The following is a 104,216-nucleotide window of genomic DNA, read 5'->3' as shown; positions in this document are numbered from 1 at the left end:
GTGCTTGTTCCGTTCTTTAAGTGTTTAATATAAAACTCCTTTGTCTCCACACTTTGCGCTGAACAATACTGTTCACGCAAGTGATGAGTCACGGTAACCCCTGTCCTCAGCCTGTAACTCATCCAACAGTTACAACCCGTCACGGACTTTGGGGGTACCCAAAGCACAGCCTGGCTGCGTTTACGACCGTGCAATTCGGATTCAATCCCAGAATTGCATCCCGGACACCTCAACTATATAAACCACCTAAGGCGACTCGAAAAGAGAGAGAAGGAGGCAGATGCTGGACATCGGTCATCGACGTCAGCCGAAGATCTCTTTGTGTTACCATAGAGTTTCGTAGTGATTGTTCTTGACTTAGAAAATACAAAACTGTTGCAGCAGAATTCGACTCTCTCTTAGTTTCCATCATTACATCTGGCGCCCAACGCACCGAATTCCCCCTGTTAAGTGCTTCATTACATTCTTTCAAGTTCAACAACCGTATCGACTGAAGCTACCCCAAATCGTCTTGAACATTATTCATCAGTCTACATACAACCACTAATTCAAGGTGTGTTAATTTTAAGGTATGCTAAGCCCTTCGTCTATGGAAATAGATCCCCTATTAGTTTAACCCCTGACAGTGGAGCATTAGCTATAGTTGAGAAAGGCGTTCAACTTCGTGACAATTACCCAGAGGGTGGGTCTGACAACGATCTCTCAACTAGTAGTACTGCTAGAAGTGTTCCCTATACCAGGAAATCTCACCCTAAACAGATCACTGCCCGCCAAATAACTGACTCCAACCCCGATACGTATATCCTTATACGATCTAAGTCGGAATCTGTTATCAAAGATTTACAGTCCCAACTCAAACAGCTGACAGAAAACCAACCGTCAGGTAGACCCACCAATGAGAAACGTGAGAAAATAGCTAACTTAAAACAGCAAATTCTAAATCACCAAACAGAAATCCAAAAATGCGACTTCAGCCCTTGCTTTAGTCCAAACTCAACATTTACAACTACAACAAGCACATTTTGATGCTGCTCTTTCTTCCATTTCCCAACAAGCAACAAATGAGCGTATTATCGGGGAAGCACAATCGCACATTGCTTCAATACAGACTGACAAACATTTTCTCGAATCACAAGCTCACCAACTTCTGCAGGCAAATTCTCAGCTTGAACATTTACTTTCAGAAAAAATTTTAGAGCTTGAGACTAGTAAACTAGAAATTTTAGCCCTTAAGTCAGACTTTAATAATCAAATTGATAATGCCAACAAAACCCTAGTTTCTCTACAAGAACAAGCTTTGAAAGATAACGCAGACATTTCAGATCTCAAAACTCATCTACGAAACCGCACAGACACTCAAACCGTACTTGAAGCAAAAGTAAAATCTCTTGCAGAAGATCTCTCTCAGCACGCTACACAATATTCTAAGCAAACGATAGACGTTAATACACAACTAAAAGCCCTCCAAACACAACTCTCGGAGACTAGCAAAGAAAAAACTGATATTCAACAGACATTATCCAATAAAATAGCTTTATTAGAACAAGAAAATACTTCCCTCCAAACAACCCTTAACTGCCTAAAAGATCTTCCTCACGATACAGTATCAGACGAAACTCCTTCACTACGGCAAATAGCTGTCGATCTCCAAACCTCAAACAACCATTTAATTGGAGAACAGAAAGCCCTGCAGGAAACAATCTCCCAACTTAACGGAAAAATCGACCACCTTGAACTCCTTCTTAACAACGCAACATCCAGTAATTCTAGTAAAGAAATCGAGATAAATTCCTTGAAGCAGTCACTATCTTTTGCGGTGTCCAAATTCAGCAACCAATCCTTAGAGCTTAACCAAATAAAAGAAACATCCGAGCGCCAACGTTCCATTATCGAAACTCTAAAAACTTCACCAGCTAGCAACATCATATCCAACGTTATCGATCGTTGCAACGCGGAACATCTTGCACGTGTGACGCGCATGCTCTCTCAAGACCAGCCAACACCCATCATGGCATCAGCCTCAGACCTGGGAGAACTGGTATCCATCCCACTTCGCGAGAAAATACCTCGTTTCAGTGGATACCTAGGCGACATTAGTGTCCAAGATTGGTTCCAAGAAGCCGAAAGAATAGCAAAAGGCGCTAATTGGTCCAAAGAACAAATGAAACGATACTTCTCAGAAAGATTTACAAAGTTGGCCCTTTCTTTCCAAGAAGAAATTGATGATCCGAACTATCCTGATCCAGTAGTATCATACCACGATTGGAAGGAACTTATAATCCAGGAATTTAAAGATCCAACGGAAAATCAATACTTTAAAAATGAACTCAACGAAATAAAACAAAAACCCAATGAACGAGTACGCGATTTCCGTGCACGAATCGAAAAAATTTTTATAAAAGGATACGGTGAAAACATGTTTCGCAGCAAAAACGAAACACTTGCTTCAGTTAGGGATGACATATTAAAGGCAGCTTTCGAAAATGGACTTAAAAGTGATTTGCACGCCGGTTATGAAAACAGAATAACTGCTACAGCAACTTACGATGTCGCCATAGCAACTGCAACAGAAGTTGAAAGCATCCAAACCAGAAAACACTCTTCGGCCAGAGCACGGCAACCCGATCTTAGTGCTATAAATCTCAGTCACGAGCTTTTATCATCCGACATTGAGGACCTTAAACGAAAATTCGAGGGACTCACCTGTTCTTCCGTGGAAACTTTACAGGATAAAAGGAGCAAATCGAAAGATAAGCCGATAGCATCTACGCTTTCTTCATCCGCATCCATTCCTTCTGGACTATCTCTCAACGCAAAGGCTGTTCGCTTCTCACCCAATGTAGGCGGCGAGGGAATCCTTGGACGACGATCACCTTCCGACACAGATTTTTCGACTAGCCCATCAAGATCAACAGGTCGACCAACAAGTCCTTACAACCGTCACGGATCACGCAGCCCTTACGATAGGAGCCACTCTCCGAGCCCGCACACAAATCGACATTCTCCTATCCCTTACAAACGCCCACGATCTCGGAGCCCTTTTCCAAACACGCGCTCCTCTACTCCTTATCCCGAAGCCCGTTCTCCAAGTCCATTCAACAGGAACCGTTCTCCTAATCCGTTTGCTAATCAAACCTATGTAAACCAACCAACCAACTTAGCAAAGCCGCCATACCGCAACCATCCCTACACTAAGGAACTACCTCCATTCAAAGATGCACAACAACATAACACTTATCAACCTCCTTATTACAGACAATTTAATAACTCGTACCAAAACGTTTACCCTGGAGCACCACGAGTAAACAACCCACGAACTCCGAAGAATAGCCAATTAAGGTGTTTTAAGTGCGGCAAATCCGGTCACTTTAAAGCAGAATGTCTTCAATCATCCTTCCGAGGAAGGTACCCTCCACATTAGAGCAACCCACAATTTTTCTAGATAGTAGTCATAATTTTAACGCTATTAAGTTACATGTAACAATCGGTAATGTTAGTACACCAGCACTAGTAGATACCGGCGCAGAAGTTAGTGTTTTATCTCATATTATTTTTGCTTCGCTAAATCCCCTTTACGTTCAACAAATACCAAATGACATGGACAACCTAAAAGCCGAATCTAATTCTAGTTTAAAAATTGTTGGATACTTCAGAATTTTGATTACCTTACCTGATATTAAGTCCCGGGTCGAACACAATTTTTATGTAGTTTCAAATTTACGATCTAATTGTATCCTTGGTTTAGATTTTATCCGCGATAATGGTATCATTATCGATGGTAATATCCTGCACATACTTTCACGCAAACCAAAAGCCGTGCTGGCAAAAACAACATTCGCAGATGCCACAGTTTCAGTATTTAATAAAGGTCCAGTAATCGACAAAACCTATCCTTTCACATTCAACTTATCTCATCTCACCGATCACCACAAAGCCTCTTTTATGGCCCTCTTTAGAAACCACCATCACCATTTTGCCGAATCTATGTTACAATTGGGAAAAACTTCCTTAGCCATTCACCAAATATACCTGACTGACCCAAAACCAGTCTGGACCCACCATTACCCAATTCCTATTACCCAAAGACCTTTGCTTAAAACCTACATCAATGATATGTTAGCCCATGACGTTATTCGTAAAAGTACTAGCCCCTACAGTTCATCAATCGTCCTTGTTAAAAAGAAAACTGGTGAATTGCGCCTCTGCATTGATTATAGGAAATTAAATAACGTAACTGTAAAAGATAGATACCCACTTCCCCGCATTGATGACGTAACAAGCTACTTCAAAGGAGCCAAATACTTTTCCACACTAGATCTTTTTAGTGGTTTTTGGCAAATTGAAGTTTCAGAAGAAGACAAACGAAAGACAGCCTTCACTTGCGAAATAGGACACTTTGAATTCAACAGACTCCCATTCGGATTATGCAATGCACCAGCTACTTTCCAGCGATTAATGAACCTCGTTCTAGACGAAGTGCTTCACAAATACGCTTTAGTATACCTGGATGACGTCATCGTATTCTCAAATTCCTTAGAAAATCACCTTACCCAACTCAATCATGTGATCCAACTGCTTGGACAAGCAGGTTTAAAAATAAAACCCGAAAAATGTGAATTCGTACAAAAGGAGATAATATACCTTGGACACATTATCTCAGCTGTTGGTATTAAACCAAACCCTAAGAAAGTGGAATCCGTTGCGAAATATCCGGAACCGATAAATGTTGACCAACTGAGGACGTTCTTAGGCCTAGCAAATTATTATCGTCGTTATGTCAACAACTTCGCAACAATTGCCCATCCGTTAACTGAATTAACAAAGAAGAATATAACATGGTGCTGGAAGCACGAGCAAAAGGAAGCTTTTAACGCGTTAAAACAAAGATTGACATCTTCGCCAATTTTGAGGCATCCCGATTTAACTTCTGCGCAGTATTCAATCGACACAGACGCATCACAATACGGCATAGGAGCAATCTTAAGACAGAATCAACAAGGAGAAGAAGTGGTAATCGCTTACACTTCGAAGCATCTATTAGACAGAGAAGCAAACTGGTCAACCATCGAAAAGGAATTATACGCAATTATACACGCAATCAAGACTTTTCACGTTTACGTACATGGCACACAGATAACTGTGTACTCCGACCACAAACCTCTGGAGTACATTATGAAGAAACAAAGCCAAAGTGGACGACTGGGACGCTGGTCTCTATTTTTGCAGTCATTCAACATAAAAATCACCTATCGACCCGGTAAAACTAATCAGAACGCTGACACGTTGAGCCGAATCCCGATACATCACAACAGTTATACCCCAGCTATAAGCGTTATCTCTAAAGTAGGATTGCCATCAGCAGACGAAATCAAACAAGCACAGGAAAATGAAACATTGTGCATGGAGCAGACAAAACAATTCCAGCGCAAATTAAACAAAAATGGACTTCTTACGCATAAAGGAAAAATATTAATTCCTGGCAGTTTGAAACATCGCGTAATGGAACGTTTTCACGATCACCTACTTGGCGGACATTTAGGCATCGCGAAAACGGTGAAACGTATTTCACAACGGTTTTTCTGGCCTAACATGGTCAACGACATTACTATGTACATTAATAGCTGCATCGTTTGTGCTAAACGTAAAGCCTACGGGAAAAAGACTGCACCTTTAAGCCCCCTCGAACCGACTACATTTTTCTGGCAAAGAGTGGCACTAGACATAGTGGGACCACTCCCAGAAACATATAAAGGGAACCGTTATATTTTGGTGATGTCAGAATATACTTCTCGTTATATGTTAGCAGTTGCGATGAAGAACCAGTCAGCTAGGACGGTCGCTCGGAAATTCATTCGACATGTAATACTCCGTTATGGAAGTCCACTAGAAATCCTAACCGATCAAGGGAAAAATTTTCTGTCCAACTTGATAAAAGATATTTGTTCTCTGCTTAACATTAAACAAACGCGTACTACCGCGTATCATCCTGCTACAGACGGCATGGTAGAACGATTTAATCGTACAATGGGCGATATGTTAGCATCCCCTCTAGCAAATGACAAACATATTTGGGACGAATATTTACCATACATAATGTATATCTACAATTCTTCAGTCCATGCTAGCACGAACGAAACCCCTCATTATCTCCTATTCGGACAGGATCCTATTGAACCAGACGACATTTCCTCATCAACTGCAAGGAAACGGTACATTGATTCCGAAGCAGATGAATTCTTCAGCATTTGGCGCAAAGCTATTATAATCGCTCAAGAACATTTCCGTAAAGCACAGAAAACACAGAAGGAATTTTACGACAGAGGTACCAACCAAAAAACTTTCAACATTGGGGACAAAGTATTACTTCTGGACATGAGACTAAAATCTAAACTTACTCCACGGTGGGACGGACCATACATTGTCAACAGAAAAATGGGTCCCCTAAATTATGCCGTTCAACGCGAAACAGAAAAAACTACGACCACTTCCGTTTGTGAAATCGTAGTACACGTCAATAGAATGAAACTTCTCCCACCAAGAACAGATGTGCCAGACATCCCATCCCCCACGAAAGACAATCATTCTCCCCACTCCTTCCCAATCGATTGGAACATCGATACCATTCCTGACATAACACTAGACCTTTTTCCCAACCAACCGGACAACTTCACAATCGATGATCTATTTCCTGAACAAACACCCACTATCGAAGAAGAAACTCATAAGAACTTTCACACTAACGATCAAGATGTATCACTAAATTTTAGCCACAATAATGAGAGAGCATTCGTAACTGCCAATTCAGACTCTGATAAGGAAAATAAAGATCCATCTAACAGATCCAAACGAACTTACTACAACCTAAGACCACACATAAAAAGACCATCCTTTTATGGTAACCCATCAGACAGCGAATAAACAAATATCCATTTGTTATTTCGGTTATAGGATGAATTTATTCAACCTCCTTCTTCTTTCTTCATTTTTGTTCCTGGAACCAAAACCATCCCACGGCAAAGAAATCTCCACTTGCGACTGCAACAAACCTATTTTCGTTGGACTCCTCGACACCAGTGAGCCTCATTTTTGCAATAAACCATCTTACAACGACATAAAAGAAGTATTATACGAAGTCATCAGCAAAAATGAGCCACCTCTGAGAAACGCAGGTTACCTTTGTAGACAATGGTTAAGACAGAAAACCATTACTGGATATTTTTTCGGAGCCTACGATACCACATACCAAGAAACACCACTATTGGTCACAGTTCAAGAATGTGCCAAAATGGCAGTCTACGAAACCTGCAGCGGCAATAAATTACAGTTCATCGGCAATTCAGCATCTTTCAACAATCCTCCTAAAGGAGACGGATCTTGGATGACTACACAAGTCCATACCATCATGAATTGCGAGCTTGAACGTTTTAATGTTACACAGGATTGTACAACTTGCCCCATCAAATCGCCATTCGGTATTCTAAACTCAAACTCAAACTCCAATATTACCCACTACCACAAAGGTCACCTAACTTTCATTTGGAACAAGCCAGTAGCCAAACCAGCACATTGTGTTTATACAGTAATACGACAAGGTAGAGGACTTCTCTACGATTCTTCTAATTCCACCATACAACATTTAAGAGACGCAAAAAACCAATTAGAATTCATCATAAATGGAAAACCTGAAACCATTTGCAAATTCGATCACTCTTTCAAAGTCAAGGGAATAGCTGAAACATACATTCGCTATTCTCGTGCACCAACCACTGTTATTAACAAAACATCTACCACTAGTATCCCTTCCGAGTTCGGATATAATCTTTCCAGTTCATTTCTCGTTAACGATCGAACAGGTCTTTGCGTAGGCAAACCTAACAATAACACAAAAGAACTACGAGGTGTAAATTGTGCCTCTATAGACGCGGATAACTACATGTTTATACAAAATAGAATAATCCCTAAGCATGATCAACACTTATGTGTCACCGCTAGCCCCTCCTTTAACAACATTATATATTCCAATTGCCAAACCTCCCTTTCCAGTAGACAACTATGGAAATATAATAGTACGTCTGGCACCCTATCCGTACACGACAACACAACCCAAAACAACAACGCCAATCAATACTGCCTCGCACTAGATATATTCTCTTACCAAAACCAACAATTCAATAATGTCACGCCCACTTTAATCGATTGTACAGAAAAAGACGAAACCGATTACTTGGAATGGAAATTCATGGAAAAGGAAATTTTTCTTTCTGATGAACCAGCATTCATAGACGAAGCTAGCCATCATCAATATACCTCAGGTTCATTGATTGATATTTCTAACCAATTGAACGACGAAATTAGAAATGTCTACTGTGAATCCTTAAAAACCAAACAATTTTTAGCGATGAGCATGGCTCAATCTAGCCCTATGTTAGCAGGAATAATTTTAGGCCTCCCCACTTGTCAACGTGTGCAAGCTGACGGACAAACAATGCTCCTTCAGCAATGTAAGAAACTTACTGTAAACGTAAAAGCCCAAAAAACTAAATGTGGATGGGAACCCAAATTCCACCATTATACAATTGGAAAAGACGGATTTACCCGAACAAAATTCAGACCTTGCACATGGAGTAATGGTCTCGCCAACCTAAATGGACAACCTCACGAATACTTCAATGGCACCTGGAAACCAATTAGACCAAATGTTAAAATCTCTTCGATCGGCCTCAAAAATCATTTCGACGAAGAAGTAGACATTGAAGCTAAATATTTACACAATCTTGAAACTTCATTTCATTCCAAAGAAATTGAACAAATGAATATGATAGGAGAATTAATGGCAGTCATGAGACATGATGAAATTAATCCAATTTCTCCCATTCTTTCCCAATCACAAGAAAAAAGTAGATTTAACTTTTCTTTCAACTGGCTTACAAACTTCTTTTCAGCTACAAGCTTTATTTTTCTTATTACTGCTTTCGCCCTCATTTACTTTTGTCTAAAACGTCGACAAAATTCCTCCCCGATTGAACAGATCAATGTGATGTTAAATCCCAACGACTCTAATGTCGCCATCCCTATTCGACGAGCTACCTGGTCTATACCCACCAACGAACACCCTACATCCACTACCCCACCCCCTACCCCAATATCACTCCACAGTCATCCTCTTGCAACCACCACTCTCTTAAGTCATGCCAGCGATCTTCTAGCCCACTCGCAACTACCAACAAATTCAAATGAAACTACAATTGACGAAACCACTTTAAATTGTTCAAATTCACCACCTCCAATAACACCTCAACCTTTACATCTGTCACCAATTTGTCTTGCAATCCCATCTCCATCTGTCTCTGATATATCCTCTTTAACTATTCCAGCACTCGCACCTATTACTCCAGATATCGACATTGCTATCTCTCACAATCATACAACCCCAAAGTATGTAATTCAAAAAGGCTACTGTTGGGAAGACGGCTGTCAAGTGTTTACCTCCCTCGACCCAGAATTACTCCGTACACCACCAATCCCAAATACTCGAACATCATGGAAACCAGAAGCCGTTTAAACAAAACAACTATCATTCAACTGCAAGACCCAAAACTGAAAATGAAATGTATCGTTTCACTGGTAAGATTACCATTGGAACAATGCCTTTCACTACCGACAATGCCAGACGCCCCGATCATGCTCTACATCAACAACGAGGACCAAAAGAAATTATTCCTTTGGCAACTCGACCTTCACGAAAGGATACACAAACCACTCCCTTCCAATGCATAGCACTCTCCATTCAAACATAACAAACGACGAATTTTTTTTTTTCGTCAAGTGCTACCCTTCAAAGGCATGGGTCAATTTTCCTTCACAATATGATTCATTTTTTTATGTATTTAATGTCTCTCAATTTCCAAGTAGTTCTTTTCCTGTTTAGCAACTCGTTTTTCTTCACTCAAGTAGGGGATACCCTTATATAAAAAAAAAAAAAAAAAAAACCGCGACAAAGTCACATAGTCATCTGTAGTACTTTTGTTGTAACTTTCCCTCCAATCTTTGAGAAGCCTCGAGGGCGAGTCTTTTTAAAGGGGGAGGTGTGTAATGATTATTTCAATAATCGATATTGGATGCCAATATCGATAGGAACAGCCGCATGCAAATGCAATCACTTACTTGCCGCATGCAAATACAATTACTCATATGCATGCTTGCTAATATACCCTTTTGTGCTTGTTCCGTTCTTTAAGTGTTTAATATAAAACTCCTTTGTCTCCACACTTTGCGCTGAACAATACTGTTCACGCAAGTGATGAGTCACGGTAACCCCTGTCCTCAGCCTGTAACTCATCCAACAGTTACAACCCGTCACGGACTTTGGGGGTACCCAAAGCACAGCCTGGCTGCGTTTACGACCGTGCAATTCGGATTCAATCCCAGAATTGCATCCCGGACACCTCAACTATATAAACCACCTAAGGCGACTCGAAAAGAGAGAGAAGGAGGCAGATGCTGGACATCGGTCATCGACGTCAGCCGAAGATCTCTTTGTGTTACCATAGAGTTTCGTAGTGATTGTTCTTGACTTAGAAAATACAAAACTGTTGCAGCAGAATTCGACTCTCTCTTAGTTTCCATCATTACATTGATCATTTATTTCTATAAGAAGGAGATTCAAACGTACACAAAGAGTATTAATAAACCTGGAGAGACCCTATTAGTGTTGTTTTAAGTGATTGACAGAGTCGTTGAAAGAATGAGCCTCTGATGACTTTTCTATCTGTTTTTCTTCTGTGAATGCTTGGATAAAAATGTTACAATAAATAAATTAATATATCTGATGTAACATGAAAACATCTCTTGTTGTCTTTGCCTGTTTCTTTTGAAGGTAAGCATTCCTGTAGTATTGGCCAAACAGGAAGAGAAAAGAAGACATGTAGACCACTCGTGCATACTGCATCCAAAGGGGAAAGTCACAGCCATAGACCAAGGCTCTTAAACCAAGAACCACAGCTGAGACAAACTGTGCCTATAAAGTGTAAAGAAATCTTGAAATTCTTTTGCTCAATGTTCAATAATAAAAATTGAGTATGACAAACCATCTGAAGAATAGTGAGGTACTTTTTCCAACAGAGATACTTTTGGACTTTTGGATCGCAAGCAGCCAGAGCATAGTACAGGTACATGGCAACATGTATGAAGCTGTTGACCATTGCAGCAAAAAAAGCTGCAGTCATTTGGTTGCAATAAAAGGATAATATAACTTAGCAATCAAGTTGTGTATCTATAAGAAGCTAGTTATTACCTGAGCCACCGGGAACCCATTTCACTCCTATCCGCCAGAGCATGAACATAGTCGAGTGATGATAAACGTGGAGAAAAGTCAATTGCTGCCATTTTTTCGCATCACTAAATAGATGGTGTCCACCATCTCAACCAAACGAGAAAAATAGTACCACCACAAGGCTGATGCGATCTATGCCGAGTAATTTGAACATTTTAAAAAACCAAATTAAATATTGAAACATTGCTCGCATATAAATTTCATCGCCCAACATTTCGATTCAAAATTCAAAATATTTTATCAAATTATTTCGTCTGCTAGATTGATGTATGGGCTTCTATGCGCTGCTGGTAGATTGCACAAACTTCGAATCTGTTGGCTTTTTTTTTTCTTAAATGTCGGCTGACCAATCGAATGCATTACTTTGTTCTATCGAATGCGATATTCTTTGCGGTTGGTAGTAATGGCAACAATCAATTCTCGTTGAAGCACATGCTACTGAAGTTTCCATCGTCCGATTAGGTGAGAATAATTTCCCCCTCAGTGTTCCTATGCAAATAATAGGAAATTTTAAACATTATGTTCACTGAAACAAACATGGGAAACCATGTTTGTTTTAGTTCACAAGTGAATAAGGGAAACAAATCTGACTGAAACAAACATGGTTACCCATGTTCGTTTCATTTCAGAAGGGAATATGTCACATAAAACTGACTGAAACAAACATGGTTACAAACGGTGTTACTCAGCCAAAGCTTGAAATTTGCATTCAGTGTGTTGGCTGCGTTTTCCATCCACGTTGGGAAGTACACTTTTTGATTAAGAAGGTAATCTATTGTGGCATTGTAAAAAAATTAACACACTTATCAAACAGGTAACTTATTTCACAAAATTTTAATGTTATAGACCTGACATCACTCTTTTATTTTCCCTTTTCCAGGTATCGGAATCACACTAGCTTGACCGGGGCAACAACCAACAATTGAATAGTCAATTAGAAAGCAACCTTCTTAGCCTACCATCAATAACTAAGACTATACCATTAAAGCTAATTATGTATTTTTCAATTTACAAATGTAATTAAATAATGAAACAATCAAAACAATTTGTTCATGTCACTCTTCACTCATTGTATTTGCTTTATGTTGTTTATGAATAAAACACTTACTGCTTACTCTTTAAAATACATTGAGTTTTTTTTATGTACTTGGGTTCACATACATTCTTGGTAATTTAAAACGTTGGAACAATAATAAGTAAAAGTTAGAATTCAAATTTGAATTACGCGCGTTATCAAAATGGCCGCCGCAATGGATGCCGGGAAGGGGCCAAGGGGGGTACATTTTATTGTAATTTGCGGTTCTTAAACTATAAAAATCGAAGTAAAATATCATATCAAAACGTGCTAGGGATAATAAAGAATATCAAAAATAAATTTTATGTTTATTTTGGTGTATATTAGTAACCAAACAACGTACCCAAAAAATTCTGTTTTTGGCCATTCCCCCCGCTAAAATGTCATAAAATAAAATAATTAATTACGTTCTAAGTTTTCAGCGGATTTACATAAATTTTACGTCAATCGATAGGTATTTAAAAGGGCTATCTATTTGGTGAATTTCATGAAAAAATATTGAAATGGAAAAAAATTCCATTTGAAAGAAATTTTTTGCGTTTTGTCGCTTAGGTCCAATATTGCGCTTGATCGATTAAACGCAAAAATTTCTTTCATTTGGAATTTTCTTCCATTTCAATTTTTTTCATGAAATTCACCAAATAGATACCTTTTAATACCTATCGATTGACGTAAAATTTATGTAAATCCGCTGAAAACTTAGAACGTAATTAATTATTTTATTTTATGACATTTTAGCGGGGGGAAGGGCAAAAACAGAATTTTTGGGTACGTTGTTTGGTTACTAATATACACCAAAATAAACATAAAACTTATTTTTGATATTCTTTATTATCTCTAGCACGTTTTGATATGATATTTTACTTCGATTTTTATAGTTTAAGAACCGCAAATTACAATAAAATGTACCCCCCTTCCCGGCATCCATTACGGCGGCCATTTTGATAACGCGCGTAATTCAAATTTAATCTAACTTTTACTTATTATTATTCCAACGTTTTAAATTACCAAGAATGTATGTGAACCCAAGTACATAAAAAAACTCAATGTATTTTAAAGAGTAAGCAGTAAGTGTTTTATTCATAAACAACATAAAGCAAATACAATGAGTGAAGAGTGACATGAACAAATTGTTTTGATTGTTTCATTATTTAATTACATTTGTAAATTGAAAAATACATAATTAGCTTTAATGGTATAGTCTTAGTTATTGATGGTAGGCTAAGAAGGTTGCTTTCTAATTGACTATTCAATTGTTGGTTGTTGCCCCGGTCAAGCTAGTGGGATTCCGATACCTGGAAAAGGGAAAATAAAAGAGTGATGTCAGGTCTATAACATTAAAATTTTGTGAAATAAGTTACCTGTTTGATAAGTGTGTTAATTTTTTTACAATGCCACAATAGATTACCTTCTTAATCAAAAAGTGTACTTCCCAACGTGGATGGAAAACGCAGCCAACACACTGAATGCAAATTTCAAGCTTTGGCTGAGTAACACTGTGAAAATTTTATACATTTCACTAATCCTAAATAAAATTCGTTAATTGGTAAAAAATTCATTAATATTACCTATCAAATAATCAACACATGCTCACAAAGTTAAGACACAGGTTTGTCTTGGTTTTTCTTAAAGTAACAGAAGAAGGGTTGTCTTAAGAAAACATTATTTTATTTTTTAAATGATTATACCGTTTATGACCTTAAACGGTTGCTTCATTGAACAGGAGATTTCATCACACTTACATTTTAACTAACATTTTAAATTTTAACTGTAAATAATTGTATCGATTTACGCCCTAAGTGATGCTTTCATAGGCTATGTATTTTCTTAAAACATAGCTATTTCTTGTGTTTCAAAATTGTTGATTTCATTAATAATCGTTCAAGTAAAGTTAATTAAAAAAAACTGGTTCCATTTTACTTTATATTTGGGTGGGTTTTTGATAAGGGTATTCGGGGCGTGTTGAGGATCAAGTTTTGGCCAACCCGATCCGACCCGGGTTTCCCTGCATTTTACAAAAATTTTAACCAGATGAAAAAATTGCGCGGGAAATTTAATAAGCCAATCAAATTCATTCATACCTGCGAATGGTCGATTTTACATCATATATATTTTCTTTAACAAAATATTCTTTACCCATTCGTCATCTAGCGGTTCAATATGAAGTATTTAAAAACGAATTGAAATAAAAATGTTCCAGTATTAATGACTTTGAAGGACTTACTAACTCATGCTGACAATGTTGTGAAATTTGTGGTTCTTAGAATATAAAAAAATTTACAAATACATTTTCTTTCAAAGATAAACGAACCTTTTTCAAAAATGACGTGATTCTAACTTAAAACAAAGATGTCTCTTAAGAATAAATATATTTGTCGATAAGTCCAGAATTAAAAATAATTCGTCCGTCGGTCAGCCCAGAATACTGCCGAAGAAGACGTATTATTTTATTTTTTAAAATCAAAAGTTTAAAAAATCTTCTGCTTCTGAATTCGTTGGATTCCTTTTGCCTGGCCGGATTAATATCAAAATAAGGACTAGGTTAATGCCAGTTATTGTTTAAACACACACAAAGAGTACGCGCAATGTTAATTTTACTGCTTTAACAAACGTTTTTCTTCTTTTCATGGTTTTCCTACTTGTCCCGTTCCCGTTTCCTTTTTTTTTCCTGTTCCTCTTCCTGTACGTGTTCCTGTTCCTGAACCTATTCCTGAACCTGTTCCAGATCCTCTTCCTGTTCCTCTTCTTGTTCCTCTTCCTGCTCCTCTTCCTGTTTCTGTTCTTTTTTCCTGGTGAGCGATAGATGACGGCAGACGGTTTATTTTTACATGAGGCAATTGTGCCAATTTAGGATCTACAAAAAAGTTTATCGTTAGTTCCATTCTGTGTAGTTGATGTGAATAATAGTACCTCTATTTTCAATTGCCACTTTTGAACGCGTAACCTCCCCGTTTCTGTTCGCGAATGATCGATTGGCTTTGACCGTGATTTGATACGATTCAGCCTCAGCAGCAGCCATCTTGCTGGCCTCGGCAGCCTCAATCAACGGATGCCTTCTTTCCTTTTTCTATTATAAAAAAGAATGTTTAAAACTAGTATGTTTATTCTTGTATATATTTGTTACCCGTTTTTTCATTTCTTTGTCCCATCCTTCCTCGTCTTCTTCTTCGTCTTCTTTTGTACTGTTTCATTATCTGAAAACCCTTCCTTCTTTTTTCTGTTGGAAATAACAATGCTTATAACTTGTATGTTTATTTTGTATATATTTGTTACCTGTTTTCCCATGCCTTTGCTCCTTCCATCCTTGTCGTAAACTTCGTTTTGTGCTGTTTCATTATATAATTTCCTTCCCTTCCCTTTCCTGTTATAAATAACAATGTTAAAAATTGAATGTTTATTTTTATATATTTGTTACCTGTTTTCCCATTTCTTTTCTCCTTCCTTCCTCGTCTTCTTCTTCGTTTTGTAAAGTCACCTTATCTGCGTAGCTTTGTACCCTTGTTGTGTTGTAACAAACAAGATTTGAAATTTGAATTCTATTTTGTATATATTTGTTACCTGTTCCACCATTTCCACCCCCCCATATTTCAAAGTTTTCTTCTTCGCTTTGTACGCTCTCGTTATCTGATTGTCTTATTTTCTGTTTTATTGAAAATAAAATTTTTTAAAACTTGTTTGTATATTTTGTATATATTTTTTACCTGAATCCCTATTCCTCTGTCCCATCTTCTATCGTATTCTTCTTCGCTTTCTACATTACCTGTTTTTCCTATTTTCTTTTTTTGTAAAAAAAATTATTTTAAACTTTTTTTTTGTTTTGTATATAAATCTTATTATGATTCCATATTCCCCTGTCCAATCTTTCATCGTTTTCTTCGTCGCTCTCTACGCTCTCATTACGTGTTTGTCCTATTGTCATTTTTGTTTTAAAAATCTTTTTAAACTTGTATTTTCAGTTTGTATATACTTCCTACCTGATTCTCTATTCCGCTGTCCAATCGTTCATTGTTTTCTTCTTCACTTTCTACGCTCTCGTTATCGGATTGTCTTTTTTCTTTCTCTTATGTAAAAAAAAAATCTTTAAAACTTGTGTTTATATTTTGTAGATATTTGTTACCTGTTTCCCCATTCGATTGCCCCATACTTCCTTGTCTTCTTTTTCTCTAGTCTCTCTAAATCTGATTGCATACTTTTCTCTTTCTCTGTCCTTTCCTAGGTTCTCTCTTTTCTTTTTCTTTTACTGGCTCTCCAAAGCCACAGACCATTCTCCTCACATAACTGTTGTCGTTTCTCTGAAAAACATAACTTAAAATTGTAAATAATAGATATTTTTAATACTAACTGCTAAGTTATATAACTAACTACTAACTTTGTTTTTTGTTCCAATATCGATGCCAGAGTTGTTCACTTAGAAGACCATCTCTTTATTTGGAATATTTAATTCCACCTCCGCTTACTAACACATACTTGGTGTGTTGAGTTCCATTGGGGTAACGGATTAAGCAAATTACTGAGGCATTGTAATTCTCTGCCATCTTATTAATCTTAGAACCAATACTTATATGGCAGTGAGACTTCCTGCGATCTAGATTGTCCTGTGGTCTTTGGTCGAAGGAGTTCCAATGGTTTTACCACTCAAGAACCGACCATGGATTGTTTCTTTGAGGTACCTCTTTTTTCCCTTTGTAAGACTCCTATACGACGTATAAATATAGTTCGTTAGTATACAAATAAGAAAAATGTATTAAAACACTTGAAAACCTACCTTGAACGCAGTAAGTCTCTGTTGTTGATCCGTATCTCGGCGTTTTACTGTTCTTCCTTTAATGTTCCTTAAATTCTGGAACTGTTTTTCTCTTTTGTATCAAAGCTTCATCCAGCCTCCTCCTTGCTACGTCTTGTTCTTCCTCACAACTTTTGCCACTCTCCGATTCTGAAATCATTTTCTTATGGTGATAATGTAAATAAACAGTTTTCGATTTCGATCGATAATCGTATATTCTTATACATGGAACGCGTAACTTGGAACGGTACTGTGCGAAAGTCAACGTGGAAATGGGAGGAGTCAGAAGTGTTGGAATTTGACGCGGTAAATGATAAAAGGGTTTTGAATGAATTGCGGTTCAGTAAAATCCCATTCGCCCTCCAGTCTGTCATATACTGTTGAATACATATATAGATGATGACAAATGGTTTACAACACGATAAAGAAGAAAACGTCAAACGATGTTACAAACATATTAAATACATAATTTCGACAGTTTCGTATGACGATAAATATCATGTTGTTGATTGTTGGATGCTTTTGCAAAGAGTAAGGGAGGAAGTTGAACTAACTAAGATCGAAATGAAAAACTACATTCGATTCTTGACTGAAAAGCGATCATCGTTAAAACAATTAACACATTCTGAGGAAGCGGACGAAACATTTTGTAAAGGAAAAGCAGTCATGGCACATTCCTAAATTGAGGGTCTTAATTTACAAATTCAACTCTCTCTAAAAATATTTAATTTGAATTGTAACAACGATTTTTCGAATTTCGTACGTGAAACTTATTCAAATTCTGGCACAGAATTTGAATTTTAAGTTCTGATGAGAAAACTGACAATTCTTAGACAAAATTATAAATCTATGAAAATAAAATAAATAAATAAAACGAAAATTTTATATTAACTTAACTTGAAAAAAATTATAGTTAATTAACTTAAATTTTTCAATAAACATAAGAAAAAGCTATGTCTTAAGAAAATGTAGCTGCAATAGCCTCGCTTCGCTCTTTTTCGCAAACTAAGTTATAAAGCATGATTTTAAATCGATAAAAATAAAAAAAAGTAATAAAAACAACAATTCATAATTACTTTTCCTTGAATAAAAAGAAAATAAATGAAATTACTAAGTTTTTAACATAAGACAAAGCTATGTTTTAAGACATACGATTTATGATATATATATGATACCGTCCTGCAACTGAAAACACCTCGAACCAAGCGTGATGATATCAATTGTTCAATGCAGCAACCATTAGTTGCCACCATTAGTTAGGTCTATAATCATTAAAAAATCAAAAAACTTTTTTTTTTCTTGAGACCACCCTTCTTCTGTTACTTTGGGAAAAACCAAGACAAACCTGTGTCTTAAGTTTGTGAGCATACGTTGCAAATAATAATATATTCTTACTTCTGTTCTAATGTCAAATTTGTTTCGTAGGTCTAAAAGAAATAAAATACAGCAAATTGTTTTTTCACTAAAAAGATTTATTATTTTAAAACATATATATAGATTTTAAAAATACAAACACAAATACAACTCACTTTAAAACCAAATAAAAAAAAACAAAAACAATAAACATAAATTTTTGACAGCTGTAAGCGTCCATTCTGTCAGCTGACGATAGGCGTCGTCTGGACGATAAGTGTCTCTCCCTATTGCCCAAAAGTGACGGCGCAGCTTTGCCATAGGCTTCGTCTCGGCGTGCGCGACCAACCTGCTCGCGAGCATACGTCAATGGCTTAACCGGACTTCATAGAATGCTAATAAAACAAATGACTAACGACAGCCGCCCTAGCCCTTTCTAAATAAACACAAGTTACAAATTAACTAAACCAATCTTTCAGCACAAAAAATACCTCAAACAATACACTTTTGCATGGAGAATCCCACTGTAACAAAATGTCACCCAAAATAAGAAAATTCGCGACATAGGAGGGTCCCTAAGTTCACCAACCAATCACAGGCCGACTTTTGTGACCGAAATTTGAATTTTGATGAAACAAATACATATATAAAATTAACAAAGAAACCAACAGTTTTGCAAACAAACCTGGGACACGTAGTTTTAGACGGCGAATGACATGAAAAAAAAATAAAAAATAAAAACGAAAAAGTTTCCGTTTCAGCACGAAAAAATTCCCCCCAATTCGCAGCCAATCACCACCCGGCTGGAAACCCTGGAAAAACAATTAACAGTTTGGAGTTCATAATGAGATAACTACGGCATAACCTTCTAGTTTTACTAAAATATTCACACTCTAACATCACAAAATTACATCTTCACAATAATGTATTACAAGTACATCCCTTTGTCCATAACAAAACAGGAAAACTTAGTGTCGCAGGTCAAATGATAGCTTGCATCACTAGAATGTTTCCAACAACAAACAATATCGAAATAATTGTAAGATGACAAACAGAGAACCCCCCCCCCCCACCCAAAAAACCCCAAAAAACCACAGATAAATACAAAGAAACACAAAACAACTTGTTCAAATTGCAGATTGTATTCAAAATACGAAAAAAAGATGACAGAAAATCTAAATGAAACAGCTTGGAATAACCAAAGATCAGACACCATTTTTAGTTACACTCGAATCCGAAACACATTTCTTCTTATGCCACTTGCAAACGGTTTCATAATCTGCGGAATTCTTCGACACAGGAGTTAACTATGAAAACAAACAAATAATCACATTCACAAAATCAACCCAAAATTTAATCACCAATCAAGAAACTTACTAGAATTTTCCCGCTAAAAGACAAGCCCAAATACATCTGCTCTCGGAAGATCGTCACCTTTGCATCCCTTACCTGAAGACGGTAAATGTAATTACCATTCAGATTTTCAAACTGCGAAACATCACCATTCCAGACATCGAAGACAAACTATACAAAAAAAGCCAAAGAGATAAAAAACAAATCACATGAAAAGAAAAGGACAAACTCACTGTTTCACCAGGCAAACAGGAACTATCGTACACTAAAACTTCTTTCTTGGATTTCTCAGAATGCGAAAAAATAATGACTTCATTGCTGGAATCTTTAACGATGCAATCAAGATCTGAAACACAGCATTTCAATAAAACAAATAAACCGAAATAGATTAAAAAAAAACCTGACCTATAACGGTGTTATGCTTCAAATCCTTAGCATCCCTCAAACTAGTGATAGGAATAGGATAATGACGAGTCACCACTGGATCACTATCCATTAGATAAATCTAGAGCGTACCAAACAAGAGTTAATCAAAGAAAAAAAAAAGAAATTCAAAACTCACCTCTGTAAAAACAGAAAATTCCACCTGCAAAGCCAACATAGGTAGATTGTGTACGGGTCCTTTGTATTCTTTCAGTCGGCATTTGCTCAACGTGTAAGTTTTACCTTCTTCAAGAAGATTCTCAAACTTACTACAAAGATTACGATAAATAACCCCCTTGACGCATTTGACCCCATCGGAAAAAATCACGTCCATATGATTATTATTGGAAACAAACGTCTTTCTAATAAGCTGCGCCGTGGTCGTCCAACTGATACAAAAAAAAATCAGCCATCAATCACTAACACCCAGTGCACTACAATTTAACACCTACTTTGACAAATCAATAACCAAATCCCTAATCAAATGCGTTTGGGAAGGAGCCACTTTTCGTTTTTTTGACATGGATCCAACGCTCACTCCATTACCATCCTCTACCAAATCTCCATCGCGGTCAAACTCATCTTTTCGCACCAAAGCGGTTTCTTCTACAACGTCTTCCAAGGAAGACAAGTCACTTACAGACAACATCACAGTCGGAGATATGCGAACTATACTGACACCAACACTTACGGAACTCCCATTTATACTCCAACCATAACTCAACGCATTGAATACGTTCTACAAATTCCCTTATTTAATGATCTCATTTACAAAGAATATGACGCACAAGTAGTCGTTTTCCTTGCGAAATCAACGCTCCAATAATGACAAGGACATTTAACATGAAACACCAAATCACCCCCAGGGATTCTGTCTTCATCCCGTAGCTATTGAGGAAAACAGAAATTGGTTTAATATGGAATTTTGGTAACAGGCAAATGATACCAAAAGCTGAAGCGAACAAGACGTCACCATTGCATCGCCGTCGTCACCATATCAGGTTCGCCATCAAAACGGTCAGTACTCAACAATCAAAAGTGTTTTCACAACGTAAGTAATACTTTTTTAACGCAATTTTGTTACAGTAGTCATTGGCTTTGCTTCTCTTTGACTCAAATTTCCCATTGAGCAACATAACTGGATGACAAACACATGCCGGTTATAGTATGTTAATTCATTTCACTTTCAAACCACTCATTCGTCTATTCAAGGCAGTAGGGTTTTATTTTCTCTCTCCCTCTTTTTTTTTAATTCAAGACTATTTTGAAACTGACATGGATAGCCATGTTTGTTTCACTAAGTTTAATGTTCCGAAATCTCTTTCGGAATGAAACGAACATGGAAAACCATGTTTGTTTCAGTCAGTTTTATTTTCCACAAAAGAATCTGTGACTGAAACAAACATGGTTTTTGCAAGGTGGAAAAGGCGTTTTCGGTTTTTAAAAATGCGTTTCTGGTCCTAACCGAAGAACCGTTCCATGAAGCCATGTAAACAAATGGTTGAGCGACATTAGCTTGGGTTCCGTTGAGTTCTGTTTGGTTTGGTTAGTTCTCGGGTTCCCTGGACGTTCTGCTGCCCTTAAACGTTCTTGCTCCTACCATTCTGGCTCTCGCCAAATACGCAAAAAAAACAGTAGCTTACTTATTATTTGCCTTTCTGGCCCGTTTTCCCCACCGTTCCGGCCCTTATTTTCGGTTCCCTTATGGCCCAATTATTTCCCTTTCTGCCCTTAACGAACAAAACGAGAAAACCAATGAATGTAGGGGTTATTACCAGCAAACTAATGAAACAGTTTCAATTTTCCAACATAGCATTGCATAATTTAGGTCCATATAGCATTACCTTGTGTTTAGTTAAAAGCGTTCGTCCATATTACGTTAGTTTGTGTTAAGTTAATAACGTAGAAGAATACCGTTCGTCCACATTGCGTTAGTTTGTGCTGAGTTGATATAACGTAGAATAATCTAATTAAGTAAAAGTTCAACTATTCAACGCTATTTACTTAACACAAACTACCGCAATATTGACTTAAATTATGTAATGCTATGATAGAATAGTCCAATAATGTCTCTTATTTCCTATACCACCTCTTTTCCAATTGTTTTCCCTATTTTTCCCCGTTCCGTTCTCCGTTCCGGCCAGAAAGGGAAACAATGGGGCCAGAAGAGTACAAAAAATAAGGGCCGGAACGGTGGGGAAAAAAGGGCCAGAAAGGCAAATAATAAGTAAGTTACTTCTTTTTTTACGTATACGGCGAAGGGCAGAATGATAGGGGCCATAACGTTTAGCGGCAGAACGAGAATGGTATGGGCCATAACGTTCAGGAGCTACGACTGTTCGATACAGCTTGCCACCGTTTACATCTTATTTATTCGACAAAAATTGGCAGGTCAACATTGAGTTCTGGTTCAGAAGTAAAAAGGTTACACAGAAAAGGCCAAAATAGTTACAAGGAAATCGGCAAGTGAAAACGGTTCTGGGCTTACTGGGCAAAAGCGTAGGGCCATACCCAACATGGGCAAGAACAACCGATATATATCCAATTGACTGACAATGAGTGAAACCTATCTGCTTTCTTACATGGTACGTGCAGGGCAGGACTTGGCTATCCCCCAGTTCACAAGAATGTCACATAGACGCAATTGTTCTGCTACAAATCAAAGAAAAAGCGATCTCAGGTGGCGTTCGCGGAACCAATCTGTCAGCAATATAGCAATTGCAACGCTCGTCCCTGCTGCGCGTGACATTGCTGGGCAACAAACGCCTTCACGTCTATTGAACTTGCCGCCGTCTTCTATTGAGACTCCTCCCGCACAATCGCATCAAGGTAAATAATCCTGCAGGAAAACTACAACCGTGTATCACATAACGGGTATCAAAGACGCCGGTTTGAGGCATTCATTATTTCGTATCTCTCATATCCTTTTCATAGAGGAAGCATTGCCTGGACCTTCTTCTGAATTGCCAAACCAGATTATCTCACGTGGCTCTCTGCAATCTACAACATGGCGAGAAGGACAAGAAGACGACCTGTTTCAACCAGGTATTCTGCCCATATATGATCACGATGTTCCTTTCTTCAAATTATAGACTTCATCATTCTACAGGCCGTTCCCAATTGCTGCATACTGTACACACTGATTTTCTAGTCCCTATGAGCCACGAAGCATCGTCCAACACGTCTCTCGGATATATCCTTCACCACCAACAGGAAATCAGTAGCAATCCTACATTTCCTCGACTACCAGAACCAATTGGTACACCTGCACACAATTCTCCTTTTTTTATAATACCAAAATACATATAGTATTTGACTTATTTATCAAGACTAATTTCCATTCACGGTAACAGGATATTCAGACGTACAACCGCTTCCTATGTCTCTGTCGTCTATGGGGAATCCGTCGCTTACACGAAACCATCCATCACCATCTGGCTGGGACGTCCAAAACCCGCTTTTCTCCACAGATGGAAATACCCAAGCGACTGCATGGTTCAATTCCCCCATGCATCGATTACAGACAACCCATAGCAGCGTTGCGCACGTTGAGTCAACACTTCCTCCGTCATTCAATGCCGCGGCTGCATTTCAAGGTAACACAGACAGTTTCCATCTGCGTTCCCCGCGTTATTCTTCTACTGTTACGATGTTATACTTACTCATCACGGTCACACCTCTATTAGAACGGTCACATTCACAACAGCTTGCTACGCCACGACTGAGTACCGACCAACCGCTTCCTTTGAGCAATCAACCATTCTTATTAAACCTGCCCGTTCAAAGCCCGTTTAACTCCGCGCACGTCAATGCCCGGCATGGTTCTTCCATGCTTCAACTGCAAACGAATCAAGATACTATTGCGCACATTAGGCCAACAAAGTTTACACCATCCAATACCGCACGGGCATTGCAAGGTAACATTGTTCGTTCAATAAGAATGCTTTGCAATGTTTCTCCAATGTCACTATTCTTATCTCAAACTCTTTATCTACCTAGCAGAACGTTCAGAAATGCAAAGGTATCCTAAACAACAGCTGCCGAATCTGAGAGAACGTTCAGCAGGACCATTGCACGGTATCCCGCTCTTGAGTTCGGAACAACCCTGTTTCCGGCCAAACCAGCCACCCGCATCCAACGAACCTGCCCGACATCCGTCTATCCCCATAGATACCAATGCTCAGGCGGAAGCATGGGTACATTCTCCGATGTTCCAACCGCAAATACTTCACCGCACTGATGCTGTTCACGTTAGACCACCACCGCCTGCGTCATCCAGTACCACAGAGGCATTGAAAGGTAACATACTTAATTTCCATAAAAATATTCGTCTGCAATGTACTTTCATGCTATTTCTTCAATGCCACTATGCTTATCCCAAACTCGCTTCTACGTACCAGGACTTTTACAACCGCAAACGCATCCTACACGACAGCCGTCGAACTTGAGAACACGCTCATCCGCACTACCGCATGGTATACCACTGCCTCATTCAGGACGGTCCTGTTCCCGGCCAAACCAACCATCTGCATCCTGCGAATCTGGCGGACTTCCTCTTAACCTAAAGGATGCCAATGCCCAAGCGGAGGCATGGCTACGTTCTTCAATGTTCCAACCGCAAACTACCCAGCGTCCAGATGCTTGCCATGTTAGGCCAGCTCCGCCTGTGACATCCAGCACCGCACCTTCATTCCAAAGTAACACGATCGACTTCCGTGAATGTCCCCTTCAAATTCCTTTACTGGCAATGACTCCATCTTTATCGAAAACTGTGTCAATGTGACAGGACAACCGACCAGACCATCACATGGTATGTCCATGCCGTCTTCAGGCCGGCCCTATTCCCGGCTAACCCAACTACCTGCATCGAAAGACCCCGCCCGACATCGGCTTACCCCCGAGGATGCCAATGCCCAGGCGAATACATGGCTACGTTCCCCTGTATTCCAAACTCAAACAGCCCAGCGCCCTACTGCCCACGTTGGACCAACACTAACTGCGCTATCCAAAACGGAGCTTGTATCGCAAGGTAACGCAATCAGTTTCCAAATGACATTTTTACATTCCAAATGTCTTATATTCCGGTTTGCAGGAGGCGAGGCACAGCCTTATCCGTTCGTTGCTGTACAGGACGCTGTGCCTTCAGATATCGCTGAAACATCTACATCCTATGGTACTTCTATTTCTTTTCATAACTTACCATTCCCGTCAATAAACTTTCACATCAACAGTGCATTCTGCATCGGCCCACACTGCCGGAGGAAAACGCGCCAGTCCTCAGGGGCCCTGCAGCATTTTTTCAGGTATCTTATATTACAGCCTCTCTGACGCTCATTCACTCATGTTTCCACGTCGCACCTCACATACACAAATTTGTATTTTTATGTAAATCTATGCATACATATTTGAAAACGACACGTTAATCAAGAAATCCAACTCGTTTTCAAATTTACAGTATGTACATCTGAACCACCGACCCGACGACAGCCAGCTCAATCTTCTGGTGAATCAATTACCTCACCTGCACAAGGTAATGCTTACAAAATAGCCTTGTATTTCACTTTATTTAGTATTATTACACGTGTTTGACTCCCTCGAATGCTTCCACATTTACAGATGGCATGTTTGGACCACCGAAGCGCCCACAGCCGGCTCACACGTCCGGGGGATCACTAACCTCATCTAACTCGGGTAAGGGTTCCAAAATAACTTTGTGTTTAACTGTATTAATATCTAACCGACTTCATTCGTAAATACAAATCATGGGATTCGATATAATAATAAAATTTATTCTTCCTGATTTGCAGACGGATGCGTGCAGCCATTAACACCGAGAGGCCCGTCACTTGCCGATATTCACGAGCCCACCATCCAGCAGCTTAAGCAGTTCGAACGCGATCCTGTCACCGCCCTCATCTCCTTGGCAATCAACTCTGGTCACAACCGCTTCCGGGCTGCTTCTCGCCTCTACAGCAATAGCAACACACTGGACTTAGAGGAAACCGACACCCTACAGATCCTCCAAACGATTGCAGAAGAGATGGAAGCTGGATTTACAGATGACGGCCAAAATCCGCGCGCTCGGATCGTGAAAACATTTCAACACGCCGTCGATCTCAAAGCTCAACTATTCGGCTGCGCCAGTTGCGGTATCCGAACCTTCCAGATGGGTACGGAGGAGTCGGCCCTCTACCACAACGTCGACCTCCTGCAACTCCCCAAACTCCAGCTTAGCCCTGACGAGGTCGGACGACTCACTTCCGTCCCTGTCGACTTCCGGCCCGCCATCAGCCACTTCCGCTCTACGACCGGTGCGTATTTCCATCTACACCCTGAATTCGTGACCGCTGCTAGGGATGAGACGGGCAGCGTAACGTGCGAGACGGCCAAGCTCTGCGCCGGCTGCTGGTACCACTTGGGCAAACGACAGCCAACCATCCCGCCGCTCTCCATCGCAGCCGGCATCGACTTCGGGGTGCCCAGCCGCATCGGACTGCCTCCACTTCGCCTGGCCGAGCAGTACGTCATCGCTCGGGCTCGGCTTTATGCTTCAATCATCAAGCTGACCGGGGCCACCAGCGCACAAAGGCATTCCGCCAGGCAAGGCCACGTCATTGCCTTCCCACAGCCAGAATCCGCGGAACTCGTCGCGGAAGAGGCTCGAGCTACAGATGATACAGGGGAAGGGACCTACCCCCGTGCCGATGGCTTGCCCGCTTTCATTAGCATCGCCTTCATCGGTGCCAAGGCGCAGTGGGATGCTCTGGTGCCCGACAGGTTCCGGCACATCCACGAGATGCACGTACGCACGGACGTCGTCTTCTCATGGCTCCGGGCGCTGAAACACTTGAACCACTTCTACACCAACATCACCATTGACGACACGCCCGAGATGGAAGTGATCCTGGAACACATAGTGGACGACCTGATCCAGCACGCCCGGATCGTTTCTGATGACGTCGGAATTGCCGTAGAACGGTTGGCCACCGCCGAACGAGAACAGCCAATCGCTCCCATGCACGGACAAGAGCCAGAAGAGGACATAGAGCTACCACAGAGCGCTCAGCTGCCGGCCGTCTTCCTCGGCAAATCGGCCCACCCCACGAGCGACCGAGGTGGTCCCGCCGTGCAGGTGCTCCAGAGCCTCCGCGACACCCTTTCCAGCGGTCCGGCAACAGACGAAAGGAGCGACAGCAACGGTGGTGGCTATGGAGGTAACCTAATTATCTGCTTATTGTTTTCCATACTGCACTTCTTTTCCGCTTTCCTTTCAGCACAATCTAATTTTTGCTTGACTTTTCAAATCGAAATCGGATCAGTTGCTGACCCAGAAACGCAACCCGACGTAGCAGAAGAAGAGGCGAGTGCAGAGAGACACGAGCACGCTCGAATAGACATTCCAGATGTCCGACGTCACCGGCCCATGTCTGAGTTCGAAGGCAACGACCGGCTCCTATACTCCGCCTTCCCCTTTTTGTTCCTCCTGGGTTCCGGACTACGGAAGCCTGGTTCCGTACCACACCGCGACTGCCGCCACATGCTCTTGCAGTTTACCTGCAACTTCGCGACCTGCCACCGGTTCCTTTTCTGCCTCTTCGACCAGCTGCAGCGGCACGCTGCAACACGAGCGGTAACCACCCGATTCAAGAACAACCCGGAATCGCTGGAGAAGCTCCAAGCTTGGGTGGCCGACCCCGCTTTCCTGAAAGACCTAGCCAGGGCGGCCCGAAACCCACAATCAAAGTCGGCCAGAACCCTGGTAGCCCGGGTAACGCCACACATCAAGACCACCAGCAGCAACGTCCCGTACAGCACGGCCCAGAGAAAAGCTTCCATGCAGCATCTCTACGCCCTGGCTCAGCATTTCGGGATGCCAAGCATATTTTTAACGTACGCTCCCGACTTTGCCAGCGGTGTCCTCAACCTCCGCCTGTCTCTTCCTTCAATCAACAACGTCGAGCTACCGGCTTCGGACGACGGCATCCTGGAGGCCCTCCGGCAGCAGCTGGACATCCATCAGAACATCCGTCTCTCCCAGGGTAAGTTCCAACGCTCTCGCTTTCTATCCTATCTTAAATATAAATTACTTTACATATCAATTCTTCCCCTTTGCCTCCCCTCATTATACAGCCTGCCTCAATGAGAGGCTCGCCTCCAACCCCGTGGCCATGGGCGAGTTCTTCCGCCTTCTTACCAACAGCATCTTCACCATCTTGGTTGGGCTGAAGCCGGAGGGGCTAGCCAGGTACACTCCAGAACTGCCATCCAGGAAGCCGGGCCTTTTTGGAGTGCCTCTTGCCTCGTTCGGCGTCGTGGAGGAGCAGGCAAGAGGTACGCCTCACTGCCATGCCATCGTATGGGGTGGTTTACCGCCCAGCCTCTTGCAGTCCGTAGCAGGCGCACCACGACTCCTAAACATCATAGCCGGTCTCCTGGACAGGATGGTGACGGCCGAGCTGGAACCAGAGACGATCGCCCAGCACCTGCTCAGCCAGTTCAACGGGAACCGACTCGGACGCGTCGCGACATTCATCGCCCATTGCCCCATCAACGAGCCCCGGGAGTTCACCGAAGACGTTCAACGCGCGGCATCCTTCGCCAACCTCCACTCACACACCACAACTTGCCATAAAGGAACCCAAGGGAAGATCTCCTGCCGACTCAGACGGCCCGGCCCGGACGCGGAGAAAACCCACGTCGTCCAGCTGCTCCCATACAGGGATCCTCAGACCACCAAGGTCCTCTACGAAATCTTGTTCGAACCGAAGCCTCCGTGCATCGACTCCCTGCCCTGCCGGAACTTTTCGCGCACACCCGTAGCCCAGAGAGATACCAACCTCCACTTCTGGGAACTGCAGCGGCGCATCCGGCCCGTGGACGACGAGAGTCTCAAACAGGTAAGCCGGCGTCTCCCATTTCTCAGCTCTTTATCGTTTTCCATGTCTATTAAATAAGAATTAACACTTCCCACACATGACACTTAATCATGCTGCTCTCCTCTACCTTGCTCGCCTTCCTACCCCCAGATGCTGAACCCTGACCTGCTGGAGCAGGTGAGCTTGCTCACGGACGAGCAGCAAGACAGATTCCTGAAGGCTTTTGCAACACGCAACGGCATGGTTGTCGAGTTCAACCCCGTCATGACGGCGCTGCTGGGCTGCAATTCCAACGTGAGTATCTTGGGGAGCGACGCACAGGCGAAAGCCATCATGTGCTACCTCCTCAAATACATTACCAAGCCGCCCTGCGAACTCAGCCACACCCTTGCCCTCATCCACAACGCCCGGAGGACCGTCGAGAACTTCCCATCAACGGCCGAGGATACAGGGACGGAGCGCAGGACGGCAATGCACTTCTTGACCCGCGTCGTCAACCAGCTAACCAGCGCAGTGGAGGTTTCTGCCCCGGTCGCCTCCCTCGCACTTCTCGGCATGCCCTCAGAAATCTGCAATCACGGGTTCCACCTGCTCTTTGTCCACGCCGCCCTCGCCTACGTCCTAAAGAAGGGCCGCCACCAGGAGACAATAGACGCCTTCGATGACCTCCAAGGGTAAGTGAAGTTTTATTTAACCCCCCTCTCACTTGCAGCTCTGTCTTGCCGGTAAAAAAAAGGCCGTAGTAGCTAGTGCCCGCGTTTACATTTAAATAACATGCCTCCACCCTATCTCTCTCTCTCTCTAACCTTCTTTTAGTGGCGGACTCTCTTCTGACGACGAGCCCCTCACACCACCGACTACGAGCTGCTTGGAACAGGACGAAGATCCGGAGGAGCTCCTCGAGGACGACCAAGGATCGGAGCCACCGTATGTCGTGGAAACCAGCCGGAATGCCGAGCCGGCGGAGGACGACGACGCCCACGTTACGGCAACCGTATACTCCAGTGGCAAGGAGAAGAAAGCCGTCACGCAGGCGGAGCATTACGCTTACCGCGGGGAAACGCTCCTACACTACTCACCTTACGAGTACGCCGCCACGATACTCATCGTGCAAAAACCCCTCGGAAAAAGCAAGCAACGTCCCCCGCCAGGTAGCGGCGGCCACGGCTTGGCCTCCTCTGCGGATCATAACGGCAGTGACCTGGACGAAGAGAACGCACCCGCTGCCACCGGACTCGGATCAATGCAAGGGAGGACGCCCAACGCCACCTTCCCTTTCCATCCCGCGCACCCACTCTACGACAGCCACCACCAGCAGATCCGGTCCAAGTTCAGAGTACCGGTTCTCATCCACGGCCCGCCCAAACCGCCTCCACCCAAACCGACCCACGCAACCGACGAATGGAGGACAGCCGCTCGCGCCTTCGCCCAGTACATGCTGCTGGTCTACCGGCCATGGCTGGATGAGGGCGGAACGCTGCCGGGGCCGCTGACATGGACGGCGCTTTGCGACTTCATGCGCGATCTCCAGTTCGGCCGAATCCAGGAAAACGGCAGCCGGTCGGGCCCTACTCCGCTGGACAATGCGCGCAGACGCTGGATCGAAAATTCGGCCCAAGGTGAGCCCAATTTTGACAATCCTTTCCCTTCCTTCTTCTTTTCAAAAAAGCCCTCCCTGATGCGACCGTCTTGCTCTATCAACACACCCCCGCGCCCGGCTTTAGCGACACCATCCAATTACTTACCATCATCTTCCTCTCCATACTATTCTTCTCAGGTTTGCGCATCTCCGCGGAGCAAAGGATCGCCAACCAGCTCCACCGGAATAGGAAGGCCACCAAGTGGGCTAATCCGGACGACCACTCCGGGAACATAATGCTACCCGGAACCCCACTGACCAGCCTGAAGAGGGCAACAGGATCGAAGACGAGGCCCAACACCTCATCGACATGGCGCGAGTGGAAGCCGCCCTAGACGACCCGGAAAACCTGGCCAACTTCAAGCAGCGTCAATACAACGAGGATACGGAAAATTCGCTGCGCCAGGTTTTGGCGGGTCTGGCTCGTCGCCAGGGGCCCCAACGAACAAGTCCTCTACAGGCTGCATCCATGATCAACGCGGGACGACCGGAGACCGCTCCGACCACCAGGAGCGTTCTCAAGGCACTTCAGGCCGACGTGACGGACTCCGGCTCATCCAGAGAAGACGACGACATCGTCCTCCTCGGACCGGAGCGGCAACAGCAGCCAGCAGGCGACCCTATCCAACAGAACGCACCACTCAACAACCAACAGGCGGCTGTCATGAGTCTGTGCACCCTCTTCTTCCAGGAGAAAGTGCAGCACGGCCGCGGAGCCGGTTCACGATTGCAGCCTCTCCGCCTCCTCGTCCACGGCGGCCCTGGAACAGGTAAGTCCTTCCTCACGAAGCGGATCCAAGAGCGCGCCGAAGAGATGGGGCTGCAAATCGCCTGCATGGCGCTCACCGGCATCGCGGCCGGCATCATGCCTCAAGGTACCACTTGCCACCACCGGTTAGCCATCCGGTGCGGCACCACCCACCGCCGGCCACCTCCCCTCCCACGAGAGAAGCTACTTCAGCTCCAGTGCAAGATTCAGCAGGAGTCCCTCGCCATGGTCATCATCGATGAGGTCTCCTTCGTCACCCCGGAGATGCTGGACATCATCGCTGGGAGGCTCGCCGAAATCACGGGCGTAGAATCCATCGACCAAGCGCCTGCCGACGCTTCAGCTCCTACTGCTGAACCGCTGGCTATTGTCCTGATGGGAGACTTCTTCCAACTACCACCCGTGCCCCCCGACACCCTCTTCACGGCCATCATCAACCAGTTCGTTCGGGAGACGGACATCAACAAGGCCACCTCCCATTTTAGAGGTGACTCCCAGACGAGACAGCGTGGAGCCCACTTCTTCAGCACCTTCCGGAAAATCGAGCTCACTCAGGTAAGCAAAGCCACTCTTCTCTTTTTTGCTTCCGTACAATTTTACGAACTTAAGCAACAAATAAAACCACTTCACCAATGCAGCAAATGAGAGCAGCGGAGGACACCCGGCATATCGCCATGCTAGAACAGATGAGGACACCCGCTCTAGGGATCCCACGCATCCAGCTAAGCGACATCGCCCACCTGAAAACCCTTTCCCGCGCGGATGTCCTCGCAGATCCGGAATGGACCGCCGCACCCATCGTCGTCACCAGCAACAGCGAGCGGCAGCACATCAACCGGCTCCAATCCGCAAAATGGGCGGCATGGAAAGGGGTGCCACGCATCATTTGGCGTCTCGAGATCGGCGGAGAGCTCGCCGCTCACCTACCTCCACGAGTCAGGGAACGCATCTACGTCGAGTACCCTCAATTCACCGGCAGCTTCGTTCACGGCGCTCCAGGGTATCTGACAAGCAACATCAATCCAGGTAAAACACTCCAAACGATTTATTTTCTTATTTTCGTACGCTTTTAGCTGCATGCTGAATGATCTCCTTCCGTTCCTTGCTGCCATATCAACGCACCCGTTACCAAATGAAATGAAATCAGGCTAATATTCCCTAAACACTATTTTTGTCCCGCGCAGCGAGGGGGCTTTCCAACGGGACTGCCGTACTCTTCGAAAGCATCGAGCTGGATCCTCGCGAAGACGCCGACCGTGTCTGCAACGATATTGCTACGGTACCAGAGAACACCAACGTCGTCCTAACCTACCCGCCGCTCCACATCAACGTCGCCGTGCCCGGTGCGAACCCCGCCGACTTCGTCGAGAAAACCCTGGAGCCCGGACGCGTCGTCATCCCCGTACCTAGAGTCAGCAAGTGGGAGCCAGTGAATATCAAGCTGCCGGGCCGCCGTCAAGCTGACACCTTCCACTACCGGCCGCACGGCGTGGAGCAGCGCTTCGCCGTCACGGTGCACAAGATCCAAGGACAGACCTGCAACAAGGTCATCCTACAGCTCAACAAGCGCTCCTTCATGCCGCACCTGACGTTCAGCATGCTCTACGTCGCGCTGTCCAGAGTGAGGACAAGCGAAAGCATCCGCCTCATGCCATCCCACCCGACTGGACCCGGCCTAGGCTACCTCCAGACCCTTAAACCCACCGAGGACTTGCTCACCTGGCTCGAAGGATTCGACCCTGACGACGGCACCGACAGTGCGTGGAACATCGCTCGTGCAAAAGAAGCACACGCCCGGAAACAGCTCTCTCCAGCAACCAGAGACCCCAAATGTAAGTGCATCTTTTTACTTCATGTTATTATCTTAATCTACGATGCATTCTTCCAACATTACGGCAGCTAAAATCGCAAATACAACCACCACCGAGTCGGCTACCGCGAATCCGGATTCCACACCCCGAAGAACGCCAAACAAGCGAAAACGAACGTCAGGTAACGTACTCAAATGCAGCCCGTAGAGTACCGCATGAATCCCGCTACAAAGCTGTTCCTTTGTCTGCTCAACGTATGTTTATTTAAAAGACCGCCATTTTTTGTCCAATAGATGAAGCCACTGCTAGACCTCCCAGCACTCCTTAGTGCGCCATCACCGATTGCAAACGATCCTCGGATAAATAGAAACTGCGCTAATCAACCAGCATACTGCAAAAGATAAGTTCACCCTTCATCCTGTCGCTTTACATCTATCATAATCCATACCTTCACATTCAAAATTTTAACATACAATCTCCATTTCCCATATACTTGGCATAACTATTCATTTTCTATCTTCGTATTTGTACCTCTCGCCCCTTGATTTACCCCCTAGCGAATAACAAAGTTTAACACTAACTTACTACTTCCCAGACAACTTGCCTATTTTCTCAGTTTCTCCAACTTTCCTACCTAAATACGCATACATTTCTTCTTCCCTCATTTCTATACTGTCTTCCGTTTTTAATACACCATCTTTCATATACCCCATTAGTCTTTCCTTCACCGTTTGTACCACCTTCTTCTGATATCTCGAAGCGCACTTAATACACACATTTCCCCCTGCAAATTATACGCCTGGCCTTTATGTACCACCGTCCATTACAAGTGGTACTAACTCTCGCCTCAGCCTACGAACCAAGAAAGGTGTCTAGGCAAGGGCACGGTGGCAGTTCCCAGTGGCGCTCAACTATGAACAAAAGCAATTATGTCCACTAGATACACTGCCAATGGGGAAAACCATAAACGCGCAGACTACACACCAAAAAATCGAAACGATTGAAAAGGTGAATGACGGGCTAGTGTACAAGCCAGAATACAAAACACTACAATGACGGATGCAAAACAGATTATACTGTCATGTACTTCGCTCCTCAAATACCGCAAGGTATAAAACTTCAACGCAATCAACAGGAAAAACTTACCAATACATTGCACTCTCCAAACAACTTGACCAACACGAATTTTCCCATATTTACACGAAGGTATTGTGCTATGCACGTCTTGTCCCTGAGTGTAAATATTAAAATACTTTAGTATTTTAATATTACCGAAGGTATTACAGGATTTATGCCGAAAAATTAGCAATACATGAGGAAAAAAAGAGGAGAAAAGATAAGGGGGAGGAAAGGGGGAGGGACAAGGGGGAGGGACGAGGAGGGAAAGGAGCTGCAGCCAGACCAAAACCGGGTTCCGGAGAAATTCGGCGGAAAAAAGGCGGCAAAATTCATAAGAACCGTTTATAAAATTCCGGGAAACGGGCCTTTTTCCGCTGAAATTTTAGCGCACTGTCGCCATGTTTGACCGTGAATAATTTTTGTACGTGAAATCGGATCGCCCTACGAATGGGAAAATGACATATTAAGCCGGGCAGGAGCAGTTAGACCGTGAAATCCGCGTGAAAATCGGACATGCCGAAACCGGCCGAGTCAGCTACCGGAAGGAGCGGTCGCACGGCTCCTCATCGGGTAACGCTGGATAGAGCGCAATCACGCGATGGCAGCTGTCGAAAAATTTTCGCGATCCGACGCACCGTTCAGCCGCTATGAATTTTTGAAAATTAATTCCGAACGCGGCTGTGCTTTTGACGTCGAATTCCTAGAATTGGCAGGTAGGGGCCCATCATCATTTTTCGAGCTTAAAAAATCGTTTGCGGCCGAACGGTGTATCCGATCACGGCGGGACCTTCACCATCGGAACGAGCTCGACGAGCCGCATCCAATGATACCGGTTTCGTGATCATTCGTGACCGAAAAAATATTTGGATAGAAAAAATCCCATGGGGGTTGGACGCAATGGGATAGACGAGCCAGGCACTTGTGGGAGTCGGGGAATTGGTGTGAACGGGCAAAATAAATCATAACTCCAGAACGGTACCGTTGCTAGCGCTGACATTCATACTGCCGGAATCAGCGTGAGCCAACGCATCGAATGGTGCCGAACCCGTCATGATAAAAAACATATAAAAATACGAGAAGGAAAGAAGGTCAGCTGGGGGTCAAGTAATTAACCAGCGCCTCACTGCTCCATTTTCCAAAAAAACGAAAGAAAAGTTTACAAACATACACGCCAATCTCAGCAGCGGATCGTCGCACGCACCTGCAATAGCCACCGATGAACGCGGCTCGTTTTCACCATCATTTTGTTTCACAATTCTAGATTTAATTTACACGAAGGTATAGTGCTATGCACGTCTTGTCCCATAAATAAATCTTTAGTATTTTAAATTACCGAAGGTATTACCGGATTTATGCCGAAAAATAAGCATACATGAGGAAAAAAAAGAGGAGGAAATATAAGGGGGAGGCAAGGGGGAGGGACAAGGGGGAGGGACGAGGAGGGAAAGGAGCTGCAGCCAGACCAAAACCGGGTTCCGGAGAAATTCGGCGGAAAAAAGGCGGCAAAATTCCTAAGAACCGTTTACAAAATTCCGGGAAACGGGCCTTTTTCCGCTGAAATTTTAGCGCACTGTCGCCATGTTTGACCGTGAATAACTTTTGTACGTGAACTCGGATCGCCCTACGAATGGGAAAATGACAAATTAAGCCGGGCAGGAGCAGCTGGACCGTGAAATCCGCGTGAAAATCGGACATGCCGAAACCGGCCGAGTCAGCTACCGGAAGGAGCGGTCGCACGGCTCCTCATTGGGTACCGCTGGATAGAGCGCAATCACGCGATCGCAGCTGTCGAAAAATTTTTGCTATCCGACGCACCGTTCAGCTGCTATGAATTTTTGAAAATTAATTACGAACGCGGCTGCGCTTTTGACGTCGAATTCCTAGAATTGGCAGGTAGAGGCCCATCATCATTTTTCGAGCTTTAAAAATCGTTTGCGGCCGAACGGTGTATCCGATCACGGCGGGACCTTCACCATCGGAATGAGCTCGACGAGCCGCATGCAATGATATCATTTTCGTGATCATTCGTGACCGAAAAAATATTTGAATACAAAAAATCCCATGGGGGTTGGACGCAAGGGGATAGACGAGCCAGGCACTTGTGGGAGTCGGGGAATTGGTCTGAACGGGCAAAAAAAAATCATAACTCCCGAACGGTACCGTTGCTATCGCTGACATTCATACTACCGGAATCAGCGTGAGCCAACGCATCGAACGGTGCCGAACCCGTCATGATTAAAAAATATAAAAAATACAAGAAGGAAAGAAGGTCAGCTGGGGGTCAAGTAATTAACCAACGCCTCACTGCTCCATTTTCCAAGAAAACGAAAGAAAAATTTACAAACATACACGCCAATCTCGGCAGCGGATCGTCGCACGCACCTGCAATAGCCACCGATGAACGCGGCTCGTTTTCACCATCATTTATTTTCACAATTCTAGATTTAATTTACACGAAGGTATAGTGCTATGCACTTCTTGTCCCTGAGTGTAAATATTGAAATACTTTAGTATTTTAATATTACCGAAGGTATTACCGGATTTATGCCCGATTAATTTACAAAATACGCATACAAAAAAAAAGAGGAGGAAATATAAGGGGGAGGAAAGGGGGAGGGACAAGGGGGAGGGAGGAGGAGGGAAAGGAGCTGCAGCCAGACCAAAACCGGGTTCCGGAGAAATTCGGCGGAAAAAAGGCGGCAAAATTCATAAGAACCGTTTATAAAATTCCAGGAAACGGGCCTTTTTCCGCTGAAAATTCAGTGGCTCGTCGGCATGTTTGACCGTGAAAAACTTTTGTACGTGAACTCGGATCGCCCTACAAATGGGAAAATGACATATGAAGCCGGGCAGGAGCAGCTGGACCGTGAAATCCGCGTGAAAATCGGACATGCCAAAACCGGCCGAGTCAGCTACCGGAAGGAGCGGTCGCACGGCTGCTCATCGGGTACCGCTGGATAGAGCGCAATCACGCGATCGCAGCTGTCGAAAAATTTTTGCTATCCGACGCACCGTTCAGTTGCTATGAATTTTTGAAAATTAATTCCGAACGCGGCTGCGCTTTTGACGTCGAATTCCTAGAATTGGCAGGTAGAGGCCCATTATCATTTTTCGAGCTTTAAAAATCGTTTGCGGCCGAACGGTGTATCCGATCACGGCGGGACCTTCATCATCGGAACGAGCTCGACTAGCCGCATGCAATGATACCAGTTTCGTGATCATTCGTGACCGAAAAAATATTTGGATAGAAAAAATCCCATGGGGGTTGGACGCAAGGGGATAGACGAGCCAGGCACTTGTGGGAGTCGGGGAATTGGTGTGAACGGGCAAAAAAAATCATAACTCCCGAACGGTACCGTTGCTAGCGCTGATATTCATACTGCCGGAATCAGCGTGAGCCAACGCATCCAACGGTGCCCAACCCGTCATGATTAAAAAATAGAAAAAATACAAGAAGGAAAGAAGGTCAGCTGGGGGTCAAGTAATTAACCAGCGCCTCACTGCTCCATTTTCCAAGAAAACGAAAGAAAAATTTACAAACATACACGCCAATCTCGGCAGCGGATCGTCGCACGCACCTGCAATAGCCACCGATGAACGCGGCTGGTTTTCACCATCATTTTTTTCACAATTCTAGATTTAATTTACACGAAGGTATAGTGCTATGCACTTCTTGTCCCTGAGTGTAAATATTAAAATACTTTAGTATTTTAATATTACCGAAAGGTATTACCGGATTTATTCCGAAAAAAAAAAGCATACATGAGGAAAAAAAGAGGAGGAAAGATAAGGGGGAGGCAAGGGGGAGGGACAAGGGGGAGGGACGAGGAGGAAAAGGAGCTGCAGCCAGACTAAAACCGGGTTCCGGAGAAATTCGGCGGAAAAAAGGCGGCAAAATTCATAAGAACCGTTTAAAAAATTCCGGGAAACGGGCCATTTTCCGCTGAAATTTTAGCGCACTGTCGCCATGTTTGATCGTGAATAACTTTTGTACGTGAACTCGGATCGCCCTACGAATGGGAAAATGACATATTAAGCCGGGCAGGAGCAGCTGGACCGTGAAATCCGCGTGAAAATCGGACATGCCGAAACCGGCCAAGTCAGCTACCGGAAGGAGCCGTCGCACGGCTCCTCATCGGGTACCGCTGGATAAAGCGCAATCACGCGATCGCAGCTGTCGAAAAATTTTCGCAATCCGACGCACCGTTTAGCCGCTATGAATTTTTGAAAATAAATCCCGAACGCGGCTGCGCTTTTGACGTCGAATTCCTAGAATTGGCAGGTAGAGGCCCATCATCATTTTTCGAGCTTTAAAAATCGTTTGCTGCCGAACGGTGTATCCGATCACGGCGGGACCTTTACCATCGGAACGAGCTCAACGAGCCGCATCCAATGATACCGGTTTCGTGATCATTCGTGACCGAAAAAATATTTTGCTAGAAAAAATCCCATGGGGGTTGGACGCAATGGGATAGACGAGCCAGGCACTTTTGGGAGTCGGGGAATTGGTCTGAACGGACAAAAAAAATCATAACTCCCGAACGGTACCGTTGGTAGCGCTGAAATTAATACTGCCGGAATCAGCGTGAGCCAACGCATAGATCGGTGCCCAACCCGTCATGATTAAAAAACATAAAAAAATTCAAGAAGGAAAGAAGGTCAGGTAATTAACCAGCGCCTCACTGCTCAATTTTCCAAGAAAACGAGAGAAAAATTTACAAATATACACGCCAATCTCGGCAGCAGATCATCGCACGCACCTGCAATAGCCACCGATGAACGCGGCACGTTTTCACCATCATTTTTTTTCACAATTATAGATTTAATTTACACGGAGGTAATAGTGCTATGCACTTCTTGTCCCTAAGTGTAAATATTAAAATACTTTAGTATTTTAATATTACCGAAGGTATTACCGGATTTATGCCCGATTAATTTACAATACGCTACAAAAAAAAAGCATACATGAGGAAAAAAAAAAGAGGAGGAAATATAAGGGGGAGGCAAGGGGGAGGGACAAGGGGGAGGAACGAGGAGGGAAAGGAGCTGCAGCCAGACCAAAACCGGGTTCCGGAGAAATTCGGCGGAAAAAGGGCGGCAAAATTCCTAAGAACCGTTTACAAAATTCCGGGAAACGGGCCTTTTTCCGCTGAAATTTTAGCGCACTGTCGCCATGTTTGATCGTGAATAACTTTTGTACGTGAACTCGGATCGCCCTACGAATGGGAAAATGACAAATTAAGCTGGGCAGGAGCAGCTGGACCGTGAAATCCGCGTGAAAATCAGACATGCCGAAACCGGCCGAGTCAGCTACCGGAAGGAGCGGTCGCACGGCTTCTCATCGGGTACCGCTGGATAGAGCGCAATCACGCGATCTCAGCTGTCGAAAAGTTTTTGCGATCCGACGCACCGTTCAGCCGCTATGAATTTTTGAAAATTAATTCCGAACGCGGCTGCGCTTTTGACATCGAATTCCTAGAATTGGCAGGTAGAGGCCCATCATCATTTTTCGAGCTTTAAAAATCATTTGCGGCTGAACGGTGTATCTGATCACGGCAGGACCTGCACCATCGGATCGAGCTCGACGAGACGCATCCAATGATACTGGTTTCGTGATCATTCGTGACCGAAAAAATATATTTGGATAGAAAAAATCCCATGGGGGTTGGACGCAATGGGATAGACGAGCCAGGCACTTGTGGGAGTCGGGGAATTGGTGTTAACGGACAAAAAAAAATCATAACTCCCGAACGGTACCGTTGCTAGCGCTGAAATTCATACTGCTGGAATCAGTGTGAGCCAACGCATCGATCGATGCCCAACCCGTCATGATTAAAAAACATAAAAAAATACAAGAAGGAAAGAAGGTCAGCTGGGGGTCAAGTAATTAACCAGCGCCTCACTGCTCCATTTTCCAAGAAAACGAAAGAAAAGTTTACAAACATACACGCCAATCTCGGCAGCGGATCGTCGCACGCACCTGCAATAGCCACCGATGAACGCGGCTCGTTTTCACCATCATTTTGTTTCACAATTCTAGATTTAATTTACATGAAGGTATAGTGCTATGCACTTCTTGTAGGAGAATTTCCGAGAAAAAAGTATAACATATAATTATAATACTATATAGAATTACTATATATAAGTACTATATGGAACTACTACATAGAACTACTATATAGAACTACTATATAGACTTAATATATAGAACTACTATATAGAACTACTATATAGAACTAAAATAATACATATCAATATTTATTTATATAGATATAAAATATCAACATGGTCGCGCACATCTAGATGCTACTTATAGTAAAGCTGCACCTGTACTTTTACTTATTGCTTTCCAACTAGATGATGCTTATTGACTATGCCTCTTGATCAAGTAGCCGACGGCAACTACAAGAAAACTGAATAATGGCCGAAATGATGGGTGCCGGCACGCTATGGCAATTTTTGTTTTTCGAAGGTTTTAGATGTAATTGTTCCAAATAAATTACGACCTATATTCCAAAACCTAGCTCCATGGTTCAGCATAAACGTACCATAAAATTTATGATTTCTTTCAAACCCAAGTAGCCGAACATAAGGCCTAAAATGTATTTATTAAATTTAATAAATTTTCCATAACACCAAAAATACCTAAAAAATTTTTTTAAACATCTAAAATCTTAACAAAAACTAATGAGTTTTTGTGCTAAAGACTCACGTGGACTAGAACTTTGGAAATATATATAAATTAATGTGTAATGTGTACACAAAAATTTCTTTTTGACCGAATTTGTTTTTCAAAGAAAGTCGCTTATGCCCGGTACAGACTTAGCGGACAATTTCTTTCTAGAAAAGCCAGTATAAAATTTTTTTATTTTTCTGAATATTACTTTTTTGTATAAATTTATATATATTTAGAAAGCTCTAGTCAACGCGATGTTTTGCACTAAAATTTATTTGTTTTTGTTAAGTTTTTGTGTGTAAAAATTAATTTTCAAAAAAGTTTTTTAAAAAGTTTGTAGGTGTCCCTCTATTGGCAAAATTTAGAATTTTTGAAATATTTTTGTCGAAGATCAACATAAATGATGCTCGTTTGCTAGCATTTCATAGAAAATTTTATCCCTGAGAGATTTTCCTTGGGAAAGATTGAAGGCTATCCCGTGGTTATGGGCCCCAAAATGTTTATTGTTTCCCCAGGGGTTCCAGCCGGGTTTTGATTGGTTGTCAATTGGAGGGAATTATCGCGTGTAAACTGGGGAATTTTTCGTTTTTATTTATTTTTTATTCGATTCGCCGTATTAAACTACGTGTCTGGGCAAATTTTCAAGTCTGTTGGTGTTTTTCTTCATTTTATATATTTATTTATTTGGTCGTAATTCAAATTTTTTTGGTTCCCGCCGGTTTGTGATTGGCTGCAAAATTGGGGGGAATTATCGCGTGTAAACTGGGGAACTTTTCGTTTTCATTTATTTCTTAGTCGATTCGCCGTATTAAACTACGTGTCTGAGCAGACTTTCAAATCTGTTGGTGTTTGTGTTCATTTTATATATTTATTTATTTGGTCGAAATTCAAATTTTTGAGGTTCCAGCCGGTTTGTGATTGGCTGCAAAATTGAGGGAAATTATCGCGTGTAAACTGGGGAATTTTTCGTTTTCATTTATTTCTTATTCGATTCGCCGTATTAAACTACGTGTCTGAGCAGAATTTTAAATCTGTTGGTGTTTGTGTTCATTTTATAACTTTTATTTTGTGTTTGACTGTTTGTTTACAAATATCGTACGCGGCTGTCGTTTGTCATTTTTTTAATTAGCATTTTAAGAACAATGAAGTCAGCCGTGAAAACTGCTTGTACAATCAGTCATTCGTGTGGTGCCATCTAGTGGCAAAGGCAATGACGAAATGTGCGATCCTAACCTAACCTAACCCACCGTAGCGTTTTGGCACTACAACTATTTCACTTATTTTAGCCATCGCGGGCCTTTTTTTATGTTTATATTATTATTTTATTATTGATCAACCTAACCGGTACTTGGTTTCAAACTAGGCTATCCCGTTGCTGTTTTTTTAATTGAATAATTGCGCAATAGCGCGCCACTTCACCATTCAGCCCGGTTCAGCCATTGACGTATGCCCAACTAAATCTCGAAGGCGGACACCCAGTGGCCTTTTAGCTATATATTTTTAATAAGTGGATTATTTTTGTGTATCTTAGAAGTTAGAACCCGTATATTTACTTAATTGCTGGCATAATGGTGGGAAAATAAATGTACATGCATTAAGCCTTCCATATGGTCCATAAATATCATCTAGTTGAAAAGTATATACAATACTATGTATTACTATATATACGCACTGTATATAGTGTAGTACTATATAAAACTTAAATTTAAAAAAAGACAATAGCAAATGCATTAGGCGGATAATTTGTCAGTAAGGGATAAACGTGGCATGTATTAATCAGCAATAAATCAAAACAAATTCACTTCCATAATGTTAATGTATTAACAATTACACATTGTACAATAAAAGCATATTAAATTATTACTATATACAAATACTGTATATAAGTACACGCTGCCAGTACACGATTTACCAGAGCAAGGAAACCTTCCCACGCCCGGTGGTCCCTTGGGACCACTTGCTGTACTCCAATATGCCTCTGGATAATTCACTTGTTGTCTAGGGATAAACGTGGCATGTATTAATCAGCAATAAAGAAGCCCGTTGATTTTTATTATACATTTTCCATGATTAAAAAACAAATTCATTTCAATAAGGTTTATGTATTAACAATAACACTTTGTACAATAAAAGCATATTAACGTTGTATTAACGTTGTGTTTTGTATATGTAGTACTATATACAAATACTATATATAAGTACACGCTGCCAGTACACGATACACCATCCAACGACAGTCGTCTGCCAGGCGTACTTCGTGGAAAACGTTGGTTAGGCCCCTCCCCTTTCAGGGCGGAGCAAGCCATTCCACGATGGTTTTCCACGATATACCAGTACACGGTACACGGTACGCGTACACGATATACCGCGGCCCTATTATAGTTTATCCCGCCAAAATGTCGTCGTTTTCAGCAAGGCCTACTTAATGCTTAAGGCCTGTAAACTCAAATACCTCCTATGGCGGGTAGGCGTTCCCTAGTAAGTAGTAATAGCCGATCAGACAAAAAAACAAGGGTTACGACGACACCATCTGGCGCTCGCAATTATAGCCTCGTTGAAAAATACCCCCAAAAAATTTTAACACTTGTTATGGTTACATAAACACATGAATAAAGATAAAACAAAAGGAAATCAAATTTTTGAAATGAAAAGTGTGCTAGTTTGACAGCAATATGGCAATTGAGTTGTTAAAAAGAAAAAAGTAGTATGTTAGAAATATATAAGTTTTATAATTGTGTTAATGAAAAATTTTCTTCTTGTTCTTGTAGTTAATTGAATTAATCACTTAGGAAAAAAATCTATGAACGGATTAAACATTTTCATTTAGAGATAAAATTATAAATTTTCAAAATTTTACTTACATTGATAACATGACATAGTATAGACTTGATCCGACATACTCATATCCATAAATCTTTAGACGGAGTCCTTAACAACCATCCCAATACCGATACAAATTAGATTGAAATGGTGAAATGTAATGATGAAAATACTACTTAGTGGACACAAATCTTTTTCAAAGAGGTGATTTTCTACACTTAATGGAATTCTTTAACTAAAAGTTAAGGATTCTAAGATACTCTTAATTAAAAAATTCAAGGAAACCCTGTTTTTGTTTAATCTTGTATTTAGGTTTTCGAAGCAGTAGCAGTAGCGAGCGCTAGATGGTGTCGTCGTAACCCTTGTTTTTCCTCTAATTAGTTGTTGCCAGGTAACGCGTCACCGTCATAGGAGGTATACGAGTTTACAGGCCTTAAGCATTAAGTAGGCCTTGTTTTCAGGAACGTAGACGGCAGCACCTCGTATAGCTCATTTTTCAGAAATATCTTAATCCTAAAGGGAAATGTTCTAGAATTTTTTGAAAATGCTGAAATTTTCTCATAGCCGTATCCGTATAGAAAATTTCAGGAAATATGGGCTGTATATAAAATCTAATAACTTTAAAACTAATCCACCCTCCCAAAAATCTTTTACTGGGTTTGTAGAAGAGAATTGGTTCTTTAATATAAGACAAAAACGGAAGAGGAGGGGATTATAGATAACTAACAACAAATAGAAAACAAAACTTTGCAATTTGTTTTAGGTTAAAATGCTATTCCGACCAGACTAGTACGCATATTCAATCTCGGGAATTGAACCCCAAAATCAATATCTACACTATTGAGGCCACTTGGCTACCATTGTCCCCTAGACAATGTAAACAAACTGCCAAAAGGGGGGGGGGAACCCACACACGTAAACAAACACACAAATAAAACAATTTGGGGCAAAACACAACAAAAACGGCTAAACTATACAAAAAAAACTCAAGAACACGAATATAACAACAGAAAGTAATGAAAAATAACTAAAAACTCACAAAATGATGGAAAACGGGGATAACACAAAAACACGTCTGCATCCGGGAGCTGACGAGTATTATCGTATGACCTGTATAATCATGTATGTTGGGACGAAATCCATCTTACCTGTATTTGGCTGTTTTTTTATGCTAAGTAGGAATATCTCATAAAATGCTTTTCTATTTTATCAGCTATGTTCACACGAAGCTTTTTGTAAAGCCTTTCGCCCTCTTGCTTACCGATTACGCCTTAAGGAACTGCATCCGGATGGCATTTGGTTACGTCTAAAACTTAGAGGTAAAACAGTGAGGCCGTGAGCGTGGGTTGGAGTTAAAAACTGTTAGTCCTGGTAGCTGATTATTCTTGGATTTTATTATTGAAGCAAACCAGAATTAACATTAAAAACAACTGTTTTAACAATTCATGGAAAACTAAATTCTTTTCGGGCTCCATTGAAGAAATGAAAATCAATGTGCCAGTATGCATTACTGTTTGTATTCAAAATTTGATGATTCAAATCAACAACTTTCAAGCAGTTGCTACTAACTAGCTATTTATCGCATTGTGTCCGCCCATGTTTACTGGTTGGCTCATCCGACGCCATCCACTGTCGTTAAGGCGTAAAAACCGAAGCAGTTTGATATACACGCCTTACACCTTACTTTCTTAATGACTAATTTTCGCCTATTGGATGGATCAGAGCTTACGCCTTACACCTTAAGCACCTTCCGTAAGGTCGTAAGGCGTAAGAAGAGTCCCCTTGCGGATATGTGTGCAACAGCGGTTCCATGGTGTAATGGTTATCACATCAGACTTTGACTCTGATAATCTGAGTTCGATTCTCAGTGGAACCTTAACTTTTGACCTTATTGCCCTTAAAAGACTATTCATAGTTGGCAATAAGTAACGACTAAGATTTTTAAAGCCTTTGATGTTTTATATGAAACGTAATTGGCTCATTGGTCTAGTAGTATGATACTTGCTTCGGGTGTGAGTGATCCCGGGTTCAATTCCCGGATGGGCCCACAATCATTTCTTTAAACTGGTGGATTTACAAGTGATATTTTGGCTGTTTCTCTAAAGTTACTATAGCCAACCGAGATCACAGAAAATACTTAAGACCTACCTGTTCTTGTTTCAGCAGGATTAGGATGTGCTTAGTCGTTGCGTTTAGAAATCATCGTCGTGAGGTGCAAAGTTTACATGGAATGGTAAAGTATGCGTAATTCTCGCTCTCCGATGTACTTCTTTACCCCATACCTTGGTACGTCCTTGAGGCATCGCACACAACTAGGAGTAAAGGCAGGGAATGGGTCGGAAATAGTTCGTTGCTGTGAAATGTATTTCTGTTTTGCCATTAGAGCTGTATCTTCGGTGTGGTAAAATAGACTTTGAAACACAACTGATCGTAGCAGGACTCGAACCTGCAATCTTCGGATCCGAAGTCCGACGTTTTATCCATTAGGCCACACGACCATGTTAAACTCGAGACATTGAATGTTGATATAAAAATGATCATCTCTGTGTTGGGTAAAAGATAATCTTTCAAGAAAAATTTAAAATCAAAATTTAAGGAATGGCAGCGATGGGATTCGAACCCATGCCTCCGAAGAGACTGGTGCCTTAAACCAGCGCCTTAGACCGCTCGGCCACGCTACCCTATATGTTATGGGGAGCAGATGTTTCCTCAGGCGGAAATAGCCAGTTTACCATTAGAAAATGAGAATCGATGTCGTAGATTGCTTAGCAACTTTGTTTGGTATTATCGTATGACCTGAAATTCTTCGTCTTATCTAATGTCAGAAGGATTATCTAAATTTGAAATGTATTGATTTTCATGTTATGACGAACACAGACACTCGAAAGTTAATTAAGAATAAGTTGAGAAGAATTCAACTCGTGCGATAAGAGAGTTCACGAGCTGTAATCGATATTGTAATACGACAAATTTCCGAAAGCAAGCTCATTTAAGAACCAATTCTTTAAACATTTAGGGCTCATCCGGGATTTGAACCCGGGGCCTCCTACACCCAAAGCAGGAATCATACCACTAGACCAATGAGCCATATATAATAACACGCATATTTTTTAGATTATTTTCTATTGTAGATTTTGACGTAATATTGGCTATGTTTAAGTGAAAGTAATCATTCCTTACATTCAATTTCACTTATTGTTAATAACATCTATTTTCAATCTATTTCCTTCGAGCCGGAGTTGAACCAGCGACCTATGGATAACTAACAATTTATTTCTAATATATTTTTATCTCTACAGTCCACCGCTCTACCAACTGAGCTATCGAAGGATGGCATACTAACACGAGCAACGTAAACTTAATATTACTACACATAAACTCCGTTCAGCATTGCGTAGTATGGTAATGAACTTGATATGTTGGGTCGCAATCCATCTGACCCGTATTTGGCTGTTTATTTTATGCTAAGTATGAATATCTCATAAAATGCTTTTCTATGTTATCAGCTATGTTCACAAGAACCTTTTTGTAAAGCCTTACGCCCTCTTGCTTACCGCTTACGCCTTGAGGAACTGCATCTGGATGGCATTTGGTTACGTCTAAAACTTAGAGGTAAAACAGCGAGGCCGTGAGTGTGGGTTGGAGTTAAAAACTGTTATTCCTGGTAGTTGATTATTCTTGGATTTTATTATTGAAGCAAACCAGAATTAACTTGAAAAAAAACTGTTTTAACAATTCACGGAAAACTAAATTCTTTTCGGGCTCCATTGAAGAAATGAAAATCAATGTGCCAGTATGCATTACTGTTTGTATTCAAAATTTGATGATTCAAATCAACAACTTTCAAGCAGTTGCTACTAACTAACTATTTATCGCATTGTGTCCGCCCATGTTTACTGGTTGGCTCATCCGACGCCATCCACTGTCGTTAAGGCGTAAAAACCGAAGCAGTTTGATATACACGCCTTACACCTTACTTTCTTAATGACTAATTTTCGCCTATTGGATGGATCAGAGCTTACGCCTTACACCTTAAGCACCTTCCGTAAGGTCGTGAGGCGTAAGAAGAGTCCCCTTGCGGATATGTGTGCAACAGCGGTTCCATGGTGTAATGGTTATCACATCAGACTTTGACTCTGATAATCTGAGTTCGATTCTCAGTGGAACCTTAACTTTTGACCTTATTGCCCTTAAAAGACTATTCATAGTTGGCAATAAGTAACGACTAAGATTTTTAAAGCCTTTGATGTTTTATAAGAAACGTAATTGGCTCATTGGTCTAGTAGTATGATACTTGCTTCGGGTGTGAGTGATCCCGGGTTCAATTCCCGGATGGGCCCACAATCATTTCTTTAAACTGGTGGATTTACAAGTGATATTTTGGCTGTTTCTCTAAAGTTACTATAGCCAACCGAGATCACAGAAAATACTTAAGACCTACCTGTTCTTGTTTCAGCAGGATTAGGATGTGCTTAGTCGTTGCGTTTAGAAATCATCGTCGTGAGGTGCAAAGTTTACATGGAATGGTAAAGTATGCGTAATTCTCGCTCTCCGATGTACTTCTTTACCCCATACCTTGGTACGTCCTTGAGGCATCGCACACAACTAGGAGTAAAGGCAGGGAATGGGTCGGAAATAGTTCGTTGCTGTGAAATGTATTTCTGTTTTGCCATTAGAGCTGTATCTTCGGTGTGGTAAAATAGACTTTGAAACACAACTGATCGTAGCAGGACTCGAACCTGCAATCTTCGGATCCGAAGTCCGACGCCTTATCCATTAGGCCACACGACCATGTTAAACTCGAGACATTGAATGTTGATATAAAAATGATCATCCCTGTGTTGGGTAAAAGATAATCTTTCAAGAAAAATGTAAAATCAAAATTTAAGGAATGGCAGCGATGGGATTCGAACCCATGCCTCCGAAGAGACTGGTGCCTTAAACCAGCGCCTTAGAACGCTCGGCCACGCTACCCTATATGTTATGGGGAGCAGATGTTTCCTCAGGCGGAAATAGCCAGTTTACCATTAGAAAATGAGAATCGATGTCGTAGATTGCTTAGCAACTTTGTTTGGTATTATCGTATGACCTGAAATTCTTCGTCTTATCTAATGTCAGAAGGATTATCTAAATTTGAAATGTATTGATTTTCATATTATGACGAACACAGACACTCGAAAGTTAATTAAGAATAAGTTGAGAAGAATTCAACTCGTGCGATAAGAGAGTTCACGAGCTGTAATCGATATTGTAATACGACAAATTTCCGAAAGCAAGCTCATTTAAGAACCAATTCTTTAAACATTTATGGCTCATACGGGATTTGAACCCGGGGCCTCCTACACCCAAAGCAGGAATCATACCACTAGACCAATGAGCCATATGTAATGACACGCATATTTTTTAGATTATTTTCTATTGTAGATTTTGACGTAATATTGGCTATGTTTAAGTGAAAGTAATCATTCCTTACATTCAATTTCACTTATTGTTAATAACATCTATTTTCAATCTATTTCCTTCGAGCCGGAGTTGAACCAGCGACCTATGGATAACTAACAATTTATTTCTAATATATTTTTATCTCTACAGTCCACCGCTCTACCAACTGAGCTATCGAAGGATGGCATACTAACACGAGCAACGTAAACTTGATATTACTACACATAAACTCCGTTCAGCATTGCGTAGTATGGTAATGAACTTGATATGTTGGGTCGCAATCCATCTTACCCGTATTTGGCTGTTTATTTTATGCTAAGTATGAATATCTCATAAAATGCTTTTCTATGTTATCAGCTATGTTCACAAGAACCTTTTTGTAAAGCCTTACGCCCTCTTGCTTACCGATTACGCCTTGAGGAACTGCATCTGGATGGCATTTGGTTACGTCTAAAACTTAGAGGTAAAACAGCGAGGCCGTGAGTGTGGGTTGGAGTTAAAAACTGTTATTCCTGGTAGTTGATTATTCTTGGATTTTATTATTGAAGCAAACCAGAATTAACTTGAAAAAAAAACTGTTTTAACAATTCACGGAAAACTAAATTCTTTTCGGGCTCCATTGAAGAAATGAAAATCAATGTGCCAGTATGCATTACTGTTTGTATTCAAAATTTGATGATTCAAATCAACAACTTTCAAGCAGTTGCTACTAACTAACTATTTATCGCATTGTGTCCGCCCATGTTTACTGGTTGGTTCATCCGACGCCATCCACTGTCGTTAAGGCGTAAAAACCGAAGCAGTTTGATATACACGCCTTACACCTTACTTTCTTAATGACTAATTTTCGCCTATTGGATGGATCAGAGCTTACGCCTTACACCTTAAGCACCTTCCGTAAGGTCGTAAGGCGTAAGAAGAGTCCCCTTGCGGATATGTGTGCAACAGCGGTTCCATGGTGTAATGGTTATCACATCAGACTTTGACTCTGATAATCTGAGTTCGATTCTCAGTGGAACCTTAACTTTTGACCTTATTGCCCTTAAAAGACTATTCATAGTTGGCAATAAGTAACGACTAAGATTTTTTAAAGCCTTTGATGTTTTATATGAAATGTAATTGGCTCATTGGTCTAGTAGTATGATACTTGCTTCGGGTGTGAGTGATCCCGGGTTCAATTCCCGGATGGGCCCACAATCATTTCTTTAAACTGGTGGATTTACAAGTGATATTTTGGCTGTTTCTCTAAAGTTACTATAGCCAACCGAGATCACAGAAAATACTTAAGACCTACCTGTTCTTGTTTCAGCAGGATTAGGATGTGCTTAGTCGTTGCGTTTAGAAATCATCGTCGTGAGGTGCAAAGTTTACATGGAATGGTAAAGTATGCGTAATTCTCGCTCTCCGATGTACTTCTTTACCCCATACCTTGGTACGTCCTTGAGGCATCGCACACAACTAGGAGTAAAGGCAGGGAATGGGTCGGAAATAGTTCGTTGCTGTGAAATGTATTTCTGTTTTGCCATTAGAGCTGTATCTTCGGTGTGGTAAAATAGACTTTGAAACACAACTGATCGTAGCAGGACTCGAACCTGCAATCTTCGGATCCGAAGTCCGACGCCTTATCCATTAGGCCACACGACCATGTTAAACTCGAGACATTGAATGTTGATATAAAAATGATCATCCCTGTGTTGGGTAAAAGATAATCTTTCAAGAAAAATGTAAAATCAAAATTTAAGGAATGGCAGCGATGGGATTCGAACCCATGCCTCCGAAGAGACTGGTGCCTTAAACCAGCGCCTTAGACCGCTCGGCCACGCTACCCTATATGTTATGGGGAGCAGATGTTTCCTCAGGCGGAAATAGCCAGTTTACCATTAGAAAATGAGAATCGATGTCGTAGATTGCTTAGCAACTTTGTTTGGTATTATCGTATGACCTGAAATTCTTCGTCTTATCTAATGTCAGAAGGATTATCTAAATTTGAAATGTATTGATTTTCATATTATGACGAACACAGACACTCGAAAGTTAATTAAGAATAAGTTGAGAAGAATTCAACTCGTGCGATAAGAGAGTTCACGAGCTGTAATCGATATTGTAATACGACAAATTTCCGAAAGCAAGCTCATTTAAGAACCAATTCTTTAAACATTTAGGGATCATCCGGGATTTGAACCCGGGGCCTCCTACACCCAAAGCAGGAATCATACCACTAGACCAATGAGCCATATGTAATGACACGCATATTTTTTAGATTATTTTCTATTGTAGATTTTGACGTAATATTGGCTATGTTTAAGTGAAAGTAATCATTCTTTACATTCAATTTCACTTATTGTTAATAACATCTATTTTCAATCTATTTCCTTCGAGCCGGAGTTGAACCAGCGACCTATGGATAACTAACAATTTATTTCTAATATATTTTTATCTCTACAGTCCACCGCTCTACCAACTGAGCTATCGAAGGATGGCATACTAACACGAGCAACGTAAACTTGATATTACTACACATAAACTCCGTTCAGCATTGCGTAGTATGGTAATGAACTTGATATGTTGGGTCGCAATCCATCTGACCCGTATTTGGCTGTTTATTTTATGCTAAGTATGAATATCTCATAAAATGCTTTTCTATGTTATCAGCTATGTTCACAAGAACCTTTTTGTAAAGCCTTACGCCCTCTTGCTTACCGCTTACGCCTTGAGGAACTGCATCTGGATGGCATTTGGTTACGTCTAAAACTTAGAGGTAAAACAGCGAGGCCGTGAGTGTGGGTTGGAGTTAAAAACTGTTATTCCTGGTAGTTGATTATTCTTGGATTTTATTATTGAAGCAAACCAGAATTAACTTGAAAAATAAAACTGTTTTAACAATTCACGGAAAACTAAATTCTTTTCGGGCTCCATTGAAGAAATGAAAATCAATGTGCCAGTATGCATTACTGTTTGTATTCAAAATTTGATGATTCAAATCAACAACTTTCAAGCAGTTGCTACTAACTAACTATTTATCGCATTGTGTCCGCCCATGTTTACTGGTTGGTTCATCCGACGCCATCCACTGTCGTTAAGGCGTAAAAACCGAAGCAGTTTGATATACACGCCTTACACCTTACTTTCTTAATGACTAATTTTCGCCTATTGGATGGATCAGAGCTTACGCCTTACACCTTAAGCACCTTCCGTAAGGTCGTAAGGCGTAAGAAGAGTCCCCCTTGCGGATATGTGTGCAACAGCGGTTCCATGGTGTAATGGTTATCACATCAGACTTTGACTCTGATAATCTGAGTTCGATTCTCAGTGGAACCTTAACTTTTGACCTTATTGCCCTTAAAAGACTATTCATAATTGGCAATAAGTAACGACTAAGATTTTTTAAAACCTTTGATGTTTTATATGAAACGTAATTGGCTCATTGGTCTAGTAGTATGATACTTGCTTCGGGTGTGAGTGATCCCGGGTTCAATTCCCGGATGGGCCCACAATCATTTCTTTAAACTGGTGGATTTACAAGTGATATTTTGGCTGTTTCTCTAAAGTTACTATAGCCAACCGAGATCACAGAAAATACTTAAGACCTACCTGTTCTTGTTTCAGCAGGATTAGGATGTGCTTAGTCGTTGCGTTTAGAAATCATCGTCGTGAGGTGCAAAGTTTACATGGAATGGTAAAGTATGCGTAATTCTCGCTCTCCGATGTACTTCTTTACTCCATACCTTGGTACGTCCTTGAGGCATCGCACACAACTAGGAGTAAAGGCAGGGAATGGGTCGGAAATAGTTCGTTGCTGTGAAATGTATTTCTGTTTTGCCATTAGAGCTGTATCTTCGGTGTGGTGAAATAGACTTTGAAACACAACTGATCGTAGCAGGACTCGAACCTGCAATCTTCGGATCCGAAGTCCGACGCCTTATCCATTAGGCCACACGACCATGTTAAACTCGAGACATTGAATGTTGATATAAAAATGATCATCCCTGTGTTGGGTAAAAGATAATCTTTCAAGAAAAATGTAAAATCAAAATTTAAGGAATGGCAGCGATGGGATTCGAACCCATGCCTCCGAAGAGACTGGTGCCTTAAACCAGCGCCTTAGACCGCTCGGCCACGCTACCCTATATGTTATGGGGAGCAGATGTTTCCTCAGGCGGAAATAGCCAGTTTACCATTAGAAAATGAGAATCGATGTCGTAGATTGCTTAGCAACTTTGTTTGGTATTATCGTATGACCTGAAATTCTTCGTCTTATCTAATGTCAGAAGGATTATCTAAATTTGAAATGTATTGATTTTCATATTATGACGAACACAGACACTCGAAAGTTAATTAAGAATAAGTTGAGAAGAATTCAACTCGTGCGATAAGAGAGTTCACGAGCTGTAATCGATATTGTAATACGACAAATTTCCGAAAGCAAGCTCATTTAAGAACCAATTCTTTAAACATTTAGGGCTCATCCGGGATTTGAACCCGGGGCCTCCTACACCCAAAGAAGGAATCATACCACTAGACCAATGAGCCATATGTAATGACACGCATATTTTTTAGATTATTTTCTATTGTAGATTTTGACGTAATATTGGCTATGTTTAAGTGAAAGTAATCATTCCTTACATTCAATTTCACTTATTGTTAATAACATCTATTTTCAACCTATTTCCTTCGAGCCGGAGTTGAACCAGCGACCTATGGATAACTAACAATTTATTTCTAATATATTTTTATCTCTACAGTCCACCGCTCTACCAACTGAGCTATCGAAGGATGGCATACTAACACGAGCAACGTAAACTTGATATTACTACACATAAACTCCGTTCAGCATTGCGTAGTATGGTAATGAACTTGATATGTTGGGTCGCAATCCATCTTACCCGTATTTGGCTGTTTATTTTATGCTAAGTATGAATATCTCATAAAATGCTTTTCTATGTTATCAGCTATGTTCACAAGAACCTTTTTGTAAAGCCTTACGCCCTCTTGCCTACCGATTACGCCTTGAGGAACTGCATCTGGATGGCATTTGGTTACGTCTAAAACTTAGAGGTAAAACAGCGAGGCCGTGAGTGTGGGTTGGAGTTAAAAACTGTTATTCCTGGTAGTTGATTATTCTTGGATTTTATTATTGAAGCAAACCAGAATTAACTTGAAAAAAAACTGTTTTAACAATTCACGGAAAACTAAATTCTTTTCGGGCTCCATTGAAGAAATGAAAATCAATGTGCCAGTATGCATTACTGTTTGTATTCAAAATTTGATGATTCAAATCAACAACTTTCAAGCAGTTGCTACTAACTAACTATTTATCGCATTGTGTCCGCCCATGTTTACTGGTTGGTTCATCCGACGCTATCCACTGTCGTTAAGGCGTAAAAACCGAAGCAGTTTGATATACACGCCTTACACCTTACTTTCTTAATGACTAATTTTCGCCTATTGGATGGATCAGAGCTTACGCCTTACACCTTAAGCACCTTCCGTAAGGTCGTAAGGCGTAAGAAGAGTCCCCCTTGCGGATATGTGTGCAACAGCGGTTCCATGGTGTAATGGTTATCACATCAGACTTTGACTCTGATAATCTGAGTTCGATTCTCAGTGGAACCTTAACTTTTGACCTTATTGCCCTTAAAAGACTATTCATAGTTGGCAATAAGTAACGACTAAGATTTTTAAAGCCTTTGATGTTTTATATGAAACGTAATTGGCTCATTGGTCTAGTAGTATGATACTTGCTTCGGGTGTGAGTGATCCCGGGTTCAATTCCCGGATGGGCCCACAATCATTTCTTTAAACTGGTGGATTTACAAGTGATATTTTGGCTGTTTCTCTAAAGTTACTATAGCCAACCGAGATCACAGAAAATACTTAAGACCTACCTGTTCTTGTTTCAGCAGGATTAGGATGTGCTTAGTCGTTGCGTTTAGAAATCATCGTCGTGAGGTGCAAAGTTTACATGGAATGGTAAAGTATGCGTAATTCTCGCTCTCCGATGTACTTCTTTACCCCATACCTTGGTACGTCCTTGAGGCATCGCACACAACTAGGAGTAAAGGCAGGGAATGGGTCGGAAATAGTTCGTTGCTGTGAAATGTATTTCTGTTTTGCCATTAGAGCTGTATCTTCGGTGTGGTAAAATAGACTTTGAAACACAACTGATCGTAGCAGGACTCGAACCTGCAATCTTCGGATCCGAAGTCCGACGCCTTATCCATTAGGCCACACGACCATGTTAAACTCGAGACATTGAATGTTGATATAAAAATGATCATCCCTGTGTTGGGTAAAAGATAATCTTTCAAGAAAAATGTAAAATCAAAATTTAAGGAATGGCAGCGATGGGATTCGAACCCATGCCTCCGAAGAGACTGGTGCCTTAAACCAGCGCCTTAGACCGCTCGGCCACGCTACCCTATATGTTATGGGGAGCAGATGTTTCCTCAGGCGGAAATAGCCAGTTTACCATTAGAAAATGAGAATCGATGTCGTAGATTGCTTAGCAACTTTGTTTGGTATTATCGTATGACCTGAAATTCTTCGTCTTATCTAATGTCAGAAGGATTATCTAAATTTGAAATGTATTGATTTTCATATTATGACGAACACAGACACTCGAAAGTTAATTAAGAATAAGTTGAGAAGAATTCAACTCGTGCGATAAGAGAGTTCACGAGCTGTAATCGATATTGTAATACGACAAATTTCCGAAAGCAAGCTCATTTAAGAACCAATTCTTTAAACATTTAGGGCTCATCCGGGATTTGAACCCGGGGCCTCCTACACCCAAAGCAGGAATCATACCACTAGACCAATGAGCCTTATGTAATGACACGCATATTTTTTAGATTATTTTCTATTGTAGATTTTGACGTAATATTGGCTATGTTTAAGTGAAAGTAATCATTCCTTACATTCAATTTCACTTATTGTTATTAACATCTATTTTCAATCTATTTCCTTCGAGCCGGAGTTGAGCCAGCGACCTATGGATAACTAACAATTTATTTCTAATATATTTTTATCTCTACAGTCCACCGCTCTACCAACTGAGCTATCGAAGGATGGCATACTAACACGAGCAACGTAAACTTGATATTACTACACATAAACTCCGTTCAGCATTGCGTAGTATGGTAATGAACTTGATATGTTGGGTCGCAATCCATCTTACCCGTATTTGGCTGTTTATTTTATGCTAAGTATGAATATCTCATAAAATGCTTTTCTATGTTATCAGCTATGTTCACAAGAACCTTTTTGTAAAGCCTTACGCCCTCTTGCTTACCGATTACGCCTTGAGGAACTGCATCTGGATGGCATTTGGTTACGTCTAAAACTTAGAGGTAAAACAGCGAGGCCGTGAGTGTGGGTTGGAGTTAAAAACTGTTATTCCTGGTAGTTGATTATTCTTGGATTTTATTATTGAAGCAAACCAGAATTAACTTGAAAAAAAAACTGTTTTAACAATTCACGGAAAACTAAATTCTTTTCGGGCTCCATTGAAGAAATGAAAATCAATGTGCCAGTATGCATTACTGTTTGTATTCAAAATTTGATGATTCAAATCAACAACTTTCAAGCAGTTGCTACTAACTAACTATTTATCGCATTGTGTCCGCCCATGTTTACTGGTTGGTTCATCCGACGCCATCCACTGTCGTTAAGGCGTAAAAACCGAAGCAGTTTGATATACACGCCTTACACCTTACTTTCTTAATGACTAATTTTCGCCTATTGGATGGATCAGAGCTTACGCCTTACACCTTAAGCACCTTCCGTAAGGTCGTAAGGCGTAAGAAGAGTCCCCTTGCGGATATGTGTGCAACAGCGGTTCCATGGTGTAATGGTTATCACATCAGACTTTGACTCTGATAATCTGAGTGCGATTCTCAGTGGAACCTTAACTTTTGACCTTATTGCCCTTAAAAGACTATTCATAGTTGGCAATAAGTAACGACTAAGATTTTTTAAAGCCTTTGATGTTTTATATGAAACGTAATTGGCTCATTGGTCTAGTAGTATGATACTTGCTTCGGGTGTGAGTGATCCCGGGTTCAATTCCCGGATGGGCCCACAATCATTTCTTTAAACTGGTGGATTTACAAGTGATATTTTGGCTGTTTCTCTAAAGTTACTATAGCCAACCGAGATCACAGAAAATACTTAAGACCTACCTGTTCTTTTTTCAGCAAGATTAGGATGTGCTTAGTCGTTGCGTTTAGAAATCATCGTCGTGAGGTGCAAAGTTTACATGGAATGGTAAAGTATGCGTAATTCTCGCTCTCCGATGTCCTTCTTTACCCCATACCTTGGTACGTCCTTGAGGCATCGCACACAACTAGGAGTAAAGGCAGGGAATGGGTCGGAAATAGTTCGTTGCTGTGAAATGTATTTCTGTTTTGCCATTAGAGCTGTATCTTCGGTGTGGTAAAATAGACTTTGAAACACAACTGATCGTAGCAGGACTCGAACCTGCAATCTTCGGATCCGAAGTCCGACGCCTTATCCATTAGGCCACACGACCATGTTAAACTCGAGACATTGAATGTAGATATAAAAATGATCATCCCTGTGTTGGGTAAAAGATAATCTTTCAAGAAAAATGTAAAATCAAAATTTAAGGAATGGCAGCGATGGGATTCGAACCCATGCCTCCGAAGAGACTGGTGCCTTAAACCAGCGCCTTAGAACGCTCGGCCACGCTACCCTATATGTTATGGGGAGCAGATGTTTCCTCAGGCGGAAATAGCCAGTTTACCATTAGAAAATGAGAATCGATGTCGTAGATTGCTTAGCAACTTTGTTTGGTATTATCGTATGACCTGAAATTCTTCGTCTTATCTAATGTCAGAAGGATTATCTAAATTTGAAATGTATTGATTTTCATATTATGACGAACACAGACACTCGAAAGTTAATTAAGAATAAGTTGAGAAGAATTCAACTCGTGCGATAAGAGAGTTCACGAGCTGTAATCGATATTGTAATACGACAAATTTCCGAAAGCAAGCTCATTTAAGAACCAATTCTTTAAACATTTAGGGCTCATCCGGGATTTGAACCCGGGGCCTCCTACACCCAAAGCAGGAATCATACCACTAGACCAATGAGCCATATGTAATGACACGCATATTTTTTAGATTATTTTCTATTGTAGATTTTGACGTAATATTGGCTATGTTTAAGTGAAAGTAATCATTCCTTACATTCAATTTCACTTATTGTTAATAACATCTATTTTCAATCTATTTCCTTCGAGCCGGAGTTGAACCAGCGACCTATGGATAACTAACAATTTATTTCTAATATATTTTTATCTCTACAGTCCACCGCTCTACCAACTGAGCTATCGAAGGATGGCATACTAACACGAGCAACGTAAACTTGATATTACTACACATAAACTCCGTTCAGCATTGCGTAGTATGGTAATGAACTTGATATGTTGGGTCGCAATCCATCTTACCCGTATTTGGCTGTTTATTTTATGCTAAGTATGAATATCTCATAAAATGCTTTTCTATGTTATCAGCTATGTTCACAAGAACCTTTTTGTAAAGCCTTACGCCCTCTTGCTTACCGATTACGCCTTGAGGAACTGCATCTGGATGGCATTTGGTTACGTCTAAAACTTAGAGGTAAAACAGCGAGGCCGTGAGTGTGGGTTGGAGTTAAAAACTGTTATTCCTGGTAGTTGATTATTCTTGGATTTTATTATTGAAGCAAACCAGAATTAACTTGAAAAAAAAACTGTTTTAACAATTCACGGAAAACTAAATTCTTTTCGGGCTCCATTGAAGAAATGAAAATCAATGTGCCAGTATGCATTACTGTTTGTATTCAAAATTTGATGATTCAAATCAACAACTTTCAAGCAGTTGCTACTAACTAACTATTTATCGCATTGTGTCCACCCATGTTTACTGGTTGGTTCATCCGACGCCATCCACTGTCGTTAAGGCGTAAAAACCGAAGCAGTTTGATATACACGCCTTACACCTTACTTTCTTAATGACTAATTTTCGCCTATTGGATGGATCAGAGCTTACGCCTTACACCTTAAGCACCTTCCGTAAGGTCGTAAGGCGTAAGAAGAGTCCCCCTTGCGGATATGTGTGCAAAAGCGATTCCATGGTGTAATGGTTATCACATCAGACTTTGACTCTGATAATCTGAGTTCGATTCTCAGTGGAACCTTAACTTTTGACCTTATTGCCCTTAAAAGACTATTCATAGTTGGCAATAAGTAACGACTAAGATTTTTTAAAGCCTTTGATGTTTTATATGAAACGTAATTGGCTCATTGGTCTAGTAGTATGATACTTGCTTCGGGTGTGAGTGATCCCGGGTTCAATTCCCGGATGGGCCCACAATCATTTCTTTAAACTGGTGGATTTACAAGTGATATTTTGGCTGTTTCTCTAAAGTTACTATAGCCAACCGAGATCACAGAAAATACTTAAGACCTACCTGTTCTTGTTTCAGCAGGATTAGGATGTGCTTAGTCGTTGCGTTTAGAAATCATCGTCGTGAGGTGCAAAGTTTACATGGAATGGTAAAGTATGCGTAATTCTCGCTCTCCGATGTACTTCTTTACCCCATACCTTGGTACGTCCTTGAGGCATCGCACACAACTAGGAGTAAAGGCAGGGAATGGGTCGGAAATAGTTCGTTGCTGTGAAATGTATTTCTGTTTTGCCATTAGAGCTGTATCTTCGGTGTGGTAAAATAGACTTTGAAACACAACTGATCGTAGCAGGACTCGAACCTGCAATCTTCGGATCCGAAGTCTGACGCCTTATCCATTAGGCCACACGACCATGTTAAACTCGAGACATTGAATGTTGATATAAAAATGATCATCCCTGTGTTGGGTAAAAGATAATCTTTCAAGAAAAATGTAAAATCAAAATTTAAGGAATGGCAGCGATGGGATTCGAACCCATGCCTCCGAAGAGACTGGTGCCTTAAACCAGCGCCTTAGACCGCTCGGCCACGCTACCCTATATGTTATGGGGAGCAGATGTTTCCTCAGGCGGAAATAGCCAGTTTACCATTAGAAAATGAGAATCGATGTCGTAGATTGCTTAGCAACTTTGTTTGGTATTATCGTATGACCTGAAATTCTTCGTCTTATCTAATGTCAGAAGGATTATCTAAATTTGAAATGTATTGATTTTCATATTATGACGAACACAGACACTCGAAAGTTAATTAAGAATAAGTTGAGAAGAATTCAACTCGTGCGATAAGAGAGTTCACGAGCTGTAATCGATATTGTAATACGACAAATTTCCGAAAGCAAGCTCATTTAAGAACCAATTCTTTAAACATTTAGGGCTCATCCGGGATTTGAACCCGGGGCCTCCTACACCCAAAGCAGGAATCATACCACTAGACCAATGAGCCATATGTAATGACACGCATATTTTTTAGATTATTTTCTATTGTAGATTTTGACGTAATATTGGCTATGTTTAAGTGAAAGTAATCATTCCTTACATTCAATTTCACTTATTGTTAATAACATCTATTTTCAATCTATTTCCTTCGAGCCGGAGTTGAACCAGCGACCTATGGATAACTAACAATTTATTTCTAATATATTTTTATCTCTACAGTCCACCGCTCTACCAACTGAGCTATCGAAGGATGGCATACTAACACGAGCAACGTAAACTTGATATTACTACACATAAACTCCGTTCAGCATTGCGTAGTATGGTAATGAACTTGATATGTTGGGTCGCAATCCATCTTACCCGTATTTGGCTGTTTATTTTATGCTAAGTATGAATATCTCATAAAATGCTTTTCTATGTTATCAGCTATGTTCACAAGAACCTTTTTGTAAAGCCTTACGCCCTCTTGCTTACCGATTACGCCTTGAGGAACTGCATCTGGATGGCATTTGGTTACGTCTAAAACTTAGAGGTAAAACAGCGAGGCCGTGAGTGTGGGTTGGAGTTAAAAACTGTTATTCCTGGTAGTTGATTATTCTTGGATTTTATTATTGAAGCAAACCAGAATTAACTTGAAAAAAAAAACTGTTTTAACAATTCACGGAAAACTAAATTCTTTTCGGGCTCCATTGAAGAAATGAAAATCAATGTGCCAGTATGCATTACTGTTTGTATTCAAAATTTGATGATTCAAATCAACAACTTTCAAGCAGTTGCTACTAACTAACTATTTATCGCATTGTGTCCGCCCATGTTTACTGGTTGGTTCATCCGACGCCATCCACTGTCGTTAAGGCGTAAAAACCGAAGCAGTTTGATATACACGCCTTACACCTTACTTTCTTAATGACTAATTTTCGCCTATTGGATGGATCAGAGCTTACGCCTTACACCTTAAGCACCTTCCGTAAGGTCGTAAGGCGTAAGAAGAGTCCCCTTGCGGATATGTGTGCAACAGCGGTTCCATGGTGTAATGGTTATCACATCAGACTTTGACTCTGATAATCTGAGTTCGATTCTCAGTGGAACCTTAACTTTTGACCTTATTGCCCTTAAAAGACTATTCATAGTTGGCAATAAGTAACGACTAAGATTTTTAAAGCCTTTGATGTTTTATATGAAACGTAATTGGCTCATTGGTCTAGTAGTATGATACTTGCTTCGGGTGTGAGTGATCCCGGGTTCAATTCCCGGATGGGCCCACAATCATTTCTTTAAACTGGTGGATTTACAAGTGATATTTTGGCTGTTTCTCTAAAGTTACTATAGCCAACCGAGATCACAGAAAATACTTAAGACCTACCTGTTCTTGTTTCAGCAGGATTAGGATGTGCTTAGTCGTTGCGTTTAGAAATCATCGTCGTGAGGTGCAAAGTTTACATGGAATGGTAAAGTATGCGTAATTCTCGCTCTCCGATGTACTTCTTTACCCCATACCTTGGTACGTCCTTGAGGCATCGCACACAACTAGGAGTAAAGGCAGGGAATGGGTCGGAAATAGTTTGTTGCTGTGAAATGTATTTCTGTTTTGCCATTAGAGCTGTATCTTCGGTGTGGTAAAATAGACTTTGAAACACAACTGATCGTAGCAGGACTCGAACCTGCAATCTTCGGATCCGAAGTCCGACGCCTTATCCATTAGGCCACACGACCATGTTAAACTCGAGACATTGAATGTTGATATAAAAATGATCATCCCTGTGTTGGGTAAAAGATAATCTTTCAAGAAAAATGTAAAATCAAAATTTAAGGAATGGCAGCGATGGGATTCGAACCCATGCCTCCGAAGAGACTGGTGCCTTAAACCAGCGCCTTAGACCGCTCGGCCACGCTACCCTATATGTTATGGAGAGCAGATGTTTCCTCAGGCGGAAATAGCCAGTTTACCATTAGAAAATGAGAATCGATGTCGTAGATTGCTTAGCAACTTTGTTTGGTATTATCGTATGACCTGAAATTCTTCGTCTTATCTAATGTCAGAAGGATTATCTAAATTTGAAATGTATTGATTTTCATATTATGACGAACACAGACACTCGAAAGTTAATTAAGAATAAGTTGAGAAGAATTCAACTCGTGCGATAAGAGAGTTCACGAGCTGTAATCGATATTGTAATACGACAAATTTCCGAAAGCAAGCTCATTTAAGAACCAATTCTTTAAACATTTAGGGCTCATCCGGGATTTGAACCCGGGGCCTCCTACACCCAAAGCAGGAATCATACCACTAGACCAATGAGCCATATGTAATGACACGCATATTTTTTAGATTATTTTCTATTGTAGATTTTGACGTAATATTGGCTATGTTTAAGTGAAAGTAATCATTCCTTACATTCAATTTCACTTATTGTTAATAACATCTATTTTCAATCTATTTCCTTCGAGCCGGAGTTGAACCAGCGACCTATGGATAACTAACAATTTATTTCTAATATATTTTTATCTCTACAGTCCACCGCTCTACCAACTGAGCTATCGAAGGATGGCATACTAACACGAGCAACGTAAACTTGATATTACTACACATAAACTCCGTTCAGCATTGCGTAGTATGGTAATGAACTTGATATGTTGGGTCGCAATCCATCTTACCCGTATTTGGCTGTTTATTTTATGCTAAGTATGAATATCTCATAAAATGCTTTTCTATGTTATCAGCTATGTTCACAAGAACCTTTTTGTAAAGCCTTACGCCCTCTTGCTTACCGATTACGCCTTGAGGAACTGCATCTGGATGGCATTTGGTTACGTCTAAAACTTAGAGGTAAAACAGCGAGGCCGTGAGTGTGGGTTGGAGTTAAAAACTGTTATTCCTGGTAGTTGATTATTCTTGGATTTTATTATTGAAGCAAACCAGAATTAACTTGAAAAAAAAACTGTTTTAACAATTCACGGAAAACTAAATTCTTTTCGGGCTCCATTGAAGAAATGAAAATCAATGTGCCAGTATGCATTACTGTTTGTATTCAAAATTTGATGATTCAAATCAACAACTTTCAAGCAGTTGCTACTAACTAACTATTTATCGCATTGTGTCCGCCCATGTTTACTGGTTGGTTCATCCGACGCCATCCACTGTCGTTAAGGCGTAAAAACCGAAGCAGTTTGATATACACGCCTTACACCTTACTTTCTTAATGACTAATTTTCGCCTATTGGATGGATCAGAGCTTACGCCTTACACCTTAAGCACCTTCCGTAAGGTCGTAAGGCGTAAGAAGAGTCCCCTTGCGGATATGTGTGCAACAGCGGTTCCATGGTGTAATGGTTATCACATCAGACTTTGACTCTGATATTCTGAGTTCGATTCTCAGTGGAACCTTAACTTTTGACCTTATTGCCCTTAAAAGACTATTCATAGTTGGCAATAAGTAACGACTAAGATTTTTTAAAGCCTTTGATGTTTTATATGAAACGTAATTGGCTCATTGGTCTAGTAGTATGATACTTGCTTCGGGTGTGAGTGATCCCGGGTTCAATTCCCGGATGGGCCCACAATCATTTCTTTAAACTGGTGGATTTACAAGTGATATTTTGGCTGTTTCTCTAAAGTTACTATAGCCAACCGAGATCACAGAAAATACTTAAGACCTACCTGTTCTTGTTTCAGCAGGATTAGGATGTGCTTAGTCGTTGCGTTTAGAAATCATCGTCGTGAGGTGCAAAGTTTACATGGAATGGTAAAGTATGCGTAATTCTCGCTCTCCGATGTACTTCTTTACCCCATACCTTGGTACGTCCTTGAGGCATCGCACACAACTAGGAGTAAAGGCAGGGAATGGGTCGGAAATAGTTCGTTGCTGTGAAATGTATTTCTGTTTTGCCATTAGAGCTGTATCTTCGGTGTGGTAAAATAGACTTTGAAACACAACTGATCGTAGCAGGACTCGAACCTACAATCTTCGGATCCGAAGTCCGACGCCTTATCCATTAGGCCACACGACCATGTTAAACTCGAGACATTGAATGTTGATATAAAAATGATCATCCCTGTGTTGGGTAAAAGATAATCTTTCAAGAAAAATGTAAAATCAAAATTTAAGGAATGGCAGCGATGGGATTCGAACCCATGCCTCCGAAGAGACTGGTGCCTTAAACCAGCGCCTTAGACCGCTCGGCCACGCTACCCTATATGTTATGGGGAGCAGATGTTTCCTCAGGCGGAAATAGCCAGTTTACCATTAGAAAATGAGAATCGATGTCGTAGATTGCTTAGCAACTTTGTTTGGTATTATCGTATGACCTGAAATTCTTCGTCTTATCTAATGTCAGAAGGATTATCTAAATTTGAAATGTATTGATTTTCATATTATGACGAACACAGACACTCGAAAGTTAATTAAGAATAAGTTGAGAAGAATTCAACTCGTGCGATAAGAGAGTTCACGAGCTGTAATCGATATTGTAATACGACAAATTTCCGAAAGCAAGCTCATTTAAGAACCAATTCTTTAAATATTTAGGGCTCATCCGGGATTTGAACCCGGGACCTCCTACACCCAAAGCAGGAATCATACCACTAGACCAATGAGCCATATGTAATGACACGCATATTTTTTAGATTATTTTCTATTGTAGATTTTGACGTAATATTGGCTATGTTTAAGTGAAAGTAATCATTCCTTACATTCAATTTCACTTATTGTTAATAACATCTATTTTCAATCTATTTCCTTCGAGCCGGAGTTGAACCAGCGACCTATGGATAACTAACAATTTATTTCTAATATATTTTTATCCCTACAGTCCACCGCTCTACCAACTGAGCTATCGAAGGATGGCATACTAACACGAGCAACGTAAACTTGATATTACTACACATAAACTCCGTTCAGCATTGCGTAGTATGGTAATGAACTTGATATGTTGGGTCGCAATCCATCTTACCCGTATTTGGCTGTTTATTTTATGCTAAGTATGAATATCTCATAAAATGCTTTTCTATGTTATCAGCTATGTTCACAAGAACCTTTTTGTAAAGCCTTACGCCCTCTTGCTTACCGATTACGCCTTGAGGAACTGCATCTGGATGGCATTTGGTTACGTCTAAAACTTAGAGGTAAAACAGCGAGGCCGTGAGTGTGGGTTGGAGTTAAAAACTGTTATTCCTGGTAGTTGATTATTCTTGGATTTTATTATTGAAGCAAACCAGAATTAACTTGAAAAAAAAAACTGTTTTAACAATTCACGGAAAACTAAATTCTTTTCGGGCTCCATTGAAGAAATGAAAATCAATGTGCCAGTATGCATTACTGTTTGTATTCAAAATTTGATGATTCAAATCAACAACTTTCAAGCAGTTGCTGTTAGAGTGTCTAGTGCTGACCGCTAGATGCCACTCCACTCAGAGTGGTGTATATCCCCGCTATGCAGAGCTTCCAATACACAGTCTTACACACACACGAGACGTTACAACATGGTGTCAGAAGTGTGCTCTCACAGCTCGACGGTATTGAATCACAACCGCGTGGCCTGTGAGTATTGAACTGCATCCTTCTTTATCGACGGCATCCTAAGTGTTTTGGAACTGCATCCGTCTCTATCTCGTGCATCCTTTTGTCTTGCACTATTTTGTTAAAATGTCGTCTTCATTGAGAGCTCCGGAACCCTTTTCTTTTGGGGCCAGTGATTTGGCTGCCCAGTGGGGAATTTGGCGTAAACAGTTTTCATGGTACTTGGTGGCCACGAATAGCGGCCTTAACGTGGATGAAGAGCAAATGGTGGGTGTGCTAATCACTCTTCTTGGCAGTGAGGGCCTCAAAATTTATGATACTTTTGTATTCACCGATGCTGCCGATGCCAGAAAAATTGAACCAGTTTTAGACAAGTTTACAGCACATTTTGAGCCCCGGCGTAGTGAAGTGTTCGAACGTTTCAAATTCTTGCGCCGTCATCAACTTCCTGGGGAAACTTTAGACGCGTGGCTAATTGATCTCCGCGGTCTGGTAAAAACATGTGGCTATGGAACTGGTGTTGATTCGGTCTTACGAGACCAAATAGTGCTAGGTGTTGCTGATCCTTTGGTCCGTGAGAAGCTACTGTTTGAAAAAGATTTGTTACTGAACACGGCGTGTGAAATTGTGCGTGCATGTGAGTCATCTAAAGCCCAGCTCAGCCAAATCAACACAGCTTCGACGACAGAAACTGCTCACGCCATGCAGAGTCGATATGGTAGCCGAAAGTTCGACAAAAAGCCGGAGTCGTCAAATTCATCATTCAGAGCACCTGTCGGTAAGCAGCCAACAACAAGTCAACGCGCAGCCCAGGTGAACAATCCGATAGACGGCCATCAATACATCAGGTGCAACAGTTGTGGTCGCTCTCATAAGAAAAATCAGTGTCGTGTCACCCATGTCACGTGTCATACGTGCGGGGTAGTTGGCCACGTTTCTAGTTGCTGCGGTAATTTTTCAAACCCCCGCCAGATGCCACCACGTCAAGCGACTAATCCCGCGGCTTCAGTTCATACAGTAGAAGAAGTAGAAGATGGATCGCAGTGGATTGGCAATATTCAAAATGGCGGTACAGCGATGACTCTCCCACGTTCAGTTGGTGAAGATTATTATGTCTCACATGAGATAACGTCGTCTAGCGGTGGATCCGAGTGGTATCAGCAGTTGTCGGTAGATGGCGTTCTAGTAAAGTTCAAACTGGATTCTGGTGCAACTTGTAACATTCTTCCGTACGAGTCATTCGAGCGTCTACCTACCAACCGCCGACATCTCCGGCCTGGACCTGTAGTGCGCAGCTATCGCTCAAAGGATGGCCTACTAAATGTGCTAGGAGTGCACACTGCAAAAGTCGTCCACAAAGGCGCTGTCTTCGTTGTGGATTTTGTCGTCGTTGATGAGCCAGGCCAGCCGCCCCTTTTTGGTCTCCCGTCTTGTCAAACGCTCAACCTGATTGGTCGGATTGACTCTCTACAGTCGACAGCCGACACTACGCTTCCCCCGGTGGTGGTGGAATTCATGGACGTCTTCAGGGGTTTAGGTAAACTGCCTGTTGAACATGACATTCGGTTACAGTCAGGTGCTAATTATGTTGATCCAGTTGTCTGTGCTGCCAGCCGTCTTCCGTTTCGGCTAGAGGACAAAGTTTTCAAGAAACTGGAAGAAATGGTTGGTGACGGAATCATCGTACCAGTGCACGAGCCAACCGACTGGGTCAGTCGGATGATGGTGGTGGGAAAGCCAAATGGAGATGTCCGAATCTGTCTTGACCCATCCGAGCTCAACAAGGCCATACAACGTCAGCACTTTGCTGTGCCCACAGTCGAGCAACTCTTCAGCAAGTTGAGTAAGGCTCGTTATTTTTGTAGCCTTGATGCTGCTTCCGGTTTTTACCAAATTCCGTTGTCTGACGCAGCATCCTACCTGTGTACTATGGCGACACCAAAAGGACGATATCGTTTCCTTCGACTGCCATTCGGATTGAAGTCAGCTCCCGAGATTTATCTGCAAACGATGAACGACCTCTTCGGTGATCTGCCTGGCGTGCTTATCTACTTTGACGACTTTCTCGTGACGGGTGAAACAAAGGAAGAGCTTCTCACCAACCTCCGTCAAGTGTTTGTACGTTGCAGGCGGCACAATTTAAAACTTCAGTTGAAAAAGTGTCGATTCTTTCTCCAGGAGCTTCCGTGGCTAGGTCACGTCATCGGCCAAGGAACCCTAAAGCCGGATCCCAACAAGATCACTGCCATAGTTGATATGCCTGATCCTACCTGTCCAGCAGATCTAATCCGCCTCCTGGGCATGGTGACGTACCTGGACAAGTTTTGCCAAAACCTTGCTGGTCTGACAAGGCCACTACGAGACCTGCTTAAAGCGGATGCTGCATGGGTTTGGGAGGAGCCTCAACGGTTGATCCTTGCCCAGCTTAAGACGGCCTTGACATCGCTTCCTGTACTGCGCCTGTTTGACCACTCACTTCCGCTGGTCGTGTCGGTCGATGCCTCTCCTGTCGGCATTGGTGCGGTACTGCTTCAAGGTGGCCAGCCGATCGCATACTCGTCAACATCCCTCACTGTGACGCAAAAGCGGTATTTCCAGATTGAAAAAGAGCTGTTGGCGGTCCAGTTCGGGCTCCTACGCTTCCGGCAATACATTTATGGGCAAATGGTTGTGGTGGAGTCTGACCACAAGCCACTGGTGGGTCTTCTGGACAAGCCAATCGCGTCTTGCTCTCCTCGGATCCAGCGGATGCGTCTCCAACTCCAGCGGTTCGACTTCCAGCTTGTCTACAAGCCAGGCAAGGAGCTGTTCATCGCTGACACACTCAGCCGAGCCCCGTCGCCCCTCCTTTTTTGTGATGATGTCACTCAAGACTGCGAGGAACAAGTACATGCTGTTCTTAATCTGGTCATACCTGAAGATTCCACTCGTGTTAAGTTCGCGGCGGCAACAGCGGCGGACCCGACTCTTCTCCTCATCAAGGAAATCCTCATTCGTGGATGGCCAGAACACAAAGCCCAGTGTCCAGTGGCCGCGAAGCCATTCTGGTCAGTTCGTCATCACCTAGCTGAGGTGGATGGTCTTTTGCTCAACGGCAGTCGTCTGGTGGTTCCGGCTTCTCTTCGCCAAGAGGTCTTGGCCGGAATTCATGACGGCCATTTTGGTGAGGTTAAGTGCGTCCTCCGCGCCAGGTCGGCAGTATATTGGCCTGGGTGCGAGGACCAAATTCGGAATGTGGTGGCCAGCTGCCCCACCTGCCAGGCTCATCGTCACCGCAATCCAGCTACACCTGTTCGTCCGGTGCCGTTGCCAGTTCATCCCTTTCAGTGGGTGTCGGCGGACATTTTTCTTCACGATGGAGTAAACTATCTTCTCGTCGTCGACGCTTACAGCAAGTGGCCAACATGTGTGCCGTTGCGCACCTTATCGTCCTCGTCGGTCATCGCGGAAGTAGAGCGCATTTTTAGCGACTTTGGGACTCCTGAAATCATCAAATCGGATAATGGTTCGCAATTCGACTGTGCTGAGTTTAGGGCATTCTGTGACAGCCGCAACGTTCGCTCCGTCACGTCCAGCCCAACCTATGCTCAATCGAATGGCCTGGTGGAGCGCCATATTCAAACGGTGAAAATGACTCTCGTTAAAATGTTTGAAGGCGGGCGTTCCCTTTGGGAGTCTTTGGCGGCCATTCGGTCGACGCCTATTTCATCTGATCTTCCGTCTCCGTCGGTGCTGCTACAGGGTCGTCATCTCCGCGGAAAGCTGCCGTATCTCCACAACCGTCTAGTGCCTCAGTTTGTGCCAGCCCCCTTTGTTCGTGAACAGCTTCAGCGCCGTCAGGCGTCCGCTTGTTTCTATGGCGGAGGACGTCCTGATGTTCGTGGGTCGGCGCTGATCGTCGGCCAACATGTTCGCGTTTTCATCTCGGGCTTATGGCTGCCAGGCTGGATTGAGACTGTTTGCCCCGAACCTGACTCTTATGTTGTCCGCTTGAGAGATGGCAGGGTTTTTCGTCGCACGCGTCGTGACATTAATATTGACAACGCGCAGTCGGCCGGATTTGGTGGAGTGGCTACTAACCCCAACTCTGTGGCACGTGGAACTCGACAGGCAGTGCCCATCCATCGCCCCGCTTTTGCTGGCGGTCTGCTTCCGGTTTTGTCGTTGCCACTGCCTATTCCTCCAGCGCCAGCGGTGCGCAATCGGTTGGGTCCAGTCACTGCACGTCCGTCCGTTCATCAGCCTTCGCTTCCTCCTGCCGGGGTGGCTCCACCCTCTAGTGTGCCTACTACACCAGGGTCCCGCTTGTCTCTGGATCCACCCCGTCGAGCGATGCCGGCCCCGCTGCCTTCATCTGGCGTCGCGCTGCCAGCCGGCGTAATTCATAGCCCTAGTGCTACTCGTTCTGGCCGCCCTTATTTGCGCCGTTTCTGATAGGGTTCTGATCTGTGTATTGTCTGTTGCTGTCAGTCTCTTATGTTAACTGTTCGTTTCTGTCCTGTCCCTGTCATTAATCAATTGTCCTGTCTATGGGTGAATGTTGTTTTAATGATGTGATCTGTTTGTAGTCATTATGCGAGGGGGGAGATGTTAGAGTGTCTAGTGCTGACCGCTAGATGCCACTCCACTCAGAGTGGTGTATATCCCCGCTATGCAGAGCTTCCAATACACAGTCTTACACACACACGAGACGTTACAACAGTTGCTACTAACTAACTATTTATCGCATTGTGTCCGCCCATGTTTACTGGTTGGTTCATCCGACGCCATCCACTGTCGTTAAGGCGTAAAAACCGAAGCAGTTTGATATACACGCCTTACACCTTACTTTCTTAATGACTAATTTTCGCCTATTGGATGGATCAGAGCTTACGCCTTACACCTTAAGCACCTTCCGTAAGGTCGTAAGGCGTAAGAAGAGTCCCCTTGCGGATATGTGTGCAACAGCGGTTCCATGGTGTAATGGTTATCACATCAGACTTTGACTCTGATAATCTGAGTTCGATTCTCAGTGGAACCTTAACTTTTGACCTTATTGCCCTTAAAAGACTATTCATAGTTGGCAATAAGTAACGACTAAGATTTTTAAAGCCTTTGATGTTTTATATGAAACGTAATTGGCTCATTGGTCTAGTAGTATGATACTTGCTTCGGGTGTGAGTGATCCCGGGTTCAATTCCCGGATGGGCCCACAATCATTTCTTTAAACTGGTGGATTTACAAGTGATATTTTGGCTGTTTCTCTAAAGTTACTATAGCCAACCGAGATCACAGAAAATACTTAAGACCTACCTGTTCTTGTTTCAGCAGGATTAGGATGTGCTTAGTCGTTGCGTTTAGAAATCATCGTCGTGAGGTGCAAAGTTTACATGGAATGGTAAAGTATGCGTAATTCTCGCTCTCCGATGTACTTCTTTACCCCATACCTTGGTACGTCCTTGAGGCATCGCACACAACTAGGAGTAAAGGCAGGGAATGGGTCGGAAATAGTTCGTTGCTGTGAAATGTATTTCTGTTTTGCCATTAGAGCTGTATCTTCGGTGTGGTAAAATAGACTTTGAAACACAACTGATCGTAGCAGGACTCGAACCTGCAATCTTCGGATCCGAAGTCCGACGCCTTATCCATTAGGCCACACGACCATGTTAAACTCGAGACATTGAATGTTGATATAAAAATGATCATCCCTGTGTTGGGTAAAAGATAATCTTTCAAGAAAAATGTAAAATCAAAATTTAAGGAATGGCAGCGATGGGATTCGAACCCATGCCTCCGAAGAGACTGGTGCCTTAAACCAGCGCCTTAGACCGCTCGGCCACGCTACCCTATATGTTATGGGGAGCAGATGTTTCCTCAGGCGGAAATAGCCAGTTTACCATTAGAAAATGAGAATCGATGTCGTAGATTGCTTAGCAACTTTGTTTGGTATTATCGTATGACCTGAAATTCTTCGTCTTATCTAATGTCAGAAGGATTATCTAAATTTGAAATGTATTGATTTTCATATTATGACGAACACAGACACTCGAAAGTTAATTAAGAATAAGTTGAGAAGAATTCAACTCGTGCGATAAGAGAGTTCACGAGCTGTAATCGATATTGTAATACGACAAATTTCCGAAAGCAAGCTCATTTAAGAACCAATTCTTTAAACATTTAGGGCTCATCCGGGATTTGAACCCGGGGCCTCCTACACCCAAAGCAGGAATCATACCACTAGACCAATGAGCCATATGTAATGACACGCATATTTTTTAGATTATTTTCTATTGTAGATTTTGACGTAATATTGGCTATGTTTAAGTGAAAGTAATCATTCCTTACATTCAATTTCACTTATTGTTAATAACATCTATTTTCAATCTATTTCCTTCGAGCCGGAGTTGAACCAGCGACCTATGGATAACTAACAATTTATTTCTAATATATTTTTATCTCTACAGTCCACCGCTCTACCAACTGAGCTATCGAAGGATGGCATACTAACACGAGCAACGTAAACTTGATATTACTACACATAAACTCCGTTCAGCATTGCGTAGTATGGTAATGAACTTGATATGTTGGGTCGCAATCCATCTTACCCGTATTTGGCTGTTTATTTTATGCTAAGTATGAATATCTCATAAAATGCTTTTCTATGTTATCAGCTATGTTCACAAGAACCTTTTTGTAAAGCCTTACGCCCTCTTGCTTACCGATTACGCCTTGAGGAACTGCATCTGGATGGCATTTGGTTACGTCTAAAACTTAGAGGTAAAACAGCGAGGCCGTGAGTGTGGGTTGGAGTTAAAAACTGTTATTCCTGGTAGTTGATTATTCTTGGATTTTATTATTGAAGCAAACCAGAATTAACTTGAAAAAAAAACTGTTTTAACAATTCACGGAAAACTAAATTCTTTTCGGGCTCCATTGAAGAAATGAAAATCAATGTGCCAGTATGCATTACTGTTTGTATTCAAAATTTGATGATTCAAATCAACAACTTTCAAGCAGTTGCTACTAACTAACTATTTATCGCATTGTGTCCGCCCATGTTTACTGGTTGGTTCATCCGACGCCATCCACTGTCGTTAAGGCGTAAAAACCGAAGCAGTTTGATATACACGCCTTACACCTTACTTTCTTAATGACTAATTTTCGCCTATTGGATGGATCAGAGCTTACGCCTTACACCTTAAGCACCTTCCGTAAGGTCGTAAGGCGTAAGAAGAGTCCCCCTTGCGGATATGTGTGCAACAGCGGTTCCATGGTGTAATGGTTATCACATCAGACTTTGACTCTGATAATCTGAGTTCGATTCTCAGTGGAACCTTAACTTTCGACCTTATTGCCCTTAAAAGACTATTCATAGTTGGCAATAAGTAACGACTAAGATTTTTAAAGCCTTTGATGTTTTATATGAAACGTAATTGGCTCATTGGTCTAGTAGTATGATACTTGCTTCGGGTGTGAGTGATCCCGGGTTCAATTCCCGGATGGGCCCACAATCATTTCTTTAAACTGGTGGATTTACAAGTGATATTTTGGCTGTTTCTCTAAAGTTACTATAGCCAACCGAGATCACAGAAAATACTTAAGACCTACCTGTTCTTGTTTCAGCAGGATTAGGATGTTCTTAGTCGTTGCGTTTAGAAATCATCGTCGTGAGGTGCAAAGTTTACATGGAATGGTAAAGTATGCGTAATTCTCGCTCTCCGATGTACTTCTTTACCCCATACCTTGGTACGTCCTTGAGGCATCGCACACAACTAGGAGTAAAGGCAGGGAATGGGTCGGAAATAGTTCGTTGCTGTGAAATGTATTTCTGTTTTGCCATTAGAGCTGTATCTTCGGTGTGGTAAAATAGACTTTGAAACACAACTGATCGTAGCAGGACTCGAACCTGCAATCTTCGGATCCGAAGTCTGACGCCTTATCCATTAGGCCACACGACCATGTTAAACTCGAGACATTGAATGTTGATATAAAAATGATCATCCCTGTGTTGGGTAAAAGATAATCTTTTAAGAAAAATGTAAAATCAAAATTTAAGGAATGGCAGCGATGGGATTCGAACCCATGCCTCCGAAGAGACTGGTGCCTTAAACCAGCGCCTTAGACCGCTCGGCCACGCTACCCTATATGTTATGGGGAGCAGATGTTTCCTCAGGCGGAAATAGCCAGTTTACCATTAGAAAATGAGAATCGATGTCGTAGATTGCTTAGCAACTTTGTTTGGTATTATCGTATGACCTGAAATTCTTCGTCTTATCTAATGTCAGAAGGATTATCTAAATTTGAAATGTATTGATTTTCATATTATGACGAACACAGACACTCGAAAGTTAATTAAGAATAAGTTGAGAAGAATTCAACTCGTGCGATAAGAGAGTTCACGAGCTGTAATCGATATTGTAATACGACAAATTTCCGAAAGCAAGCTCATTTAAGAACCAATTCTTTAAACATTTAGGGCTCATCCGGGATTTGAACCCGGGGTCTCCTACACCCAAAGCAGGAATCATACCACTAGACCAATGAGCCATATGTATGTAATGACACGCATATTTTTTAGATTATTTTCTATTGTAGATTTTGACGTAATATTGGCTATGTTTAAGTGAAAGTAATCATTCCTTACATTCAATTTCACTTATTGTTAATAACATCTATTTTCAATCTATTTCCTTCGAGCCGGAGTTGAACCAGCGACCTATGGATAACTAACAATTTATTTCTAATATATTTTTATCTCTACAGTCCACCGCTCTACCAACTGAGCTATCGAAGGATGGCATACTAACACGAGCAACGTAAACTTGATATTACTACACATAAACTCCGTTCAGCATTGCGTAGTATGGTAATGAACTTGATATGTTGGGTCGCAATCCATCTTACCCGTATTTGGCTGTTTATTTTATGCTAAGTATGAATATCTCATAAAATGCTTTTCTATGTTATCAGCTATGTTCACAAGAACCTTTTTGTAAAGCCTTACGCCCTCTTGCTTACCGATTACGCCTTGAGGAACTGCATCTGGATGGCATTTGGTTACGTCTAAAACTTAGAGGTAAAACAGCGAGGCCGTGAGTGTGGGTTGGAGTTAAAAACTGTTATTCCTGGTAGTTGATTATTCTTGGATTTTATTATTGAAGCAAACCAGAATTAACTTGAAAAAAAAAACTGTTTTAACAATTCACGGAAAACTAAATTCTTTTCGGGCTTGTTGTAAGGTCAGGTGCGAGTATAAGACTAGTGTATTGGGGCTCTGCATAGCGGGGATATGCTCGCTCTAGGTGGGACGACATCTAGCGGTCAGCACTAGATTCTACAATATCTCCCCCTCGCACACTGATTACACACAAATGAACGACAAGAACTAACATGCCGAACAAGAGAATAAACACAATGAAATGAACAATGAGGAAAACACGATATGATATGAACAATGGGTCGAAGACCAGAGAACAAACACAATGAAATGAATAATGAGATAAGACACGACATGACATGAACTATGGGACGAGACGCAGGAAGAAACAAAAATTGAGAATTAGATGACGACTTCCATGAGGGTAAGTATAGCAAAACTGCCAAAAGTGTCACTAGCAAAGCAGCCAGGACAACAAACACGGAATCGTACACAGACAATTAAGACGGCTTGAGATAAGGGCGACCAGAGCGAGTCGATCCCGGACGATGAGGCGCGACGGCCAGCGGACTTGATGCTGTCAGGGGTGACTGGGCAGCGGGCAGCTGGACGGTGGCACGCTGGTCGGTTGAGACGGGTGCCGCACGTGGCCTTGCAGGGGTTGCCGGGCCGGGCGCCGGGTTGACAAAGACCGGCGGAGGCTGTGGCATCATTGACGGTTGACCCAGGGCTACCGGAAGCGGCTGGGCGTTTGTATATCGGGATTCTGCCGTAAATCTCTAAAACTCGAACCTGAATGGCCGACCGAAGCTTTATGAATTTGGCGAACAAGAATTTGTCCTATACTCTAGACCCCTCTGATACGTTGCAATGATACTTTACAAAAATACGTTACAATGCTACGACCAATCACGCCGAATCAATTTCATAAAAATAGATGTCCGGACTGTTTTCCTCCAGAGCAACCCATTAATTTGATATCTCCTGCCTCAAACAACCACCGCCTGAAGAGAACTCTCGCCATCCGTTATAGCTGTAACGGATAGACAAACGACCGACGGAAGTACCATTCGAGCGTCATCTGATTTCTGATACATCGGATTTGCCGACTGACTCTTTCCCACGTTTGGAAGACTATAAATGGGACTGTAGTGTAGACCTTCGTGGCCAGTAGCTTAATTGAACAGTTGTGTTTATTTTGTGTAGTGCTTGAGTGTTGTAGAGATTCAGAAATACACAGAGCCCATCGGCGATAACTCGTTACAATATTTTAGCAAAATTAGGAGTACTTTGTTACCAACTTTTTGCTACCTTTTGAAAAATTACACAGCAAAAGAAGATCTGGTAGCAAGATCCAATTCAGGGAAATTGCTTTCATTTACGACGAAATCACCAAACGATTGATGTGAACGGTGGAGAGAAGTGAAGGAATGGATTAATAGTAGAGATATGTTAGTCCTGGCTGCAACTGTTAAAATACCAAACGGCCAATTGATCAACCGTACCATCCAATCTTTCATTCGAAGAGGTATTGGAGGATAAACCGGTTAATGTCAAATTGCCGATGACTACTGCAGAACTTGGAGCCTGAAGAATAAGATGAAGCTCCAGTCTTACCTGCCAAAAATCCAGTAAAGTAGGTTGAGGCGTGTAGTATGGGTGGAAAGTCGCTGTCGGCTCTAGTAGGAGATGTGTTGGGAATATATTACGTAGCCAAACGCCTACGACGTCAACCAGACAAAGGGAAAATATTACAAATCATTTCGATCTGTATGATTTAGGGAAGGAAAAGACGTCGATAGAGGACATTAAAATGTAATATAAAAATAGCCCCAACCCTAGGGCTAACGGTCGCTCATTCTGTAAAGGCATGAAACAATTATTCTTGCAATATACACAGAGGAGTCCACTGCACTACAACAAACCAGCACTACAACGGACGCAAAATTTATAAATCTGTGAAATCCTTTCCGAACGTTGGAAGCCATATTTTAGAAACACTATTTCACAGTTTGGTTTATTAGTTCAAAATATGTACTGAAAGTAAAAATTGACTAAATGGAAGACTAGTCGACTATGATGCGGGAAACTCGTGTTTCAATCCAAACACAGCAGATTTTTTTTTCAGTGGTTGCTTACTTGGAGCCAAAAGTCCTCTTATAAAACCTCAAAATGAGTGCATTAGTGACCATAAAATCCGTGTTTAAGATCAGTTATAGCCCGTCACCAACGCATGCGAAAGTCATCTTAATGTTGCCATTTTAGGATTTCAGGACAAATTAATGCATCCTAGTAGTTCCGTAAGGACGAATAAAAATCTTTCTACCTCTTTTTATTAACAAAAACCGTATATTTCCATATAGATACAGTGATATTAATAATCGTGAATACCTGAATAAAATCATAAAATCCAGGATGGATTATTGAGTTAAGATAGTGCTTTATTCATACAACATGCACATAGCACAATGATGTTTTTAAAACGATTTTTTTTTCAAAATTGTTTTGTAAAAAATAACTATTTAACTACAGAATTGGGTAAAAGTATCTTTCGCAGTAGATTTTTTTACCGTTATTTTGCCGGCACTCGTCTACTATTGTAGGGTTTCTCCTCAACTTACCATACGTCTTTTGCGCATTTGTGCTTTAAAAACCTCTCCCTTCCTTGCACGAGATAGTGAAGGTTTTTGTATCATGCTTTTCCCCTTATTTGCCATTGAACATTAAAATAAACGTAAGTATCATAACGAAATCCGTTTTTATTAAATTAAAAACACATTTCAATATTTTGTCATATCCCCTTTAAGTGTGATGACTCGACTGCAACCTATCCTCCACATCTTGAGACAAACCTTTGTCTTAGTTTGGGGTCACTCATTCAGACAAAGGGTTTTCTCAAGATTATTGTATTATTTTTTTTATTCTAATTTTTATTTTTTTAGCTGATATTTTTCTACCAAAATATATTTTTCTATTATACCTTTCGTTATGGCTTTTGGGTCCACTCCCGCTATTTTCTTCTTGAGACAACGCTTTGTCTTAATTTTATTAGAGTGCTTTTTTAGACCCATAAAATGTTGTCAGATAAATTGATGTAAAGCTATAGTTTTAAATAATTCAGATAAGACAGATGTTTTAAAATGAAACCAATTCCTACTATTCTTTTAGATTTCTAAAATATTGCTTTTTATATCTTGACAATATCCTTTGTCTCTCATGTTAACATTAGTCTTGAGAAACTGGTTTGTCTTCAAAATTTAATTGTTGTAATTCAGTAACATTTTGATTTGGATCGATTAAATATTTGAAGTGTTTTATTATTTGTATTATTCATTGAAATTTTCACTTTTTTCCTTAAAACCTCATTGATTCTTGTTGTTAATAAGAAGAAGGGAGATAAGTGGTTATAGTAAGCCAAATAAGAACCAAGAAATAAATTTTTTCAATTGAAATTTTGGTTGTAAAAAAGATCGCAAATAGAATTACAGACTTTTAAAATTACATTACAAACTTTCACCCTATCCATCACCCTATCCATAGCCTACTTATCTAAGTAGGCTATGACCCTATTCTATTCGTTTAAGAGGAACTACGCCATCTTATGGGATGTTAGGAAGTGAGTTTAAAACTTTTGAATCTTTTATAAAATGAAACGAGTTAGAACCCCTACCGAGAAACGTAATGGATGCAGGTATTTATTTTTTAAATATCTAAATACTATTAAAAAGTAAAAAAAAAAATCATTTTAGAAATACTAGATCCATTGTTTTTCCTATCTCGTCTATTTACATTGTTACTGTATGGTGCCACCTAACGGTCATATTCAAAGTGGAATATTCCTTTGAATATCCCTTAATTTGATCAATATCATTTTGAAACACGTTTGCTTGAGTTTTTTATCTAAAAATTATGGATAACAAATCTGAAACTTCATTTGATGAACAATGCGAGGAAAGAGATAGTGATCTTCCCAGGGCCAAATGAAAACGTAAATATACAAGAGAATCTTTAGCTGACAGACAAGGTGTTGAAAAACAAAAAAACCAATCGAAAAAATAAATAAAAAGGAATACTATTTTCAAGGTCGGTGGAAAAACGTTTAACTATACTGGTAGGAAACGTGAAAAAAAGAAAAATGTTCAAATAATAAAATTGGTAACGTTAATTGTCATGAAATGGTTTCTGCCACAACCTCTCAAATTCTTTAACAACTCACAGATACTAATCCTCTATTTGGTATGTAATTCTAATTAATTTGTCTCCTCCAAACATAGTGGTCTCTTCATATATACATTATAAATTTCTTTTTTATTTCAGAAGAGTTAGATGAAGTTGAACGAAAACTGATTGAAAACTTAAAGGAAGACTTTAGAGCTGCTTCAACAAATCAGTTCGTAAGGAAAACTTGCCAAGAAATGCAATGTGATTAGAGAAAAGAATGGGAAAAAGTTCGAACTGACATTTTTGAAATTTATGTGTCAAAGCAACCTTTAAGAAATAGTTGTTGTAATGTATGTCAAAAAGTTTTAGAGTCAGCTGCCGTTAGATGCATGACCTGCAAAAATCACCTGTGCTGGGATTGTGATGATGTTTTGCATTGTCGACAACCATTTCACCATAGATATCTTGTCAATAAGGAAATTTTGCAGCCATTGAAACCTTATGTGATTTGGGACAAAGATTGGAAATCTGTATTGAAAGGTGAAGCATTTTTAAACCAAATGTATTTCATATTTTTCAACTTCATTCTTTTCAAATATTTGTGTTCCTTGTTTTGTTCCAACTCAGTGTGATAAATGTAGCGGCAAAGGAAATATGAAACTCATACCTAACCCTGACCCAAATCTTCAAATAGCAGTTGTTATGCATCAAGGTATTTGATGTTTTATTTTCTATATCTATATCTGGTCTAATGAGATCTTTTACTTTCTTATTTGGAAAAGGCCGTTTTGATTTAAGAGCTGCAAGCTTCTTTGCATGGAATGCAGAGAGATTACAGACGCCGACAAAAACGACTATATTTACTCTGGATTTTGGCCTGCACGTGCCACAGCTTCTATCAGTTATCTGTTTTGCGAAGAATTATTTGCTATGTGGTATCATCTGAGGCATAAATCCCCTTTGAATTCTGAAAAGATGTTTATCAGTACTATAGCAGAAATTTCAAAGGAATCTGGGAGAGTTAATTGTTTAGAATTTAAGTAAGATATATGATTCATGAGAAAGTACATCATATATTTTTTTTATTTAGAGCCCAATTGTGAACGAACCTTTGTTCTCAAGGGCCTTTAAGGAATTGGAGCTTTGTCGCTTAAACATCAAGGTAAAAATAAAGAATATGAGCACAGTGTCTTGTCCCCCTTGTGGGAAATCTCCCGTAATGGGCTCTTCAGATGGGAATGTCAAGTTGAAACGCCATGCCTCTGCTGGAAAGGTTCGAAATCCACAAAACGAAAGAGAAAGGTTTATTTTTAGTTAATAAAAGAATCCATTTACGAAATTGATAACTTCAATTTGATAACTAGCATCAAAGAAGAAGCACCGAGGTTTGGTGACTTGGTCAATAAATCGGACAAGGATGTAGCAAATTTTCGTATCAGAATTTACACCAAAATAAAAAAAGATATAGTTTTTAATTTAAATAATTAAATAATACAGCTGATTAAAGGCATTTTTTTCCTTCAGACACAAAAAAAGGAGATGTGTGGAGGCTCAGCTTTTAAAGCTGCGAAGGTAGATTCTTGTAAAAGATCAAAATCCGATGAGACCGGTCTTCTTCTCAGTGTCTGCCGTCATGGGTTAAGGCTGGGTGCAATCAACATGCACGAAGGGGAATCTATGACATACACTTTATTTCTCCAAAAACTTGTATTTGGATTGAACTGCAAATTTTTCTGCAATGATGTCATTTGCAGATACCAAAAATTTGTAAGAAAAGTGGTTATAGCTTTTCCGGAGTATTAGCAGAAGACAAGTAAAATGAAAGGCATTTTACCCAGAATGCACGCCAAAGCTCATCATTGGCCGTGTCAGGTGAAACCGTAATGTGCCAGTTACAGTTCAGTTACAGATTAATTCAATTTTTCAAGTTCTAGATTCTCTATAATCCCCACTGGCAGAAAGGAGCTGGTCTCACTGTTGGTGAGGAGCACGAGCAAGTCTTTTCTAAACTGTCTCTCTATGGTTATGTAACGAAGCATATGAGCAAAGCAAGTAAGTCATTCCCATTTATTATTATTCTTCGTTGATTTACGATTGTATGTTCTTAGACCGGACGGATTTACTTTCTGCTGCAATTCTGTACTGGAACTGGGGTAAAATTGAAAGAATGCCTTCGATTCTCAGTAAACGTTTAAAAAGGGTATAAATTAAAAAAAATGGTGTATAACGTTTGGGGCCGTTCACATACTACGTAGTGGGATTTTGGCGGATTTTTACCCCCCTCCCTCCCCCTTGTAGTAGATTGAAGTGTTCGGGCTGACTCCCCCCTTTGAAACTACGTAGTAGTTCGCTCGACCCCCCCTAAAAAATATAGGCCTATATATATTTCGAACCTCAATTATTTCTGTATTAAAAAAGTAAGCATTCTTTGTATCATTTTTGGTACAGTGACATATTGAAAATTAACGATGCAAAGTATTTTTCTGGTTGCCAGATTCTACTTTTTAACGGATTTATAATAATACAATTATTAAACAGAAACATTTTCCCATGGACTAGCATAATGATCATCAATAGAGAAAATGGGCATTAAGGGAACTGAAGTATTGTTTGCTTTCACTGGATATCCAGGAATTTGGCCTGACAAGTCTAGTTCATCTTCCTCAATCCATTCGGCGTCTTCCGGACCATTTTCACTGTTAGCAATTATTACCATCATTTCTCTTTGACGCCTAGCTGCAACACGAATAGGTCTTATCCGTGTTTGAATTTCAACTTGCGCAGGGGCGTTTTTTTCATTTTTATGAATGCGCATATGGGTATTAAGCATAACTTTTGATGCGAAATATAACGAACAATGTTTACAAATGCGCTCCGTCAACTGAGATTGAACAGAAGGGTTGTAGAGATCATAAGGAAGAGATTTGAAACTTCGAGTAGATCGTGGCAACAACTCTCGGCTAAGGTTCAATAATAAAAAAAGAGAAGGAAAAGAATGTTTTTCAAAATGAGATCTCTCCGTGGCCCTTAAACCACTTTCTAAAATTTGAAACAACGGAACTGGGCCAGGCAAGAATCGAGAAGGAACAATAGAAAAGTAAGAACTTCTTGGGGCTGTACAACAGATTCAATTATTGCACTTCACAATTTGGAGAAAATACTGACTAGTCCTGACATGCTCAGAAAACCAAGTCTGATCTGCAACGTTCAAGTGCAACTCATCATTGAGTTCGGAGCTAAGAGGGTCAATATACTCAGCTACAATTGGATGATCGTCGACAATTACAGAATTCCAGACCTCGGCGAGGGTGCTTCCAGCATGTTCAAAGTTCTTTTTCTCAAGCTCAGCATCAGTTGTTTTACCAGAATTATCTAAATGACTGCCGTAGTGGTCGTGCTGCAAAATCAATCCGGCCAACTCGCGACTCAAAGGCGCCATTCTTCTTTCAACGCGATTGAATGAACTCCGACCTGGCGCATTAGTAGCCACGAATACAGCGTCGAAATTCTGCTTCTTGAAGTGATGAATAGCAGTCTCAATTACCTTTTGGTAGCGCGGATTCTCATCTGGCCCTCCATCCACTGAATAAAGTATAAATATTGATTTGATGAAATTAAAAAGAAACAAATAAGTATTTTAACTATTCATACCAGTTAAAATCAAGATGGGTTTCACTGATTTATCCGTACCACATTTGGTTAGCGCCTCAAATTCCGGAATACAAAGCAACTTTTCAAAATCTTTTCCGTGGGCCGACGCTGTAGAAGAGCAATGTTTCCCAGAGCGAATTGCTATATATGTCGGACCGGAATAGCCTACAACTTCCGGCTTTCCTAGACCGTTGGCACCAATAACTATTCCGGCGTATACCGAAGGAATTAACTTGTGACCCGACGCCACTACCCAGTCATGATCTGGAAGTTGAACTTGATATTCTAGATGCATTAAAATCGGGGCTTGTTTATTTGCTGCAACAATTCCAATTGCAACTCTATAAAATCGTGTGGAATGAAAAAAAGCTTAGACGTACCGAAGAATACGTATTATTAGCTCATATAAATCAATCATTACCTGGCTTTATCATCTTGAGAAAGAAAGATGACTTCAGATGGCCCAAGAAGAGAAGCGAGCTGCTCCAAATTGTTGATTGTAGCTTTGCAAAAACCTTGATCGGGATGACTTTTGTGCAGATCATTTTGGGCGCGTATAAGTTGTACTGGCACCGTTTTAACATGGCGCTTTCCTTCCGTACTATTGCTTCGTTTAGGTTTTAATCGAAGGTAAACTGAGCTTCGAGTTACATCAAAGCCATCTCTAATTAATTGAGCAGTCAAATCGTCAAGCGTCAAGATGCTACGATATATCTCGTTTCTTCTCTTTTCTTGGGCAGCAGATCCGTGCATCGCAATGTTTACGATGGCCTCCAAAAAATACGGCTGTACAGTCTCAACTCTAGGTTTTCCAAATTGATTTCGAAGTTTGAGTTTATCCTTGAATTCAGAACTGGCAGATTTAAGAACAACAGCACGGTTGTCGCGAAGCTTTTTTTGATTCTTTTGGCGATTTTGCAAGTCTCTTAACTTGTTTTGAAGCTCAGTCCTTTGTTCTTTTTTCTTTTGGAAAACAATTTCTTCGTCGTGAGTCAACATGTCAGCATCGCGACGCTTATACAATGCAACCAAATCGCTGTGTATCACTTCAAGTTTGGCCTTGATCGCATCTTGTGCAGGAGTCTTTGAACTAGTACTACTGGCCGATAAGTTACTGCTATTGATTGATGAATTATGAATAGCTTCCCCTTCTGAATCACTCGATGATCTTGGTTCTATAAATTGAGAAGAGTCCGGAAGGAACTCAATGTTTACATGTTCGAAACCATTTTTCTTTACGTTTTCGGACTCTTCACTACTTGCAGCATCAGCAGACTGAGCTGTTGAAGCTTTTGCTGCGACTTTGGCAAACAAATTAACAAGACTACCTGGTGAATGACGTTTCAAAGTGATGGCACCTTTTAACACCTTCAGATATTTTTCAGCTTCCTCTGAACGATTTTTACATTCTTTAATTGTTTTCCACTTTTTGTTAAACTCTATTTGACATTGTTGTCTGGTCAAATCACTATGAACTTCAGAGTAAGCTTGATATAACTGTTGATATAGGTCCGGTTTTCCCGTAGGATTTTGTTTAGACGTTCTTAAGTTTCAATCCACTCACAAACGAATTTCAAAATACCATAACAGTCGACTGCTCATGAGGAGCTTTCGCCAAAAATAAACAACGACAGTGTTGCCAGCTTAGGAAAAACAAATTTTTTTTTTAAATTGGAAAATTTTTGAAAATTTGTTTCTACTACGTATCAAATCCCCGGTCTCCCCCCTCCCCCGTAGTATTTTGAAGTAATTTGTCTGACCCCTTCCCCCCCCTAAGCCCACTACGTAGTATGTGAACGGCCCCTTTTACATGTTATTCTTATTTTTCGGAAAGGCTTCGAAGTGTGTAGCGGTATATAATGATAAGTTGACCTCTCTATTTAACTCCAATCAGTGTAACATTGAAGATCTTCCAGAAATCTTAAAAGAATTGAAAGCAAAAGCTCTGGCTAATCTGGGATCACGACAAAACAGAAATACTCCTATTGATAAGCTGAAACGAAACCTTGAGGGGCTTTTCATTCAAATGAAGAATGTCTCTATTTTTATCTCCACTCAAGCCGATGACTTAAAAAAAAAATCTTACTTATTATTTTCCACAGTTAATTGTAAAATTACAATTAGATTCCTGCAAGACTCGTACAAAGTTCCGGGGAGTGTTAACTAAAATTAAAGGAAAAGCTGTGAAATTACTTTCAGTAATTAATTCAAAATACAGAGCTATACATGGAATAATTTCGATGGAGGATTTTGAGAAGGGTATTTTCCCGTGGGATCTCAACTCTGAAGATGATTCAGAAAATGAATCTTCAATTTGTAATTTCTGTAGTTTTTTCTGCACTAGTGGTACGCAATGTTATCTAATCGTTCTTGTCAAACAATGTCACTTAGTCAGAAGTATGAACTCGTTGATACTTGGATGCTACTGCAAAGAGCCGAAGAAGAGATCAAGCTCTGCAAAATGGAGATGAAAGAGTATATCTTGTACCTTGACTCAGCTCGCTCCTCTTTGAATAGAAATCTCATTGACCAGAACATTTCATGCGAGGAAACTAATCAGTTTATAGCTGGTAAAGCAATCTTGATGCGATGTGAAATCGCCAGATTAGATGTTAAGATTCAAGAGTCTCTGGAAAAATTTCAGCTGTATTCAGAAGATGATTTTATTCGGCTCACCCAATGTTAAGCAATTGAAGTTAATCCTGCAGGAGATGTTGAAAGTGACATCGAGTCTTACACTTCTGAGGAACCACATGACTTTGAAAGCACGCTGACCGAAGATTCCGATGAATTGGGCGAAGACACTGAAGAAGAAAGCGAGGAATCGTTCGAGTTTACTGATAGCGACCAAAATTAGGTCATTTTCTTTAATAAATGTTTTATCAAATTGTAAAACACTGTTCCGAATAAAAAAAATGTATCACGTTAATAAGATGAATTCTATCGTTGGTGCGTTTTCTACTGAAAAAGTGTGTCTATAGAGCAAGGGCAAAGCGCGTACCCCCTACTGTTTTACGAACGCACCTTACTATTTTATGAGAGAAATTGCGGCTTGCGGCCATGTTTGTATCTCGATACAAACATGGCTTCTAGCCGCAAAAGCTATCTTAAAACCATATGGTGCGTTCGTAAAACAAGGGGGGTACGCGCTTCGCCCTTGCTCTATTATGCGTTAATTGTTCGATTAAAATGATTTAATAGTACATGGCGCCTAGAACAAAGATTGTTTTTTATTACATCCACGTCATTAAAAAATCCGTGGAATAATTTATGTAATAAAGTGGAATCAACAATATCCGAATTAAATCCTTAGCTAAAAAATGTTTAAATAAAAAGAATATCCACGATAGCTAATCAGTACACTTGTATAGTATAGGCTCTAGAATCAGAATTTGTTTAAATTGAATTACAACATCAAATAATGTTGAAGTATGAATCGGGTTCAGCAACTACTTCTGCTAGTTGGGAAAACCCACTTACGCCAAAGAGGAGTGGAGACCCTACTGTCAAAGTACTGGGTGTAATCGGGCTCGCCTGCTCTCTGTGTTCTGATATCTTTTCATGTAACATTGTAATTTTCCCTGCTCTCTTAAATATAACTACTGGAAACCTATTGCAATACTTGTCAATGCCTGTATATATATATATATAGATATAGTGTCATACTTCATCAGGTTATGGGCCCAGTATGCTTATATAAGTTTAAGATTGACAGAACAACAATGCCCGAGATGAAGTATTTGATTTCTTAATGGAAAATGCAATTGAGCAAGAGGCCCAGGCTATTATTCCCCAGGTAGTTTTGCTTATATTCCTCATATTCTACACCTACTTACTAGGTTATTTCCTCTAAAAACCTTTCTCTTAACACTATATACACTTAACTGGATATATGTGTACCTAATATTAGAATGGAAATACAAAGAATAATTGAAAAAAACAACATAAAAAATTGAATCCACTTCATTTAATCAGAATAGATGGGCGGACATCGATAACCGAGAAGGAGAAGTGATTAGGGCAGTCAATTGGGAGCCAAATGCGGAACAACATATCAATGCTGAGATTGATATGTAACAGGCACTAGTAATTAATGACATGTCAATCATACCTCAACCTTTAGAAGAACAGCCCACAAGAAGATCAAAACGTCAACTACCCTACGTAAACTACAAGGAAGACACATCAGATGGATCCGAAATAGAAGAAGGTACGAGGGCAGTCCTTGAGACAATGGTGTTAGAACATGATCCATCAACACCGTATAACCCAGCTAGTGCTCTTCTCCTGGAACTATACATCCCAATCAGCATTAATGACGCAATGTCCTGCCCAGAATGTAAACTTTGGAAAGAGGCCATTCAAGAGGAGTATAAATCACTCATGGAAAACAAAACCTGGGATGTTGTTCCATTACCACAATGCTCTAGCGATAGAATGAAATAGTCGAGGCGGGAGGGAGTAGGCCGATCGATTGCTTCTAATCAACCCACGGATTTATTTGTCAATTTTGCAATCACATGCAAGCAATGGAACCGAATACAGCAAAAGCACAAATTGCCTAAGTTAAGACAAAATTAACATACACAGACTTCAATTGAAATAAAAAACTAGCTCTCACCTAGCATCCACAATTTGGAGCCGGTCAATAAGGCAATCATAGACACAAATCAATTCTAGGGCCTAATCTATGTACACGAGAATAATGTTAGCCCATCACGCACATAAAATATATATACAAAATTACCTCAATGGCTCAAATGAGGAACAGGAAATCACAAGGTGAGAATTCGCACCAATACAGAGTAAAACGAGTCGTCAATGGCTATACAAGCCCTAAAATGAATAATGACTACTTTCTGTGTCTGACAAGATACTTCATTGCAACATCAGCTGTTCTCTACTGCACCGACAAAAGGCCCACCTGGCGGCCTATGAAATTAATCGATACTTCAGACTTAAACTAACATGGGAAAACATGAATTAAATATACATTTCAAATTAAACATTCCTTTTCTCTGGAACAACAAGGTAGAAAAGCAATTAAAAGCAAATGGATACTGGATTATAAACCTGGGACAAAACAAACTCTTGTTTTTAAATCCATTATGAAACAAAGAATTCTCTCAACAAATGAATACAAGATACCACAAATAAAATTATTGTCGGAATTTTTTTTACATGTAAAAATACCTGTTTTTCCAAGGTATTAATTAACACTAGAACCTTACATAAATTGGTTCGGTAAAATATTACATAGAAAATCTTGAGACAAAGCTTTGTCTCAAGAAGCATTGCGCGGGAGTAGACACAGAAGCCGTAAAATAGGTATAAAAAACCTATAATGCCGTAAAAAAATATCAGTTCAAAGGAAAAAAAAAAAAAAAATAATGAAAACAAATTAAAATAATCTTTAGAAAACCTTTTGTCTGAATGAGTGACCCCTAACTAAGATAAAGGTTTGTCTCAAGATGTGGAGGATAGGTTGCCATAACCTCCATTCTTAGATGTTCCGAGCTGACCTCAATTCAGACGCAGTCTTTATCATTCTCAGCCTCCAACCCATCTAACAACAACCTTTTAATATCCATTTCTTTCTTCTTTTAAGACGCTGTTCCAGAAACGCAAGACAATCGTGAGGTATCGATTGAAGACCTTGGCAAAAAAACAAACATCTGAGTATGTAGAGGGGCGTATTGACCATGTAGCTGCATGCCCGCCCTCTACTGGAAATTGATTGCTTTAGGTCAGCTGAATACACGTGTCAACAAACAACAAAATAGGGCTGCAAAATTACATCCACGCATGAAGAAATAACAGGTGAGCAAAAAAGTGGTTTAAGGCTTTACATTATGTAACGGTCCAGCAACATGGATGGGGTTCTGGAACATGGTCATAATAATATTTGAACAATATTAAGAGTTTTTTTTGTACACCTTGTCGTACGATGCAAATCGTAGTCGGCATTGGGTAAGCGCCTAACGTATTGAGCTGTGTCACTATCGGATTAAAAGTTTTTTTCATCACTCCAGATAATTTTTCTCCTGAAATCAACGTTGTAATGAACATCTTCCTTGGCGAATTGAAGTATTTGTTGTCGATGGTGATCGGTAAGACATTTTTTTGGTAAAGTATCATTCCCCGTAGCCCAGCGTCACGAATTTTTTCCCAACCGTGTCAACGGAACATGTAGCTTTGGAGGTTTCTTTAAAACCTTTCAAAGAATGAAAAAGGATTTAAAACGGGTAAAAACAAAAGCAAATCAAACACAATTTTAAAAAGTAGCAAGCCTTTTAAACAGGTATCAGCGAATATTATTGTAGGGTTAGTTTTTTTGACAATTTCGTATGGACGGCAAGAACGGGGCTTCGTTTTTTATCCTAAACGTCCATATTCTTGAAATCTTGCAGCCCACTTCCACAAGAATTTCATTGTTCAAGCCAGAGTTGCAAGAAGGAACTACAACAATGGGTTAACTAAGACTGTTTAACTTTTGATGTAAATATTCTAGTATGGATTAGATGGTGATCCTTTGGGTGAGAATGGAGTGTTGAGAACTCATAGAAGTATTACCCAGAAGTTTTGGAATTTGACAATCCTACAGTATTTGCAACAGCAATCCCGGTAATTAATAGTTCTTGTTTTTACCATCTTATTACTTCTTTTCACTGTGTATTGTAATATTAAAATCCAAATTTGAGGGTGGTGAGGGTGGTGACAACGACAACGTATCGAATCTGGTAGGGAACGTCGCTGCCCGACAACAAATACAGCAGAGAATAGCAAGAAGGTGTATCAACCATGATGAAAAATGTGTTTTGAATGACAACTTTGATTTTTATACCGATTAAATGCAAAGTGTAGTTGCTGTTGTAACAGAAAATTGCCATGAAAATTTGTGAAGGTAATAAAGACATAGAAGCAGTTGGCTTTTGTTAAATAGTAAACGATAAAAAAAATTTTTTTTTGAGAAACTGCAGAAAAGGATTTATATTTCACTTTTAATCTAGGAGTTCTCCAGGAAATTCTTCAAGAAATCCCGGAAGAGTTATCTTGGAACTCCTCTTCGAAGTTAAATACCATTTGAAGGTCAAGCGTCAAAATCATTTAGGCGATGAGCACGCAAGGGTCGCATTGCTGGCCGTATTAGTAGTGTACCACTATAGAGATGCCCTTCTTTAAGTATTCGAATTCTTAAACGTTCGCATGGGGTCCAATCCTACCCCGATCGTAAGAAAGCGGGAGCTATTTCCCCTCGACTATCGACGCCCCTACCCCATCACTTAGAGCAACCTCGTATGAGAATATCAAAGAACAATTGGTCGACGTCCAAAAACATGATTTTGTTAAACTGGCACCCCACAGTTCCGAACAACTCGAGCTAAGCACCGGGAAGTCTATAGATTTCACCCAAAGAGAAGATCTGTCAGATAAATCCATCTCATCGTGCTGTAGATAACACCACGCTCCCCACTTTAACCCGCTCACCACTTCTCTTGCCAACCATGTTTCACAACCACGCTCTACATCCAACACCGATAGCGACACCGATACTCTCCATCAATGGGATGGCGACAAGCAAAAAGCTTTCAGAGTAGTCTGGCACTTTCGTCCAGGCTTACAAAATTGAGTTGCTTTCTCTTGGAGGCAGGCATAGAGATGAAGATGGCGACTAACACCGCCCGGACCCTCTACCGTACTCCCTATCTCAGCGCTGCAAGAGTTCACCCTTTTATCAGACCCGCAGTTGGGCTATAACTCATCCTCCTCTCAACCCACTTCCACAACCCCGTTCACTACATCAGGACAACCTTCCCGAATCAATGCCCGTCTAGGTTTCGTAGCCTCTACTCCAGTAAACCTTAACAATTTGTCCAATCCGTATCCAAAAGCCCCACCATTCAAAAAATAAGAATGTTAGTAGAGAATTACACATTCAAAGCATTAGTAGACAGTGGAGAAGGGAAAAGCCTCATCAACAGTACGCTTTTTGACAGGCTTCTACTGCAGGAAGAAGACTTGCAATATTCAAAGGAAGTAGCCGTAGACATCTTTGAAATCAGCAACAGGCCCCTGATCTGACAGCGAACCGTAGTAGTAAATGTTATTGCTGAGAATGAAAGGCCCCGTGAACCCTTCCAGCAACAGTTAATCGTCTTTCAGGGAATTATGGAAGAATGCGTACTAGGTTAGACGCCCTTTATAAAAATAAGTTTATGATCGGCGGTCGTTAGCAGACTGTCTATCGAGTGAGGGAGTCTGATCAACTCCAAAACGTGAACTAACGAATCATGATGGCTGCCAATGGAATAAAAATACCTTTATCATCTGCACGCTTGATGAAGAAAGCGAATTGTCCCGTAAAGCTCTCGAAACAGCATGTTTTCTTTTCAAAGACTCCCAACTACCCCCCGGGCTTCTTTTGACCCTTTCGTCTCAACGAAGTCAGATAAAGAAATATTTCAGATCGTTTTGGTCAACGGGACCAACCGTACCATCGACCTTCGTCGCTACACTATTCTGGGACACGTGTTCTTTAAGACGCATACTCACGTTGCGTCCTGCTCCAACCAGCCTAAAACTCTCCACAACGAATGTCTTAAGGTTTCACTTCCAGACGTCGCAGAGGACGTCACGAGGAGTTTGCGCAAACTTCTAGCGAATCATCATGTTCGCATTCAAAACCAGTGACCTGGACAACACAAGGTTAATTAAATACGTTAGTGATACACAAGAAAAGGGCCCTTCCAGAGACCCTTTAGGGCATTCCTTCCTCAAAAGGAAGTCTCGAAGAAGAACAAGACAACAACATCCGTCCATCGATTCTCTTTGGACTGCCCCAAAACGTTCTAGTAAACAAGAAGACCGAAGACGCTCGACTGTGCATAGACTATCGGAAACTGAATGTTCTGACGAAGAAAGAATTGATGACGTGCTAGATTTGCTGCACGGACAGCGATGCTTTTCCACTCTGGACTTAGCATCCGGGTATTGCGAGATAGACATGGAAGAAACGTCAAAAGAGAAGACCGCTTTAATCATGGAGAATAAGTTGTACAAGTGGTGGTCTTGCATTCGACCTCACTAAAGCCCCAGGAACCTTCCACAGATTAATGAATGTTATCTTGCAAGTTGTAAATAGGAAAGACATGTTTGGTCTACCTGGACGACATCATAATATTCTCGAAGACCAACGAAGACCACATCAACAATTTGAACAGGGTTTTCGAATTCTTAAATAATGCCATCCTCAGGGTAAAACTTTCGAAATGCAAATTCTTGGTAAATTCGGTGCAATATCAAGGCCATACTATTTCTGCGAACGGCATCGCGTCAAACTTAACCATAATCGATGCCCTGGCGAACTATAGGAAACCCTATATTTCAAAGAGATGCAGCCATTCCTGGGGCTTGCACATTATTACCGTCGATTTATCAAGTGGTTTTTCACCATTGTCCACCCAATGTTAAGCCAAACGATAGCACAAGCAAATGATGAGTTAGTGTGGGGCTCAACAGAGGAAGAAGCTTTTGAGTTCCTCAGAAAATACCTGACATCAGAGCCTATAATCACTTATCGAGACTTCACAAAGAAATTTTAAATCTCTACAACACTAGCGACTATGGGCGAGGTGCGGTCCTATCTCAGATGCACGAGGGAAAGGATCAACCAATCGCTTACGCCAGTAGACACCTTAATAAAGCCGAAGTGAAATATTCCACAATTGAAAAGGAGGCTGCAGCAGTAATTTTCTGGAAAAACTTTTCAGCCACTATTTGCAAGACGAATCTTCGTCATCGTCAGCAACCATAAGCAGTTACAGTTGCGCAAAAGTTTAAAGACGAAACCGAAAGGCTCTGACGAACTGAAGTACCACCCCGGCAGAGTATATGACAATGCGGATTTCCTGTCACAAATCCCAATCAACTCTTTCAAACCGCCCCAAAAGACCGAGGACATCGTGTTCCGAAAACAGCAAAGAGATCCCCTCTGCAGCGGCATAAGAAACTACCTGGAGGCAAAGACACTAAGTGAAAATAAAAGTACCTAAATCTGGGCAAAAGAAATTGATCTATATTCGATATCTGATGGTTTGCTGTCCCACCTCAATAAGCCAACGTCAAAGTAGAGTTTTGCCCAATAACAAGTGATAGTCCTTCTTAGCCTAAGGAAGTCACTGCTAAAGGAGTATCACGACTCCCCACTCTCCGGTCATTTAGCCCAGGAGAGGACTGTCCTACGGTCGCTGCATAAATATTACTTGTCAATGATGCTTTCCGACGTCAAGGAGTATTGCCTAGCTTATGAACCCTGTGCTCTCTAATAACGGTCCAACCTCTGAGCTTTCTTAAACTTGTTGGATCTAACATCAAAATGGTTCAACATGCTTTGGCTAGATTTCATGGGACTCATCCAACCCCACTCTTTACAAGGAAATAACCACGTCCTCATAATCACCGATGATTTTACCAAATGGATAGAAGTTATTCCTTTACTGGATCAGTCAGCCTTGACAATAAGCCAAGCCAAATAAGGACAAAATTATTCTTTATCAAGGATTCCCTAGGGCTATCGTTACCAATCGGGGTTCGAACCTCACCTCAGAACTCGTCTTTTGTGTAAGAAGCTGGAAATTATACGGCTTATTAAATTAACCTCAAACCAACGGTCTCACGGAAAGGTAGAACAAAATGGTCGCAGAAATGTCACGGAAGTATGTGGGATTCCCAAAATGGGAGGAAATGTTGGGTTCACTAGCGTTCGCCTATAGAAACTCCATGCATTCCTCAACTCGAAGCCTTCCTCTTCGTAAAGGACAACGTAGCTCAGGATAGGGGAAAACAGGGGCTTCAATACGACAAGTGCGCAAAAAACAGAAATTCAGGATAGGTGATAAGGTACTCATTGATGTAAGAACACTGTAATGGGAATCTAACAATACTCTAAGTAGAGCATATCTACTTAATAATTCTTACACCCCCTGATCAACCACGTCACGGACGGCAATGTCAATCAACGACAGTGAGCAGAACAGTTTGATACCTTTGTCTCGTGAAATACATCTCTCAGTAAACAGTATTATAGTAATTCATCATTAAACAAGGCTATTACAACACCCATGGCAGACAGCAGTAAAAAAACTCATCCCACGATTCATGGGGCCATACCGAATCACAAAAGGAAATGACAGCACACCATGGAAATTCAAGAGGGTAAAGAGGGTAAAGAGGGCAAAGAGACACAGCTAGTTGATGTAAATCGGATTAAACCACCCTATGAATCCATAATCTGCAATGAAGAACCCTGTGTTGAATTCGAAGACAACCGGAAGAAGACCACGCTTTCCGATCCCGCTAAGGAACTCAAGTTCTCTTCCCCGGTTGACATAGAACACCCGAACAGGAAGATCTGAATCTCATAGACCTTCATGCCAACCCCTCTTTTCCAGAAAGATTGGAAACCGAAAACTCTCACCAGAAATTGCTGTTAACCCCGATGCCACTAGAATCAGTAGTTCCACCCTCCCTCGTAGAAGCACCACGCCTCGAGCGCCACCCAGTCTCCACCCGTGGAGTGCTCTAAGACCCCCATGCTATTTAGATTAGTCCCATACCTCCCACTTATAAAATAAGGCCATTTTTTCAATGACTTTGCTTACATTAAGTAGAAAAACTGTAGTAGAACATGAAGATGGTTTCTTAATCCGTTTCATATATTTGTATGTCTAGATTATTTATGATTTCCCTACTCGCTCTTTCGTTCCTTGTCCCCCTCGGATGCGTTCAACGCCGCCGTCTGCAACTGTGACAACGTGGGGAACTTGGGGGGTCTGAAGGGTTTCTGATGGTCGACGAGGAAGAGTGCACCTACCAAGCAACCTCTATCGCTGTTGTAGGGGGTAGGTTGATTAGAGCCTTGTAGTGGGTTGCTATTGTTTTCTTAGGTTGGCTGTAGACGGTTTTCGTTCTTTTAGAAGATCCTTTGCTTTTACATAGTTATTATTAAATGAGGAAGACATAATAGTGCAGCCTTGGCTTCACTCTCAAGCTTTGAGACAAAAAATTAAATTTAGAAACGCCACTTTAATCTTTAGCATCCACTTCCGCCTCAAAAAACGTACCAGAAACGGGACCAAAGTAGGATGTCTCCTCTAAATATTGGCAAATCAAATTTCGGATGCACGCTAGCTGAGGGGAAAGTAGTGAAAAGAGCAGCTGCATCTGCTGGTAGGGAACAAGTGCGGCTAATTCGGCGTATTCGATATTCTGTAGGTCTTAAAGTTAACAAGCAATCCACCACTCAAGTGCACCAAATTCATGAACCCCGTTTTTTTTCTTATTCCGCTATGGGATGTAAAATTCTAAAAAAAACACAGCCCTATCCATTTTTTTACTCCGGATTTGCCTATTTTTTCAGAATTCTAAAATTCCCTGCCGTTCGGGAGATATTTTATGTTAAAGTTAGGGTTTTTTCAAATTTTTCAAATTTGGGGGGGGGGTCTTATTAAATAATTATTATTAAATAATAATTGTCATATTTCTTGTGATTTTCAGTTTGGATTATACTTCACCTTTGGCGTCGTTCATTTGAGTGATAGAAATACGGTTGATGCTGGTTTCGTGATATTGTGTAAGGCTACATTTCTTATGGTTATTGTGTGTCATACTGTCATTGGCATTCATTTCTTTTTTGATTGTGACGCTCCTTGGTTACGGACAACACCACACACAGCACATCCAACTACAAGGAAGAACTAGTCATTGTTTGTACGTCCTGTGCCAAGTACTCTTAGCCGTGATTTGGAGTTCCAGCTATGGAAGAAGTAGGAGCACATCTACAAGGATGAAAAGAATTAGGTTTCGCCCTACTACAGCGATAATGGCAATCCAAAAAAGGTGTGTTTAAAGTTATGGGCTACGTTTGTGCTATGCTGGGCGTAATCATTTATAGGACGTATTAGCAGGAGAAGGATTTGCAAACCTATAAATACATATTTTATCCCTTTAGGGGGGCGGCTTAGTGATTTGCGAACATCATTGTTTTTGTATTTCAACAACTTCTTGAAAAAAAATATATACTTACAATACAGGAGACAATATGAAATCACTTTATTTGTTGATTCCGTTTTTTAGCGCACAGTTTTTGGTAAGAAAATTTACTCCTAATCTTAGAATCAGACGGCAGGTTAGGATTTTCTTTCCTGGGGAACTGTTGCAACGTCATTGAGAGAGCATCTTTAGGTTTAAATGACACATTTTTGGCAGCAATTTCACGAATGAAAGCATCATAAATGTCAATCACCCTTTCTTCTTTGGAGGCTACATTTGGGCTTTTCTTTTTCGTTTGTAGCCGATTAATTTCTACCCGTATGTCATTTTCTGACGGAAGACAAAATTCTTGTGGATATTTGACTGCCAACATTTCCAGTATTTGAGCTGGGCTTCGTTTGTTTTTTTTATCTTCTTCGCCGAGCTTGAACATTTCTAGGATGTCAGGACGATAGATAAGTACATGTTTAGGCCCGTACATTTGCCCGTTTTTTGGTCTTCTAGCCCAGCCTTTCGAAAAGTGTAGTGGTACTGTAAAATTTTCAGAAACAAATGGCGAGAAGTTTTCTAAAGAGTTTTGGGTTATATCTGATTGCGTTGTCCCGTTTAATTGCATGTTCCAAGCCGTTCTCAAGGCGTAGTTGACAAGATTTTTTTTCATAGGTAGACAGGCATCGCCCTTATCACGCCTCGAAATTTTCTTTTTCCATTTATGCTGTCTGATTGCCAATTGCGCATCGGTATAAATGCGAATTCCCGTTATTTTGCCTACTTGCGTGGTCAAGGGTAAAGTTTGCATAACTTCTCCATCATTGTTATAAGATGTTGGGCCGTCCGACTTTTTGCTGCCCGTCGAGGACTCGTGATCCTTTGATTGTTCACCTTGTATCAGGTAGTTGGCCACCGTTGCCAGTTCATCGTCTAGCTCGCTATCATCAGAATCGAGTTCTTCAAAGTCGTTACTGTGGGTCACATCATCTTGTGTGGTTACGGTGTTTGCCGCTGGATCGATGACGACAGTTCTTGGATTTCCCTTCCCTGTATTATTAACAGAACGAAATTTATTAGAAAACGGTACAATGCTATATCCAAAAAAATGCTGTTTGGGAAAAGTCTACCTGAATATTCATATCCTTGCAGAGAGAAAGGGGGCATGTAATTTCCTTGATCCGATGAAGTAGAAATGTTATTTGTGCTTGTGGAATCGGCGTAGGAAAAGAAAACGTCATTAGTACGCTTTATTATTTTCTTTAATTTTCTATCACATTCAGCGAAATTATCCTCTAATTTGGAGACTGTCTTGCGGTCAAGTTTAATGAGCTCCACTATGGAATTCTGCAAACCTCCGAAATATTTTAAAGCCGCAACCAGTTGGCTTGGGGTGACGACGTCATTTCCTGAAATCAATGCTATTTTCAATGGGATGCTGTAGATGATAATTATATCGAACAATTTTTACCTGCTTTACAATGTTCGTAAACTACTTGCGTACTTCTTGCGAAATGGGCATCTAGGACCGACTTTCAATCCTGAGTTTCGGTGTGTATGAATCGACGGATGCATAAGGAATAGGTTAAACCTAGGTATGGAATGAGCATCAACAATAGAGTATTTTGATAGCAACTAGCGTTTTTCGACTGTAGAAATATAGTAGTTATGTGCGGAAATAGTTTCTTAATCGCTATAATCACTGCTTCGAGAATAGATATCACTGACGTCACATCTTGCTTGCTTTCATTTTCAACTACATGGTCCATGTAGAATTTGTTGGGGACGGGGGTTTGTACACCATCGACGCAAACACATGTATATAAAATGTAATCATTGAGCCATGCCAGCTTTTTCCTATTTTACCGTAATGATCTACAGTTTTCTCGCGGAAGTATACCGGCTCAAACTTCATTTTATAATCAATCAAAAGAACGCACTCGTTAGAAAATCCATTGCGTAAACAATTACGCTCCATTTTGGTGTGCATTTTACGTATAGCTGTTTGTTGATTCAGAACTCGAAGCCGGTGACCCATAAATAACTGAACTTTCTTTAGACAGCAATCGAGGGCTGTTAATGCTGAGTGTTGAGGGGCAGTCGATTTGATGATGCATTCATTCAGAAATTGGAATATGTAAAACAGATGTCGGCAATTACTGCACGTTGCAGTTGCATCAACTGGTGCATGTTCGCCACTGAGCCCAAAGGACACCCTATGGGCGATGCAGTCATCTTTGTCTCCGTGAAAACCATATTTCAGATACCGGTGTGCAGCGTCAACCTCGCGTAGTAATTTCCTCTTTTCTTCGCCGGGGTCACAATATGCGTCGATTAATCTATAAATAACGGCGAAGTTGTCGTTAATAAAAAAACCAGTAACGTAGTCTACTGCCTTACGCAGTTTTGCATCGCAGTGCGTCAAAGCAGACACTAAATTTAAAAAACTTTATCTTTTCAGCTGTTTGTCTTTTGGAATTTTAACCGTAGCACTTTTCACATAATTTTCGTACATATGTGTGCGAGAAATTTTCCGCATAACTAAAGGAAATCCACGCGCGACACCATCAACAATAATAGTCTTCGTTCCCCAGGACGTGTAGCACACGTTGTATGGGCTCAAAATGAACGAAATAGCCGAATCAGCAGTCGTGTGGTTGAAACGCCCAATGCTCCGATTAATTCGTGGAAGGCACTGCCCACTTGTCACTGTCTTAAAGTCTTTCAATCCCTTTTGAGATGTATGAGTGGCCAGTGTTAAGTCACCGTCCAAATCTTTTAGTTGCACGACGTCTTCTCTTTGGTTTGAGCCGCAAAGATACGCCCTGGCCGTACGCTGCTCCGTCTTTGCCTTTTTAGAACGGACAATTGTGTGAATCAGTGGAAGGGTGAGGACATGTCGCGATTGGTCAATTAACTTTGCCATTGATTTAGTAATCGACACTTGTGCTGCTGGTCCACACAGAAGAACAGTTTTTTTTTTAAATGAAGAATTTGTATATCTTGGCAACACTAATTTGCATGACATGATTTGCTTTTGACTCTTCTTCCCAGTTACTTATGTTAGATCTAACATCGGCTGCCGATAATAACTTTCTCAAGGACGAACTCTTTTTGAGTTCAAAAGCAGCAGATAAATCAACTAGGGAAGTTATTGCTCTCATTGGGCTAGCTGTATCCGCATCATTCATGTAATCCACTTCACTTCCTTCTTTGCCGGACAGCAAAACGGGCTGTTGGCGGCGCGGAACTCTATTTGGCGATAAAATTCGTATTTTTTTTCTTGGCAGATCGGAGCTGCCATCCTTACTACTGTATCGGCCTCTTTTACGACAAATTTTTTCTTCAATAGATCGCCCATCGTGGTCACACTGGCACCTCGAACAACGGTTGCATGTGGAACATGACTTTACGCGACACCGGCACATGTTAGCGAGATTTATCAAAGTAGTGTACTGAAGCTTCTGCACCTTTTCTACATGGGAAATACGTTTCAAAACCAATTTAATTGTTGACATTAAATTTAATCAACGTGACATAAGGGATTATGAATAACTATTTTTCAAAAACAGGGTTGGGCTACCGCGGTAGGAAAATTACCGCGGTAGTACCGCGGTACTCTGGTACTACCGGCAATACTGTACCACGGTATTCAACAGAAAATACTACCGTACCGCAGTACCGGACTCACTTTTTATACTCTACGGTAGTGGTATTTTTCACGCTATCTAGCGCTCGATTTTTAAGTTTTAACTGCCATTTGACGTATCATTTTGCACTAGATCACGCGTTGGATTCCTGCTAAGTGTTGAGAGCACAAGACAGTCCTTTAGCTTGTAAAAATGAATCGCCGTGAAAATAGGTAATATTTAAACGTTAAAGTCTTGTATTTATAGTTTATTGTTAACTATTTTTATAATTTGTTGTTAAGAAAAAGCTCAAAAGACGCAGATGTAGTTCTAGAAAAAAACGAAAGAGACGATGATGAAAGTGAAGAAGAGTATTTCTGATGAAGAGAGTGTTAATGATAGTAATGCAGAGGCAGTTGAAGCAACTTCCAATGCACCAAGAAAGGAATCTCAGAGTAAGCATGAAGTGATTTCAATTAATGGACTGTATTTAAAGTTTCTTCATGTTCGTTCATTATTCCTAGGTGGTGATGGTAGGTTTGCGATTACTGATGAAGAATATAAAGGTCTACCATATCCAGCACCTTATTTTACGTATGCTGGAAAGGGATCTGGGAAGGAATCGTTCCTGTTTACTTGTCATCTAGATCACTGCCAAACAAAGAAGAAAACAATTTCTGTTACCAAAGATAGCAAAGGGAATATCAGAAAGCATTTAAAGGTAAGGTTCTTTTTTTTTCTCACATTACAACTTATGAAATTGTCTTTTTATCGTGTTCATGAATAAGTTTGCCACCCCAGCAGTCTAGATAGTTTTAATGGACTTTGCAATGAACTTGATGCCACTAAAGGTGCTAATAAATCTCTTTAAAAAACAACAACCAAGGGTGGTGAAAGCTCCGGTAGAAGTCAAGGTGAAACACAATTGAAGATGTCTTTTCAAGGGTATCCGAGATCGAGAGTATTGACTCAATCCTTGTTCGACCAGTATATAGTGGTATTATTTTTGCTTTTACCAAACGCCATATTATCCTACTTCACACATTGTTTTTTTTTGTTCATACAGGAATACTTATGTGAAGGTTGCCTTCCAGTTTACCACATGGAAAGACGGGAATTCAGAAAATTCGTTTCAAGTTTGTGTCCTACAATGAAGGTAGGAACGAGAAAGTACTACCGAAAAAAGATTGCTGATACTTTCCTGCAACAGAAAGCTCATCTCAAGAAAAATGAGCGGATGCACTGTGGATGTGCTCTACAGCCGATGCATGGTCGTGTAGGCGAAAAAGCTTTATCGGTGTTACTATCCATTGGATTGCTTCTGATTTGTCAAGACAATCTGCCTGCTTAGCTGTCAGGAGAGTGGTTGGTACATGTAATTACGAAGTTATTGGCAAATTGCTAGAGGCCATTAATGAAGAATTTGAGATTACCACTAAACTTACGTGTACAATAACAGATAATGGAAGCAACTTCATGAAATCCTTTAAAGTTTTTGGTACGAAGAATGATGAAAGTCAAGAAAGAGCATCAATACAATCTGTAGACCTGAGCAATTATCAAACTGACAATAGTCATTTTCCACAAGCCAAACCCAGATCGATGTCTTCTCAAGTTTTTCGTCAACAAACTAATGACTATCTAAACGAGGAATCTATTACGGACATGTTGAGTGACATAGAATCCGAATTCCACGAAAGTAGTGAGGAAGATGGATTAGATGATGCAGAATATGCAGATTTGGTCCCAGGTATCCGTAAAATTGGCGCTGACAACGGCACAAAGGATAAGGAACAACTTGTTCAAGATGGAAAACCAGATGAAGGAGCAGTAAACTTTATTCCCTTGACGGACATTTTGAAGAAGAAAGCATCGTCTCGCACAATCTATTGCCTTCCAAAGCATAGAAGATGTGCTTGTCATTTATTGAGTTTAGTCGCCAAAAAGGACATATTTGTTGGCCTTGACGCATCTTTGAAAAACTTAATGGATTCTACTGAGAAAAAGCTACTTGCTCTTTGGAGTAAGCAAAATTGAAGTTCAAAAGCTGCAGACGCTATTTATGCAAGCTTGGACGGTCTTTTTTTTTGTCAACAATGAAACTAGATGGAATTCTTATTTCGATGCCCTCGTAAGAGTGAGGCACTTTCTCAACACCAAGAAAGCAGACTTAAAAAAACTTTTCACTCATTTCAAAATTGATTATTTTCGGCCAACGGAAGAAGAATTTATCAAAGAATATGTCAAAGTTATGAGGCCGATTTCGGAAGCATTGGATGTTTTGCAAGCAGACATTAAAGTTAATGTCGGTTACCTCCTTCCCACTTTAAAGCTTTTGTTGGAGAAAATGGAAAAATTGAAGAACAATTCGGAGGTGAAGCACTGCAAGTCTATTGTTAATAATTTTATAAATTCCGTTAAGAAGAGATTTGCCGAATGTTTCGATGATGAAGAGCTTAAGATCGCTGCAATGTTGAATCCGCAATTTAAAACTTCGTGGATTGATGATATCGATAAAAAAGAAAACATCGATCTTTTGATTTCGGTTTATCTTTCCTTCAAAGAAAGTTATCCTGCGAATAGGTATATTGCTTTTTTTATCTTTGATCTATTTTATATTTTTCTGTTAGAAATTTGTAAAGAATTTTCAAAAAATTGTTTATTTTTTAGATTGGCTTCTGCTGAAAACGATGACCGTTCAGATACTGACAGCGACTTCAACAGTCCACAACCAAAGAAAAGAAAGGATTTCTTTAGAAGCCTAAAAAAGAAGAAAGTTTGTACTGAAGCGAATGAAGTGGATTTATTCCTGGCCGACGAGAGCACCGAGACTTCAAGTTTGGAGAATTACCCTACTTTGAAAAAACTGTACATGAAGTACAATGCTGCTCTCCCATCGTCCGCTTCCGTTGAGCGTTTATTTAGTGCCGGAGGTCTCATTTTCATTCCGACAAGGGCCAATCTTTCAGATGAGAACTTTGAAAAATTGCTTTTTCTAAAAGTGAATAAATTTGAATAGTAAGTATGCCCACAATGCTTCTTTTTACAATTTCGAAAGTACCGGGAGAAGTACCGTTACCGCGGTACTTTGTAAAACCTCTGCGGTAGTACCGTTACCGCGGTAGTTTTCAAAAAAAGTGAACCTACCGCTACCGATACCGTGGTACTTTTTAAAAGTACCGGGCCCAACCCTGTTCAAAAATAAAAAAAGCTTTTTCTCTCCCCCCCTCCACAGCACATTCAACTTTTTCAACCCGTATGTTGTGAAGGTTCCCGACTATCCATATTGCGGATGCAGTCGCTTTGTAGGTGAAAATGATTGCTCTTGCTAGAGATCTTCTTGACATAAATTTTCGTTTGAACTCAAAATGTGTTCTTCTCAGTTGACAGCCCAACAGCCACTGCTTCTGTTGATTTCATCTATTATAGATGTATTGGAAATAACGCATCAGCTAATGGTTAGATGTCGATGAATAGAAGTCTCAACAATAATATTTACCTGCAGAATTCATTTAAAATGTGTTCTTGTTAGTTGCCACAGCCCAACAGCCACTGCTTCCGTTGATTTCATCTATTATAGATGTAGTGGAAATAAAGCATTAGTTAATGGTTAGACGTGGATGAATAGAAGTCTCAACAATAATATTTACCTGCCGAATTCATTTAAAATGTGTTCTTCTTAGTTGTCACAGCCCAACGGCCACTGCTGCTGTTGATGTATTCTATTACAGAAAATGGACATATGGGATTAACTACTGATTACATGCATAGAGCAACGTGTAAACACAATAACAAACACAATATTTACCTGGCGAATTCATTTCCAAATCCTCCATCCTCTGTAGTTCAGCATCAACTTCCATAGCTGAACGAATAATAGCCATATGGTGGTGAATTACGGCACTGATTTCAACAGGACTTCTTTCATCTTTCTCGTCTATAAAATAGTCGTTCAGCGATTCGCTGTACAAAATGCCGTTTGATGTTTCCTCAATAAGTTCCCAATGCATTTCGGTGTTTACTGTGTTCGCACGGTCCCAAACGTCAATTGCAGACGAAATTAAATTATGCATCGCGAAAAAGTTCGCAATCGATATCCAACTGTCAGTTATCGATTACTATCATACTTGAAGCACGAGGTGCAGAGAAATCGTAGCTTCAATAGTAATCCGCCAGGAGCGCGAGGGAGGTGTTTAAAAAATGGCT

The 104,216-nt window shown here is 41.0% G+C and overlaps 2 protein-coding genes, 3 long non-coding RNA genes, 43 other non-coding genes and 1 pseudogene across 49 annotated transcripts; 11 read left to right on the top strand and 38 right to left on the bottom strand.

Moving 5' to 3' along the window:
* Positions 1 to 10,633: 10,633 nt before the first annotated feature.
* On the bottom strand, positions 10,634 to 11,999 carry LOC116935559 (elongation of very long chain fatty acids protein 4). Of its 2 annotated transcripts, none has more exons than XM_032942852.2 (5): positions 11,696 to 11,999; positions 11,294 to 11,464; positions 11,088 to 11,215; positions 10,862 to 11,017; positions 10,634 to 10,779 (listed from the first exon to the last, which is right to left on the bottom strand). In XM_032942852.2, the coding sequence occupies exons 2-5, from the start codon at positions 11,340 to 11,342 to the stop codon at positions 10,765 to 10,767; spliced, it is 348 nt and encodes a 115-aa protein (XP_032798743.2). In that variant the 5' UTR covers positions 11,343 to 11,464; positions 11,696 to 11,999; the 3' UTR covers positions 10,634 to 10,764. The 2 variants fall into 2 exon arrangements, with proteins under 2 accessions (XP_032798743.2, XP_032798742.2); XM_032942851.2 differs by having other exon boundaries at positions 10,757 to 10,788.
* Positions 12,000 to 14,759: 2,760 nt separating this feature from the next.
* On the bottom strand, positions 14,760 to 15,757 carry LOC123466409. The gene is made up of 4 exons (XR_006645854.1): positions 15,681 to 15,757; positions 15,532 to 15,624; positions 15,318 to 15,474; positions 14,760 to 15,261 (listed from the first exon to the last, which is right to left on the bottom strand). It is a non-coding gene; the product is annotated as an uncharacterized LOC123466409 (long non-coding RNA).
* Positions 15,758 to 16,524: 767 nt separating this feature from the next.
* LOC116923165 lies at positions 16,525 to 17,475 on the bottom strand. The gene is made up of 3 exons (XR_006645853.1): positions 17,173 to 17,475; positions 16,777 to 17,101; positions 16,525 to 16,699 (listed from the first exon to the last, which is right to left on the bottom strand). It is a non-coding gene; the product is annotated as an uncharacterized LOC116923165 (long non-coding RNA).
* Positions 17,476 to 45,833: 28,358 nt separating this feature from the next.
* Trnaq-uug lies at positions 45,834 to 45,905 on the top strand. Its single transcript has one exon. It is a non-coding gene; the product is annotated as a tRNA-Gln (tRNA).
* A 723-nt stretch (positions 45,906 to 46,628) lies between these two features.
* On the bottom strand, positions 46,629 to 46,710 carry Trnal-aag. Its single transcript has one exon. It is a non-coding gene; the product is annotated as a tRNA-Leu (tRNA).
* A 334-nt stretch (positions 46,711 to 47,044) lies between these two features.
* On the bottom strand, positions 47,045 to 47,116 carry Trnap-ugg. Its single transcript has one exon. It is a non-coding gene; the product is annotated as a tRNA-Pro (tRNA).
* Positions 47,117 to 47,253: 137 nt separating this feature from the next.
* On the bottom strand, positions 47,254 to 47,359 carry Trnay-gua. Its single transcript has 2 exons — positions 47,323 to 47,359; positions 47,254 to 47,289 (listed from the first exon to the last, which is right to left on the bottom strand). It is a non-coding gene; the product is annotated as a tRNA-Tyr (tRNA).
* Positions 47,360 to 48,126: 767 nt separating this feature from the next.
* On the top strand, positions 48,127 to 48,198 carry Trnaq-uug. The gene has a single exon. It is a non-coding gene; the product is annotated as a tRNA-Gln (tRNA).
* A 549-nt stretch (positions 48,199 to 48,747) lies between these two features.
* Trnar-ucg lies at positions 48,748 to 48,820 on the bottom strand. The gene has a single exon. It is a non-coding gene; the product is annotated as a tRNA-Arg (tRNA).
* Positions 48,821 to 49,546: 726 nt separating this feature from the next.
* On the bottom strand, positions 49,547 to 49,652 carry Trnay-gua. Its single transcript has 2 exons — positions 49,616 to 49,652; positions 49,547 to 49,582 (listed from the first exon to the last, which is right to left on the bottom strand). It is a non-coding gene; the product is annotated as a tRNA-Tyr (tRNA).
* A 768-nt stretch (positions 49,653 to 50,420) lies between these two features.
* On the top strand, positions 50,421 to 50,492 carry Trnaq-uug. The gene has a single exon. It is a non-coding gene; the product is annotated as a tRNA-Gln (tRNA).
* A 550-nt stretch (positions 50,493 to 51,042) lies between these two features.
* Positions 51,043 to 51,115, bottom strand: Trnar-ucg. Its single transcript has one exon. It is a non-coding gene; the product is annotated as a tRNA-Arg (tRNA).
* Positions 51,116 to 51,216: 101 nt separating this feature from the next.
* Positions 51,217 to 51,298, bottom strand: Trnal-aag. The gene has a single exon. It is a non-coding gene; the product is annotated as a tRNA-Leu (tRNA).
* A 543-nt stretch (positions 51,299 to 51,841) lies between these two features.
* On the bottom strand, positions 51,842 to 51,947 carry Trnay-gua. Its single transcript has 2 exons — positions 51,911 to 51,947; positions 51,842 to 51,877 (listed from the first exon to the last, which is right to left on the bottom strand). It is a non-coding gene; the product is annotated as a tRNA-Tyr (tRNA).
* Positions 51,948 to 52,717: 770 nt separating this feature from the next.
* Trnaq-uug lies at positions 52,718 to 52,789 on the top strand. The gene has a single exon. It is a non-coding gene; the product is annotated as a tRNA-Gln (tRNA).
* A 550-nt stretch (positions 52,790 to 53,339) lies between these two features.
* On the bottom strand, positions 53,340 to 53,412 carry Trnar-ucg. The gene has a single exon. It is a non-coding gene; the product is annotated as a tRNA-Arg (tRNA).
* Positions 53,413 to 53,513: 101 nt separating this feature from the next.
* On the bottom strand, positions 53,514 to 53,595 carry Trnal-aag. The gene has a single exon. It is a non-coding gene; the product is annotated as a tRNA-Leu (tRNA).
* A 543-nt stretch (positions 53,596 to 54,138) lies between these two features.
* Trnay-gua lies at positions 54,139 to 54,244 on the bottom strand. The gene is made up of 2 exons: positions 54,208 to 54,244; positions 54,139 to 54,174 (listed from the first exon to the last, which is right to left on the bottom strand). It is a non-coding gene; the product is annotated as a tRNA-Tyr (tRNA).
* Positions 54,245 to 55,012: 768 nt separating this feature from the next.
* Positions 55,013 to 55,084, top strand: Trnaq-uug. The gene has a single exon. It is a non-coding gene; the product is annotated as a tRNA-Gln (tRNA).
* A 549-nt stretch (positions 55,085 to 55,633) lies between these two features.
* Positions 55,634 to 55,706, bottom strand: Trnar-ucg. Its single transcript has one exon. It is a non-coding gene; the product is annotated as a tRNA-Arg (tRNA).
* A 101-nt stretch (positions 55,707 to 55,807) lies between these two features.
* On the bottom strand, positions 55,808 to 55,889 carry Trnal-aag. The gene has a single exon. It is a non-coding gene; the product is annotated as a tRNA-Leu (tRNA).
* A 334-nt stretch (positions 55,890 to 56,223) lies between these two features.
* Positions 56,224 to 56,295, bottom strand: Trnap-ugg. The gene has a single exon. It is a non-coding gene; the product is annotated as a tRNA-Pro (tRNA).
* Positions 56,296 to 57,928: 1,633 nt separating this feature from the next.
* Trnar-ucg lies at positions 57,929 to 58,001 on the bottom strand. The gene has a single exon. It is a non-coding gene; the product is annotated as a tRNA-Arg (tRNA).
* A 517-nt stretch (positions 58,002 to 58,518) lies between these two features.
* Trnap-ugg lies at positions 58,519 to 58,590 on the bottom strand. Its single transcript has one exon. It is a non-coding gene; the product is annotated as a tRNA-Pro (tRNA).
* Positions 58,591 to 58,727: 137 nt separating this feature from the next.
* Positions 58,728 to 58,833, bottom strand: Trnay-gua. Its single transcript has 2 exons — positions 58,797 to 58,833; positions 58,728 to 58,763 (listed from the first exon to the last, which is right to left on the bottom strand). It is a non-coding gene; the product is annotated as a tRNA-Tyr (tRNA).
* Positions 58,834 to 60,398: 1,565 nt separating this feature from the next.
* Positions 60,399 to 60,480, bottom strand: Trnal-aag. Its single transcript has one exon. It is a non-coding gene; the product is annotated as a tRNA-Leu (tRNA).
* Positions 60,481 to 60,814: 334 nt separating this feature from the next.
* Trnap-ugg lies at positions 60,815 to 60,886 on the bottom strand. Its single transcript has one exon. It is a non-coding gene; the product is annotated as a tRNA-Pro (tRNA).
* A 137-nt stretch (positions 60,887 to 61,023) lies between these two features.
* On the bottom strand, positions 61,024 to 61,129 carry Trnay-gua. Its single transcript has 2 exons — positions 61,093 to 61,129; positions 61,024 to 61,059 (listed from the first exon to the last, which is right to left on the bottom strand). It is a non-coding gene; the product is annotated as a tRNA-Tyr (tRNA).
* Positions 61,130 to 61,898: 769 nt separating this feature from the next.
* Trnaq-uug lies at positions 61,899 to 61,970 on the top strand. The gene has a single exon. It is a non-coding gene; the product is annotated as a tRNA-Gln (tRNA).
* A 549-nt stretch (positions 61,971 to 62,519) lies between these two features.
* Trnar-ucg lies at positions 62,520 to 62,592 on the bottom strand. Its single transcript has one exon. It is a non-coding gene; the product is annotated as a tRNA-Arg (tRNA).
* A 101-nt stretch (positions 62,593 to 62,693) lies between these two features.
* Positions 62,694 to 62,775, bottom strand: Trnal-aag. Its single transcript has one exon. It is a non-coding gene; the product is annotated as a tRNA-Leu (tRNA).
* Positions 62,776 to 63,109: 334 nt separating this feature from the next.
* Positions 63,110 to 63,181, bottom strand: Trnap-ugg. Its single transcript has one exon. It is a non-coding gene; the product is annotated as a tRNA-Pro (tRNA).
* A 137-nt stretch (positions 63,182 to 63,318) lies between these two features.
* Trnay-gua lies at positions 63,319 to 63,424 on the bottom strand. Its single transcript has 2 exons — positions 63,388 to 63,424; positions 63,319 to 63,354 (listed from the first exon to the last, which is right to left on the bottom strand). It is a non-coding gene; the product is annotated as a tRNA-Tyr (tRNA).
* A 768-nt stretch (positions 63,425 to 64,192) lies between these two features.
* On the top strand, positions 64,193 to 64,264 carry Trnaq-uug. The gene has a single exon. It is a non-coding gene; the product is annotated as a tRNA-Gln (tRNA).
* A 550-nt stretch (positions 64,265 to 64,814) lies between these two features.
* Positions 64,815 to 64,887, bottom strand: Trnar-ucg. Its single transcript has one exon. It is a non-coding gene; the product is annotated as a tRNA-Arg (tRNA).
* A 101-nt stretch (positions 64,888 to 64,988) lies between these two features.
* On the bottom strand, positions 64,989 to 65,070 carry Trnal-aag. Its single transcript has one exon. It is a non-coding gene; the product is annotated as a tRNA-Leu (tRNA).
* A 334-nt stretch (positions 65,071 to 65,404) lies between these two features.
* On the bottom strand, positions 65,405 to 65,476 carry Trnap-ugg. The gene has a single exon. It is a non-coding gene; the product is annotated as a tRNA-Pro (tRNA).
* A 137-nt stretch (positions 65,477 to 65,613) lies between these two features.
* On the bottom strand, positions 65,614 to 65,719 carry Trnay-gua. Its single transcript has 2 exons — positions 65,683 to 65,719; positions 65,614 to 65,649 (listed from the first exon to the last, which is right to left on the bottom strand). It is a non-coding gene; the product is annotated as a tRNA-Tyr (tRNA).
* Positions 65,720 to 66,356: 637 nt separating this feature from the next.
* Positions 66,357 to 71,079, top strand: LOC123471141. The gene is made up of 3 exons (XM_045172076.1): positions 66,357 to 67,932; positions 67,993 to 68,238; positions 68,308 to 71,079. The coding sequence occupies exons 1-3, from the start codon at positions 66,522 to 66,524 to the stop codon at positions 70,827 to 70,829; spliced, it is 4,179 nt and encodes a 1,392-aa protein (XP_045028011.1). The 5' UTR covers positions 66,357 to 66,521; the 3' UTR covers positions 70,830 to 71,079.
* A 264-nt stretch (positions 71,080 to 71,343) lies between these two features.
* Trnaq-uug lies at positions 71,344 to 71,415 on the top strand. The gene has a single exon. It is a non-coding gene; the product is annotated as a tRNA-Gln (tRNA).
* Positions 71,416 to 71,964: 549 nt separating this feature from the next.
* Positions 71,965 to 72,037, bottom strand: Trnar-ucg. The gene has a single exon. It is a non-coding gene; the product is annotated as a tRNA-Arg (tRNA).
* Positions 72,038 to 72,138: 101 nt separating this feature from the next.
* On the bottom strand, positions 72,139 to 72,220 carry Trnal-aag. The gene has a single exon. It is a non-coding gene; the product is annotated as a tRNA-Leu (tRNA).
* A 334-nt stretch (positions 72,221 to 72,554) lies between these two features.
* Trnap-ugg lies at positions 72,555 to 72,626 on the bottom strand. Its single transcript has one exon. It is a non-coding gene; the product is annotated as a tRNA-Pro (tRNA).
* Positions 72,627 to 72,763: 137 nt separating this feature from the next.
* Trnay-gua lies at positions 72,764 to 72,869 on the bottom strand. The gene is made up of 2 exons: positions 72,833 to 72,869; positions 72,764 to 72,799 (listed from the first exon to the last, which is right to left on the bottom strand). It is a non-coding gene; the product is annotated as a tRNA-Tyr (tRNA).
* Positions 72,870 to 73,638: 769 nt separating this feature from the next.
* Trnaq-uug lies at positions 73,639 to 73,710 on the top strand. The gene has a single exon. It is a non-coding gene; the product is annotated as a tRNA-Gln (tRNA).
* A 723-nt stretch (positions 73,711 to 74,433) lies between these two features.
* On the bottom strand, positions 74,434 to 74,515 carry Trnal-aag. The gene has a single exon. It is a non-coding gene; the product is annotated as a tRNA-Leu (tRNA).
* A 547-nt stretch (positions 74,516 to 75,062) lies between these two features.
* On the bottom strand, positions 75,063 to 75,168 carry Trnay-gua. The gene is made up of 2 exons: positions 75,132 to 75,168; positions 75,063 to 75,098 (listed from the first exon to the last, which is right to left on the bottom strand). It is a non-coding gene; the product is annotated as a tRNA-Tyr (tRNA).
* Positions 75,169 to 80,193: 5,025 nt separating this feature from the next.
* Positions 80,194 to 86,200, top strand: LOC116920626 (annotated as a pseudogene).
* Positions 86,201 to 87,315: 1,115 nt separating this feature from the next.
* LOC116922146 lies at positions 87,316 to 88,201 on the bottom strand. The gene is made up of 3 exons (XR_006645778.1): positions 88,091 to 88,201; positions 87,965 to 88,031; positions 87,316 to 87,904 (listed from the first exon to the last, which is right to left on the bottom strand). It is a non-coding gene; the product is annotated as an uncharacterized LOC116922146 (long non-coding RNA).
* Between the last annotated feature and the right edge of the window lie 16,015 nt (positions 88,202 to 104,216).

Source organism: Daphnia magna, linkage group LG4 (genome assembly GCF_020631705.1).
Source record: "Daphnia magna isolate NIES linkage group LG4, ASM2063170v1.1, whole genome shotgun sequence".
Taxonomy (NCBI): domain Eukaryota; kingdom Metazoa; phylum Arthropoda; class Branchiopoda; order Diplostraca; family Daphniidae; genus Daphnia; species Daphnia magna.
This window is presented reverse-complemented; position numbering and strand designations above follow the sequence as displayed.

Excerpts from the sequence above, each read along its gene's own strand:
- LOC116935559 (XM_032942851.2), bottom strand. The coding sequence starts at position 11,342 with ATGTTCATGCTCTGGCGGATAGGAGTGAAATGGGTTCCCGGTGGCTCA. Across the intron at positions 11,216-11,293 it reads ATGGGTTCCCGGTGGCTCAG|CTTTTTTTGCTGCAATGGTC; the intron begins GTAATAACTAGC and ends AAATGACTGCAG. Across the intron at positions 11,018-11,087 it reads ACCTCACTATTCTTCAGATG|GCACAGTTTGTCTCAGCTGT; the intron begins GTTTGTCATACT and ends TACACTTTATAG.
- LOC123471141 (XM_045172076.1), top strand. The coding sequence starts at position 66,522 with ATGTCGTCTTCATTGAGAGCTCCGGAACCCTTTTCTTTTGGGGCCAGT. Across the intron at positions 67,933-67,992 it reads GGACGTCTTCAGGGGTTTAG|TTGTCTGTGCTGCCAGCCGT; the intron begins GTAAACTGCCTG and ends ATGTTGATCCAG. Across the intron at positions 68,239-68,307 it reads GCAACTCTTCAGCAAGTTGA|CATCCTACCTGTGTACTATG; the intron begins GTAAGGCTCGTT and ends TGTCTGACGCAG.